Genomic DNA, 106162 nt, shown 5'->3' with positions numbered 1-106162 from the left:
CTAGGCGGGCTGGCAGTTAGCCTCTCCGAGGAAGACTCAAAATATTTGCTCCATGTGATACTCAAAATGTTTCTTTTGAATGACAAATGACAGAGGGTTCAGGCCTGTAATTGTCAGCAGAGCTAAAGTGAAAACTGGACGGATATTAAATTGAAATGCCTGAATCCAAGAGAAGTCCCGGAAATTCTGAGCATTTCCTGTGCTCATAGCCTAATTCTGCATGTGACAGATTACTTTCACCAATAAATGCAAGAATTCCCATTTTCATGTGTAGTCCTCCCATGCTGACTTGAAATTTGGCCATGTGGCTGGCTTTGCCCAATGAAACAACAGCTCACAGGATGCAAGCAGAGATTTGAATGGTGCTTGCTCACTGGGGCTTGCCTTCTCTTCCTGCACTTGGAACCCTAAGATCGCTGTGTGAATGAGACCGAGCTAGCCTGCTGGAGGATGAGAGGCCATGTCGAAGAGAACCAAAGCTTGCTACTCAATCATCCCTCACTCTGGTTGCCAATCTGCCAACCACAAGATCTAGGAGTGAAGCCATGCAGGGTCATCTAGCCATCAGCTGACCCACCATCTAATCAAAAATGCATCAAAGTTTCCATCAGAGACCAGCCAAGCTAGACCAGAAGAAATGTCTAGCCGTTCTACAGTAATTTTCATCTGAAATGAGCACAGGCCTGAAACTCCTTCCCCCGCAGCCTCTCTGCGAGGACCAGCGCTGGCAGCAGGCGGTGGTGGGAGGCCACAGGGGCTCTCTAGGGCTGAGCTCAGTGAGAGCGATGGTTCTGGGCACTCAGCTGGTCACCATAACCAATTACAGGTCCTCGAGGAGAACTCATTCTCCAGGAGGAGGCTTTCCTCTCCTCCTACTTCAGGAAGCCTGAATTCCAGAGGGGACTTTTACTGGGTTGGGCGACAGGGACTTACCCGGGATAGTTAAATTTATTTCAGCTACTGCAATAAAGAGACGAAAAATGAGTCAGCCTCTGTGCCCTGCCCCACCCACAGGGCCAAGGAGAAGCAAGGGCACACCCTGAGCCTCCTGCCATCACTCTCCCACCCAAAATGGACCCCAAAGCAGAGAGGGGGCCCCAGGGCATGTGGATGGGAAGATTGACCTGTTGGTGATGCCACATCTCGGGTAGCATTGGGCCAGGGGGCTGGAAGTGCAACAGAGAGAAGGCAGAGTTAGAAGTCACAGACAGAATGACTAGACAAAACCTTTGGGCAGCCTCATGACAACAGTCCCACCTGTGGATCCCGCCACTTGCTACCCGTGTGTGCTACACCAGCCTCCCGCTCAGAGACCTCCCTTGGGACCAAGGCCCTGCTGCAGATCAGCCTGCTCCCGCCACCTCTCTAAGCCCAGCATGTCCCCTTTTCTGTGGGAGGTTCTTTGCTGCCGCTGCCCTCTGCACCATGGACTCGCTGGGACACCGAGGGCAAGCCCAGACTCAGCAGCTTGCACAGAAAACTCAGGGGCTGCAGAGGGTGGACCTGGAGCCGATCAGGGATCCCGGTACCTGGAGCCCCACGATGACTCAGCCCCTTCCCATCCCCTGGGTACCATCCCTGCCCTAGGGATGTGGGTGGGACCCTGCTGGATCTGAGTGTGCTGCAAGGAGCGAGGGTTGGAGGGAATCCAGCCTGCTCTGACAGCCCATCGACAGAAGGTCAGAGGTGATCAAGGTCCCTCCTCCCACAAAAGTCTCCTTAGCCTGGACTGCAATGGGGAAAAGGCCCCAGAACTCCCAGCCGGTTCCCTGAGCTGCTTGGGATGCTATCAACGTGTGGGAGGAAAGCTCAGATTGCCTGAAGGGAAGACGAAAGTCTTGGGAATCCTGTGACGAGTTAGGAAGCACATGCAGGGCATCTGGGTGACAGAGGGGGAAAAGCCACGTGACCTGTAGGTTCTGCCAAGAGCAGTGGTTCACCCAGAGTGAGGAGAAAAGGGACGGGTGGCCAGGGAGAAAAGGGACTTCCCAACGAAGCCGCTGGGTACTTACTCAGGGCTGTGGTCTGGGGCTGAGCAGCTGTGAGAAAGAGAAGGGAAGTCAGACCCAAAGCGCACGGGGGCCCCCCCTGGACTCCAAGCTTGAAGAGGCTCAGTGGAGACACACTGAGCTGCAGCTTCTCACGTGCCCCCTGCGTGGACACCGCCAGCCACCGCCGTGCAGCTCTCAGGCCTCCAGGAGCTCCACCCTCGGTCCCACCGCCAGGGCCTGCCTGGCTGTGCCTGAGGGATCCTTCCCAGATCGCAGAAGAGGAAAGCCCCTCGCCGTGCCCGGGACAGGCCGCCCCAGCCACACCATTGACTCCCCGTGTGAACAGCAAGGGGGAGTCCCAGCAGCCGTGGAGGAAGGTCCCTTGTCCGCAGCCCAGGGACAATTCGGAGACTGATCGAGGCGTCCCCAAGTCTCTTCTGGGCGTCAAGCTCCAGCCCCAGCATCCTCGCTGGCTCTCGAGCATTCCGTGCAGCAGCCACCTGCTGTGCCCTATGCCCCACCCCACTTCTCCACTGCTCTCCGTGCCCTTCCTAAGTCACAGTCGAGCCTGGAATCCTGTCCTCTGAGTCGGCTTCTGGCAAGACCCAAAGGAATGCACCCATCATGGGGTGAAGGTGCTCCATTTCCCAACCGCCCCCAACAGCCAAAGCTGTGTGCCCCCAGAAGGAAGCCCCAGAGAAAAGCGGGTGTGGACCGAGGGGTCAACCCTGCTGAAAAGTCAGAGGCTCGCTTGGTCTGCCCACACAGCGGTGGAGCTCTCTTGAACTCACTGGTGGTGCGGTCATTGCTCCCAAGCAGTTGTGGTGACTCGCCGTTGGCCAAAGAGGGGAGGGGAGCTGAGCCCACACTTTCCCTGGAGGTCACGCTTTAGGGGCCAGCTGCCCCCAGGAAACCTCGGGCAGCACAGGATCTCTGGGAGAGGCCGGGGAGGGGAGGGACCCTGGAGTGGGAAGCGTTTCTCTTCTCAGCAAAGATCCCGCCAGAACGGGGTCCTGGGATTGGAGGCCCACCTGAGCAGATGACACCAGCATCCTCATGGTGACCACAGTTGTGGCTGTTCCAGCCATTGTGGGTGCAGCTCCAGAGGTAGGACTCCTGGCCTGAGTAGCTCACGTTGTCCAGCACAATCGGCCCCGAGCCCTGACCAAAGCGAGCACTTCCTGGGGCCGACGTGGCCCAGCCACAGCCCAGCTGGCTGCACACCACGTTGGCATCGTTGGTGTCCCAGTCGTCGTCGCACACGGTGCCCCACGAGCCTCGGTACAGGACCTCCACCTGGTCCTGACACCAGGCACCTGGGCTCACCAGCCTCAGGGTCAAACCCGATTCAGTCCATAGGGGGAGCACAAGAACATCTCCTCCATGTCTGGCTTGAGGTCCCAGGCCTAAGGCACGTTCCAGACTCAGGGGACATCCTCACTGCTTCCTTCCCTGGGCAAGCAGGCACCTTGGAAGGTGCCCAGAGGTGAATCTTCTTCACAGGGAAAGGAGCAGAGACACACTGTTCTGCCCGGGTCTCAGGACGCCCAAATAGGGGGAAGCACCCCTTGAGGGCCGATGGAGGTGAGCAGGAAAGGAACCCCCAAGCCACACTGGGCACCCCCTGGGGTGGAGCTCCCTGGGGACCAGTGGCAGGCCAAGGCTGTCACCCTGTCTGGAGCTTTTTGGCCCCTGTGTGGTCCTGCCTGGGTTCTGCTGGGTTCCAGTAGATGAGGGGACCCGGGCCAGCTGAGTGTGGTCCAGGCGTTCTCCATCCCTCTGCATGGAATGGCCGCCCGTCACCTGACAGCCAGGAGCCAGGTCCTGGCAGGACTAGCGAGGACTCCTGGGCTCCCACTGAGGTCCCAGAGGGGGCTCTTTGCCAAGCATCTGGACTGGGAGCCAGCTGAACTAATGCACTTCACAAAGTGGACTGGAAGGAGTTCTTTGCACACATGTTGCCAGGTTTGGTACCATGTGGCTTCACCTCCCAACCACCACTGATTGGCCCATGGACTGGCCCATACGGCACCAACGTCCTATGAGGTGGTCCAAGCAGAGAAATCTACCTTCAAGTTGTTCTCCATATTGGATGTTGACTGGCCAATCCATCCAGCTTGTTTCTCTCTTGCAGAGTTTGAATGCAAAGTCCGAAAGAGGAACACAGACGGACAGTAGAGCGGCCCACGAGCCAAAGAACAAACTGAGAAATAACAAAATCAGAAGCCTTCAGACAGAAGAATCTGTTGATGACCTTCTTTAATCCCAACCTCAGATGTCTTACCTTTCCTTGATGGAGCAGTAGGCTGTCACCACGGGAGAATTCCAGTATGTTTCACAATCCAAGGGAGCAAATGCCCAGGCAGGTTTAGGAACAATTCAATAGGGTGTGGCTGCCTCTCAAAATTTAACGTTTGTAACAATTCACTTCGGGCTACGGTGAAAGAATCTGCCCTCCATCCTTCTCTACCCTGCTCTGTGCACTGCGAGGTTGTCCTGTACGCACTGCATTATCAGCCCCATCTTGTGCCCTGTCTTCCAACTGAGTTTCAAAATGGTAGCCGTGAAAGTCTGAGAAGAAGGCTGGAGGAGAGAGAGAGATGGGGAAGCTCCCCCTTTCCCGAAGGGACTGCACATTTGGGCAGTGATTGATTCTTTTGTCAGGTGAAGCCCCTTTCCAGGTTCCTGTAACTATTCCATCCCTTTTACCCTTCAACCGAAGGATTGATAAGAGTTCCTTCCTATTGCTGCTTCCAGGGGGTCCCACCATCTTTTGTTGGTTTCTCTTCGCCCTGCTGTGATATTGTGATTTATAGCGAGAAATATATATTTGGTCTTCATCCTATTTCTGGCACAAAAGCTCCTAAAACCCTTGGAATTTCCAGAGCAATAAGAGCAATGGGAGCATCTTTTGTTATATTTGGTCTCTTGTCCTCAGTTCCTGAGCCATAAAGGTGAAATGGGTGTCTTGTTATTCATGACAAGCCCCTTTCCAGCACAACTGGGTTTATGTTAATGAGATGACCTTGGGAGAGTACTTAAGGGAGTCTGGTTGCCAGTGGAGCCAGGCTAGTGATCAGAGGGCTAGAATTTTCAGTCCCTCTCTAATCTCCAGGGAGGGGAGACGGGCTGGAGATTAAGTTCAGTCACCAATGGCCAATGATTTGATCAATTCAATCAATCAATGCCTATGTAATGAAGCCTCTAGAAAAATGCAAAAAGATGGGTTCAGAGAACTTCTGGGTTGGTGACCTTGTGGAAATTAGGGGAGAGAATGGCATACCTGGAGAGAGCATGGAAGCTCCATACCCTTTTCCATACCTTTTCCTACGCATCTCTTCTATCTGGCTGTTCCTGAGTTATATCCTTTCATAATAAACCAGAAGTCTAGTAAGTAAAACGTTTCTCTGAGCTCCACGAGCCACCCTAGTGAATTAATAGAACCCGAGGAGGGGGTCATGGGAACCTCCAATCTACAGCCATTCAGACAGAAGCACAGGTGACAACCTAGGCTTTTGACCGGGTTCTGAAGTAGGAGGGGAGGCGGGCTGGTGGGACAGAGCCCTTAAACTATGCTATCTCCAGGTAGACAGTGTCACAACTGAGTTGAATTGTAGGATACCCAGATGGTGTCAGAAAATTTCTTGAATGTGCAGGGAAACCCTCCACACACATTGGAATTGGGTTCAGAATCCCTTTTACCTGCTTACATGTACATAACCAGTATTTTTCACTAAACCCTCTTCATTTAATACATATGACCAGACCAGGTGCTTCTCTCCAAGTCGCCAACTGACACACACCCTGGCACTATACTGGCTCTCCCTGTTCTAACCCAAGGCCAGACTTTTCTCACTGTCATGGAAGAGGAAGCCACGTTTCAAGAAAAGAAGGAAACATCTCTCTTTACCAACATAAAAGCTTGACACACAAAACACAAATGCTACTTCCTCTTTTGCCAATCATTTAAACACAGTTGTTTCTTAGAAAACTTCCCACGCCTTGAAGCTTCTTCAAGGTATTTCGTAAGAGGACTAGCTGGAAATACGGTGAAGTTGTTCCACCCAGCAAGAACAGGACACAAGAAGTCAAGCAGAGCCCAGTAGTTCAGCCCTATCAGAATGGCAGCCTAGACTTGATGCTGAAATGGGTCTAGTTAGCTGCTCGTACAAATGGAAATCAACTGAATCTTGCCCTTAGAATATACTGTCACTTTTGTTTCAAATAAACCTCTCATGCCAAGTGTACTTGGTGTCTGGGAGGGTTTAAAAAGTGGCCCCACAGGGTGATGGTTGCACAACATTTTGACTGTCCTAAAAGCCACTGAATCGTACACTTTAAAAAGGCTAAGGGGCTGGCCCGGTTGCACAGTGGTTAAGTTTGCACATTCTGCTTCGGCAGCCTGGGATTTGCTGGTTCAGATGCTGGGTGCTGACCTATGCACCGCTTGTCCAGCCATGCTGTGGTAGGCGTCCCACATATAAAATAGAGGAAGATGGGCATGGATGTTAGCTCAGGGCCAGTCTTCCTCAGCAAAAAGAGGAAGATTGGTGGCAGATGTTAGCTCAGGGCTAATCTTTCTCAAAAGAAAAATATATGAAAATAAAAATAAGAAAAATAAATAAAATGGCTAAAATGGTGAATTTTGTGTTATGTGACTTTCATCTTATTAAAAAATAATCAATAAATTTCTGGTCCTATACAGGTTTAAACAGGGAACCTGGTTGATCTGTTTGGGTTTTGGCAAAGTCATATCTGTTACTCATGGATTTTGCTGAACGTTAATCTACATAAAATACAGACAGCATTGGATTTTCGTTTTATCTCTGTGGTGATCACGTAGTTATTAAAACATGCAAAACGCTGGTGGGAAGAGCAGGATGTGTTGTAATTTATGCAAAAAATATGGATATTAATTCCAAAAGTGTCTTAACTGAAGCTTTCTAAATTTCCTTTTTATTTTATGTGGAAATAAAATCACAGGGTAGGCTGAAGATGTTTAGGAACTACATGTAACGCTATTGAGAAAATATCAGAATGGACAAGGAGTAAGAAATCATAATTGATAAGACTTGGCGTACCAGATCATGGAACTGCGGTCTTCATTCAAGGGAGAGACAGCCAATGGTGACCCACAGGGAAGCTAAGAGAACAGATCCTCTGACCTCACTCTCTTCTCTTTTCCTGATATCCTGTTGGTGTTTCCCATTGGCCAAAACCAATGGGAAACCAGAGATCAAGAAAGTCCATTATTACACTCTAAAGATGTCGCATTCCGGGCATACAACTGGATGGATTTGGGGGGGTCAACAGAAGACATCCAGACCACTTAGATATTCATTGACTTGTTTATTGGGCTTCCCCCCACCATTAGAATGTAAGTTCCATGAAAGGAAAGACAATGTACATCTTGTTTAGTATCATAGCCCCAGTTTCCATGGAGCAGATACTTCATAAATATTCATGGGATGAATAAATGACATTGCAAAAATTCCTGAACATCTCCAAGCCTCCTGGGTTTTCTCATCTATCTGTCACAGGGTGTTTGGGCTGGACCAGAGGTAGAAGTTGGATGCTCTTGGCTAACAATTGGGATACACTCTTATAATGCCTCCAAAACACTTACCTTCATGAGTCGATATGCATGGAGGTTTTAAGAAGATTCCACTGGAAGGAAAAATGAGAGAGGACAGAAGGGTAGCAAATGTCCATGTGTCCAGCAAACTTAAGTGGCTACTTGGAGGCCCCTTAAGTGAAACAATAGACTTAGAGGTGGTGCCATGGTGCTTATGAGTCAGAAGTGACTCTATGCCCAAAGGCACCTGCTTTGGCGCCCAGGAGACAATGGCAGCCCCAAGTGGGGAGAGAATCTGCATCTTACAGCACAGCTCAGGGTGAATCTCAGTGTTCTGTGGACGGGACTTGACCCGGCCATGGGTGAAAATCATTCTGCTGGGCTGGGCAGATACTTGGGGAAGGCACATGAGGGACTTTGACATGGAGGTCAGAGTAGAAAGATGCTACTTCAGCAACACCCACAAACTCCTGATGAGAGATTTATCCGAGAAATAGAGAAGAGGAAGGGAGACAATCTGAGATTCCATGGTCAAAAAGCTAGATAGGTAAATAGGGCCAGCCCATGTCTGTAGCACAGGAAGATGCCACTTGAGAGTTTCAAATTACATATAAAGTGGATAATTTTATCAAAGTTGGGAATTGTTCATGAAGTAAGGTCACAGAAGTGGGACATAAAAAAGATCGAATATTGATTATAAAGTGATTTAATATTCCAGGGGAGAGTGGAAAATGCCAAGTAGGATTGGGTGACGTACAGTGTATAATTTCAAAAGAGAAGGCATGCACCCTCCCAAGATAAGCATTAGAAATGTCTCCTTCTGACATTTTTCATATTTTTTTAAAGGTGAACATACTTTATTAAAGGCATATTTGGAAATATAAAAATCCTTGCATTCTAAGCTCAGTAAAGCCAAACGGTAACAGTAGACGATCTTTAAGATCTTTTAGTAAGAGATAGGTTTTACTGGAATGCCTAAGAAGTCTGCCGCATCACTTGAAACAAAATTTTTTAATGCAGTTCAAAAATCTCATTACAATGAGCTTCAACCAAGTATCTAAGGGATTAATACAACTTTGTTTTTCATATGTGGTGGTCACAAGGATGGGGTAAAGGAGTCACCATCATTGGTGGCTTTCCCTAATCCCCGTTTTGAGCCAGCTCTCGCCTTCTCCAGAAAGTTGGCCTCAGCTGAGCAGGAACTGCTACACATTTTTCTACCATCCTGGGGGCAGCACACAGACAATAATTGACTTACAAGGGATAAAAAAACCCGCCTGGTCCTCTTGCCTCAAAGTGGGACCGATGCTGAGGCACCATCCAAGCTCCAGGGCTCACGCTGGGATCAGGATTAAAGTAGGTTTCAACTGAGAGCATGGCCTTGCTCAGCTCCTTCTTGCGTTCCATCCTGCTTCCCTCACTTTCTCTCTTCTCAGAGCCCTCCCTCAATAAATCATGGGTGCCAAAATCCCCATGTCAGTCTCTGCTTTTAGGGAAACTGACCTAAGTTGCCTATTGCCATTTTAGAAATAGTAGTGTTCATAATGGAATTAACAGAGATATTGTTATTAGAAACTTAAACAAAAGGGTGTTCAGGTGACTCTGCAAGAACATGACATTATCTGTAAAACCAAGAGCTGTCCTTCAGGCAGCAGGATATCAGAACAGTGTTCTGTTCCTGTGCAGTAGATTGATGCACTCTTTCCTTGATGCATTCATTCAACAAACATTGTTGATCCAATCTGTGAACTTAAGCTTCTGTTGGGTCATGAGCAGGCAGAGATAAGTGACAAGGAACTCATAGGATAGTGGGGGACAAAAACACGTGAACATCTGATTATAATCCAAAATGTGGCATATTACAAATAAAAGATTGATAACCTTAGGCACAATGGAACGGAAACGTTAAGGCGGGGAGGCAACCAGATAACTTAGAACTGATGATGGAAACTGTTATATGAGTAGACCTTAAGTAAGCTTCAAATTACTCTATTTCTAATGGCTTACTTTTTGAGAGTTGGGGAAAGTTTGATAGATTTTGTGCAGTTGTAAATGTCTTTCTTCAAACAGATGTTAAGGAAGACATATAAATTCCCTCCCACTGGTAGCCTACCACTAATTTTAAAAGAACTTAACTGCAGACTGTTTAAAATTTAGCTCAAAGTTATTCATTACAGTATTGCCCATAGTACCAAAAAGCTGGAAATGATGCAAACTCATGCTAAATGCATTTTGACACATGTACATCACGGATTACCGTGCAATCACTGGGGAGAAAATTGAAGTTCGAAGAGGTTTGATGAGTTGAAAAGATGTTCACAGTGTGATAATTAAATAAAGATTTTAAAATAACATGGGCGTACTTGTTCTAGGTCAACCTGAGGCCAATTTTCTACGTAGGCATGAGACATCTGGCGCTGTCATGTTACGGTTTTCCCTTTCCGTGTAGACAGGGGTGGTTCATAGAGTATTAATAACCAAGTGTTTTAAGCAAGGGGTGCCAAGGGTCTTGTCCCATTTCCTGAAAAACCAGCTATAAATCTTCCCCCAAAAGATCATGACCAAGTCCAGCAGTGGGATGAGGGAAGGGAAGCACTCATGTTAGGCACAAAATTTAAGGGTGCGTCAAACAAACTAAGTAATTGGGGCTGGCCCAGTGGCGTGGTGGTTAAGTTTGTGTGCTCCGCTTCAGTGGCCTGGGGTTTGTGGGTTCAAATCCCAGGGGCAGACCTATGCACCACTTATCAAGCCATGCTGCGGCAGGAGTCCCACATATAAAGTGGAGGAAGATGGGCACGGATGTTAGCTCAGGGCCAGTCTTCCTCAGCAAAAAGAGGAGGATTGTCAGCAGATGTTAGCTCAGGGCTAATCTTCCTCAAAAAAAAAAAAAAAAGCCAAGTAATCAAGATAAATACTACATAACTTTTTAAAATACCAAAATCAACGCAAGAAACATCCATGGTAAGCAAAATATCAAATTCAAGATCTGACGGTGCTATGCCGGGTCATAACAGAGCCTGAGGCATAAATGAAAAATGTGTGCCCCTACGTATGATGCCGGCCCTGATATCAGTTCCCCTACATTAAACCCAGCATATGTGGGGTTAAAAACAAAACATTCTTTCCCTGCTTACTCCCCGCTCCCTGGCTCCAGAATCCACCATCTGCCATGGACACAAACAGCCAAGGTCACCCACCTGGATTCCTTATCATCTCCTCCTCCTCGCTGCAGTGTCCCAAGGCTGAATGCAGGCTGGTGGAAAAGCTCCGACCAGCAAGGCCACTGACACCCCCACCTCTCTACAAGCAGCCACAATCCTCACAAACCTTTAAAACCCCTAGCCTCCCCGCTTTTGGGGGGCAGGATGAAATGAGACAAATTTGAAGGCTCACTTACATCTCCCGGCTGACGTCACCTGGAATAAAAACCCTTCCCTTGCCATAAGCCTCATGTTCCAGTTTTTATTTGGCCCCTCTTGTGTGGAGGGTAAAGAACCTATGGTTGTAGTAGTCTTGGTGAGCCAGCCAGGGGGCTCTTGCCCATGGCTCCATGGCCGTGGGCTGACTAAAATTTCCCTGGAATCAGTCTAGCAGCTGCCTAGGTGATTTGTCCCAGTGACTGTCCCCACTACTTTCTGTCTGGCCCGGCACCGCTGACCCTAGGCACATTTTCTTATGGCAAGGAAACAGATCCTAGATTGTTTGTTTGTTTGTCCTTCATTTTGGGGAGTCAATGGACTCTGAAGTAGGAGAAGTTGCCTCAGGGACACCTGTGAACTTCCTTTCCCTCCTCTGGGATCACTTCCATTCATGGAGGGGCCATCTGGGGTCCTTTCTGTCCACAAAGGGGCCATCTGGGCACACATTCCTATAGTTGTAGGGACTTTCTACCCTCAGTCTGAGAACCGGTTCACTGGTGTCTGGCTTTTCTGTGTCTGGGTCTGTGTGGCTGTCTGTCTCTGTGTATTGGAATGGGAAACACGCTGTCTATACCCAAGTAGAGACCATTGGGGTTAATTCTGAGTAGATGGTCTAATTATAGTCATAAGCCAATGTCTAAAAACCGATGATTTTCTTTTGTAACACGGCATGGCCATAATATTCTTTAAATTCTGGAGAGAACATGGCCAAACAATGAATCCTTGGGTTGAAGAGTTTTTAGAGAGCTCTCGTCCAAACAGCTGTTTTACTGGTACCTATGAAAAAGCCAAATTAAAAGGAAAATACAATGACTAGTCTTAAAAACTTAATCAAACTTGGGGTCTCAGCTTCTTCTTGTGGTTTTACAGATGCTAATGAAAACATTAAGTTAATCAAGGGAAAGCAAAAAGAGAAAAGTCACAGGACTCAGCCCAACAGGATGGAAATCCTGAACAAATTATTAAAAACGAAAATGGGATAAACAGAACAGACACAAATAAAGTTAAAACAAAGGTTTTAATAAAACACTGCTTAAGGTTAAAAGGGCTAAAGGGGTCCCCCTTTTTGGCCCCCCATCATTAAAGGACATCAGACAAATCTGTTCTATTCAACCCAGTTTAAAAAAATTTCAAAGGTCAGGAGGAAGAAATCATGGTGAGAAACCTGACCACAACTGTTTGGAGCAACAGTTAGGCTGCTCAGGTTAATAAGACTATAAAAATTAAAGTGTTTAAGCTGATATTATGTGAAGAGGTTATGTCAACTTTGCCTGAATGTTTTCCTTGGGGATAAATGTTACGTCTAGCTGGAAATGCTTTCCCTACACGATATTGTAATACCAAAACTTACTAATGGAATTCTAATCTAAGTTATAATTAAAAGTATAAGAGTTGGTAAAATTAAGATAAAGTTTTGTAAAATTGGTATATCTAAATGGGGCAATTTCAGTTTACCCAAACTGATGTTATGTAATTGGAAAAAGGCATCTACAACAATGGGAAGCCTGTTTTAATCTTTTGGGGCTTCTAAATAAAATCAGAAATACCTTAATACCTCTTTAAGAGAAAAATAATTGAACAATTAAACTTGCCAGTGGCCAAAGCCAAAAGCTGCTGCTTCTCTCACTGAGATTCGCCACTTCCACTCCCCCGAAATTCCTGATCTAAAATTAAACAAGTGAAAATAAGTAAACCTTTGAGACCATTTGGAATTGTAATGGCCATTCTGGGGAACCTCTGTTTCAGATGAGTCCACCTTAGGGGTCACCCTTAAAAGACAGGATTCAGAATCTCTCATGATGGAATACAGTCTTTGATTAACATGCAGAAACTTCTAAAAGACAAAGTGATTTAACATGATATAAAATTATCTTTGGTAAATAAAAGCCTGTTTAAGTTTGCTAGTTTGGTTTAAAATAGACACATCCTCAGAGTTATCAGCATCGGGTATGATGCAGACATGCAGCCTGGGTTTACTGGTCAAATGAGCTCGTGTCATCTCTGTCACGAAATTTGTCAGCAAAAGTAATAACTTAAAATAATAGCTGATTTTGTTTAATGTCTCATCAGGTTTTTACAGACAATCTAAATATAAATTGTTGAGAACAGGTAAACTAAATAGATGTAAAAGGATAAAGGTTTTTGGAGAAACTTTTTAACAATAATTATGTGTTATGGTATATCTACTTAAAACAACTTAATGGCCCAGGGGAAACTCCAGGGTCCTGTTTTGGCAGTAGGCAAAGCCTATACTTGCCATTAGCGGAGAGGCCCCTCCCAGCATCCACAACTCTGGGTGGCTCCCGAAGAGAATCCCGAACGGGGCAGCAGCCTGCCAGCTGCTGCCGCCGGTCTCACGGACTGCGGCTGTCGCCCGGTTGGGGCACGGGGCTGCCAGAGATCTCCTGGGAGAGGACTGGGGCTGGGTGGAGTTCCAGCAGCCAGCTCTGCAGCCCAGGGGGAAACTCTGGGGTCCTGTTCTGGCAGCAGGGAAAACCTCTACTCACCATTAGTGGAGAGGTTCCGCCCAGAATTCAGAATTCTGGGAGGGTCCCAAAGAGAATCCCAGGCAGGGCACCAGCTGGCCAGCCACCACTGAACTCATGGTCTCCGGCTGTCCCCCAGACAGGGCAAGGGGCTCCCCAAGATCCTGGGGGAGAGGACTGGGGCTGGGTGGAGTTCCAGTGGCCCGGCTCCGTGGCCCAGGGGGAAACTCTACAGTCTCACAGCAGCCTCAGCAATAGCCTCTGCACAGCACTAGTAGAGAGCCCCTCCCGGCAACCACAAGGCTGGAAGACCCTGGGACAAAGGTAGCATAGCTAGGTGAGCCAACCACAGACTGCAGAAGATGCCCATAGCTCTGCTGTGACCCATAGTGGACAAGTGAGAGTTTGTGGGTGCTGACAGTGACAGAGCTGCAAATATAGGTGATCCTTCCCCTGGCCGCTGGGAAAGCCCATAACACCGCTGCAGACCCTAAGGAGGGAGCACATCTAGGTGGTCTGCAACAGGAGGCACCAGCAGCATGAAGCCCCCTTGTGACTGCCCCCACAGCTGAAGAGGGACCCCACAGGACCATGTGACTACGAGGAGGGGTCCAGGTCCAGTCAGCAACAGCTGATAGGGTTCCTGGTTGGTGCAGTATAAACAGCTGTTCCCCCACCACACCAGTAGAAACAAGTGGAAGCAGTAACTAAACTCTATCTCTATGCGGAGGCACAAATCTACACCATCAAGCAATATGAAAAAATATATTAAATCTCCAGAACAGAAGGAAAATGACAAATACCCAGAAAACATCCCCAAAGACAATGAAATATATAACCTAAATGACGATGACTTCAAAAAAGCCATCATTAAAAAACTCAATGAGTTAAAAGAGAATTCAGATAGACAACTCAACGAGTTCAGGAGCTATGTCACAAAAGTGTTTGATACTATAAAGAAGAACCAAACAGAAATACTGGAAATGAAGAACACAATAGAGGAGATTAAGAAAAATCTAGACGCGCTAAACAGTAGGGCCGATAATATGGAGGACAGAATTAGCAATTTGGAAGATAGGAATATAGAAATGCTGCAGGCAGAGGAGGAGAGAGAACTAAGACTAAAAAGAAAAGAAACTCTCCGAGAATTATCTGACTCAATTAGGAGATGCAACATAAGGATTATAGGTTTACCAGAGGGAGAAGAGAAGGAGAAGGGGACAGAAAGCCTGTTCAAAGAAATAATGGCTGAGAATTTCCCAAATCTGGTGAGAGAGATGGATCTTCAGGTGACAGAAGCCAATAGATCTCCAAACTTTATCAGTGCAAGAAGACCAACCCCAAGGCATATAGTAGTGAAGCTAGCAAAAGTCAACGACAAGAAGAAAATACTAAGGGCAGCCAGGTAGAAGAAAATAACCTGCAAAGGAACCCCCATAAGGCTATCAGCAGATTTCTCAGCAGAAACTTTACAGGCTAGAAGAGAGTGGAATGATATATTCAAAACTCTGAAGGACAAAAACCTGCAGCCAAGAATACTCTACCCAGTGAAAATATCCTTTAAATATGATAGAGAAATAAAAACTTTCCCAGATAAACAAAAACTAAGGGAGTTAATAGCCACAAAACCTCCTCTTCAAGAAATGCTCAGGAAAACCCTCATACCTGAAAAATCAAAAAAAGGAAAGGGGCTACAAAACCAAGAGCAAAGGAGATAAGTAGAAGGACAATAACAGAAAGTAGCAGCTCTCCATCAGAACAGGTTAGCAAAAGTTAAATAAAACATTAATGATAAAAGGAAGGGAAACACCAAGAATAAATATAACCCTGTCATTTTAACCACAAACTCACAACACAAGAAAGAAGGGGGAAAAATCTGACAATAACAACCTAGAAGGGGAAGAGAAAAGGGATAGAAGGTTTTAATTTAAGGAAATAAGAGGCTATCAGAAAATGGACTATCTCATCTATGAGGTGTTCTATACTAACCATATGATAACCACTAAACAAATAACAAGAATAAAGACATAAATTAAAAATAAGAAGACACCCAATACAGAAATTTACATACCTGAATTAGTAATCCAAAAACCATGGGATGAGAAACAAAGGAAATGCAAGAGAACCAGAAAACAAGAGATAAAATGGCAGCGGTAGGCCCCCACATTTCAATAATCACTCTAAATGTAAATGGATTGAACTCTCCAATCAAAAGACACAGAGTGGCAGGATGGATCAAAGAACAAGACCCAACAATATGCTGCCTCCAGGAAACACACCTCAGCCCCAAAGACAAACACAGACTCAGAGTGAAGGGATGGAAGACAATACTCCAAGCTAACAATGAACAGAAGAAAGCAGGTGTCGCTATACTAATATCAGACAAAGTAGACTTCAAAGCAAGACAGATAAAGAAAGACAAAGAGGGACAGTATATAATGATAAAAGGGACTCTCCACCAAGAAGACATAACACTTATAAATATATACAGACCCAACACAGGAGCACCAAAATTTGTAAAGCAACTCTTAACAGAACTAAAAGGAGACATCAACAACAATACAATAATAGTAGGGGACCTCAACACTCCATTAACACCAATGGATAGATCATTCAGACAGAAAATCAACAAGGAAATTACAGAATTAAATGAAAAATTAGACCAGATGGACTTGATAGATATACATAGAACACTTCATCCAAAAACAGCAGGTTACACATTCTTCTCAAGTGCGCATGGAACATTCTCAAGGATAGACCATATCTTGGGAAACAAAGCAAGCATCAATAAGTTCAAGAGAGTTGAAATAATATCAAGCATCTTTTCTGATCATAATGCTGTGAAACTAGAAATCAAGTACAAGAATAAAGCTGGGAAAGGTGCAAAAATGTGGAGACTAAACACACTACTGAACAAACAATGGATCATTGAAGAAATTAAAGAAGAAATCAAATATTATCTGGAGACAAATGGAAATGTAAACATGCCATACCAACTCATTTGGGACACAGCAAAGGCAGTCCTAAGAGGGAAATTCATTGCAATACAGGCTCACCTCAATAAACAAGAAAAATCTCACATAAGCAACCTCAAATGACACCTAACAGAATTAGAAAAAGAAGAACAAACAAAGCCCACAGTCAGTAGAAGGAGACAAATAATAAAAATTAGAGCAGAAATAAACGATATTGAAACAAAAAAGACATTAGAAAGGATCAATGAAACAAAGAGTTGGTTCTTTGAAAAAATTAACAAAATCGACAAACACTTAGCCAGACTCACTAACAAAAGAAGAGAGAAATCTCAAATAAATAAAATTAGGAATGAGAGAGGAGAAATCACAACGGATACCAAAGAAATACAAGGGATCATAAGAGAATACTATGAAAAACTATATGCCAACAAATTGAACAACTTAGAAGAAATGGACAAATTTCTAGACTCTTACAACCTCCCCAAACTGAATCAGGAAGAAATAGAGAATCTGAATAGACCAATCACAAGTAAAGAAATAGAAACAGTAATCAAAAACTTCCCCAAAAATAAGAGTCCAGGACCAGACGGCTTCTCTGGAGAATTCTACCAAACATTCAAAGAAGATTTAATACCTATCCTTCTCAAACTATTCCAGAAAATTGAGGAAGATGGAGCACTCCCTAACACATTCTATGAAACCAACATCACTCTGATCCCCAAACCTGACAAGGACAACACAAAGAAGGAAAACTACAGGCTGATATCACTGATGAACATAGATGCAAAAATCCTCAACAAAATTCTGGCAAACCGAATACAGCAATACATCAAAAAGATTATACACCATGATCAAGTGGGATTTATACCAGGGACACAGGGATGGTTCAACATCTGCAAGTCAATCAACATGATACACTACATTAACAAATTGAGAAACAAAAACCACATGATCATCTCAATAGATGCAGAGAAAGCATTCGACAAGATCCAACATCCATATATGATAAAAACCCTCAATAAAATGGGTATAGAAGGAAAGTACCTCAACATAATAAAGGCCATATATGACAGACCCACAGCCAACATCATACTCAATGGACAAAAACTGAAAGCCATCCCTCTGAGAACAGGAACAAGACAAGGGTGCCCACTTTCACCACTCCTATTCAACATAGTCCTGGAGGTGTTGGCCAGAGCTATTTGGCAGGAAAAAGAAATAAAAGGAATCCAAATAGGCAATGAAGAAGTAAAACTCTCGCTGTTTGCAGACGACATGATCTTATATATAGAAAACCCCAAAGAATCCATAGGAAAACTATTAGAAACAATCAACAACTACAGCAAAGTAGCAGGGTATAAAATCAACATACATAAATAAGTAGCATTTCTATACACTAACAATAAACTAACAGAAAAAGAACTGAAGAACTCAATCCCATTCACAATCGCAACGAAAAGAATAAAATACCTTGGGATAAATTTAACCAAGGAAGTGAAAGATTTATACAATGAAAACTACAAGACCTTCTTGAAAGAAATTGATGACGACATAAAGAGATGGAAAGGCATTCCATGCACATGGATTGGAAGAATAAACATAGTTAAAATGTCCATACTACCTAAAGCAATCTACAGATTCAACGCTATCCCAATCATAATCCCAATGACATTCTTTAGAGAAATTGAACAAAGAATCCTAAAATTCATATGGGGCAACAAAAGACCGCAAATTGCTAAAGCAATCCTGAGTAAGAAAAACAAAGCCGGAGGCATCACAATCCCTGATTTCAAAACATACTACAAAGCTACAGTGATCAAAACAGCATGGTACTGGTACAAAAACAGGTGCACAGATCAATGGAACAGAATTGAAATCCCAGAAATAAAACCACACATCTATGGCCAGCTAATCTTCGACAAAGGAGCTGAGGGCCTACAATGGAGGAAAGAAAGTCTCTTCAACAAATGGTGCTCGGAAGACTGGACAGCCACATGTAAAAGATTGAAAATTGACCATTCGTTTTCACCATTCACAAAAATAAACTAAAAATGGACCAAAGACCTAAAGATTAGGCCTAAAACAATAAGTCTTCTAGAAGAGAATATCGGCAGTACACTCTTTGACATCAGTTTCAAAAGAATCTTTTCGGACACCATAACTCCTCAGATGAGGGAAACAATAGAAAGAATAAACAAATGGGACTTCATCAGACTAAAGAGCTTCTTCAAGGCAAGGGAAAACAGGATTGAAACAAAAAAACAGCCCACTAATTGGGAAAAAATATTTACAAGCTACTTATGTGACAAAGGGTTAATCTCTATAATATATAAAGAACTCACACAGCTAAACAACAAAGAAACAAAGAACCCGATCAAAAAATGGACAGAGGACATGAACAGACATTTCTCCAAAGAAGATATAAGGATGGCCAATAGACACATGAAAAGATGCTCATCATCACTAATCATTAGGGAAATGCAAATCAAAACTACACTAAGATATCACCTTACACCCGTTAGATTGGCAAAAAATATCCAAAACCAAGAGTGACAAATGTTGGAGAGGTTGTGGAGAAAAAGGAACCCTCATACACTGTTGGTGGGAATGCAAACTGGTGCAGCCACTATGGAAAACAGTGTGGAGATTCCTCAAAAAGTTGAAAATAGAAATACCTTATGACCCAGCCATCCCACTACTGGGTATCTATCCTAAGAACCTGAAATCAGCAATTCCAAGAGTCCTATGCACCCCTATGTTCATCGCAGCATTATTTACAATAGCCAAGATGTGGAACCAACCTAAGTGCCCAGCAACTGATGATTGGATGAAGAAGATATGGTGTATATACACAATGGAATACTACTCAGCCATAAAAAAGGACAAAATCGTCCCATTCGCATCAACATGGATGGACCTTGAGGGTATTATGTTAAGTGAAATAAGCCAGACAGAGAAAGATGAACTCTATATGACTCCACTCATAGGTGGAAGTTAACATATAGACAAGGAGAATTGATCGGTGGTTCCCAGGGAAAAGGGGGGGGGAGTTGGAGGAGGGCACAAAGGGTGAAGTGGTGTACCCATAACATGACTAACAGTAGTGTACAACTGAAATCTCACAAGGTTGTAATCTATCATAATCTTAATTTAAAAAAAACAACTTAAGATGATGGTTAACTGCTCTAATGTCACATGAAGTTTTCAAGAGTAATTAATACATAATTCTTAAAACTGGGTAAGAGTTTTTAAGTATGATAGTTATATTTTATGGTATATGTACTTTAAAAAACAGCTTCCAAAATCTTTTTGGAAACAAACTTTAGAGTTTTTACTAAGTTAAGCTAAATGACAAAACCTGTTGAATACCTGGGTCATTTTTGGATAGGATGGGACACTGAAACATTACTGCTAAACATGTCTAAGTTTATCTACTGTTGGCTTCTTATTACAGAGAAACTAAAAAGTGTTTGGGTCTATTCATATACACACCTTGTGTTTTATTCCTATAAAGGAAGATGTTTCTAAAAATTATAGAAGGTCTTTGTAAATTTGTCAAGCTACAGAACGCTAATGTAAAGAAAAGTTTATAGTTGCTTACTTGGTTTTTACTTAGAAATTCAGGTTTCTAAGGGTTAAAAATTCTGATTAATATATGTAATTAAATCTACTAAAAGTAATAAAAAAATCTTTGTATTCAAGGAAAGTAAAATGTATATTTTCAGTAAGAAGGTATAAAAAATAAAAATATTTTTACTTGGGTTAAAATAAAGATAAATTTGTCCTAAAGTACTAGAAGGGAAAAAAGAAAACCTAAGACAAATTCTAAATATAAAAAAGTAAGTGACACAAAGTTTATAAAGGTAAAACCCTGAAGAGTTTTATGTATGGTCAAGTTGGCTAAGATTTTAAAAAATTTAGTTAAATAAAAAGTTTTAATGTCAAAAGTAAACTGGTGCAAAATTAAAACTTGGTCTTCTCTTTCTTAAAAAGATAATTTTCCTAAACTTTTTATCTGCTCTTGATTTAAAAAAATTATGAAAGGTCTTTTTGAATATTTTAACTCTGTTTCTGCTTGAGTGTTTCTGTTGTCACTTTAAGTAGTTAGCTGAACATGGTTTCTCAATGAATATTGTTTCCTATCTGAACACATGTTTTAAATCTTTTAATATTTTTAACAAGCTCCCCCCTCACAAAAATATTCAAGTCCTGAATACAAGCTTTCTTTTGACCTGAAAGAGGAGAAAAAACTTCTCTGGGGATTTTTCAGGGGGCCCCTGAGACTTCTCAGAGGAATTTTCTCTCTTCCGCTAAGAAAAAATACTAAACTAAGGGGGCTTATTTGGTATATTAAATTACATGGGAAACACTGTCACCTGAGTAACGATAAACTTTCTTAGATGGTATTATCTGGATAAGTGTTAGTGATATAAATACTTAAAAAATCGTATGACGTTACTAAAGTTCTGCTCTGTTCTGATTGTCAGTCACAATTCTGGTTGTTGTCTTGAATATTATGTCACAAAAATAGCCATGTTTCTTTGTCAATTGCCATTTTTAAATTTTTTATTATTTGCAGACAGGTATTTTACTCTGATATCTTTGTAAATATGTTTCGTCTTCAGAGAAATTCATGAAAAGGACTCTAACGCTAGCTCTAAAATGTAGGCTTCAGATTATAAAACTGAGCTGTATAAAAATTACAGAATTGTAACAGAAAAACTGATGGCCTCCTGAAACTGCCATCAGAAGGTCAAGAGTTAGGTACATAAAATTAAGTGAACTGATAGAGATGATTATAATCTTCACGAATTCTTGTTTAAAATATTCCTAATTTTTTTAATGTTTTGTGTTTTATTTTGTCATATTTAAGGAAATCTTTTCCTCTTTTCACTTGTGCTAACTATAACTTATAAAATTTGATAAAATTATCCATTTGTAAACAAAATGGAAACATTTATCTTTCTCTCCCTACTTTATCCCTCCAAATTGGAAATTCTTAGTGAGTAAGTATTCTTATTTTCATGGCAATATAGTTGTTTGTATAAGTTCAATAAGAATCTGTTCTTATAACAAAACACAATTGGAAACTAACTATATCACCAAGGATTTTACTGGAATGTCATATTTGAGAAAAACATACGGGCTCAGATATGACCAGACAGCTTTTGAGGAATGACGGTTAACTTTCTGGAATAAAGTCATTTGGAAATATGGGCCTGGTACCTTGCTTACAGGGTCCTGGTGACCTGGTAATGTTGAGTAAAGAATGTCACTCCCTCTGGCAGTTACAAAGAACCTCAATATTTAGGGGACCTCAGAAGAGAGGAATTCACCCAAATCTGTAGGTATTGCAGGCAGAATCTGATGACAAGTTCTTGGTTTGGCTTTCATGGCCTTGAGAGGCCTTTAAAGTTCAACCTGAGATTCCTTATAAAAAGTTTCAGCAAAGCAGATTTAAAAGAGCCTATATGGCCAATTGCTATTCTTGCCATACTTGTGTAAATAATTGAGCCAAATTTATTAAAACTAAACTTATTTTGCAACCCAGTTAGTCTTAATTTGGTGGTGCTTGGTAAAGTTGAGGGTGATTTCAGAGAGAAAAATTATGTTTCCATGGAGGCATAATACACCTTCATGAATACTAGATTCTGGTTCTATTAATTGTCTTTGAGGTTTTTGTTTTATGTCTGTAAACTGGACTGGCTCCTGAAATATCTGAAATAACAAATCTCCAAACGAATGTTTTCCATTTTTTCCCATCATTTTCATTTGAAATCACAGAGAACTAAGCCTGCCCTTTTCCCTGAAGCCTTAAAAACTGAAGCTGGAGAACTTGATGTAAACTGAAGAGAGATTCATGTCTGCTCCTGTGTAAGCCACTCAGAAAAGGCACCTGAGTTCCCGATGACACCATCAGAGACATTTCAAGGTACAAAAAAATGCTTTGACCATGACTTCTAGGATTCTTGGTTGGCTGCCCCCAGGGTTCAGGAACTGATGTATCATTTACTCCAACCATTAACCTCGTTTTTTCTTTTTATTTCTCTAGAAATGCTTCCTATTAAATATCTAGTTACTAATTTACATGATATAGGCCTAACTTGGGGAGACCAACTGCATCACCGCCTTATTAAAAGACTGGTTCAATGAGATAAAACAACGTACGCCCCAATTCAGCAGGAAGTAGCTAGATGGGTCATCGCCCCAAATCCCTCAAGATTGAGGAATGAACATAAAATAGGGAGGAATTGATGCCAGCCCTGATATCAGCTCCCCTACATTAAACCCAGCCTAAGTGGGTTTAAAACAAAAGCATGCTTTCCCTGCTTACTCCCTGGCTCCCTTGCTCCGAAATCCACTATCTTCCATGAAGACAAAGAGCCAACGTCACCCACCTGGATTATTTATCATCTCCTCCTCCTTTTGGCAAACAGTGTCCCAAGGCCACATGCAGGCCGGTGGGAAAACTCTGACCAGCAAGGCCACTGACACCCGCCCCCACCTCTCTATAAGCAGCCACATTCCTCACAAACCTTTAAAACCCCTCGTCTCCCCTCTTTCTGGGAGATGAGACGAAACGAGGCAAATTTGAGGGCTCACTCTTTTCTCCTGGCTGATGTCATCTGAAATAAAGATGCTTTCCTTGCTGTAACCCTGGTATTCCAGTTTTTATTTGGCCCCTTTGTGTGGTGGGTAAAGAACCTATGCTTGTAGGCAGTAATACATACACTTTTATAATGTATTTTTTAACAGTTAATTCTTTTTTAGAAGTTGATTTGGAAAATATTATTGATGAGTTTGCTTCCATTATAACCAAGGAAGTCAAATTTTAATAAATTCTAGTTTGAGGAAAGATAAAATGTGTAAATCTAAAATAATGTTTTCAGTTCTAATATCCTTACTTTTCAATTTTTCAATATTTTTTCAATGACTTTTAGCATTTGGGTGTAAGTACATGATAGGTGGTCAATAAATATTTCTTGAGTGAAAGGATGTTCCATTTTTGGATACCATAAATTATTTGGATTATAAAAGGACAGAGTTATTTCACTTTATATTTATGGGATTTGAGAACCATGCAGGTTTTTTAAAAAAATATTTTTAATTTTCTTTTTTCTCCGGAAAGTCCCCCAATACATAGTTGTGTATTTTTTTTTAGGTGTGGATCCTTCCACTTGTGGCATGTGGGATGCCACCTCAGCATGACCTGATGAACGGTGTCATGTCCACACCCAGGATTCGAACTGGTGAAGCCCTGGGCTGCCAAAGCAGAGTGTGCAAACTTAACCACTCAGCCATGGGGCTGGCCCTGAGAACCATGACATTTTTATTCTGAGTCTCTTTTCTCCCTCTAGTGGAGGCATATGAGGCCACAGGGGTAAAGGAATGTAACAAGTGTAGATTGATGTTTATACTAAGAAAAATCCTTATTGTGGAGGTCACCGCTTTCACTCAGCTTAGAAACACAGGGTTCCTGAAGACGACAGTATTTTAAACCAACATGTTTCACTGTTGTCGAGACAGACAAAGCCGTGTGCAAGTCTTCTGTCAGAAAGAACTTTATTCAAGCGTTTTAGATTTACAGATCCTGACAGCTAAGAGGAAATGAAGATGCGAATCACCCTCTTTATATGTTCCAAATTGTTGCAGTCAAATGCAAAACATTGACAATCCATTGGTTGCTGAATCAGTTAGCAACTTCCACCAAGAATACTTCGTTAACAAACCACTCCTGAAACTCTGTGCCCTAAAATAATGGTACTTGATTGTGGCTCCTGAGTCTGGGTTGCCCGGGCAGGTCTGCTGATCTTGACTGGGCTCACGGATGTGACTGTAGTCAGCTACAAGTTGGTCAGATGGCTGATTAAGGACAACCTCAGCTGGTATAATGGGATGACTTAACTGTCTTCCATACATTTTTCACATCCCTCTAGCAGGTCAGCCTGGGCACGTGCTCATGGCGGAGGCAGGGGTGCAAGAACAAGTGAGACTTATCATGTAACGGGCAAGAAGGAATGCACACTCTGTTTGAGTCACGCTTGCTGACATTCCATTAGCCAAAGCAAGTCTCAAGGCCAAGCCAGAGTGAGAGCAGGAATGGTTACGAAGCTCCAGGGAAGGGGTATGGAGACATGGAAACCATTCTTGAGGCCATTGATGCAATCAACCTACCACAATTGGCTATGGTAAAGGCCACGCCATCTCTTGCTTCAATATCCCCTAGAATTGTCACCTCTGTATTGAACACTGGACAAGCCAAGCATTGAAGACCAACCTATCATAAATGAACATGTGTCAGCCCCCCTCCCGAGTCGTGGCTGGCACAAATAACAAAGATTGAGCCTGCATCAACCAAGTTTAATGCTGTGATCAAATTGTTCAGCACAGGGTGATTACTGAGCTAATTGAATCCTAAATGGTAAGTTGACTCAAAGTAAATATGTAGCATCTCCTTTGTATCCCCAAACTAAGAATTCCTAGGGTCCAAGAAAGAGAAGGAGAAGGACTAGGGGTCTGGAAGAGGAGCTCTGTGGTCAGGAACTTGAAGCCCAGCCCAGCCATCTGTGTGATGCTGACAAAGTTACTTAACCTCTCTGAGCCTCAAATTCTTCATCTTCAAAATGGAAAGTAATCATTCATTCATCCATTCAACTTATTTATGGAGAATCAACTGAATGCCATTCCCTGTAATTATGGAGCTCACAGTCCAGTTGGAGACACTCAAGAAGAGAAGAAATGATCACACAAGGCTAGAAATCATGAAGCCTTAGAGGACACACAGAGGTGACACCTAATCCTACTTCAAGAGATTCAAAGAATGCTTCCTGGTGAAATTGATGACTATGCTGAGACTCAAAGAGAGGGTAGAAATTAGTCCGATTTTGAGGAAAGTTGTCCTAGGAAGAGAGAATGGCAGATGCAAAGTCCCAAAGTCGAGGATATGTTTTCCTGCCTAGATTTAAAGACAAGCTCTTCTGTCAGCATGGAAAACAAAAGAATACTCTAGAATATGCCAGAACATTCACTCCTGTGTACAACACAAATTCCCTGGGGATCTTGTTAAAATGCAGGTTCCGGTTCCGAAGATCTGCGGTGGTACCTTAGATGCTGCTTTTCTAACAAAATGATGCTCATGCTTCTGGTCCATGGACCACACCTTGAGTAGGTGTGTTTGAGACTGGCTGTGGAAGGGAGGAGATCTACATTTAAAATTCTCCTCCTTCTCTCCGTGGCCCTCAAGATTTTATGGGAGACGGAGAGCAAGGTGGGACGGCGATAACTTTGGGAGCAGTGCGAGTCCTAGTCAAGTCACAAAAAAGTTCCTGGAAGGAAGGGGGATGTTGCTTCCTTGAAATGTCCCAAGAAATTAGAAGGTTTTCCCAAGGGTTTTGTCATCACGTACTTCAACTCTCCATGAAACGCTGGAATTCTGCTCCATCAATCACTCCTGATTATCAACATAACTCTTTTCAGTCTTTGTGCCAAAGTAGCCTTTACGGCTATGCCCCTTATTTATCCCCTGGGGCTCTCATTAGCATTTTACTGACCATTCCTTTAAAAGCAGGAAGAGGTTGTGTCAAAACGTCAGCCAGTCGGTCAGATGACAAGTCATTCCCTGAGGGCTGCTGTGTGTGTCAGGCACGAGACAGGTGCTGGAGAGGCACACTTAGAGACACGCACCAGAGAACTTAGAGGAAAACAAAATGGTAGCTGGATGTTCTTGGTCATGCCATTGCACTGGGGTCTATTATTTCCACAAAACTCTGGAAATTCAAAGGGTTGCAGAACACGGAAGATAAAATGGTAATCTGGAACGGAAACTCTCATTTCTCACCAGCACATGAAACCATGGGAGGATCGCCCCGCCCATCCATGCTCCAAACGGCCCAGAGTGTTCTGGGGCTGGGGAGACCCCGCATTTCCAAATTAAGCCAAGAAGAGAAGATTTCAGAGTTGGCTCCTGCCAGGCACCTGCTGTGCTCAAATGTTGCTCCATAGCATACTTGAAAGCAAGAAGGGGCTTTAACCCTGTGAGAGAGAAATCACAATCAGAATCAGTGGCAGGATGAGTACAAATGTGACCCCAGGGGTCAGATCTATAGGGTCATGCATCTTATACATACAGAGAGAGATCAATACAGCAACAAAGACTAGAGGGATAAACGTTAAAATGTTAACGGTGATCATCCCTAGCATGTGAGGCACTGCTGGCAAACTCAAAAGCCATTCTCAACCTCTTCATCACTGATAGCTCCCCCTCGAGAAGCTAGAAAGCCAAATGCTTGGTTTGTTAAATTCTTTTGTAACTATGAGTGGTCATGCGATGCCGTTCTGACCAATTAGGTGAAAGGGAAATCTGCTGAGGGGTTTCTGGGAAAGCTTCTGTTTTCTGTTAAAGGGAGAGGCACGAAAGGAGAGGTTGCTGCTTCTGCCCCATCCCTCTTCTTCCTGCCTTGAATGTGGTTGCGATGTCTGGAGCTATGGCAGCCATCTTGCAACCATGAAAATAATTTGATGAAAAGCCAGCATGCTGCTAATGGAATGGAAAACTAGGAAAAGCCTAGATTCTTTACAATATCACTGAGCAATAGAACCAATATCAGCAACACTTAACTCTGGGCTTCTATTCTTTCAAGAAAAATAATTCCCTGTTTAATTAAGCCAATGGGTCTTAGTTACTTGAGCTTGGAGTACATCAGTGAAGAAATAAGGCAGTCTAGTGTAGGTAGAAGCCCATAAATAATAAAGGAAATAAATTAGTTATTTATAGTATGTTAGAAAGTGGAAGGCACTGAAAAGAAAATCAGGATTAGGGGGCAGGAGAAGCATGAATGTCGGGGTAGGAGAAAAGGAAGCAGTACAAAATAGAGTTGTCAGAGCAAATGCTATTGATAGGAAATGATTGGAACAAAGATTTGAAGGAGGTGAGGGAGGCGAGGGAGTCAGCCATGTGGGTATCAGGACTAGAACATTCAAGGCAGAGTGAGCATCTAGTTCAAGGAAGTGAGTCTGGAGTGTCTGAAGAATCCTGAGCTGGTCAGTGTGGGTGGAGCAGAGGGAAGTGAGATTAACAGAGGATGAGATCAAGGAGGAAAAGAGGGTCAGATCATACAGCACCTGTGGGCCATCAGGAGGACTTTGGCTTTTACTCTGAGTAAGGTGGGAGCCATGGAGGGTTGTAGGCAGAGAAGGGATGTGACCTGACTCAGGAGTTCACACATGCCCTTTGGCTGCTTCAGGGAGAACAGACCAAAGGCAGGGCAGGGAAAAGGCAGGAGGGGAAGCAGAAAGACCCCTTATGAGGCTATTTCCACAATCCTGGCTACAGACAATAGGATTTGGACCACGATAGAAGCAGTGAAGGCAAAGAAAAGCGATCAGATTCTGGATACACTCTGAGGAAGAGTCAACAGTATTTGCCAATAGATCGGAGATGGAGGGTAAGAAGAAAAGCAGAGTCAAGGATAACGCCACAGCTTTATGCTGAGCAATAGGAGGATAGGGGATCCTCCATGAAAATGAGAGGTGAGGGGCTCGGAAGCTCAGTTTGGAACATGTTACATTTGCAACATCTATTAGACATCTCGGTGGGGTGTTTGGCAGGTGGTTGGTTATATGAGTCTAGAACTCAGGAAAGGGGGCTGGACTGCACATTATTTAAAATTTGGGAGTCACTGTTAATAGATGGTGTTTATGGCTGTGAGACTGGAGGAAATCTATTGTGTAGAGAAAAATGAGTGCTTCAGCAGAAGACGATGCACTGTCAGGGGACACCTCTCTGGGTTATTTGATTCTGACCTATGTGGGAGCTATTTTCCAATTCTGTAAATTTTAAATAACTGACAGTGATGCAAAATAATTCCACGGAGAAAATTGTTTTGCCTCCATTTGCACATTCATTTCAATATTATATGTGAGTATGTATTATATGTATGTATTATAATTCATATATGTGTAATACATATATAATACACATAGGTATATATGAACTTTTGTCTATACTATATAATATTAATAATTATATCTACAATAATTATGTAACATATAATTATATGTTATATTATATATTTTTTATGTATATAATTATCAGTGAGGGAACTGGGCAGATGTTATAACTGATTCAAAAGAGAACAGCAAGGAGTAGACATATATATCTATCACATAACATGTATAATGTATTATGTGTCCATTATATACAATGTGTCCATTATACATGTATTATGTAATATATATTATGTACTATGCATACATTGTATATAGTATATGTGTATTATGTATTATCTATCATATATACATTGTGTAATATATATTATGCATTATGTATACATTGTGTATATTATATCTTATGTATTATTATATATTATATACATTGTATATATTATGTACATATATGTCTGTTCTTTGCATTCTCTTTTGATCCAGTTGTAACATCTATCTGGTTCCCTCACTGATTAATGGGTAGAATAAAATCCTTAACGTACCCTCATTTTCTATCTGTATGAGTCATGATTTGATCTTTTTTAGGTCACATAACTGCTAAGGGGCAGAGCTTAGATTTACACCTAGGCAGCCTGGCTCCTGAACCCCCTACTCTTAAACCCTACACTCTATCAAATGGGCTAATACGCATGGACACACAGAGCTCACAGTAGGTACTCAACACACAGCAGTGTTTAGTATTGCTAAGAAACAAGTATTCTGTTCAAGCAGAACCTACATAAACCACGCAGTCTCTCTCCGTCTTGGAATTGGAGGACATGGATGACAGAAAGATCCCTGAAGTCTGGGACACCTGGGAACTGGATTTGGCCTTCCTGGTAAAACATCTCCTGTATGCTTCTCGAACCTGGAGATGGAGACACATCACAAGGAGAGGAATCCCTCTCAGATGCTGGCACAGGCATGTCCCCTGGAAGGGGGTGCGTAGGGGCAACGAGGGCAGCAGCTACATACCTGGTGGTTGAGCAGACAGTGAATGATGAAGATGAAGGCCCCCTGCAGGCTGTTGATGATAGTGAACAGGTAGGCCATGATACCAGCCATGGGTCCGATCTGGAAAATGCCCAAGACCCAGGAGCATCCCAAGATGAAGAGCTGGGCAAAGGCCTTGAATGTCAATAACCTGTGGGTGAAGATTTGCAGAGGATAAGGTTCTAGGAGGTGGCTGCTGTCCTCGTGGGCACACTCCTATGGATGGTCTGAGGCTGCCACCATGTGACCCACCGCCCGGATGGAAACAAACCTGGGGTGGAGCCTCCTAGCCTAGCTGCAGGGAAATCAAATCCTATAGGCATTTAAAAGGCTATTGGCCTACAGATACACATGGGCACGTGTGTGGACACATGTATTTAACACAATATTGTTTGTAGTAATAAAAGGCTAATTTGAGACGTTAAATGAACGGTGAAGACGTTAAATACTAGGAAGCCTTTTTTATTTCACTGAGGTAAAACTCGCACAACATAAACTTCACCATTTTAACCATCTAAAGTGTGATTCAGTGGTATTTAGCACATTCCCAATGTTGTACAAACATCACCACTATTCAGTTCCCAGATATTTTTATCACCCCAAAAAGAAACCCTGTACCTATTAAGCAGTCATTCCCGATTCCCCTCTCCCCCAATTAGAAACAACCCACATGTCCATCTACAGATGAATGGATAAACAAAACATGGTCCATCCATACAGTGGAATATTACTCAGCCATGAAAAGGAGTGAAGCATTGACACACGCTACAACATGGGCAAACCTTGAAAACATGATGCTCACTGAGAGAAGACAGTCACAAAAGGCCACATAGCGTATGATTCCATTTATATGAAATGTCCAGAATAGACAAATCCATAGAGACAGAAATCAGATTATAAAACTATTTTTTAACTGAGAGTGACAATATACTATAGTGGGTTAGGCTCTGTGTCAGACTGCCTGTGTTTAAATTCTGACTGATCCCTTCACTAACTTTGTGGCCTCAGTAAATTAATTAACCTCACTGTGCCTCAGTTTCCTCACTTTGATGTAAGGATAAAAATACAATGCCTACACCATAAGCTTGTTCTACAGATTATTTAATGAGATGGAAAGATCCTAAAGGTGCTTAGAACAGGGTCTGGCACAAAATAAACATTTTTGTTAGTTGTTTTTAACCTTAAGTATCGATATGAAATAAGCTACCTATTATGTGGAAAAAAACCAAAGAGGAGAATGGTATGTACAGTATCCCATCATTTATGTAATAGAAGGTGTACGTGTGAGTATAAATATTCTGGAAGGAAGATCAGTTCCAGTGATAATGGTCGCTCGAAGTGGGAGAGATCTGGAAATCTGGGCATTCAGGGAGAAGAGAAGGAATTACTTCTCGTATGTTCTGTTTCTACTGCTTCATTTTTCTCACCATGGCATGTATTAACTTTATTTTAATTGCTTGCATTAACTTTCTAAAAATAATTTTTAGGAAAAAATATTTCATTAATCCATTAATCCTCCATCCATTAATCGATGGAGGATCGGACACCGACAGGAAAACAAACGAGGGACCATGATCAGCTCACCAACAATAAAACCTAGACAATGTCTGGTTTGGGTCGGTTCTTAAAATGAATGTTAGTTAAGTGATGAAGTTAAGAAACATAGATACTCTATGAGAATATGAAAAAGTCCACCTCTGTAGACAAAATAATGTCTATCAAGCTAAAATAATGAGATAGTGTATTTCATTTATCATCAAAACAATAAAATGTGATAAACTCTAATGCTGGTAAAGCTGGAGGTAAACAATCACTCGTAAATGGAAACAAATTTTCTGGAAAACAATTTGCAATATATACTGAAAGTGTTACAATCCAACTGACCCTTTGACTCAGGCAATTTCATGCCTAGTATTACGATTAAATAACCACAGATGTGGAAGAAGGTTTCCTTACATGGATATTCAAGATAATATTGTTTCTAATAGCAAAAAAAAAAAAAAAAAAATCAGAAGCAACTTAAATGTTCATGAATGAGGGATTATTTCAATAAATTGTGCTGTGTCCTCACACTGAAATGTTACACACAAAAAAGGACCATCGACAAATTTCTAATTAAACAGGAGAAATTTTATGACATGTTATTAGGAGAAAAAATGGTTATAAAAATAAAATAGTATGATTCTATTTCTACTATGAATGCACAGGAGAAGACTTAGAAAATGTACTAATAGTTTCTATATATGAAACACTCACTTCTCCTAACGACTGTGCTAAATGCTTCAAAAGCCACGTAAAGTGGGCAATATTAATACCCCAATTCTACAGATGAGGAAATTGAGTTTCAGAGAGGTTATGTCACTTGCCTAAGGTCACACAGCTTGTGAGTGGTAGAGCTCGGGGTTTAGCCCCCCAGATCCAGACACTGTGCTATTCTGTCTTGGGCACAGGACCAGGTATACAAAAGGTCTCAATGAACATTTATGGAAGGAAGGAAGGGAGACTGGAAGGGGAGGTGAAAGGAAGGAGGGACCGCACCTGTTGTCTTTGAGCGTCGAGACGTCAGCATTGACAGTGGAAAGCTTCTGCTTCAGGATCCACAACGTCAAAGTCAGGAGGATGGAATTGATCTGCAAAGTCAGGCAGAAGGTATCGAGAGATTGGACATACAAGAAGACGATGGCCAGACCATCTATAAAAATAGAACTCAGGGGGTTGGCCCTATGGTTGGGTGGTTAAAGTTCTGCATGGTGGCCTGGGGTTTGTGGGTTCAGATCCCAGGTGTGGACCTGCTCCACTCATCAGCCATGCTGTGGTGGCATCCCACGTACAAAGTAGAGGAAGATTGGCACAAATGTTAGCTCAGGGCTAATCTTCCTCACCAAAAAAAAAAGAACTCCAACACATAGTGTGCAGTAACCACTCCAGGAAGTCAAACAAGAAGTCCTGCAGCAACTGACCCTAAACGACCAAGACTTGATTAATAACTGACAGCCTCCTGAATGTCTTCCCCTGCTTCCAACTTAGCCCCAAAAGGAGAAAGCCAATATGCCCCCCAAGCAATCATATAGGACGCCTGCTTCAAGTTAGCCCACCCATTGCCTCCCCATGCTAACAGCCTCCACTCAGGGCACGTCTGAAGCCTTCTGTCTCCCTCTGTAAAGCTTTTCCACTCCTCTGTCTGCTGTTGAGTCTCTCGCAAATGCAAGTGAGAGTGGCTGACTTTCTCATTGGAGCAATCTCTGAATAAGTCGCCTTTGTTTGTTCTCATTTAAAATGATCTTTGTTTCTTTCCACTGGAGGCACCCGGGAAGTTAGCATCAACACCAGGGCCCTGTTATGGGTTGAACTGTGTCCCTCCTAAAAAAGATATACTGAAGCCCTAACCCTCAGGACATCAGACTTTCTTTTGCCTCCGTCTCACCATTGCCCTCTCCTCTTTCCCCCGCCGATCATTTTTAATTTCTTTCTCCCTTTTTTTCTCATTTAATATCTGCACTCAGAAGAGATGGACAGACCCGTTCATATAGAAACACAAAAGACAGATAAGACTGGGGTGCCTCCCAGGAGCATTTTCAAGTTGGCATAAAAAAAAAAAAAATCCCAAATCAAAGAAATTACATTCTAACTTGGAAATCTCAAGAATCGAGGATCAGAAAGGAGGGTGTTTGAGAATAGGTGACCGCAGCTACACAACTTCCACGGGCATTTCCCAATCCTTCAACGCTCCTTGCTCCTGCTCCAGCACACTCGGCCCCAAGCAATTTGCTTACCACGATGATTCCGCAGACTGGCCCCAGGAAACTCCAGATGAACTTTGTCTCTGTCTTCAGCCAGCAGCTACGGAGAGAAACGGGAGTCAGTGCTCATCTGGGGGTCTCGACCCTACAGTTACTCACGCCCTGACAGGTGCACTAATGGAGGAGGTTACTAGGAGATGAGACCCAGACGGAAATTCTCATGATGGGGCTCGTGGAATTTCAGTTTTCTCTGGACCACAGTAAATCCTCTTTCAGACCTTCTTGCGGGACAAATGTTCCTGAAATATTCACTTCGTGCCCTGGATAGAGTTCATTCTCAATTCATAACCTTTGTAAGACCTTCTTCTTCCTCTTTCCAGAACTTTCCACTGGCACACCTCGTCATTCGTCATTCAGATCTCAGCTCAAATGTCACCTACTCTGGAAAGCCACTCCTGACCAACCCAGCCAAGTACCCTCTCCCTACTCCTGGCTCCTCTCTAGCAGAGCCTGCTGCCTTTTTCAGAGCATCTCTTCGTATCATAAATTATCTTGTTTAGTTGTTTGTTCACTTGAAAATTGTCCTTCTTCCCTTACCAGACTATGAGCTGCATAAGAATTTGGACTTTGAATGTTTTGTTCATCTCTGAATACCTAGAACTCTGCAGAGCCTGGCAGGGATGAGGCATTCCATAATTATTTGTTAGAAGAAAGGAAAGAAGGAAGGGAGGGAGGGGGACGGGAAAGAAGGATGGAAGGAAGGAAGGAGGAAGGAGGGGGGGAGGAAGCAAGGAAGAAGGAAGGAAGTAAGAAGGAAGGAGGGAAGGAAGGAAGGAAGGAGGAAGAAGGAAGGGAGAAGGCATTGCCTCTTTCCATCATGTCTCTGGTAGATATTTGCTGTTTTCACCACCCGACAATCATTCCACCACATTCAGTAAAAGCACCCCAATATTCCTTTAGCAGAAGTGTGCTTCCCCCCATAAGAGAAGGAAAATCATCAAGTTTAGCCAACCAGATGTTGGCCCGGAAGGTGAGTCTCCAGTAATAGAGTGAATAAAAGGCAGGAAAATGTTTGCATTGTGAGAAGATGCTGTTCACATCCTTTCAGGAAGGACCACATCCATCCTGGCCACTTCCCGCATCAGCATCTGCATCTCTGCCTGAGGGCAGCAGACTGGAAGTGCTGGAGACTTAGTTCTCCCAGAAGCAACCAGTGGCTGATGGGAGGGAGTTGGTGGGTAAATAAGCCAGCTCCCTCACCCCTTGGCTGGGTTAACTGGGGTGCGTGCCCTGCACAGTCTCCCAGAGGTACTGGGTCTTAGCCCGGTAACCCAGAGCAGTGCCTGCTCACCAATGCACCCCATATTTGCTCCTTCTCCTCTCTGTCGCTATCTTCCTGACCAGACAGTCAGATCTGAACTCCGCTTGGACACTTACTAGCCATGTGACCCTGGGCAAGTTCTGCAACCGTACTGAGCTTCAATTCCCTCTGTAGCCACCATTTATGAAGCTGCTACTTTATGTACTATTGGCTTCAGGGCCGCCATGTCCAGGAGCACAGGTTGTACACTGCACAAATCCAGGGGACACTATTTACACCATAGAATAGCTGAAAGGTGCTGCTGTACACAGTGGAGGCATAGGAATTTTGTCAAGAAGTATCAGAGATAATATATGTTTGTAAAGCTTACAGGAATTAGATTACGATGGGTGCTTACTTAACATAAATTCCTTCACAGTCTCTTCCCTGTGCACATACTGCTTGTTCTGCCCTTTATCTAATTTTTCTCCTCAAAATTGACTCACCTTTTTGTTTTTTTACTTATATAATGGAATCCTGTCTGTGAAATCATGATTTTGATATGCTGGCAATTTTTCTTTCTAATGCCCTACAAAATAAATACGAAAATATTTTTAAACTGAGTCCTCACCAACATCCTACCTGAAATCGCCTGGCATGGAACCACGTGATGACCATAACTCACTGTAAAACAGACAGTGGCACTAGCAATGGTGACCAGAATCATGCGTAGAATGCTTTACTCTGTGCCAGACACTGTTCTGAAAACTGTACAATCAAATTCACTATCACGTCACCGCCCTTCACCTTTACTATCGTGCAAACAGTGGCTCCTGGATTTGTTCAGTGCTCAACCTGTGTGACTGTACGTGGCAGCCCCCAGACCATGGCAACCTGAGACCAAATACAATAAATGGTAGCCACAACTACCGCTACTGTCACCGCTCTTCTTGTTGTTCATGGAATTATCATCCTGAACCCCAACAGCAGGGTCCTTAGGGAGAGAGAGGGATGTCACTCACCGATCAGGCGTCCCGTAGCCCTGAGGTTGCACGCTGGCCAAGACAGCCACCACCACCCCTGGGAGCCCGTAGCCAACGACACAGAGGTACAGCATCTTGATGTTGCGAGAGCTGAAGTAATTCACCACCTTCAGGTTCCTGACCGTGAGGAACAGCACCACGGCCTCCACCAGCATCCAGGAGAAGCAGGCGAGGAAAAGGTAATGCAGGAAGCCCGCGATGATGGCGCAGACCGTCTGCAGGGGAGAAGCATGGGCACTCAGGGTCCCCCCGCCGCAGGGAGCCCGCTCAGGGGACGACGGCAGGGGAGGGGCTATTCCGACTGGCGTTCCCCAAACACGACCCGTTCATTCATTCATTCATTCATTCCACAAACATTTACAGGGACGTTCTTCACCGCGGGCGGCTCCCTCCCTTTGGTGGGGTCACCTATCGTCCTGGTTTGCCTGAAACTGAGGTTTTCCAGGACATGTGATGTCAAAGCTAAAACTGGGAGAGCCTGGGGCGGGGGTGACCGATCCATGATCACTCTACTTTAGGAGATGTTTGAAGATTTGGGGTGGGGGGTAGGGGGGTCCCGCCAACTACGACCACTGGGCCGGTCGGCTGTTCTGTAAATAACGTTTCACTGGCACAGCCACACCTTTTACTATTCTCTACGGCTGCTTTTGTGCTAAAACAGCAGAGCTGAGGAGTCACGACAGAGACCATAGGGTCCACAAAAGCCAAAAATATTTAGATCTGCCTTTTTTACAGAAAGAGTTTGCCCACCCCCGGGTCAAAGGACGGGAGTCCGACACCACTAGCACTCAGTTCTCAAGGGATCGGGGAAGCTCGGCATTCCGCAGCGAGAAGGATTGCTCTGCACGAAGCACCCTCACTTCACCCAAAATGTCAGTCGTGCTCCTTTTAGAAGAACTCGGAGAGCCTACAAGTTCGTGGCACAGTTATAGGGGCAAATTGGCTAAAGTCCTCGCTCTCACAGGCCACACAGTCTAGTGGGGGAGGCAGCCACACGGCAAGTAAAACAGGAACTAATCAATATGGTTTCAACTAAGTCCCAGGAAAGAAAGAAAAATGGAGTCGTTTGGCAACTGTAGCCTTATTGACATTTGTAACGCTGTTGCCACATTTTTTCCTGTCGTGGGGGCCGTCCTATGCCTTGTAGCATGTTGAGCAGCATCCCTGGCCTCCCCCTACTAGATGCCAGCAGCAGCCCCTTGCCAGTGGTGACAACCAAGAATGTCTCCAGATATTACCAGGTGTCCCCTAGGGGGCAGAATCATCCCAGGGAAGAGCTAATGGTTTAAAGAGTGATAGGAGGGATAACCACAATATATAACATGGTCAGGGAAGTTATTTTCAGCTGAGACCTATCACAAGAAGGAGTCAACTGACTGAGGGGCCGGGGGATGAGTATTATTGAAAGAAGGCACAGCATGTGCAAAGGTCCTGAGGTGGGCACTAGCATAGAGAGAGCTGAGTAGGGATGAGCAGAGGCAGATGTGGAGATGATGGGGCTGGATGTGGGGGCATAGCCTGAGGGATGTGAGACCTCGTTGTCAGTCTTGTCTACACCCGTGAGGAAGAGAAGCTTGGCCAAGAAGAGGCACACGCAGAGGTGCAGGTGGAGGGAGGTGGTTTGGCTGCGAATGCCACGGCAGAGCAGGAAGGTGGCAATGGCCAAGACGAGACACACCAGCGAGATGATCATGCCCACGTGGCTAATGATGAACAAGGAGAACTCCATCTGTCAGGAAAGAGATACACCACTCAGAGAGGGACTGACACACCCTGGGCAGGACAAAGAATTATCCAGACTCTTGGCTTGAGCAGAAAGGGCCTGGGGACCTTTTCTCCCTCTGATGCTCAGAGTGAGGTAGATATTGTCCATCATCATCCTTTGGAATCCATGGGCACCCATTCCCATCCCTACCCTACATCTCACCCCCCGATGTCGACAAACTACATTTCCCAGAATCCCCTGGGGCTAAGGTCCTGGAGGTCATCAGGGTTCTCCAATGAGGAGCATGCGTGAAAGTTTTGGAAGGCAGGATGGGGACAGATGCCAGCTTTCTGCAGACAGGAGTGAACCATGGCTGGACTCCACATTCCAACTGTCTCGTCTTTAATTTCACGGGCGTGGGGTGACCTGACAGAAGCAGTTTCTGACCTCTGGATTACAGAGGGGTGCAGAGGGGTGACCTTAAAGCCAAAATCCAAGGGGCAGCCCCATGACTGCAACTCCTGCATCCCTTCCAGAGATTTCGTGAGCACCCAGTTCCCTGCATTCAATCTCTTTCTGCTTGAAACACCCAGAGTGGCTCCTGATTTTCCTGTACGGAGCCAGCACTGCTACAGAGGCATTTAGACACGCCTCAGCTCCTGGGAGTAGAAACGACAAGCTCAGTCCTCCCCCTATGCCATGATTCATAATTAATTTTTAAATTAATTTTAAATTTATCTGTACACTTTCTGTGTGTTAAAGATATGCCGGGCACCATCTCATGAGCTCTTCTCTAAGATAGTGTGACTTATCGTTTAAGAGAACCGACTTCTGTTCTGCTGGTTTCTAGCTGTGTGAGCTTGGGCAAGACACTTAACTTCTCTGTGCCTCAGTTTGCTCATCTGTTAAAAAGAGGATACTGAAAATAACAGCTAGCTTATAGGGTTGTTTTAGGAGGATTCAGCAAAAATACTTAAAGAACTCACAACTGTGCCGGAAACATTATGCACCCTGTTAAGTGTTAGCTGTCATCGTTATTTTTTTCTTGTTCTCATTTTTGAGATGAGAGAATTGGACTCAGCTCAGAGAGGGTGAGCGACTTGCTCAAGGAAACACAGCTAGGAAGTGATAGAGATGGGACTTGAAACTAAGCAAGTCTTGCTCTGGATCCAGTTATGTCCTAAGCTACATACTCCTCCAAATAGCAGTTAGGGCCTCCCTCGTAGGGAATTAACCTCAGATCTTGCATGAGAGGTAAGGAAGCTCACCACAGCACTAATGAGGATGTCTTCCCTCTCTACAAAGTCTACCTGGTTGCCAAGGCTCACTGTGTACTTCGTTTCTCCCCCGATCCATCACCGGCTCTCACTGAAACATGGCTGAATTCCCACAGCACAACCTTTTGCTCCATTTGTATGGTTTGGTGGAAAGAGACCTCTGGAGCTGGCCTGTTGTGGGTTCAAGTCCCATCTCCACCAGTTACCAGCGTCACGACCAGGCAGGCTGCTGAGCCTCAGCATCCGATCCTGGGAAATGGGTCTAAAAACACTTCAAATAAAGGGTCCGGCACAAGATCTGTGCTCAGTGAATAGAGTCTGTGATAGTTATTGAGCTGTACCTGTTTAGGGTCATTTCCCACTTGATACATGAGGGTCATGGCTTCCCAACTTGACCATGAACTCTCCAAGGGCAGAGGTCTAGCGCACACCCCTTCTGTCTTCCTTGACTCCCTCCCCAAACACTCAATGCCATGAGAGGCACACGACAAGTGTGTAGTCAACGTTTCCCCCATTGGATTTCAAGAGACAGAGCACAGAGCACCAGTACTGACCGTGAGCTCCCCAGAAGCCATGATGATGGCCAGGTTCGCCATTCGTTTACAGCGGCAGACGGTATGTGTCTCGGAAACTTCAATGATCTCACAGCCAGACGGGACCCACCTACCGCCCTCCTCATCAGTGGTCCAGGAAACACACATGGGGCTCTCAGTCTTCTTCTTTGGCTGAAAAATCAAAGGTCTTGGTCACCTGAGAATCCCTCTTGAACGGACTCAATGTGACCAACCCCAAGAGTCATTTGGGGCAAGAGATGCAGGTATCTTCTGTACGGAATGGAGAGAAATGCTGATATTTCATCATGCAGTGAAGAAAAGAAAAGTCTTGCATGCCAGATCTGTCTCTATCGCTGACTTGGCTGTAGCTAATGCAGCTAATGTCTCTGTAAATGTATGTACATCAATGTTACTTAGTTTAACCTAAATCTTGCCCATTGATGAGTGGAAGAATGCCACAGAGAAATAGGAGAGTTTATTCTTCTAGAGGTGGATTCTGAAGACTGGCTTAAGTTGCTAGAAACTGTGGAAGCTTGCTACCTTAACAGGTCCCCATTAAAAATGAGAGTTATGGGGCCAGGCCGGTGGTGCAGTGGTTAAGTTCGCACGTTCCACTTCGGCGGCCCAGGGTTCACTGGTTCAGATCCTGGGTGTGGACCTACGCACCGCTTGTCAAACCACACTGTGGTAGGCTCCCCACACATAAAGTAGAAGAAGATGGGCACGGATGTTAGCTCAGAGCCAGTCTTCCTCAGCAAAAAACAGGAGGATTGGCAGCAGATGTTAGCTCAGGGCTAATCTTCCTCAAAAAAAAAAAAAAAAAAAAGATGAAATCTTGCCTTTTGCAACAACACAGATGGACCTCCAGGGTATTATGCTAAGTGAAATAAGTCAGATGGAGAAGGTCAAATACCATATGATTTCACCCATAAGTAGAAGATAAGAATAACCACCACCACCGACAAACATATAGATACAGAGATTAGACTGGTGGTTACCAGAGGGGAAGTGGGGAGGGAGGAGGAAAAACGGAGTGACAGGGCACATGAGTGCCATGATGGAAGGTAATTAGTCTTTGGATGGTGAACATGATGTATTCTATACAGAAATTGAAATAGAATGATGCACACTTGAAATTTTTATAATGTTTTAAACCAGTGTTGCCTCAATTAAAAAAAAAAAAGAGAGTTAAGCCCCCTAGGAGATGGGGAGTCCCCAATAGATAGATGGGGGCACAGTAGAAACCTCTTCACAAACCTCAAGGTGCTCCAGAGTGTAGTTGACTGCCTCAGAGAAGCCGTCTTTCTTCTTCCCTGTCAGCATGCCCCCGATGACACGAGAATTAATCTTCAGCTTCCTCTTGGAGTTGGCCACGGGCGTCTGAGAGTCTCGGAAGAAGCTCTCGTTCAAAAGAGACTCCATACCCGCAAAGGAGACAAAAGCCACCCCACTGATCTCTGCAATTTCCCCCAAATGCAAAAAAAAAAAAAAAAAAAAAAAGAGGGAATCATTTGCTCAGTAGTTACTAGTATACACACTTTAATATCCCATGCATTCCTGAATCTTCACTAGCCCGCTCTGAGGATTGAAATACCTGTGGGCTTCCGATTGGTGACCCTCTCCAGAACCATAGGAAAAAAATCGTGTGGTGCTATCACTTGGAGAAATCTTAGCTACATTTACAAATAAATTTGAATTTGGGTTTTTAAAGGACGATTCAACTCAACAGTGGAAAAGAAATTCCCCTCCAACATTGACGGTCATTTTTGTTCAGTGTCTTTGGCGGGCTTCCCCTTTCAATGTTGGTGGTCTCCAGGGATGTGCCCCAGGTCTGCTCGCTGTGCCTCCCACACAGCATGTAGATCAGGAAAGGCGGACAGTGACCTACAGGCTTATCTTACCATGGCATGGTTTTTTTTTTTTTAATAAAAGCTCTATTTCAACACAGCCACACCCATTCATTTACACGCCGCTGATGAATGCTTTTGCACGATGATGGACGGCAGGGTCGAATGGTTGCGACAGAAATTGTGTTGCCCTCAAAGCCTAAAATATTTACAAAGCGGCCCTCTACAGGAAAAGTTTCCCAACCCCTGAGACAGATCAGCACTGTCTGCTAGAAATATACTATGAGCCACATACGCAATTTTAAATTTTCTAATAGCCACATTTTAGAGTAGAAAACAGGTAACATTCGTTTTAATAATATATTAATTCAATACACGCAAAATAGTATCGTTTCAACACGTGATCAATAGAAAAAATTATGAGTGAGCTATTTTACTTCCTCCATTTTTTTTTTGGACCAAGTCTTTGAAATCTGGTAGGTATTTTAAATTCACAACCTGGCCACATTTCAAGTGCTGAATGACAAAAGTGGCCAGTGGCTGCTGTATTAGATAGGTAAGCTTTCAATACTCCGGTACTGCGAGATTATTTATTCAATGTCTGCCTTTCCTAGCAGGTGGGAAACTTTCCTGAGGCCATTTCTGCCTCTCCCATCATTGATTTCCCCACCACCTGGCACAGGTCTTGGCACTTAAGAGGCGATCGATAAGTGTTTGTTGACTGAGTGTACCATAACTACCCACCCTGATTCTCCGGAGTGGGTCTGTACCTGTGGATCCAGATTCTTTAATTGTGGAGCATGAAATCGTCATCTTATCCCCTTTGGCTTTCAAGCTAAAGGCCATGTTCCCTTCAGAGCATTCGTTCTTGATAACTCTGCTATTAACATCTAAAAAGAGAAAGGGAGAGTTTGCATGCAGTCACCCAGAAAGTGGGTCCTGTCCAAGAAAGGTAAGCATGTATAATTGCCAGCAAAGGGAAGAACGGAAAGGCTGGATCATCATGGGAAACATCTTGAGCCCCTTGGTGAAAGGTTGAGGATGGTAGCACCAAACACATGAGAAACCCAGGTGGAGCCATAAGAGTGAGCTCTCACATCCTAGGGGATGCATCAGGAAGAGATGGGGTTGAAGTCAACAGTGATAGAAGGCGACACAGTCACAACTCTCTGGATACTCCAAATTTAGACATGTTTTCCAAAGCTAAAGGAATTAGGAAGGGACCAGGGCAAGCCCAGTATGGTGGACGAAGATTTGGATTCTGCAGTCAGACGGAGGTAACTAGGAAACCCAGCTCTGCCGCTCACCAGCTGTGCCAACCTGAGCAATGACTCAACCTCTCTGAGCCTCAGATTCCTCACCTGCAACGTGGCAATAATTACAGGACTCTTCATGAAAACAAAATAGATAATTCTACCAGAGGCACCCTTTAAAAATACAAGCCAGATAATGCCATGCCTGTTCTCGAACTCTCTGATCCTGCTCTGCCTTCTTACCTCAAATAAAGTCTTGAGTCCCTACATTTGTGTACAAAATCTGCCTCTCCCTTTCTTTCCTCACCCCTTCTCCTGCAGCTTTCACCATCCTCTGCCCCACTCCAGCCACCTTGGACTCCTCATTCTTCCTTGAACTCACCAAGTATTCCCACCCTTACTCTTTCTCCAAATATTTCCACGGCTCCCTTACCTGAGGTCCCAACCCCAATGAGACTTCCCCTAACCGCACTGTATAAGATAGCAACGCTCCTCCTAATCTTGATCATCTCGAGCCTCCTTAGCCTGCTGTGTGTTTCTCAGCACAGCTAGCCTGATCTGGTATGCCAGATATCTATCTCTAAAATATAAGATTCACGAGGACAATTTTGTTCACTACTGGTGGAACTTTAACAAATACGCTATTTCCACCTCTCAACTTCCTGGGCATCTATTAGGATGGAACTTCCTAGCAGGGAGCAAGTACCAGGAGTGGGATGCTCCTCCACTTGGCATATGGTACTCAATATTTCCATGCAGGCACCCATCAAGCACGTTCAGGATGGGAGAGCCAGAGCCGTATCAGTCAGGAGAGGATCGGTCAGGCAGCAGTAACAAACAGCCCCAAATCTTAGCGGATTAGAAATAATTATCAATTTCTCATTAATGCTTTGTGTCCATCATGAATGGACTTGGGGCCCTGCTCTGTGTTATCCTTGCCCTGGGACCCACGCAGATGGAGAAACTGTGATCTGAAACACTGCCCGTCCCTAGGGAAGAGGGAGAGAAGTCTCTGGAAGGTACTCCATTCACAATTCACTGGCCTAAACTCATCACAAAATCCTGCCTGACCCCAAGCCTGGCAGTACAATCACACCACGGGCCCAGAAGAAAGAGCTGGAAATATCTGAACACAGCAAATGACTGTCATGTCTTAACACCCAGCACACAGTAGACAGCCAAAAAATACTTGTTGAATGAATTAATGACACCCTACAAACAGTGCCTGGCAACACACTCTTAACACAGTGTGGAGGCCAGCCTGGTGGCATAGTGGTTAAGTTCCCATGCTCCACTTTGGCAGCCCGGGCATGGCTGGCTCAGTTCCTGGGCACAGACCTACACTCTGCTCATCAAGCCACTCTGTGGCAGTGTCCCACATACAAAATAGAGGAAGATTGGCAACAGACATTAGATCAGGGCCAGTCTTCCTCACCAAAAAAAAAAAAAAAAGAAAGAAAGAAAAGGTTTAACACAATGCCAGGCAATCAATAAATGGGAGATGTCATTCCTATGATAGGCTTGCTTTGTGTGAGTTCAGAGGTTTGAAACAGTCGGGAAGATGGTGTATGGAGAATCACACTGCCCAAGTCACCCATCAAAATCAGCACCCAGGCGTGACCTTGCCATGAAGGATATAGCCTACCTAAGTGTTCCGTCCGAATAGTCTGACTGACATTGCCCGAGGGATTCAGGAAAGCTGCCAGCGTGGTTCTTTTCACGCTCTCCAGTAAGACTACGGCCAGGGTGGATGTTGCTTCTCTGGTGAGGTTGGACGAGGTGGACGTTTGCTCAAGCACGGAAGAAATGTTCTCAGCCATATCCTGCAAGGAAAGGTGCGCTTGCTGTCTCTCTCTCTCTCATCCGTGAAACAGCAACTGTTCTCTCTCTCCCACCAAGAGAACGGGTTGCTGATGAGAGAGGGATGAGGCGAGGCTGCTTCATGGGTAGGGCATTTCCTTTTGGGGTGATGAAAATGTTCTGGAACTAGACAGTGATGATGGTTGCATGACACTCTAAATGTGCTAAATGTCATGAACGGTTACCCCCAAAAAGGAATGGGACTCTTGATAAACACAACATTGATGGATCTTGAAGACATTATGCTGAGTGAACCAAGCACTCAAAAGGCCACATTTTGTGGGATTCCATTTAGATCACATTCTTGAAGGGACAAAGCTGTAAGGACAGAGAACAAATCAGGGATTTTCAGGGGCTGGTGCTGGAGGCAGCGTCTTACTATAAACAGAAAGCCCAAGCGAGTTTTTTGGGAGATAGAACGTTCTGTATTCTGATTGTGGTGGTGGTTGTATAAATCTATTCACGCGATAAAACTCATGGGATGGTAAAGAAAAGGGCAATTTTACCGTGTGTTAATTTTTAAAACCCTACAACCGTAATAAATTAAATACTAATGCGCAATCTGTTAATTATAAAGAGGACTTTCTGCTCGCAAAGTGTGCCCCAAGATGCTTGAACCTCAAAACATAATTATGAAGACCCCTCCATTACCTTCAGAGAAACAACGGCAGATGTGTTTTCACAGGCATCGTCCAGCATGCTGAGGACGGCATTCAACTGTGTGCAAAAGGCAACCTGTGCCCCAGAGGAAAGAGCATTCGTGAGTATTGATCACTCTACCCCCCAAGCACGTAAGGTACAAACTGGGCCATCGAGCCCCCCCACATGGAGCGATTCTGAATTCCTGAGGTGTCACGAGTCTCTCGAATTCTGAGGGAAATAAAAATTCACCACTTGATCAAAATTGGAACCACAGAAACTTTCTCTTCCATAAACAACAAAAGGAAACAGACAGCAAAACTGTCTAGTGGGGTAAAGAGATGGGGAAATGCGTGAAAAAAATAGTGGTCTACATGGAATAGTATTCAGCCATAAAAAGGAATGGAGCATTGATACAAGTTACAACATGGATGAACCTTGAAAACGTGATGCCCAGTGAAAGGAGCTAGACACAGAAGGCCACATAGTGTATGATTCCATTTATATGAAATGTCCAGAAGAGACAAATCTACGGAGACAGAAAGTAGATTGTCATTTACTGGGGGTGGGGAGTAGGAGGGGAACGGACAGTAGCCACTAACGGGTAGAGGGTTTCCTTTGGGGGTGATGAAAAGCTTTTGGAGATAGACAGAGGTGGTGGTTACACATCACTGTGAGTACTAAATGCCACTGAACTGTACACTTTAAAATGCTGAATTTTTCATGTATACTTCACTGCAATTTTTTAAAAACCTGATAATGCTCTGTAGTGCATGCAAATTCCAAAGCTTATTTACAAGCTTATTTTTAAAATAGTGACACCAATTCCTGAAGATGCTCATGGAGCATTTACACTGGAATGACTTCATTAGAGAACCAGACGTCCAAATTCCTCCTGGTGTGGCAGCTATGAATCACCTGCCCCAGATCACACAGATGCAGCAGCAACACCTTCACTGGTAATGAGACCCCCAACATCCTTTCTTCTTTTGGTAAAAGAATCCCCAGGTTTTAGATGGAAAGATGGCCTCCCTTACCAACTTTCCTTGTAGCTCGTGTGACCATGTGCCTAATTTCTGGCCAATGAGGTGAAAGCAGAAGTGATACTGGGTCATATTTTCACAGAGAAGGACGGTGCGTTTCACTTCCCCTTCCCCCTGCCCACCAGCTGGGATGCAGAACGTGATGGCTGGGGCTGGAGCAGCCATCCTGGACCACAATGAGGGAGTCTTGTGTTGATGACGGCAGAGCGTTCTGGAGCCGTCACATCAGCCCTCAGCAGCTTAAACTCAAACTGTTACAAAGAGAGAAATAAACTGCTATCTGGTTTGGGCCACTGTTACTTTTGCCTTTGTTAAAACTGCAAAACAGCATCTTACCTAAGTGGCTTCTAGGACCACGTCAAGAGCTAGGAACCTTCAAAAATACTTACATCTTCAGGCTCCACTGCTGTTTTCGTTTGGCATAGATGGACCTGCTTATTTCTGGCTAACACATCTTCTTTACACTTGAAGGGAGCCCCTAGGAAGAAAACAAAAGCAACCAAATCAAACTTCAACCACAGCAAGATACGATTAGAAGGCAAGTCTGATTTTATCACCCCTTGCTTAAAATCCATTCCTTGCCATATTATACAGCAGCAGCAATGAACAAACTGAAGCTACACACTACGACATCAGGGACTCTGAGACAGGTAATACAGAGTGAAAAGAGCAAGTCAGAAAAAAACCGTATGATCTCACTTACGTGTGGAATCTTAAAAGGGAAAAAAAAGCAAGCTCATAGATACAGAGAACAGATTGGCAGTTTCCAGAGGCTGGGGTGGGGGATGGGTAAATGGGTGAAGGGAGTCAAAAGTTATAAATTAAATAAGTCCGGGGGATGCAATGTAAAGCATGGTGCTTACAGTTGATAACACTGGATTGCATATTTGAAAGTTGCTAAGAGAGTAGATCTTAAAAGTTCTCATCACAAGAAAAAAAAATTTTGTAACTATGTGGGGTGACAGATGTTAACTGGACTTATTGTGATTATTTTGCAATATATCCAAATATCAAATCATTATGTTATACACCTGAAACTAATATAATGTTATATATCAATTATATCTCAATTTAAAAAAACATTATACATAGTATACCATTTTTATAAAGCTCCAATGTAGACGAAACTAAGCAAGGTGTTGTTTAGGAACGCATGCATAGGGCGAACTTTTTTTAACTAGGGGAATTATAAATACAAAGTTGCAAGTGGTTCCCTCTGGGGAGAAGACAAGGATACCAGCAGAGAAGGAACATGCAGAAAATGCAGTGGCATTGGTGATGGTCTAGTTCTTATGCTGGCGAGTGCCTCGGACATATTCATTTTATTACACTTCATTGCCTCTGTATAAATTACTTACATTTTTAATGTATCAGATAATCCACAATTTTTAAAATGTAAACCTTTCACAGTTCCCCACTGCTCTTGGCAAAAAGACTCCAAAACCCTTCACAGGACACGCAAGTTCCTGCAGAATCTGACTTCTGCCCACATGCTCAGATGCAGCTAATGACATTTCCCCTAGCACTCATTCTGCGTTAGCCTCAGGGCCTTTGCACATACTGTAACCTAGCACACTGTGATCTCCACTCTTCATCTGGATAATTTGTACTCTTCTTTCAAGCTTCAGCTTAAATTCACTTGCCTGGAGCATATTAAATATCCTATGAGTCACTCCAAAGGGCACTATGATTTTTCAATTATTAAATAGTTATGTATGTGTTCTCTATTTCCTTCCATAGACTATAAGCTATATGAGGGCAAGTATCATTGACATTACATCCAGGATTGAATCCTCAGTAGCTAGTGCAGGGGCCTGTTTGATTAGTTAATTAATTAATTAACTGATTAATTAATGCTTCAAAAATAATTTATCAAATGAGTATATTAATGAATGGATCAAAAAGAGAGAATGAATGAGGTGAAAGTAAGAGGAGGAGCCAGAGGTTGGGTACAGTGAGGATTTTACAACCAAAGCAAGACACAGAGTCCATTGCCAAGACACACAAGGAGAGTATTACTTTCGCAGCTGAAGTTGCCATATATCCAGGAGCCTTCCGGATTGGGATGAAAGCCCACAATGCAGCTACAGCTGTAGGAGCCCAGGGCATTGGTGCAGATGGAATTGGGACCGCACGGTGATGGATCTTGGAGGCACTCATCAATATCTGCAAAGAACTTGAGAAGATCAAGCAACCCAGAGGGACAAGGAGATACTTCTTTCCAGGGATGTCCAGCAAACCCTCTGCTCACCTCTACATTCTGTTTCTTGGTCTGTGGAGTTCAGCTGTCCATTGCCGGGTGCAAAGCCAGGGTGGCAGGTACAAAAGTAGCTCCCGGGGGTGTTGGTGCATCTTGCATTGGAAAGGCATGGCTTATTAAGGCACTCATCAATGTCTGTGGAATAGAGAATGAACATGAGGCAGAGTTGGCTAACGCTGCAACAAAAGGCATGCTTCCCCTTCCAAAGCATGGCGTTGCCACTAAAAAATGGCAGCCTACATGGACTACATTTCCCAGAACCCTCTGCATCTGGATGAGGCCATGTGACTAGCTCTCGCTTATGAAACGTGAAAGGCTATGACGTGTCACTTCTGGGCCAAGGGGGTGTGCCTTCTTTCTCTTTCCCCATCACTGGCTGGAACCAGGGATTCCAAGGTCCTAAGGGATAGAAGAATCAGAGATGCAAGAAGACTGGATCTCTCTTATCACCTTGTGGAAGAAAGCTGCCCATTGACCAAGTATATCCGTATTGGATGGTTAGGAGAGTCAGAAAGTTCTATCATGCTAAGCTAGTGGTTTTCAACTGAGGGCAATTTGTCCCCCCAGGGGACATTGGGCAATGTCTGGAGACATTTCTGGTGGTCCCTGGGGTCTGGGGGGTAGAGACCAAACATGCTACCAGACATCCACTAATGAACAGAACAGCTCCACACAGAACAAAGAACTATCCAGCCCAAAATGTCAATAGTGCAAAGATTGAGAAACCTTGGTCTAACACACACAGTGGAGTCAGGTCACTATGGCAACATGGGGTTACCTCTCCCTCTGACGGTTTCTGAACCACAGAGGATATGTGGAATAGAATGTTCTGGAAGAAAAATAATTAGGAATGAAGGAAAGGCAAAATCATATTTCTACATCAACTCACAAAGCATGAGGAATAAATAGGCAACACTCACACCAGCAGCTTATGCAGATATATTGTATATTGCACTGGGCGTTATCATGGAAATTTGTGATGAGACATCTCTGCGATGGGAAAGCAGGCTAATTTGGAGGTCTCAAAGGACCCTAGAATGAGCCATGGTTGGAAGGTGTGGGGAAGTGATTTTTCCCTTGGTATCACAGAAAACATCTCTAACCAAGGAGTGGGTTTCTCTTCATAGGGAGCCCCCCACTTCCAGAAATATCTAGGCATCAACTACATGAGCTCTTGTCAGAGACAGTACAGGTGGAATTTATATTTTGCATATAGCACTGGACTCAGTGCATGGCTTTCAAAACTTGGGGACCTAGGAGAACTTCCTTCATGTGAAATGACGCCTGAATAAGTAAAACGAATAAAGGAGGTGATAATTTGACTGAAAAGGCGTGTGGAAGTCCGTGGTTCTGGCCCTAGCTGGGAATTCTGAATAGATTTTCCTAGGAGCTTTTAGAACTGTATTAATCTCTCTAAGGTGACTTTCCACTTTATCCCTCTATCGTTCTGCTTCTAACAATGTCAGCAGCTAGTGAAGATCAATGGATAAGAAGAAGTATAACATTTGCAACGGAAGGAAGCATGTATTTCCCGCAGGAATTGAAGACTATAAAATGTGTTCTGCCATATGGTAGAGACTCCAAAGATGGCCTCCATCAATTCTCCCACTTCTTGTACGCACATGTTGCCCTCCCAGTGAGATGGAGAATTTATTTCCCCTTCTTTTGGATCTAGGCTGGCCCTGTGATTGTGATCAAAAGAATGCAGTAGAAGTAACACTCACGGACTTCTAAAGCCCCAGACTTTACAAGGACTGGCAGTTTCTGCTTTCTTCCTCTTGGAACATTCCGTCTTGAAAACCAGCTGCCATGCTCTGAGGAAGCCCAAGCAACCTTGTGGAAAGGCCCATGAGGACAACTGAGGGGCCCAACTGAGCTCCCAGCCAGAGACCATTGCCAACTACCAGTCATGTAAGTGAACCTATTTTGGACCTGCCAGCCATCCCAGTTCCCCCGAAAAACCATGTGGTCAACACGCAGCATCAGGAGCAAGAACAAAGGGTGGTTGTTACAAGTTGCTACATTTCAGGGTAGTTTGACATCCATTGAGAAGACCTCGGCACGGCTGGGAGGATTATCCGTACGTTTGAAAGCCTCTGGTTTCTCAGGGGTCCAAACATCAGGCAAGAAGAACCAAGGCAGGCGGGAACAACCGTATTCTCCTAGGATCTTGGTACAGATGGAACTGGGACCACAAAGAGTCGAGTTCCTGAAACATTCACCCACATCTAAGCACCAACTCGTCCTCCATCTACCCTTACCATGAGCATCCCAAACAACTAACCTAAAAACCATGCTGACCATAGCATGGAAAACTGGTCTAAGTCAGAAGGATAAAGGATGCTGAGGCTGCAGCAGCGGTCCAGCTCCATCGCTGACTGAAGCCAATGGGTTTCCCTGGCTTGAGTCTCACCTTCTTAAAGACATTTTCATCCTTACAGAAAGGAAGTGTTTCGAGGCAACTTTATGACTCGTGCAAATCTTCTGATGAGGCTCCTCACGGCTCAGGATCAGATCCAAACTCCTCATTAGAACATGCGAGACCCTGAGAGTCTCTTCCCACCTAAGCTCATGTTTTTCTTCTAAACCCTTCACACTCCATGATCCAGATTCGTTGATTCCCTGTAGGTTCTTGAAGGCTCATTCTCTCACCTGTGTCTACTCAGCCTCAAACTCACTTACTCTTCTCTTTCCCCGAATCTCAATTCCTCTCCAAGGAATCACCGTATTATTAATAATAATGACCATCAGAGCAGCATCAGAGTGGAGGGGCGGAGGGCATGGACATCCTGGGTTCAAAGCCTGGCTCTGTCGCTTATAAGTTGTGTGTTACTGGGAGTTATGGGTTGAATTATGTCCCCCCAAAATTCATATGGTGAAGCCCCAATTCCCAGTGGGATGGTATTTGCACAAGGGGCCTCGGGGAGGTAATTAGGTTGAGGTGAGGTCATGAAGGTGGGCCTTCAGGATGGGATCAGTGCCCTTGTAAGAAGACGAAGAGACGCAAGACATTCCTCTGCTACTTGAGGACACAGTCAGAAGGTAGCCATCTACAAGCCAGGAAGACAGCCGTCACCAGAACCCAACCATGCCGGCACACTGACTTCAGACTTCCAGCCTCCACAACTGTGAGAAAATAAGGCTCTGTTGTTTAAGGCCCCCAGCCTACGGTATTTGGTTATGGCAGCCTGAGAAGACTAACAGACTGGACAAAGGAATTCATCTCTGTGCATCTCACTTTCCTCATTTGGAGTCTGAATAGCATGGTGGTTGGGAGCACCGGGTGTGAAGTGACACCTAGGCACAGTGAGAACATGATTCTCCCACCTGCTACTATTTGTCCTTGAAGAGTGATTCCAACAATGGAGGCTCAGTTTCCTCACCTGTGAAGTGAGTGTAGAATACGGATGACGCCATCAGGTTGTAGGGAGGACCCAACAAGCACACTGATGGGAGAGCTTAGCAGCTTGGCTGGGATCCTGCCTCCAGACTTCTGTATCTGCTCTTCTTTCCTCCTGGAACATCCTTCCCAAGACACCCGCCATCTCAGTCCTTCACTTCCGTCAGATCTTCTCTCAAATATCAGCTTCTCGGCATGGCCTTTTCTTACTACACTGTTAAAATTAGAACGCCACCCCCAGCACTCTCTGTCTGCCTTTCCTGCCTTGTTTGTCTTCATCTCCTTTAACTTTCCCTAACACACAATGTGTTCACGCATTTATTTCTTGACATCTACCTCCCCCCACAGTAGAAGATACACTTCAGGAGGACAAACATTTGAGCCTGTGTTATTCACTGCTGTATCCACCATCCCCAGAATAGAACCAGCCATGTTGCACATGCTCCAGAAGTACTGATCAAAGAGTGGATGAATGATTATTCCATTCAGTGTTGCAGATGAGGTCTTTGAACTCAGCCACGACCCTCCCTGACTCCTGCCCCACCAGTGCTGTCTTTGCAAACAGACTTGGACCTAATTCCCCAACACACCCCTCCACCTACCTTCACACGTCTCTCCCTGGCCCTGGAACCTCACGTTTCCACTTCTGGAAACCAATCCTTGGTTGCAGACACAAGAGTAGCTTCCAGGACTGTTGTGGCAGGTCGCATGCTCTGGGCAAGATTTGGGATCTGCACATTCATCCACATCTGGAAAGTGCAAGAGAAAACCCAGGTCACAGAAGAGCGGGAGACGGCAAGGGAAGATTCGCTTTACGTGGTCTTACCTTGTGGCACACAGCACTGAGGCTCCCCAGTACACACGAGCTCCCCTTCTTCCTAACCACCCTTGCAGTTAGGCAGGGCCATGAGAATAAATTCTGGCCGATAGTATGTAAGCAAATGGGTGACAAATAATTTCAAAACATAGTCCTCATAGATTTCAGAAACGGCCTTAGTCTTTTTTTTTTCTTTTTGCACAGAGAAAAAAGTTTATTCCTTTGTTTCTTTGTTCATTTCTTTGAATCATCTATCTATTCATTCATACAAATATCTATCCATCTATCCAGCTATCTATCCATCCATCCATTCATCTATACATCTACTCATTCATCGAAAAAATATCTGCCAAGAGTGTGGTACTTCTCTGGCCTCATATGTGCACCCCTATCCGCGCATCAGCATGCAGCTTGTGCAGTGCAATGTGACTTTGCCACTCCGTTACTTAAATGTGGAGTTTGTTTTCTACCCCTTCATCCAGCTGGCCCTATGACTTGCATTGGTCAATAGAATGCAGCAGGAGTGATGTGGTGCCAGTTCCAATCTCAGACCTCCTGAGGATTATTTGCTTCTGCTCATGCTTTGGGACTCTTGATTCTGTCACCTCAACAAGTCCTAGACTAGAGTAGTGAAGACTGGAAAAACAGGAAGAGAGATGGATCAGCTCAGATGAGCTGTAGTCATCTGAGATAGCCCAGGCCAACCACAGCTGGCCACAGATACAGGAAAAAGAATGGTTGAGACCAAAAGAATGCACCAGTAGAGCCCCAGCTAAACTGGCAACACATGGGCTCAAGAGCTAAATAAATAGTAGTTGTTTTAAGTCATTGACTTTCAGGGTAGTTTGTTACTCAGCAATAGCTAACTGCTACAAATGGACGAGATTCAAGACATAATTAGCAGGTAGAATCCCCAAGACATGATGACCTACAATACAGAAGGAGAGGGAGGATGAGAGTCACTCTCAGGCCTTAATTCAAAAACCTTTTTGGAAAAAGTTCCGAGATCTGGGTCTCAGCTCTCCCGAGCACAGGGTGTCTCTACGTCAGCCCTACTGACATTTGGGACCAGATCATTTTTGGTTGTGGGAGGCAGTACTGTGCATTGTAGGGTGTTTAGCAGCATCTCTGGCCTCTGCTGCCTTGATGATAGCAGCACACACAACCCCACCACCACCACCACCGTGACAATCAAAAATGTCTCTGGACATTGCTAGTGTCCTCTAAGGAGAAAATTGTTCTAGGGACAGAGTCGCCCCATTACTCTCAAGTACCGCCTGACCCACTGCTAAACTCACAGTATTCCTTCAACAGAAGCTCAAATCCTGGTTGTTCCACTTAATAGCAGTGCATCCTTGGGCAAGTCACTTCAGCTCTCTGAGCCTCAATGTTCGCATTCCTAAACTGAGGATAGTGATCCCTACCTCATAGCATCATCAATTGAGGTGGTTCTTAATTAAGTAGGTAATGAGGAGGGCAGGTCCTCTTTACCTTCACAGATGGAGTTTCTAGAGGAGAATCCAGCTAGGCAGCTGCAACTGTAGCTTCCCAAGGAGTTGGTGCACTCAGAATGCTCTGGGCAGATCCCGCTGGAGAGGCATTCATTGATGTCTGAGGAGCAGTGGAGGAGAGCGAGCAGACAAAAGAATGAGAGTCTAAGGTGAGAAACACAGGTACCCAACTCAATGGTAGCTGTCCACGAAAGACCACACCTGAGATCCCGAGAGCATTACCTGTACAGGAGAAACGACCTGGCTTTGCCGGGTTCCAGTCATTTCCAGTAGGAGAAGAGAAACCAGGCAAACAGCTGCACTTGTATCTCCCAGGCAGGTTTTTGCAGACTGAGTTAGCACCACATGGTGAGGGCTTTTTAGAACACTCATCTACATCTGGATAGAGAAAGAGTTGGAGTTGCAAAGTTGTCACAACTTGTGCAGCAGAATGCATTTTCCAAAGATGGTTGAAACAGTGTTTTGCATCCCATGTGCCCTGCATTCAGTGTGAATTTGGTACTTCATCTCTGAGGCATTGGGGTCTAGATTCCCATCTGAATCTGAGCATGTTTGTGACTATAGCGGAAGTGACACCAGGTCGTAAAAATACCGTGCTAGGTCATGGAAATATCACACTGGGTGATAAAAATATAATGAACTTCTTTGTTCTCTTGAGATGTTCATTCTTGGAAATGACCCGTCATACACTGAGGTAGCCCAACAAGTCATGAAGAAGCAGCTCATATAGACCAGAACTAAAACCTGCAGCCCACAGCCCTGGGGGAACAGCCAGCCAACAGCCAGCACCAGCTTGCCAGCCTTGTTGGTGAGCCTTCCTCAAACTGATTCCTCCAGCCTCCAGTTGAACCAAGTCAACTGACACTGTGTGGGACAGAGGCAAGCCATCCTCCTCCAACCAACCCGGAACAGCAGGTTCATTCATGAGCAAAATAAGTAATTGCTGCTGTTTTCAGTCATTAAGTATGGAGATGGTCTGTTACCCCCCCTTAGAGAACTAGAACACCTGGCAAAGCCACCTCTAGGAATTTACCCATTAAGGCACCCATAGAATTGTGCAGTCGTGGGACCATCGTGTACCTCTGCCCAAGTCTCCTTCAACCCTGCTCTGCCGTTTCACTGTAAGCAAACACTTGCTGTGTATTTGTAGTGGAAGCACAACTTGAAGGCAAGTCTCCTATATTTCCCACCCAGTCACCCGCACCTCTCCTAGACAGAAAACTGGAGCAGTCACTGCACGTCAAGATAAGATCACCGGGATGTCATCCCAGCTTTGTATGAAGTTGTAAAACATTAGAAACAACCTAGTGCCTGTCAATAGAATCGTCCTTCCATCTGGAGTTGACATAAAGTATAAGGTGCACGTTCCTTCATCCATCACAAATCTGTTTGATATTCACAGTGTATCAGACACCACACTGGAGGTCAAACACATAGAGGGGACAAAATCATTGCTGTAGTACCCATCGTTCCTCAAATATAGAATTCTCAGCACAGCCATTTCTTACCACCGTGTTAAAATTAGGCCTCCACTCACACCACTCTCTGTTGACCTTTGCTGCCTTATTTTTCTTCATCTCATTTAACTTTCCCTAACACACAATATGTTCATGCATTTATATTTTGTTATTGATCTCCTCCCACACTACAGGATAAGTTCCAGGAGAACAAACATTTGTGCCTGTGTTATTCACTGCTGTATCCACCATCCCCAGAATAGAACCAGCTGTGTCGCACATGCTCAAAGTATTGGTCAAAGAGTGCATGAATGAATGAACGATTATTGCCCTCAGTTTTGCTCATGAGGTCTTTGAACACAGCCAAGACCCACCCCAACTCGTGCTCCACCAGTGCTGTCTTTGCAAACAGACTGGGATCTGATTCCCCAACACACCCCTCCACCTACCTTCACACGTCTCTCCCTGGCCCTGGAACCTCACGTTTCCACTGCTGGAAACAAATCCTTTGTTGCAGACACAAGAGTAGCTGCCAAGACTGTTGTGGCAGGTCGCATGCTCTGGGCAAGATCTGGGATCTGCACATTCATCCACATCTGGTGAGTGGAAGAGAAAACCAGGATCAAGATAGCGCAGGAAATTCGGAAAGGAAATGTCAAGTGAATATTCACTCTACATGCTCTTAAGTTGTGACACACAGCACTGAGGCTCCACAATACTCGTGTTCTCTCCTTCTTTCTAACCTGCCTGCAGTTAGGCGGGTCCATGAGAATAAGCCCTGGCAAATAATATGTAAGCAAAAGGGTGACAAGAAATTTCAGAACTATCATAACAATGGTACTCTGCAGAAATGGTCGTAGTCCCCATTTTTGGCATAGACAACAAAGTACACTGTTTATTCATCGGTTCCTTTGTTCATCTGTTTTAATCATCAATCCATCCTTCCATCGATCCATTGATCCATCCACCCATCCATTCATCCATCCATCAATCTATGCATCTATTCAGCTATCCATCTACCCATCCATACATACATCTATCCATCTATTCATCCATCCAAAAAATATCTGCCAAGGATGTGGTACTTCTCTGGCCACATATATACCCCTGTATCAACACCTCAGGATGCAGCTTGTGCAGTGCGATGTGACTTTGCCACTCCTCTGTTTAAATGTGGAGTTGGTTTTCCACCCCTTCATCCAGCTGGCCCTATGACTTGCACTGGTCAATAGAATGTGGCAGGAGTGATGTGGTACCAGTTCCAATCTCAGACCTCCAGAGGATTATTTGCTTCTGCTCATGCTTTGGGACTCTTGATTCTGTCACCTGAACATGTCCTAGACTAGACTAATGCAGAATGAAAAACAGGAAGAGAGATGGATCAGCCCAGATGAGCTCCAGTCATCTGAGATAGCGCAGGCCAACCACAGCTGACCACAGACACAGGAAAAAGAAGGTTGAGACCCAAAGAACTCACCAGCAGAGCCCTAGCTAAACTGCCAATGTATGGGATCAAGAGCTAAATAAATGGCAGCTTTTTTCAGTCATTGACTTTCAGGGTAATTTGTTACTCAGCAATAACTAACTGCTACAAATGGACCAGAAAATTCAGACATGACTTCAAATATCTCTGAGTCCAAGCCAAGGAGCTGTGATGAGGGCTTGATCAATGCAAACCCCGCTGGGTGGAGTCTCGGTCCCCATAAGTGAACAGAGAGAACAATAGAACCTCAGTGGACTCAGGAGGATGGAGCCCTGGTGTGTCAGTGAGAACATTCTGGTGCAGTGAGGAGGACGGATTGAGGGGACAAGACTGGAGACAGGGAGAGACCGGTGAGGATGCTGCTGCAGTAAATATGAAGCTTGAGTGAAGGACGAAGAAGTGTGTCGAGATTCAAGACATGTTTAGAGGGTAGATTCCCCAAGACATGATGACCGACAATACAGAAGGGGAGAGGGATGAGAGTAACTCTCAGGTCTTAATTCAAATACCTTTCAGGGAAAAGTTCCGAGGTCTGGGTCTCGGCTCTGCCTACCGCAGAGTTTCTCTACCTCAGCACTATTGACATGTGGGACCAGATCATTTTTGGTTGTGGGAAGAAGTTCTGTGCATTGTAGGGTGTTTAGCAGCATCTCTGTCCTCTACTGCCTTGATGACAGTAGCACACACAACCCCACCACCACCACCAGTGTGACAATCAAAAATGTCTCTAGACATTGCTAGTGTCCTTTGAGGAGAAAATCCTTCTAGGGACAGAGTCCCCCATTACTCTCAAGTACTGCCTGACCCACAGCTTAAGTCAAGGTGGGCCCTCAGCAGAAGTTCAAATGCTGGTTGTTCCACTTAATAGCTGTGCATCCTTGGGTAAGTCACTTCAGCTCTCTGAGCCTCAATGTTCTCATTCCTAAACTGAGGATCATGATCCCTACCTCACAGCATCATCAATTGAGGTGATTCTTAATTAAGTAGGTAAATGAGGAGGGCAGGTCCTCTTTACCTTCACAGATGGAGTTGCTAGAGGAGAATCCAGCTCGGCAGCTGCAACTGTAGCTTCCCAAGGAGTTGGTGCACTCAGAATGCTCTGGGCAGACCCCGCTGGAGAGGCATTCATTGATGTCTGAGGAGCAGTGGAGGAGAGCGAGCGGACAAAAGAATGGATGTCTAAGGTGAGAAACACAGGTATCCAACTCAATGGCAGCCGTCCACGAAAGACCACACCTGAGATGCCGAGAGCGTTACCTGTACAGGAGAAACGACCTGGCTTTGCCGGGTTCCAGTCGTTTCCAGTGGGAGAAGAGAAACCAGGCAAACAGCTGCACTTGTATTTCCCAGGCAGGTTTTTGCAGACTGAGTTAGCACCACATGGTGAGGGCTTCTTAGAACACTCATCTATATCTGGATAGAGAAAGACTTAGAGTTGCAAAGTTGTCACAACTTGTGCAGCAGAATGCATTTTCCAAAGACAGTTGAAACAGGGTTTTCCATCACATATGCCCTGCATTCAGTACTCCATCCGTGAGGCATTGGGGTCTAGATTCCCATCTGAACCTGAGCATGTTTGTGACTATAGTGAAAGTGACACCAGGTCGTAAAAATACCATGCTAGGTCATAAAAATATCACACTAGGTCATAAAAAAATAATGCACTTCTTTGTTCTCTTGAGATGTTCATTCTTGGAACTGACCCGCCATGTTTTGAGGAAGCCCAACAAGTCATGAAGAAGCAGCTCACATAGACCAGAACGAAAACCTGCAGGCCACAGCCCTGGGGAAACAGCCAACCAACAGCCAGCACCAGCTTGCCAGCCTTGTCAGTGGGCCTTCTCCAAGCTGATTCCTCCAGCCTCCAGTTGAACCAAGTCAACTGACACTGTGTGGGACAGAGGCAAGCCATCCTCCTCAAACCAAGGCCAAATAGCAGATTCATTCATGAGCAAAATGAATGATTGTTGCTGTTTTCAGCCACTAAGTTTGGAGATGGTCTGTTACCCACCCATAGAGAACTAGAACACCTGGCAAAGCCACGTCTAGGATTTTACCCATTGAGGAACTCATGGAACTGTGCAGTCGTGGGACCATCGTGTACCTCTGCCCAAGTCTCCTTCAACCCTGCTCTGCCGTTTCACTGTAAGCAACTCCTAGATTTCCCACCCAGTCACCCGCACCTCTCCTAGTCAGAAAACTGGAGCGGCCACTGTACGTCAAGAGAAGATCACCGGGATGTCATCCCAGCTTTGTACGAAGCTGTACAACATTAGAAACAACCTAGTGCCTGTCAGTAGAGTCGTCCTTCCAACTGGAGTTGACATAAAGAATAAGGTGCATGTTCCTTCATCCTTCAAATGTCTGTTTAATATTCACAGTGTATCAGACACCACACTGGAGGTCAAACACAGAGGGGACAAAATCGTTGCTGTAGTACCCATCTTTTCTCAAATATACAGTTCTCAGCACAGCCATTTCTTACCACTCTGTTAAAATTAGACGTCCACTCACGGCACTCTCTGTTGACCTTTGCTGCCTTATATTTCTTCATCTCCTTTAACTTTCCCTAACACACAATATGTTCCTGCATTTATATTTTGTTATTCATCTCCTCCCACAGTAGAGGTTAAGATCCAGGAGAACAAACATGTGTGCCTGAGTTATTCCCTGCTGTATCCACCATCCCCGGAATAGAACCAGCCGTGTTGCACATGCTCTAAGTCTTGGTCAAACACTGCATGCATGAATGAATGAATGAATGATTCTTGCCTTAGGTTTTGTTGATGAGGTCTTCAAACACAGCCAAGACCCACCCTGACTCGTCCTCCACAAGTGCTGTCTTTGTCAACAGACTGGGACCTAATTCCCCAACACACCCCTCCACCTACCTGCACACGTCTCTCCCTGGCCTTGAAATCTCACGTTTCCACTGCTGGAAACAAATCCTTGGTTGCAGACACAAGAGTAGCTTCCAGGACTGTTGTGGCAGGTCGCGTGCTCTGGGCAAGATTTGGGATCTGCACATTCATCCACATCTGGAGAGTGCAAGAGAAAACCGGGATCAAGGCAGAGCAGGAATTTCGGAAAGGAGATGGTAAGTGAATATTCACTCTGCATGCTCTTAAGCTGTGGCACGCAGCGCCGAGGCTCCCCAATATTCACGTTCTACCCTTCTTCCTAACCTCCCTGCAGTCACGCGGCTCCATGAGAATAAGTTCTGGCCAATAGTATGTAAGCAAAAGTGTGACAAGTAACATCAAAACTACTATAACAATGGTACTTTGCAGAAATGGTCAAGATCCCCGTTTCCGGCATAGAGAACAAAGTACACTGTTTATTCCTCGTTTCCTTTGTTCATTTGTTTTAAGCATCCATCTGTCCATCCATCCATCCATCCATCCACCCATCCATCAATCTATGCATCTCTTCAGCTATCCATCTATCCACTCATCCATCCATCCATCAAGCTATGCATCTATTCAGCTATCTATACATCAATACATCCATCCATCAATCTATGCATCTATTCAGCTACCCCTCTATCTATGCATACATCCATACATCTATCCACCTATTCATTCATCCAGAAAATAACTTCCGAGAGTGTGATACTTCTCTGGCCACTTATATGCAACCCTATCCACACCTCAAGATGCAGCTTGTGCAGTGCGATGTGACTTTGCCACTCCTCTGTTTAAATGTGGAGTTGGTTTTCCACCCCTTCATCCAGCTGGCCCTATGACTTGCACTGGTCAGTAGAATGCAGCGGAAGTGATGTGGTACCAGTTCCAAACTCAGACCTCCAGAGGATTATTTGCTTCTGCTCATGCTTTGGGAATCCTGATTCTCTCACCTGAACAAGTCCTAGACTAGACTAATGAACAATGAAAAAGAGGAAGAGAGATGGATCAGCCCAGATGAGCTCCAGTCATCTGAGATAGTGCAGGCCAACCACAGCTGACCACAGACACAGGAAAAAGAATGGTTGAGACCCAAAGAACTCACCACTAGAGCCCTAGGTAAAATGTCAATGCATGGGCTCAAGAGCTAAATAAATAGTAGTTGTTTTAAGCCATTGACTGTCAGGGTAGTTTGTTACTCAGCAATAGATAACTGCTACAAATGGACCAGAACAATGAGACATGACTTCAAATATCTCTGAATCCAAGCCCAGGAGCTGTGATGAGGGCTTGATCACTCCAAACCCCTCTGGATGGAGTCACGATCCCTGTAAGGAAACGTAGAGAACAATACATCCTCAGTGGACTCAGGAGGATGGAGCCCCAGGGTCTCAGTGAGAACATTCTGGAGGCAGTGTAGAGGAGGGATTTGAGGGGAGAAGACTGGAGACAGGGAGAGACAAGTGAGGATGCTGCTGCAGTAAATATGAAGCCTGAGTGAAGGATGAAGAAGTCTGATGAGATTCAAGACACGATTAGCAGGTAGAATCCCCAAGACATGACGACCGACAATACAGAAGGGGAGAGGGATGAGAGTCACTCTCAGGCCTTAATTCAAATACCTTTTGGGAAAAAGTTCCGAGGTCTGGGTCTCAGCTCTCCTGAGCACAGGGTGTCTCTACCTCAGCCCTACTGACATTTGGGACCACATCATTTTTGGTTGTGGGAGGCAGTACTGTGCATTGTAGGGTGTTTGGCAGCATCTCTGGCCTCTACTCCCTTGATGACAGTAGCACATACAACCCCACCACCACCACCAGTGTGACAATCAAAAATGTCTCTAGACGTTTCTAGTGTCCCCTGAGGAGAAAATCCTTCCAGGGACAGAGTCCCCCATTACTCTCAAGTACTGCCTGACCCACTGCTTAACTCACGATGGGCCCTCAACAGGCGTTCACATCCTGGTTGTTCCACCTAATAGCTGTGCATCCTTGGGCAAGTCACTTCACCTCTCTGAGCCTCAATGTTCTCATTCCTAAACTGGGGATAGTGACCCCCACTTCATAGCATCATCAATTGAGGTGATTCTTAATTAAGCAGGTAATTAGAGGATGGTGGGTCCTCTTTACCTTCACAGATGGAGTTTCTAGAGGAGAATCCAGCTCGGCAGCTGCAACTGTAGCTTCCCAAGGAGTTGGTGCACTCAGAATGCTCTGGGCAGACCCCGCTGGAGAGGCATTCATTGATGTCTGAGGAGCAGTGGAGGAGAGCGAGCGGACAAAAGAATGGATGTCTAAGGTGAGAAACACAGGTATCCAACTCAATGGCAGCCGTCCACGAAAGACCACACCTGAGATGCCGAGAGCGTTACCTGTACAGGAGAAACGACCTGGCTTTGCCGGGTTCCAGTCGTTTCCAGTGGGAGAAGAGAAACCAGGCAAACAGCTGCACTTGTATTTCCCAGGCAGGTTTTTGCAGACTGAGTTAGCACCACATGGTGAGGGCTTCTTAGAACACTCATCTATATCTGGATAGAGAAAGACTTAGAGTTGCAAAGTTGTCACAACTTGTGCAGCAGAATGCATTTTCCAAAGACAGTTGAAACAGGGTTTTCCATCACATATGCCCTGCATTCAGTACTCCATCCGTGAGGCATTGGGGTCTAGATTCCCATCTGAACCTGAGCATGTTTGTGACTATAGTGAAAGTGACACCAGGTCGTAAAAATACCATGCTAGGTCATAAAAATATCACACTAGGTCATAAAAAAATAATGCACTTCTTTGTTCTCTTGAGATGTTCATTCTTGGAACTGACCCGCCATGTTTTGAGGAAGCCCAACAAGTCATGAAGAAGCAGCTCACATAGACCAGAACGAAAACCTGCAGGCCACAGCCCTGGGGAAACAGCCAACCAACAGCCAGCACCAGCTTGCCAGCCTTGTCAGTGGGCCTTCTCCAAGCTGATTCCTCCAGCCTCCAGTTGAACCAAGTCAACTGACACTGTGTGGGACAGAGGCAAGCCATCCTCCTCAAACCAAGGCCAAATAGCAGATTCATTCATGAGCAAAATGAATGATTGTTGCTGTTTTCAGCCACTAAGTTTGGAGATGGTCTGTTACCCACCCATAGAGAACTAGAACACCTGGCAAAGCCACGTCTAGGATTTTACCCATTGAGGAACTCATGGAACTGTGCAGTCGTGGGACCATCGTGTACCTCTGCCCAAGTCTCCTTCAACCCTGCTCTGCCGTTTCACTGTAAGCAACTCCTAGATTTCCCACCCAGTCACCCGCACCTCTCCTAGTCAGAAAACTGGAGCGGCCACTGTACGTCAAGAGAAGATCACCGGGATGTCATCCCAGCTTTGTACGAAGCTGTACAACATTAGAAACAACCTAGTGCCTGTCAGTAGAGTCGTCCTTCCAACTGGAGTTGACATAAAGAATAAGGTGCATGTTCCTTCATCCTTCAAATGTCTGTTTAATATTCACAGTGTATCAGACACCACACTGGAGGTCAAACACAGAGGGGACAAAATCGTTGCTGTAGTACCCATCTTTTCTCAAATATACAGTTCTCAGCACAGCCATTTCTTACCACTCTGTTAAAATTAGACGTCCACTCACGGCACTCTCTGTTGACCTTTGCTGCCTTATATTTCTTCATCTCCTTTAACTTTCCCTAACACACAATATGTTCCTGCATTTATATTTTGTTATTCATCTCCTCCCACAGTAGAGGTTAAGATCCAGGAGAACAAACATGTGTGCCTGAGTTATTCCCTGCTGTATCCACCATCCCCGGAATAGAACCAGCCGTGTTGCACATGCTCTAAGTCTTGGTCAAACACTGCATGCATGAATGAATGAATGAATGATTCTTGCCTTAGGTTTTGTTGATGAGGTCTTCAAACACAGCCAAGACCCACCCTGACTCGTCCTCCACAAGTGCTGTCTTTGTCAACAGACTGGGACCTAATTCCCCAACACACCCCTCCACCTACCTGCACACGTCTCTCCCTGGCCTTGAAATCTCACGTTTCCACTGCTGGAAACAAATCCTTGGTTGCAGACACAAGAGTAGCTTCCAGGACTGTTGTGGCAGGTCGCGTGCTCTGGGCAAGATTTGGGATCTGCACATTCATCCACATCTGGAGAGTGCAAGAGAAAACCGGGATCAAGGCAGAGCAGGAATTTCGGAAAGGAGATGGTAAGTGAATATTCACTCTGCATGCTCTTAAGCTGTGGCACGCAGCGCCGAGGCTCCCCAATATTCACGTTCTACCCTTCTTCCTAACCTCCCTGCAGTTAATCGGGTCCATGAAAACAAATTCTGGCCAATAGTACGTATGCAAAATGGTGACAAGTAATTTCAAAACTACTATAACAATGGTACTTTGCAGAAATGGTCAAGATCCCCATTTCCGGCATAGAGAACAAAGTACACTGTTTATTCCTTGGTTCCTTTGTTCATTTCTTTTAATCATTCATCTGTCCATCCATCCATTCATCAATCTATGCATCTATTCAGCTATCCATTTATCCATCCATCCATACATCTATCCATCCAAAAAACATCTGCCAAGAGTGTGGTACTTCACTGGCCACATATATACCCCTGTATGCACACCTCAGGATGCAGCTTGTGCACTGCAATGTGGCTTTGCCACTCCTTTATTTAAATGTGGAGTTTGTTTTCCACCCCTTCATCCATCTGGCCCTATGACTTGCATTGGTCAATAGAATGCAGCAGGACTGATGTGGTGTCAGTTCCAAACTTAGACCTCTAGAGGATTATTTGCTTCTGCTTCTGCTTCTGCTTCTGCTTTGGGCCTCATGATTCTGCCACCTGAACAAGTCCTAGACTAGCCGAATGGAGGAGGGAAGAAATGAATCATCCCAATGAGCCTCAGTCATCTGAGACAGCCCAGCCCAACCACAGCCAACCACAGACAAACAAAGAAGATGGTTGAGACCCAAAGAACTGACCAGCAGAGCTCAACCTAAACTGCCCGTGCATGGAATTGAGAGCTAAAAAAATTGGCAGCTGTTGTTAGCCATGGACTTGCAGGATCACTGTTACTCAGAACTAGCTAACTGCTACAATTACACTAGCAAAATGAAGATGACTTCAAATATCTGTGATTCCAAGCCAAGGGGATGTGATGAGGGCTAGATCACTCCATGCCATGCTGTTTGAAATCACCCTCCCTATAAGTGAATGTAGAGAACAATAGAACCTCTGTAGACTCAGGAAGATGGAGTCTTGGTGTCTTAGTGAGAACATTCTGGCTGCAGCGTGGAGGATGGATTAGAGGAGACAAGACTGCAGACAGGGAGAGACCAGTGAGGATGCTGCCATAGTAAGGATGAAGGCTGAACCAAGGATGGAGAAGAGTGGAAACATTCAAGACGTCTGTAGCAGGGAGATTCTCCAAGAGATAATGACGGATTTAATATGGAAGGGGAGGGAGGATGAAGGTAACTCTCAGGCCTTAATTCAAATACCTTTTAGGAAACAGTTCTGAGGTTTTGGTCTGAGCTCTCCCTATCACAGAGTTTCTCTACATCAGTACTACTGACATTTGGGACTGGAGCATTTTTGGTTGTGAGAAGATGTTCTGTTCATTGGATGGAAGCAATGTTTTCCATCCCATATGCCCGTCATTAAGTGTGAATTTTGTACTCCATCCAACAAGCAGTGGGGTCTATATTCCCACCCCTTAAATATGAGCATGCTTGTGACTATGGGGGATGTGACACCAAGTCGTAAAAACTGCATGTTAGGTCATAAAAGTATTAGACAACGTCATAAAAATCTCACACTCGGTCATAAAAATACAATGCACTTCTTTGTTCTCTTGAGATGCTCATTCTTGGAACTCATTCTTGGAACTTCTCTCATACTTTGAGGAAGCCCAACCAGCCATGAAAAAGCAGCTCACATGGACAAGAGTTAAGACCTCCAGCCCACAGCCCTGGGGGAGCAGCCAGCCAACAGCCAGCACCAGCTTGCCAGCCTTGTCAGTGGGCCTTCTCCAAACTGATTCCTCCAGCCTCCAGTTGAACCAAGTCAACTGACACGGTGTGGAACAGAGGCAAGCCATCCTCTCCAAACCAAGCCCAAATAGCAGGTTCGTTTGTGAGCAAAATAAATGACTGCTGTTGTTTTCATGCACTGAGTTTGCAGGGGGTCTGTTATGCAACAACAGATGACTTGAACACCTTGCAAAGCCACCTCTAGGAACCGACACATTGAAGCACCCATGGAATTGTGCAGTCATGGGAGCAAGGGGTGGCCTGCACAAATGTCTTTCAACCCTGCTCTGCCAGATCACCCCAAAGAAACACTTGCTGTGTACCTCTCGTGCAAGCACAACTTCAATGCAAGTCTCCTATATGTCCCTCCCAGTCAACTGCACCTCTCCTAGAGAGAAAACTGGAGCGGCCACTGAACTTCAAGATACCATCACAGGGATGCTCACCCCAGCTTTGTGTGAAGTTGTAAAACATTAGAAACAAACTAAGTGCCTGTCAGTTGACAGGTGATTCAATCTGGAGTCGATGTAAAGAATAAAATTCATGTTCCTTCATTCAACAAATATCCATTTAATACTTGCAATGTATCAGGCACCATACTGAGGGTGAAACACAGAGTGGACAAAATCGTTGCTGTAGAACCCAGCATTTTCTAGATGGGAAATATTGATTTCACCTCAACTTTAAACACCAGGGTCCACCGGCACTACTGAGAAGGCTGAATAACCCATGAACTGTAGCCCAAAGATGAAGAAGGATGTTTGGGGCACTCTGGAAACTCCGGTGGTAGAAATGAATGATCTTATTTAGAGCTCAGCGAACTACATCCCATAGGTCAAATCTGGCCCCTCATCTGTTTGTGTAAATAAAGTTTTATTGGCACACAGCCACATCCAGTCATTTATGTATCATCTATGACTGCTTTAGCAACACAACTGGAGCATTGAGTCATCATTGACAGAGATCATACAGGCAACTGTTGTGGGTTGAGTTATGGCCACCAGAAAGATATGTTGAAGTTCTAACCTCTAGTCTCAGAGAATGTGAACTTATTAGAAATAGGGTCTTTGTACATGTGCTTAAGATGTAAGTTAAGACATCGTACTGGAGTAGGATGTCCCTTAACCAGATATGATTGGTATCCTTATAAGGAGAGTAAAACAGGCACAGAGACAGGCTTAGGGAGAACACCACATGATGATGGAGTCAAAGATGGAAATGACACATCTACAGGTCAAGGAACCCAGAGATTGCTGGAAACACCAGAAGCTGGGAGAAAGCCTCAGAACAGATTGTCCCCTAGAGTCTTCAGAGAAAGCACGACCCTGCTGACAGCTTGATTTCAGACTTCTGGCCTCCAGAACTGTGAGAAAATAAGTCTCTGTTGCTTAAGGCCCCCAGTCTACAATATTTTGTTATGCAGCCTGAACTGCCTAATACAATGGACAGAGAATCCATCTCTGTGTGCCTCAGTTTTCTCATGTGATCTCTGTAAAGCACTCTGAACAGAGCCCGGAGCGTAGCAATTACTATGAAAGCAAATGTTAACCAAAAGACAAAATTCACTGCTGACATGTGGAGCTTTCTTTGTGGCAGGCATTGAGGTAGATACTTCACACGCATCAGCTCAACGAATGCTCAGAGCAGCCCAACGAGGTGCAAACTGATATTTCCATTTTTCAGAGGAGGAAACTGAGACTTCAAAATTGTGCAACATCGCATAGCTTGTGAAAGGCACAATTATGATTGGAATCCAGGTTCTGAGCAGCTCTGGAAGTTTCAGACGACAGCTTCCCAGGTCGTCGGAACCTCAGAGACTGGAAATGTGGTGATTAAACTGATATGTGTCCTATGCAAGCCCATTGTGAGCTGCCAGAGGCTGCAGCCTCTTTTGGAGGCAAATTAGCATGGTGGTGGGAGCACGGGCTGTGAAGCCACACCCAGGCACAGTCAGATCCTGACTCTCCTACCTCCTACCTATTGGACCTTGGGACAGTGATTCAACCACAATGGAAGCTCAGTTTCCTCATCTGTGAAATGGGTGTAAAATCAAACTGATACCATCAGGTTGTTGGGAGGACCGAATGAGCACACTGATGGGAGAGCTTAGTGGCTTGGCTGGGATCCTGCCTCCAGACTTTTCTATCTTCTCTTGCCTCCTCCTGGAACATTCTTCCCCAGACACCCAATCTCTCACTCCCTCTCTTCCACCGGATCTTTTCTCACATATCAAATTCTCAGCACGGCCTTTTCTTACCACTCTCTTAAAATTAGACCACAGCACTCTCTAACTGCCTTTCCTGCCTTATTGGTCTTCACCGCCTTTAACTTTCCCTAACAGAGAAAGGTTTCATACATTTTTATTTTGTTAACTATCTCCCCACACACTAGAATATAAATTCCAGGAGAACAAACGTTTTTGCCTGTGTTATTCACTGCTGTATCCACCATCCCCAGAATAGAACCAGCCATGTTGCACATGCTCAAAGTATGGGTTGAAGAGTGAATGAGTGATTATTGTCTTCAGTTTTGCTGATGAGGTCTTTGAACACAGCCAAGACCCACCCCGACTCGTGCTCCACCAGTGTTGCCTTTGTAAACAGTCTGGGACCTAATTCCCCAACACACCCCTCCACCTACCTTCACACGTCTCTCCCTGATCCTGGAACCTCACGTTTCCACTGCTGGAAACAAATCCTTGGTTGCAGACACAAGAGTAGCTGCCAAGACTATTGTGGCAGGTCGCGTGCTCTGGGCAAGATTTTGGATCTGCACATTCATCTACATCTGGAGAGTGGAAGAGAAAACCGGGATCAAGGCAGAGCAGGAAATTTGGAAAGGAGATGGTAAGTGAATATTCACTCTACATGCTCTTAAGTTGTGGCACACAGCACTGAGGCTCCCCAGTACACACATGCTCCCCTTCTTCCTAACCTCCCTTGCAGTTAGGGAGGACCATGAGAATAAATTCTGGCTGATAGTGTGTAAGCAAAAGGGTGACAAATGATTTCAAAACATAACGATCATAGTTTGCAGAAATGGCCGCAATATCCCCCTTTTTTTGGCATAGAGAACAAAGTAAACTGTTTATTCCTTTCTTTCTTTGTCCATTTGTTTTAATCATCCATCCATCTATGTATCTAGGCATCTATGCATCTATCCATCCATCCATCCATCTATTCATATATCCAAAAATATCTGCCAAGAGTGTGATACTTCACTGGCCACATATATATACCTATATCCACACCTCAGGATGGGGCTTGTGCAGTACAATATGACTTGGCCACTCCTCTCTTTAAATGTGGAGTTTGTTTTCCGCCCCTTCATCCAGCTGGCCCTATCACTTGCACTGGCCAATAGAATGCAGAAGAAGTGATGTGGTACCAGTTCCAAACTTAAACCTCCAGAGGATTATTTTCTTCCACCCATGCCTTAGGCCTCTTCATTCTGCCACCTGAACAAGCCCTAGACTAGCTGAATGAAGGATGGAAGAAATGGATCATCCCAGATGAGCCCCAGTCATGTGAGACAGCCCAGCCCCACCCAACCACAGCTGACCACAGACACAGGAAGAGGAACAGTTGAGACTCAAAGAACAAACCAGAAGAGCCCCACCTGAACCACCCATGCATGGAATCAAGAGCTAAAAAGAAATGGTTGTTGTTTTTAGCCATTGACTTTTAGGGTAATTTGCTCCTCAGCAATAGCTAACTGCTAGGAATTCACTAGTAAAAGAAGACATGACTTCAGATATCTCTGAGTCCAAGCCAAGGAGCTGTGATGAGGGCTTGATCACTCCATGCCATGCTGGGTGGAGTCATCGTCCCTATAAGAAAACGTAGAGAGCAATAGAACCTCAGTGGACTCAGGAGGATGGAGCCCTGGCGTCTCAGTGAGAACTTTCTAGAGGCAGTGTGGAGGATGGATTTGAGGGGACAAGACCGGAGAAATGAGGAGCAGTAAAGATGAAGAAAACATGAAGCCAGAGCCAAGGATGGAGAAGAGTCGAGACATTCAAGACAGATTTAGCAGGTAGATTCCCCAAGACATAATGACTGACTAACATGGAAGGGGAAGGACGATGAGAGTAACTCTCAGGTCTTAACTCAAATATCTTTTGGGAAAAAGTTCTGAGGTCCAGGTCTCAGTTCTCCCTAGCACAGAGTTTCTCTACCTCAACCCTACTGACATTTGGGACCAGATCATTTTTTTGTTGTGGGAAGCAGTACTGTGCATTGTAGGGTGTTTAGCAGCATCTCTGGCCTCTACTCCTTTGATGACAGTAGCACACACAACCCCACCACCACCACCAGTGTGACAATTGAAAATGTGTCTAGACATTACTAATGTCCCCTGAGGAGAAAACTGTTCTGTGGACAGAGCGACCACCATCCTGTTACTCTGAAATACTGCCTGATGCTCTGCCTAACTTACAGTATTCCCTCAACAGAAGCTCAAATCCTGGTTGTTCCACTTAATAGCTGTGCATCCTCGGGCAAGTCACTTCACCTCTCTGAGCCTCAATGTTCTCATTCTTAAACTGAGGATCATGATCCCTACCTCACAGCACCATGAATTGAGGTGATTCTTAATTGAGTAGGCAGGTCCTACTCAATAAGAAGGGCAGGTCCTCTTTACCTTCACAGATGGAGTTTCTAGAAGAGAATCCAGCTAGGCAGGTGCAACTGTAGCTTCCCAAGGAGTTGGTGCACTCAGAATGCTCTGGGCAGACCCCGCTGGAGAGGCATTCATTGATGTCTGAGGAGCAGTGGAGGAGAGCGAGCAGACAAAAGAATGAGTGTCTAAGGTGAGAAACACAGGTACCCAACTCAATGGTAGCCATCCACGAAAGACCACACCTGAGATCCCGAGAGGATTACCTGTACAGGAGAAACGACCTGGCTTTGCCGGGTTCCAGTTATTTCCAGTAGGAGAAGAGAAACCAGGCAAACAGCTGCACTTGTATCTCCCAGGCAGGTTTTTGCAGACTGAGTGAGCACCACATGGTGTGGGCCTCTTAGAACACTCATCTATATCTGGATAGAGAAAGAATTGGAGTTACAAAGTTGCCTCATCTTCTGCAGTAGATTTTATTCTCCAAAGATGGTTGAAACAATGTTTTCCATCTCATATGCCCTTCATTCAGTGTGAATTTGATACTCTTTCCATCAAGGAGTGGGGGTTTATGTTACCACCCCATGAATCTCAGGATGCTTGTGACTATAGTGGAAGTCAATCCAGGTCATAAAAATATAATCTACTTCCTTGTCGTCTTGAGATACTCATTCTTGGAACTGAGCTACCATACTTTGAGGAAGCCTAACAAGCCATCAAAAAGCAGCTCACATGGACAAGAACTAAGACCTCCATCTCACAGCCCTGGGGGAGCAGCCGGCCAATAGCCAGCACCAGCTTGCCAGCCTTGTGATGGGGCGCTCTTCAAAGTGAATCCTCCAGCCTCCAGTTGAGCCAATTCAACCGACACTGTGTGGAATAGAGACAAGCCATCCTCTCCAAACTCAGCCCAAATGGGCTCATTCACGAGCAAAATAAATGACTGCTGTTGTTTTCATGCTCTAAGTTTGCAGTTGGCCTGTTACCCAGCAATGGATAACTAGAACACCTTGCAAAGCCACCTCTAGGAATTTACTCATTAAGGCACCCATGGAATTTTGCAGTCATGGTACCGTGGGTTGGCCTTCCCCAAATTTGCTTCAGCTATGCTCTGCCAAGTTACCCTAAATAAACATTTGCTATGTACTTGTCATGCAAGCACAATTTCAAGACATATCTCCTAGGGCACCCTCCAAGTCAACTGCACCTCTCTCAGAGAGAAATCTTGAGCTGCCACTGTGCTTCAAGATAAGGTCACAGGGATCCTCATTCAGCTTTGTTTGAAGTCGTAAAACATTAGAAATAATCTAAGTGCCTGTCAACAGAAGGACGGATTAGAGTTGACTAACGAACAAGGTTCACGTTCTTTCATTCAAGAAATATCTATTTAATACTCACAATGTGTCAGGAACCATACTGGGGGTCAAAGATACAGAGTGGACGAAAATTGTTGCTGTAGTAGCCATCATTTTCTACACGGGGAATATTGATTTCACCCCAGATTTAAACACCAGGGTCTACCAGCACTAGTGAGCTGATGGAATAACCCATGAACTGTAGCCCAAACATAAAGAAGGATGTTTTGATCTCCCTAAAAACTACAATGATAGAAATGAATTATCTGCCTCAGAACTCAGCAAACTACATCTCATGAGTCAAATCTTGTCCAGCAGCTGTTTGTGTAAATAAAGTTTTATTGGAACACAGCCACGGCCACATCCATTTGTTTATGTATCATCTACGACTGCTTTGGCACCACGACTGGAGCACTGAGTAGCCATGACAGAGACCATACGGCTTGCAACTTCCAAAATATGTCCTATCTGGCCCATTATAGAAAGTTTACCAACCACTGGGCTTATTCATAGGCATAATCAGATCTTTACTGTCAAGAGGAGAATTAGGGTCTAGATATAAGGAATAGGGACAAAGAACTTAGCTCCTTCTGGGAATCATATCATTTATGTTAATATAGCACTTGATATTGTACATGCACCTAGGATACTGCATACATTGTTGCATTTAATCTTACCAACTGTCCTTTGAGGTAGACGCTCTTATACACTCATTTTACAGATGGAAACATTGAGGCTTAGAGAGATTAAATATGTTTCCCCAATACCTCTTAACTAGAGTGTGGCAACTGGATGAGATGGTTGACAGACATGGTTGGAGTCAGAAACAGCTGGGTTTGAATTCCAGGTCAACTGCATGACCTTCAACAAGTCATTTCAGCTCTCCAATCCTCACTTTACTCATCTGGACAATGGAGATCATCACAACGCTCATAGTCGATTTAAAGTGAAAATGCACATAAAGCCCTTCACACGGGGCCTGGCACTCAATAACTGTTAGCAGTTATTAGTTATAGCAGTAACTGTGGAGGGGTGACTGAAGGCACATCCTAATGTGGCTTTCTAATCACTGGAAATTTTAGTGACCGGGAATAAGTCTCATGACAGAAAGGAAGGAAGGAAGGAAGGAAGGGAGGAAATAATATAATATTTGGGGGAAAGAAAAAGGAAAAGTACCTACACCTGCCACGCCAGCTAGCTTCCACCTGATTTTCCTACCACCTTTGAGGGGGCGTGAACTCACCTTTGCATTCCACTCCTGAGCCCTGGAACTGTGCCAGTCCGTTGCTAGACAGGAATCCTTTTTTGCAGCTGCAGTAATAACTTTTTGAAGTGTCAGTGCAGGTTGCATAAGCTGGGCAGATGGTGGTATCCACACACTCATTCGTTTCTAGGCAGCATAGAAGGAAGAGTTTGTATTAGCACACCAGAGTGGGGCTGCAGAGGAAGCCAGCGTTTGAGAGGGAAGGAAACCGTTGTGGGTTGAATTGTGTCCTTCAAAAAGATATGTTGAAGTCCTAAACTCTGGTCCCTGAGAAGTTGAGCTTATTTGGAAATAGGGTCTTTGAAGATGCAATTAAGATGTAAGTTTAGTTGAGATCATACTGGAGTAGGGTGGTCCCTTAATCGGATATGATTGGTGTCCTTATAAGGAGAGGAGAAGAGGCACAGAGACAGGCTTAAGGAGAATACCATGGGATGATGGAGTCAGAGATGGAATGATACACCTACAGGTCAAGGAATGCCGAGGATTGCTGGCGACACCAGAAGCTGGCAGAGAGCCTCAGAACAGATTCTTTTCTAGAGGCTTCAGAGAAAGAATGGCCTTGCTGACACCTTGGTTTCAGACTTCTGGCCTCCAGAACTGTGAGAGAATAAATTTCTGTTGTTTTAAGACACCATGTTTGTGATAACTTGTTACAGCTGCCCTAAGAACCAGCTCGGTCAAGGACCCTGTAGACCCCAGACCTTTGCCACTCAAAGTGTGGTCCATGGCCCAGCAGCATCAGCAATGTCTGGGAGTTTGATGGAAATACAAAGTCCCAGGCCTTGCCCGAGACCTCCTGAATCAGAATCTGCATTTTAGAAAGATCCTCAGATGATTTGTGTGCACATGAAAGTGCGAGAAATACTGATCTGGACCCTTGCTTCTCCAACTGTGGTCCATGGACCAGTAGCATCTGCTGCGCCTGGTATCCTTGAGCGATCTTGGAAAATCAGATGCTGATTCAGCTGGTCTGGGAAGGGCCTGAGATTCTGCATTTCTAACAAGCGCCTGAATGATGCTGGTCAGTGGACCACACCATAAGCATTGGGGCTCCAGACAGAAGAGTATGAGAGTCAAAGTTACAGCCTTTGGAGCAAGGACTACCCGGGTTAAAGCTCCCATAGGAAACCTCGAAGCAGAGAACAGTGGCTATGCCCCCACCCCCATCTCCCCCTCTTCCTTTGAATAACATGACCATCCAGTTAAGCTGCAATTCCAGCTTCTCTTGCAGCTAGGTGCAGTCACGTGGCTAAGTTTCGGCCAAAGGAAATGAGCAGAAGTGATATGTGCACCTTTTGGCCACGCCCTTAAAAAGAAGGAGCATGTCCTTCATTCCTCCTTTCCCCTTTCCCCTGGGGAAAGAAGAATGTGGACAGAGTGAGGTGATCTATCCTTAACCATGGGGGTGATGCTTTGGAAAACCTCCACACCGAGGGATGGAGAAACAACAAGATGGAAGGCACCTGGGAGCCGAGATGATTTCATAGACAGGGTAGCCCTGTCACCCTGTTCCATCCACAAATTGGAGATTTATGAGGGAGAGAAGAAGAGACTTCTAAGAAATGAACATCAGAGATCTCCTCAAGATGGCAGTGTAGGCAGACTCTGAACCCATATCCTCCCATGAACACAACCAGGTTACAACTCTTCTTGGAAAAATTAACCCTGAGAAAGAAGCAAAAACTGGATAAAAAGAACCCCCACAATAAGGGACAGTCCTGACCAAGGCGGAAGAGGCAGAAATTCCTTTCAGGAGAGAAAAAAAACACCTTCAGGAGCCACGGAGCTTCACTCTTGGCAAGCTGGGAGCAAACCTAAGGTACACAGCCCTCTCTGGAGAAATGGGGACCTGACTGGGGGCCTGATACTGCTATAAGCATCCTTCAGACTCAGCACAACTGAGACGAGTCTCATAATATCTGGCTTTGCTGGCTGTTAACTACAATGGGGAATACCCCCAGAAAAGCTATGGGATATAAATGGAAAAACTCAGCTCTTAAAGGGCCCATGCCCAAATTCACCCACCTCAGACAGCAACCTAAAATCACCAGAAAGGTGCACAGTCCTTTGGCGAAAAGAGACTCACCTTGTAGGCTCTGGGTGGATCTCAGTGAGAGGTGAGACCTCTCTGGGGACTGAGACAGTGGCAGCAGCCATTGTAGTGACCTGGTACAGGTGTGCTGACACAGACGCTGGCAGACACCACTGGAGTTCCTCCCCTGGCCTGACAGCCCAGGGTCTGCCACACCCACTAGAGCACTGATTTAATCCAGCTCAGCCAGGGCAGGCAGCCTGCCCTAGGGACTGGCCCCACCCGACAGCAAGCCCTCAGGCTACTTGTTGGCCTACATAGACTGGGTGCCTGGATCCTCTGCAGGCAGATGAGTGAGTCCACCTCTGGGGGGCAGGGCCTGCGTGAGGAGCAGATAGAATGTGGGGGGTATTGGCAGAGAGTGTGGGGGCCTCTGCAGTGGGGTGAAGGGGTATGCTCCAGGGGGCCGGGATGTGTGCATGGGCCAGGACTGTGTTGAGATTGGGTGAGGACCCTTGGGGGGTGAGGCTTATCTGTGGCAGAAAACTTGTGCTTCTCAAACAGCCACATAGGGGATTGGCCCCACCTTCCAAAGCCTGAAACAATCGGGTGCTCCTGTGCCTAGGGCCAGCCCCACTCAGCTGCAATCCTGAGAGAGCTGACAAGAGCCTTGCAGGCCTAAGGACTATAGAAATTGTAATCATCAGCACCTAGCAACCAGCCAAGCTGGGGGCCTACTCACCGAACAGAATAACTGCAACAGGAGTGTGCTATTAGACCTTGCAGCCAACTGTGCTGGGGCTCCCCAAACCAGACTTACAAACAGCCTGCCAGGGAGAGAAAGCCTAGCCTGCCTGTGCACCTGCAGCAAGAGCAACCCTGCCACAGCAGAAGGACACGTGTAGCCCACACAGAGGTCACTCCTGGAACACTTGGAACTGGCGACAAGAGGGGAGCACACTGTTGGGCCTCAAAAGGGGTCTCTTACATAAGGCCACTTCTCCAAGATCAGGAGATATAGCTGACCCACCTAATACATACATATAAGCACAGAGAAAGAGGCAAAATGAGAGGCAAAGGGATACGTTTCAAGCAAGGGAACAGTACAAAACTCCAGGAAAAGAACTAAATGAAACATAAATAAGCAATCTGCCTGACAAAGAGTTCAAACAAAAACTCATAAGGATGCTCACTGATCTTGGGAGAAGACTGGATGAACACAGTGAGAATGTCAACAAAGAATTGGAAAATATAAAAAAGAACCAACCAGAAATGAAGAATACAATACTGGAAATGAAAAATTCACTAGAGGGACTCAATAGCAGAGTAGATGATACAGAAGAATGGATCAGTGAGCTGGATGAACAACTATAGGAAATCACCCGAGATGAACAGATAAAAGAAAACATATTAAAAAGAACCCAAACAGTCTAAGGGAACTCTGGGACAATATCAAGTGCACTAATATTCATATTATAGATGTCCCAGAACAAGAAGACAGAGACAAAGGGGAAGAGAATCTCTTTGAAGAAATAATAGCTGAAAACTTTCCTAACCTAAGGAAGGAAACAGACACTGAGGTACAGGAAGCGCAGAGAGAACCAAACAAGTTAAACCCAAAGAGGCCCACTGTAAGACACATTACAACTAAAATGACCACAATTAAAGACAAAGCGAGGATCGTAAAAGCCACAAGAGAAAGACAAAAAGTGACATACAAAGGAAACCCCATAAGGCTATCAGCTGACTTCTCAGCCGAAACCCTACAGGCCAGAAGGGAGCAGCACAATATACTTAAAGTGTTGAAAGGAAAAAAAAAAAACCTACAGCCAAGAATACTATAGCCAGCAAGGTTATCACTCAGAATGGAAAGAGAGGTAAAGGTTTTCCCAGACAAGCAAAAATTAAAGGAGTTTATCACCAAGAAATCAGTTCTACAAGAAAGGCTGAAGGGACTTATTTAAGTGGGAAAGAGAAGACTACAAATAGGAATAAGAAAAGTATCCCAAAAAGAGGCAATAAAATCACTGGAAAGGCAAAACTACAGTACAGTAGCAGATCAACCACCTACGAAGATAATACGAAGGTTAAAAGACAAAAGTACTCAAATTAACTATTTGAATGATAAGAGGGTAATGGATACACACACACAAAATACAGGGTTATATATGACATCAAAAACATAAAATGTGGGGCCAGCCTGGTGGCACAGTTGTTAAGTTCGTACATTCCACTTCAGCAGCCCAGGGTTCTCCAGTTTGTATCCCGGGTGTGGACACGGCACTGCTTGTCAAGCCATGCTGTGGTAGGCGTCCCACATATAAAAAGTAGAGGAAGATGGGCACGGATGTTAGCTCAGGGTCAGTCTTCCTCAGCAAAAAGAGGAGGATTGGTGGAAGATGTTAGGTCAGGGCTAATCTTCCTATAAAGGAGGAAAAACATAAAATGTGGGAGGAGAGGAGTAAAAGAATTGAGCTTCTAGAAAGAGGTCAAACTAAAGAGACCATCAACTCAATATAGATTGCTATGTGCACGGGTTATTATATGTGAACCTCATGGTAATCCCAAAGCAGAAACCTATAATAAATACACAAATAAGTAAGAGAAAGGAAGTCAAATATAATACTAAAGAAAGTCATTAAACCACAAGGGAAGAGAGCAATAGAAGAAGAAAGGAACAGAGAAGTACTACTAAAACTCCCAGAAAAAGTAACAAAATGGTAATAAGTACATATTTATCAATAGCTACTTTAAATGTCAAAGGATTAAATGCTCCAATGAAAAGGCATAGAGTGGCCGGTTGGATAAAAAAACAAGACCCATGTATATGCTGCATAAAACAGACGCACCTCAGACCTAAAGACACTCACAAACTGAAAGTGAAATGATGGAAAAAGATACTCCAAGCAAATGGCATAGAAAAGAAAGCTGGGGGTAACAGTACTTATATAATACTTGTATCAGACAAAATACACTCTAAAACAAAAACTGTAACAAGAGACAAAGATGGGCATTACATAATGATAAAGGGAGCAATCCAACAAGAGGATATAACACTTGTAAATATCTATGTACCCAACTAAATATATTAAGGCAATTTTTAACAGACATAAAGGGAGAAATAGACAGTAACACAATAATAGTAGAGGACTTTAACACTCCACTTACACCAATGGATAGATCATCCAAACAGAAGATCAATAAGGAAACATTGGCCTTAAATGACACATTAGACCAGATGGACTTAGTAGATATATATAGAACATTCCATCCAAAAACTGCAGCATAGACATTCTGTTCAAATGCTCATGGAACATTCTCCAGGACTGATCACATATTAGGCCACAAAATAAGTCTCAATAAATTTAAGAATATTGAAGTAATACCAAGCATCTTTTCTGACCACAAATGTATAAAACTGGAAATCAACTACAGAAAGAAAATCAGGAAAGCCACAAAAATGTGGAGATTAAACAAAATGCTACAGAACAAAGATCGGGTCAATGAATAAATCAAAGGGGAAATAAAAAATTACCTGGAGACAAATGAAAATGAAAATGAAAATATGACAGGCCAAAATCTATGGGATACAGCAGAAGCTGTTCTAAGAGGCAAGTTTACAGCAATTCAGGCCTACCTCAGCAAACAAGAAAAATCCCAAACAAACAATCTAACAGTGCACCTAAAGGAAAAAGAAGGAAAAACAAAGCCACAATCAGTAGAAGGAAGGAAATAATAAAAAAGCAAAGCAGAAATCAATGAAATAGAGACTAAAAACAGTAGAAAAAAACCTATGAAACCAAGAGCTGGTTCTTTGAAAAGATAAATAAAATTGACAAACCTTTAGCTGTACTCACCAAGAAAAAAAGAGAGAAGGTTCAAATAAATAAAATCATAAGTGAAAGAGGAGAAATTACAATAGACACCTCAGAAATACAAAAGATTATAAGAGAATACCCTGAAAAGCTATACGTCAACAAATTGGATAATCTAGAAGAAATGGATAAATTCTTAGAATCATACAACCTTCGAAAACTGAACCAAAAAGAAGTAGAGAATTTGGAATAGACCAATCACCAGGAAGGAGATCAAAATAGCAATCAAAAACCTCCCAAAAATAAAAGTCCAGGACCAGATGGCTTCCCTGGTGAATTCTACCAAACATTCAAAGAAGACCTAATACCTATCCTTCTCAAACTCTTCCAAAATTTTGAAGAGGAGGGGAGACTTCCTAACTCATTCCATGAAGCCAACATTATCCTGATACCAAAACCAGACAAGGACAACACAAAAAAAGAAAATTACAGGCCAATATCACTGATGAACATTGATACAAAAATCCTCAACAAAAGACTAGCAAATCGAATACAATAATACATTGAAAAGATCATACACCATGACCACGAGGGATTCATTCCAGTGATGCAGGTATGGTTCAACATCTGCAAATCAGTCAATGTGATTCACCACATTAACAAAATGAAGAATAAAAATCACATGATTATCTCAATAGACGCAGAGAAAGCATTTGACAAGATACAGCATCCACTTATGATAAAACGGGTATAGAAGGAAAATACCTCCACATAATAAAGCCCATATATGACAAACCCCCAGCTAATATCATTCTCAATGGAGAAAAACTGAAAGCTATCCCTCTAAGAACAGGAACCCGACAAGGATGCCCATTTTCACCACTCTTATTTAACATAGTATTGGAATCCTTAGCCAGAGCAATCAGGCAAGAATGAGGAATAAAAGGGATCCACATTGGAAAAGAAGAAGTGAAACTGTCGCTATTTGCAGACGACATGCTTTTATATATAGAAAACCCTAAAGAATCCACTAAAAAAACTTTTAGAAATCATAAGTGAATACAGTCAAGTTGCAGGATACAAAATCAACATACAAAAATCAGTTGCATTTCTATACACTAACATAGTAGCAGAAAGAGAAATTAGGAATACAATCCCAGGGACCAGCCCCATGGCTGAGTGGTTAAATTTGCATGCTACACTTCTGCAGCCCAGGGTTTCACCAGTTCAGATCCTGGGCACGAACATAGCACCACTCATCAGGCCATGCTGAGGTGGCATCCCACATAGCACAACCAGAAGGACCTACAACTAGAATATACAACTATGTACTGGGGGGCTTTGGGGAGAAGAAGAAGGAGGGGAAAAGAAGAAGATTGGCAACAGTTGTTAGCTCATGTACTGATCTTTTTTAAAAAATACAATCCCATTTACAATTGCAACAACAACAACAAAAATACCTAGGAATAAACTTAACCAAAGAGGTGATAAACCTGTACGCTGAAAACTATAAACATTGTTGAAAGAAATCAAAGAAGACAAAGAAATAGAAAGATATTCTGTGCTCTTGGATTGGAAGGATTAACACAGTTAAAATGTCCATACTTCCTAAAACAATCTACAGATTCAATGAAATCCCTATCAAAGCTCCGACAACATTTTTCACAGAAATAGAACAAAGAATCCTAAAATTTACATGGAACAAGAAAAAACCCTGAATAGCCAAAGGATTCCTGAGAAAAAAGGAAGCTGGAGGTATCACACTCCCTGATTTTAAAATATATTACAAAGCTATCGTATTCAAAACAGCATGGTACTGGCACAAAAAAAAGACACACAGATCAATGGAACAGAATTGAGAGCCCAGAAATAAGCCCACACATCTGTGAACAGCTAATTTTCGACAAGGGAGCCAAGAACTTACTATGGAGAAAGGAAAGTCTCTTCAATAAATGGTGTTGGGAAAACTGGACAACCACATGCAAAAGAATGAAAGTAGACCATTATCTTACACCATGCACAAAAATTAACTCAAAATGGATTAAAGACTTGATTGTAAGATCTGAAACCATTAAACTTATAGAAGAAAACACGGGCAGTATGCTCTTCAACATAGATCTTAGCAGCATTTTTTCAAATACCACGTCTGACTGTGCAAGGGAAAAAATAGAAAAAATAAACAAATGGGACTTACATCAAACTAAAAGACTTCTTCACATCAAAGGAGTCCATAAACAAAATGAAAAGACAACCTACCAATTTGGAGAAGATATTTGCAAACCATATATGAGATAAGGGGCTAATATCCAAAATATGCAAAGAACTCATATATCTCAACAACAAAAGAACTAATAACCCAGTTAAAAAATGGGCAAAAGATCGGAACAGACATTTCTCCAAAGAAGAAATACGGATGGCCAACAGGCATATGAAAAGATGCTCAACATCATTAGCTATCAGGGAAATGCAAATCAAAACTACAATGAGGTATCACCTCACTCTGGTCAGAATGGCTATAATTAACAAGACAGGAAACAATGAGTGTTGGAGAGGGTGTGGAGAGAAGGGAACCCTTGTTCACTGCTGGTGGGAGTGCAAACTGGTGCAGCCACTATGGAAAGCAGTTTGGAGTATCCTCAGAGAATTAAGAATAGATCTACCATATGATCCAGCTATCCCACTGCTGGGTATTTATCCAAAGAACTTGAAAACACAAAGGCATAAAGATACTTGCACCCCTATGTTCATTGTGGCATTATTCACAATAGCCAAGGCTTGGAAGCAACCTAGGTGCCCATCAAGGGACGCATGGATAAAGAAGATGTGGTATTTATACACAATGGAGTACTACTCAGCCATAAGAAATGATGAAATCCGGTCATTGGTGACAACATGGATGGAGCTTGAGGGTATTATGCTGAGTGAAATAAATCACAGGGAGAAAGTCAAATACTGCATGACCTCACTCACAAGTAGAAGATAAAAACAACGACAAACCAACACATAGCCACAGAGCTTGGACTGGTGGTCACCAGAGGGGAAGTGGGGAGGGAGGAAAGTGAAAGGGGTGATTAGGTGCATGTGTGTGGTGATGGATTGTAACTAGTCTTTGGGTGGTGAAAACGATGTAATCTACACAGAATTCGAAATATATTATGATGCACACCTGAAATTTATATAATGTTATAAACCAATGTTACCACAATAAAAAAATTACATAAAAAAACAGTATATCTTACAGAGATAAAAATGGGAAAAAAAGAAGTAAACATCAAAGTTGTCATTCAATTTCTATGGAAATGATCAAAACTGCATCCTCGCCAGTCCAGCCCCAGGACAAGTGGGGTTCACTCCTCTGTACTCAGTTTATTTGTTTAGCCCTCAACTCACCTCCAACGAGTCCCCAGTCCACCATGATTCTCCCTCCCAAATATTTGACATCTACCCACGTCTCTCCATCTCCACAGGTATGCTTGGTACAGATCTTCCTCTGGATTCCACATCCTTGCGTCCCCCATAGTTCCGGGCAATCATCTCCGAATGCAAATTTGATCACCCACCCCCCACCCCTGCCTAGAATGCTCCCTACTGCTCTCAGAATTAAAATCCAAATTACTTAACGAGACCCACAAAGCCCCCAGTGGCCAGACCCAACCCCATCTCCCTTCACGCTCCATTTCTAGCCTTCCCACCACAGGGTCTTGCACGTGCTGTTCCCTCTGCCTCTGCTTTGCCTGGCCAGCTCCTATTCATTCTCCAGTTCTTGCTTCAATGTCACTTCCTCCAAGAAGCCTTCCCTGACTCCCCCATAGCTCCTTGTGCTCCTTCTTTAAGGCACTTATCATAATTATAATTGCTCAATTATTTGAGTGAGTAGCTCTTCAGTGATCATCTCCACTGCCACACCGCGACCTCCAGGAGGACAAAGCCACAGGTGGGCCAGGTTTCCAGGTGTCGGGGAAGAGACTCACTTGACACAATCCTTCCTCTGGTTGGCATAATAATGGTCCCCCAAAGAGGACCACATCCTGATCCCCAGAACCTGTGAATGTGCTGTGCTACCTGGCAAGAGGATTAAGGCTGCAGATGGAATTAAGAGTGTTAACCAACAGACCCTGAGATGGAGAGATTACCCTGGGTTATCCAGGTGGGACCAATGTCATCACAGAGATGACATCTTCGTAAGTGAAGGATGAAACCAGGAGGGGCAGAGTCAGAATGATGCAATGTGAAAAAAACTTGACCAGCCATTGCCGGCTTTGGAGATGGAGGAAGGGGGACACGAGCCAAGGGATACAGTGGCCTCTAGAAGCTGGAAAAGGCAAAAAACCAGTTCTCCCCTAAAACCTAGAGAAAGGAATGCGGCCCTGCCGACACCTTCCTTTGAGCCCAGTGAGGCCCATTTCAAACTTCTGCCCTTCGGAACTGGAAGAATATGCTTTTGCGGCTTCAAGCCACCAAGTTTTTGGTGATTTGTTACAGCAGCAATAGGAAACAAATACAACTTATCCATTATACGGATGTGGACAACTGAGGCTCAGAGAAGTTAAGTAACTTGCCGGAGGGCACACAGCCCGTGAGTGGCAGCGCCAAGCCTGTCAAAACCCAAAGTGCGTGATTTGCACTTCTTCTACGTGAGAAGAGGTAGGTCTGGCTGGAAATGGAATACATTTTCAGGCAATTTCTAAAATAATTCCGTGTAAAAACTTTCATAATTGGTTGTTTCAAGTCTGTCTCCCTGAGGGTCTGTGAGCTCCCAGAAGAGATTTGTGACCATCTTATTTACTACTGCATCCCGAGTGCATAGAATAGTGCCTGATGCTTAGTTGGTGCTCAATAGTAGAGACCTCACTGAGAAGACAGCATTTAAGCAAAGACCTGAAGGAGGTGAGTGACTGAGCTTTGAAGCTATTTAAGGTGGGGGAAAGAGCAAGTGCAAATGCCCATTGGCAGGACCTCGCCCGGTGATTTCACAGATTTACAAGGAGGCCGGTGTGGTTGGAGCAGAGTGGATGAAGGGGGAGTGCAAGGAGGTGACACGGCCAGATCATGCAGGATCTGCTAGGCCATTGGAAGACTTCAGCATTTTATCAGAGAGAGACGGGAACATGGAAGGGTTTTGAGCAGAGGAAGGACAGCACAACTTAGGTTTGAAAATGATCCTTCTGCCCGTTGGTCGGAAGATGCTCTGTAAAGGGACAGAGTTGGGATGACCAGGGAGGAGGCGACCACACTTGTCCAGGTGACCAATGATGGTGGATATAACCCAGGTGGGAGCTGTGGAAATCATGGGATTCTGGTTATTTTGCAGGTTAAGTTAATAGGATTTGCCAATGGATTGGCGTGGGGTGTGAAATAAAGAGAAGAGTCAATGAGAACGCCAGCATCGACTGGTAGGATGGGATATCACGGGAAAGCTCTTTATAAAGTGCCATAAAAATATAAGGGATGGATTATCATTATTAGGATGTTGAGAGCCAGGCTTTTTGCTCCCTGCAGCATGTCTTGTTTATTTCCCTTCCCTGTATGATGGCTCAGATAATATCTTTCTTCTCATTTCCAGCTTCCTCTTTCAGCTACAGATGCAACATTTTTTTTTTTTTTTTTGCAGACTTCCGGCATGTTATCACTTGTGGTCTCCCAGCTCTGAGCTTCCCAATACTCTCTTCTAGCTCAATTTTTCATAACTCAGATCCACTGGAAACCAGAATAACAACCCAGTCCTGTGTGACTGGCCACCTGCTGACCTCTCCAGCTCATCTCCTGTCCTGTTGCATCAACCGTATTTACTTGCTCAGTCCTCCAAATTCCTTCCAGTCTCATGATCTCTGCACCTCACCCTGCAGATCTCGAGACGAGCCAGCCTCCATAATTGCATGAGTCAATTCCAAAAATGAATCTTTACATATAAATATACACACACACAGAGAGATATATGCATATCCATCCTAATCCTATTGGTTGTTTCCCTGGGTAACTCTGACAAATACAAATACCTGCTATGTGCCAGGCACTATTCTAGGCACTATGGATTCAGTAATGGAACAAGACACACAAAGGTCCCCACCTTCACAAACATGGTAATCTGGAGAGGCGGGGGTGAGGGATACAATGTCCAAAATAGAGTAGTCACTGAGAAGATGACACATGAGCTAAAACATAAAGAAGGTGAGGCACAGAGCCACATGTATATGCAGGACAAGAGCTTTCTAGGCAGAATGAACTGCATGTGCAAAGGCCCTGGGGCAGGACTGTGCCTGGCATGTGGGAGGAACAGCAAGGAGGCCCACATGTTTGGAGTAGAAGGAGCAAGGGGGAGAGAGGGAGGAGGGAGAGCAGAGAGGGGATGGGCCAGGTTATGCAGGGCCTGGGGGGCCACAGGGAGAACTCGGGCCTTTACCCTCATGGAGGGGGGAGCCCTGGAAGGCTGTGGGCAGAGGAGGGCGGGACCTGACTCAGGTGCTCACAGGTGCCCTCTGGCCACTCTTGGAAGAGCAAGGAGTGGGGAGACCAGGGCATTGACCATTTCAACAATCCAACTGAGACACACACACGATCCTCAAAATAATTTAATGGTCATTTAATTGACCTAATCAGAAAAATGAGACTCAGAGAAGCAAAGGGACTTTTAAAAATACAACTAGAGCTTCCATTTTGTAAGTGACTTCCATGCACCCCAGGCCCCTTCCATATATTTTCTGCAGTCCCCACAATAATGCTCAGGGGTAGGGTGACCGAGTTGTCCTGGCTTCCCCGAGACTTTCCTGTTGTTAGCCCTCAATGTCCAATGTCCCGGGAACCAGCCCCCCCAACCCCGACCCTGGTCTGGGGCAAGTCAGGATGGTCAGTCACCCTATTTAAGGGAAAGGTTACTACTTCATTTTACAAATGTGGAAATGGATGCCCAAGAGAGTTCACGTAAGCTGTCCCAGGTCACACCACAAGTTAGGAAGCAAGAGAAGAGCAAAGGAGAATGGACACACGCTGGGAGGGAGTCAGGGGACCTGGTCATTGTCCTGGCTGTGCCCCTCACTGGCTACCAGCTTTGACTCAGCTTCAGCCCAGCCAATAAGAACCACACAATATGTGTTCCTCCAAGGAGGAGGAGGAGGAACCGGTGGAGGAAAGGAGGAAGAGAAGGAGGGGCAGAAAAGGAGAGGGAGGATGAGGAGGAGGGGGAGGAGTGGGAGGAGGAGAAGGTGGAGGGAGCAGCAGGGGGAAGAGGAGGGGAGAGGAGAAAAGGAGGGGGACAGGGAGGGTTAACATAATTGAGCACTTACCATGTTTCAAGTACCATTCTAAGCACCGCCTGTATTCATTTAATCTTCATCAAAACCCCACGGGATCAACTCCTCTCACCCTCATTTTCAAGGCAACTTAAGTCTTGGGGAATTTGCTGAAAAACCTGGGGTCTCCATGGCAATGAGCGCCAAAACCAAGCTTCAAACCCAGGACGTGTGGCTCCAGAGCCCACCTCTTAACAACTCCACGTGGAGCTGAATCCTCACCATCCCCATCGGGTAGGGGTCGTCCCCATACCCATCAGTCAGATGATGAAACTGAAAGAGGGAGGCCCTTGCCCATGGCCTGATGGCCTTCAGTCCAGGGGAGTCTCTTACCAAAAGCCGTCCCCTTCAAGTTCAGCTTCTCACCTGGAAGCAGAGGAAAGAGAAGTCGTTAGTTCCCTTGGCGATCTGGCCACGAGCCTTCCTCTCGCCCAGCCAGGCTCCACATCTCCCTGCGTGCCGAGAGCACATGGCAGATTATGAAAGCATGGCTTTATGAAGAGGAGAATCCAGTCTCTTCTTGGAGGTTCAGCCACATCAGCTCATGAGTTCTTCACACCTTGCCAGGTGAGAAAGGTGGGGTGGTAGCCACTCTCGGCACCACCCCCCATCCACTTTACCGGGTTAGCACACTCATCCGCCAGCTGCTTCGCTGATCTAGAAGTGATGAGTGACAGATGCAGGAATACAACAGCACAGCCATCCCGTTGCCTCAGAGCAGGCGACCGTCTCTGGTGCAATTCACGCTGCGGGATGGGGCTGTGGCTGAACCTCCCCTGAAATGCCTTCTGAGTGCCTAGCTTCTCCCGCTGCCCTATCCTGCTTTCCTCACTCCTACAAGTGTCGGCCAGTGAGTCCTGAGAGCCCTCCCTTCCTAAATTACTCACACAAGAATCCTTGTCTCAGGCTCAGCTTGTACAGAAACTAACCAAAAGCAGATGGTAATCCTTATTTTCATTTCTTTTGTTTTTATCTTTTTTTTTTTTTGAGGAAGATTAGCCCTGAGCTAACATCTGCTGCCATTTCTCCTCTTTTTGCTGAGGAAGACTGGCCCTGAGCTAAGATCCGTGCCCATCTTCCTCTATTTTATATATGGGATGCCTATCACAGCACAGTGTGCCACATGGTGCCATGTCCGCACCCGGGATGTGAACCAGCGAACCCCGGGCCGTGGAAGCAGAACATGCGCACTTAACCACTAAACCACAGGGCCAGCTCCTTTATCTCTTTTTAAGAAGGTAATAATTGCTTCTTGTAAAAAAAAAAAAATCAGACAATGCAGAAGTATATAAAATTAAAAGTGAAGATCTCCCCATCCCCCATCTTTATATCCAGAGGTAACTAATGTCAAAAGCTTAGCGTGAACCCTTCAAGGCTGGGTTGTATTTGCAAACTCAACCATGCCAACATATTATCAAACAGAAATAAATTTATAAATTCACACAATTTTCTTAACGCAGATGGTATCATGCAATCTACAATCTTTTGTGCTCTCTAATATAGTAGCTACTATTTACACTTAAATCTATTAAAATTAAATAAAATGAAATGTGCCATTCCTCAGTCATATCAGCCATTTTTCAGCTGCTCAATAACCACATGTGACTAGTGGCCGCTGTAGAGCTAGAACATTTCCGTCAACGTGGAAAGTTCTGTCGGGCAGCTCGGTTCCATTTCTACTTGCTGTCTTGCTCAACAGTATGTCTTGCAAACAAAGAGAAGCAAAATTTCTCAAGGGTTGAAGCTGGGCAATGGGCACATGAGAGTTTTTTATACTATTTTCCCTACCTCTGAGTGTTGAAATATTTCTGTAATAAAAAGTTAAGAAATGAATATGTTTTGGTCAACTTTCCATGTCAGTCTATACAGACCTAATGCATGCTTTTTAACAGCTGCATAGTATTCCATTATATCCATGGGCTATAACTGTGCCACAGGTAATGAGGCAGCCAAAGATCAAACAAAAATTCCACATTCCCCTTTCCAGGGTGTGGAATTGTCACTAGGAGGCAACTGCCTAATGACAGACCACATTTCCCAGCTCACCTTGCATCCAGGTATGGTCATGTGACAGTGAGCAGAAGTGACATGTGTCAGCTCCAGGCCTGGGTTTTTACAAAGGGTGTGTGCCTTCTCCACTGTTTCTTTCCCCCTCTGCCACTGTCTGCAGAAGACTCTGAGACCCTCGCATGGCTGAGCAACAAGACAGGAGGAGTCTGGGTCCCCAAATAAACACATGGAGGAAGGCCACCCATTACCCAGAAAAATCTGCATTGGACGCTTCAACAAACAAGAATTAAATTTCTTTTTTATTAAGCCACTGACAGTTTTGATTTTATTCATTACAGTAGCTAGAGTTACTCTGACAAACACAACAATTTATCCAACCAGTCCCCAAGTGTAAAAAACATTTAGTTTATTCCAGGTTGTCACCTGGGTAGCATGAATGTGCACATACTTGAGCGTATAGTGAGAAATCTCTGACATTACATGACTATCTCTTTGGAGTAAATTTCTAGAGGAGGATTGTTGTGTCAAAGTATGTGCATTTTTATCATATTTTATTAAGTGTAACAGATACAGAGAACCACAACTATTGTAAGCGTACACTTCAATGAACTTGCACAAAGTTAACCCACCTGTGTTTATGCAGTTTTAATCCTGATAGTACCAAATTTTCTCAGATGTTAATCCTTTTGAGTTCCCATTTATAAATACCTTGTACATCCGTCTACCGTAACACTTCTCTTACTTTCTATGTGGAGCACGTGGTCTTCCTTTTATTTATCTACCTAACCTGCCTGTATTGTGCCAGGTCTGAGCTGGGTCCCAGAGGTGTGGAAATTAATACAGTCTCTTCCTCAGCAACCGAGAGTTTCCTGGGCTCTATAATAATGATGGATTTTTCTTTTTAATCAAGGATGATCTTTCTGGAAATATATTGATGTAATTTTAGGATGGTAACTGTAGTTGACAATACTGTATTCTATACTTGAAAGTTTGCTAAGAGCACATCTTAAATGTTCTCACCACAGAAAAAAATGGTAATTATGTGAGGTCATGAAGGTAATGCTACACTGCAATCATTTTGCAACATTTAAGTGCATCAGATCGACACATTGTACACCTCACACTTGCACAACGTTGTATCTCAATAAAAATGTTTCCAATCGCTAGGCTTTGAGGACTGGAAGTTAGAGTTCTAATTAAGCTGTAGGGTAGAGAGGACTCAGGATACGATGGAAGGGAAATACCTATTATACAGGAAGAGTGAAAACTGTGGGAAGCTAAAAGAAGGACAAGATGAAGAAGTCTAGCCAGGACTCCTGCTTCTCTGCCACTTCACCTCAAGGCTAAATGTAAGTGGAGATGGGTCACCTCAGAGACACCCAGATAGGGATGGGTGAATTTAGGGGCATCAAGGCTAAGGGTCGACTCCTCTCAACAAAAGCTCGCCTTCTGCTATTGCCACATCCAACATGGCATGGGAGCCGAGGATCAGAATCAGCAGAGGGAGATAACTAGGGGGCCTGAGAAAACTCTTCTGGGTTCCTGTGGCCTGGACATGGAAACCAGGAGCTCCTGTGTGGACGCCTGAGAGATGCGGAGCTTCCAAGAGGATTGCTGGACAAGCAAGAACCAAGGACTGGCTCAACCAGTAGACAAAACACCCCATCTGGAGTCCACACTTCACAGCTACAAGATCCCGTAAGCTGCCCCTACACCAACACCCAGATGCCATCTTGGGAGGAACTGCTCATTCTTCATACAGTATAAACTAGATTTCCCAAATATGACTAAACCAAGAACTGAGACACTGAGAACGCTAAGAACTGTCAATGTTTTCTTCGTCTATCCAGCAGGAGCTTATGTGGAAGATGAGAATTCTTAGCGAAACATTAAAAAATGGATTTGTTTTCCACATTGAGTTGTAGTTTGAGTAAATTTCATCCCTATTCCTACCATACTACCATTTAGGAAGTTCTTGTCACACAAACCAGGTGGCTCACAAAGTTACCTCTTTTGATTCAAGCTGCATGACATCCCTGTGGGATAGGAACCCTCATTATCTGTATTTCACAGCTGAGGAAACCGAAGATGAGAGGGGTTATGAGACTTGCCTGAGGTCACACAGCAAGTGCAAGGCACAAAGGAAAGAACCTGGAGTGGGAACTAGGCGACCTGGTTGTTATCCCTAGTTCTGCCACTAACTAGCTCCTAGCAAGTGTTCAGCTGTGAGCCTCTGAACAAAAGAATCTCCTCTCCAGAAAACATCCTCCCACCACTTTGGGCATACGGATTCTCTTTGACCAACTTACGCCATGACTTTGATCCCAGCGGGCTTGATGTGGGCGTTTCACAGCTATATATACGACAACACCCTGTGTAGAAAGAAAACAAAAATATTGTGAACCACCAAGAGGCTGTTTGAGATCAACCTTAAAAATTATTGCTGGCGTGGCCTCAGGTTTGGTGATCCTGCATGAGAGACCCTGTTGAGTGACAAACATACATTATTTCGCATATTTCACAGCAACCATTCCTGCTTTTCTGCACTTTAGGTTTGCTTTTCATTTTGTTCGTATTGCCTTCAATTTCTTTTCAATTGCAAAAATAGCTCCAGCTGGTTTTCAAAAACATACAATAAAACGTCCATTCTCAAAAGGAATGATATGTCCTCCAAAAGGGTAAAACGTGGTTCTTGGGGAGAAATGAAAAAAAAAATCTTACTCTTTTATGTATAAGATACATATAGATGCACATGTAATATATAATTAGATATACACTATATCTGTAGTATTAAAATTTCATGAGAGGGTGGGGCAATTAGTTTTTTGTGTGTGTGAGGAAGATTGGCCCTGAGCTAACATCTGTTGCCAATCTTCCTCTTTTTGCTTGAGGAAGATTTTTGCTGAGCAAACATCTGTGCCAATCTTCCTCTATTTCATGTGTGAAGCCACCACAGTGTGCCTTGATGAGCACTGCTAGGTCTGCTCCCCGGATCTGAAACTGCAAACTCTGGGCCACCAAAGTGGAGCATGCAAACTTAACCACTAGGCCACCAGGCCGGTCCCACGATTAGTGTTTTAAAATATCTAAAAGGCAGTACAGTCCCCCAGCATTTAGCTCTTCTCCAACATCCACATCATCATCATCATCATCATCACTATCATCACCATCGCCATCACCACCACCATCATCATCATCTCGTCATCCCCGTCATCACCACTACCACCATCATCATCATCACCACCGTCCTCATAATCACCATCATGATTATCACCACCACCATCATCATTCTCATCTTCATCATTACCACCACCACTACCACCATCATCACCACCATCACCATTATCATCACCACCATCGTGATCACCATCATCACCACCACCACCACCACCATCATCTTCATCATCACCATCATGATTATCACCACCACCATCATCATTCTCATCTTCATCATTACCACCACCACCACCTCTACCACCATCATCACCACCATCACCATTATCATCACCACCATCGTGATCACCATCATCACCACCACCACCACCACCATCATCTTCATCATCACCATCATGATTATCACCACCACCATCATCATTCTCATCTTCATCATTACCACCACCACCACCTCTACCACCATCATCACCACCATCACCATTATCATCACCACCATCGTGATCACCATCATCACCACCACCACCACCACCTCCATCATCTTCATCATCACCATCATTACCACCACCACCACCATCAACTTCATCATCACCATCATGATTATCACCACCACCATCATCATTCTCATCTTCATCATTACCATCACCATCATCCAAGTCATCATCATCGCTCTTTGCTGATTAACTTCAGGGCAGAATAAGGGGTGCTAATGGCTAATGCCAGTGCTGACATCCCAAAGCAACAACTTCACGTAACAGCATTGGAGTCCATGAGTTACCTGCTCCTTCTAATGAAGCCTGCCAGTCAACAAGTCCCACGGACCCAAACTCCCAACTTTCCCATTCGTTATTGCTGACTGAAATTCTCTTGCTCATGAATCATATTAGAGGCGACAGAGCATTACATTTAAGCACATCAACTCTGGCATCAAAATACCTGGGTTTAAAAATCTGGCTTCACCAATTCCTGACCTTATGTCCTCGAGAAAGTCACTTAATCTCATCTTACCTGTTTCCTACTCCAGAAAATAGGGGAAACTGATCCACTCGACAACAACAGAAGAAAAACACACTTGTTGCTTAGAAAAGGTCCCTCATTCTTAGATTTGAACCGATGACCCAAACTCACAAGACATGTGAGGGAAACCACAACACAGGAGATAAATGAGACAAACTGATGCCTGAAGAAGGAGCAATCAGAGGACAGACAGACAGTCTCCATCCCAATGTTCTTGTCTCAGCACAAATGTCACCCCCTCAGAAATGTCTTCCCTGACTTCCCCCTTCAACGTAACCCCAAGCCACACTCTATAACATCTTCTTTCACAGCACTTATGAAAGAAGCACCTGAAATGCTTTTGTTTATTCATTATTTGGGGCAGCATAGAGTAGTAAGAAAGCATACAGATTCTGGAGCCAGACTGCCCGGTTCTAAATTCGGGCTCCACTCCTTACCAGCTAAGTGGTCTTGGGCAAGTTATTTAATCTCTTTTGCCTCAGTTTTTCTCCTTTGTAAAATGGGGCTACTAATAACCCAGTATCAGAGAGATTCTGTGAAGGTTGAATACATTCTATATTTGAGGAAGTTAGGACGATGCTAAGTGGGTGGTTGCTATTATTATTAGTGACTTCTTTTCTGCCCGACCCCTCCCACTAGGATGTCAGCCCCATGAGAGCAGGAACCTTGTCTATTTATTCACGTCTTTATCCTTGGAGCCTAGAACAGCACCTTATACATAGTATATTCTCAGGAAATACATGTCAAGGGAATGGCTATAAAGGAATTCTTCCCACACAGGTGGCATTCCCTGAGCTAGAGGGATTTTTGCCAAAGGAGCCCCAATGAAAGTGTTTGCAGTGTCCAGCCCACAGCTATGATCTCTCAGCTGGACAGTCCATGACCCTTCCTTCTCCCAACAGCCTATTTCCAGCCCAGGCTTCCCCCAGACCCCCATTCAGCCTCACACTCACCCCAGAAGAGGAGCAAGCTGAAGCTCCACATCGTGCTGCGTTTCTGTCATTCAAAGAGGGGAACCTTTTCTCTGTTCTCCGGGTTTTCAATTTCAGGGTGTGTGTGGAGAGGGCAGGGGTGGAGCCAGCATTGCTTAATGCTGCCAGTACATCATGACTTTGTAGCTGAGCTTCCACCACTAAATGAGGACAGTTTGGCAAACCCCTAATGTTCTCGTCTCATCGGCATGAAGAAAAGTTGATCTGACTGCTGTGTCACTATGTTCTCTCTCTCCTTCCCTCTTTTTTTTCCCCCACCAACATCTACCTCTCATCTCTCATCACCTTCTTTCATTGCACCCAGTAACAAATGAACTTCCACCACCTGACCCCAATGAAGCAAGCCCCAACCTCAAGGATCTTTTCCCAGCTTGCTCCATAAAAACCACCATCATAGCCATCACATACCAGGCACTATGCAGGTACATTGCCAACAAAATTTAACTTCCTCATTATGTCAACAACGTAAAGTGGGGATTCCCACCCCCACCTATTTTATTAAAAGAGTAAAACACACCCTCATACACTGTTGGTGGGAATGCAAACTGGTGCAGCCACTATGGAAAACAGAATGGAGATTTCTCAGGAAATTAAAAATAGAAATACCTTATGACCCAGCCATCCCACTACTGAGTATCTATCCAAAGAACTTGAAATCAGCAATTCCAAAAGTCCCATGCACCCCTATGTTCATCGCAGCATTATTTACAATAGCCAAGATGTGGAAGCAACCTAAGTGCCCATCAACTGATGATTGGATAAAGAAGATATGGTATATATACACAATGGAATACTACTCAGCCATAAAAAAGGATAAAATCATCCCATTCACAACAACATGGATGGACCTTGAGGGTATTATGTTAAGTGAAATAAACCAGATAGAGAAAGACGAATTCTGTATGACTCCACTCATAGGTGGAAGTTAACATATAGACAAAGCGAACTGATCGGTGGTTACAAGGGGAAAGGGAGGGGGTGGGGGAAGGGCACAAAGGGTGAAGTGGTGTACCTACAACATGACTAACAATAATATACAACGGAAATCTCACAAGGTTGTAAACTATCATAATCTTCATAAAAAGTTTAAAAAAATAAAAAGTAAAACACAAAAAGGAAACTGAGGTTTGGAGAAGAGATGAGACTTGTCCTGAGATGTCCAAGATGACTTGGACCTGAGATTTGAATTCAGGACCCTCTGACCCCACAGTCTCAAGTTTTAACTGTTTCATCTGCCTTCAGCTCTCCACTATATCCGCTCATATCATCGTTATCTGCACAATTCACAGCGACACTCTCACCTCATTCCAAGGCCCCCAACCCAACACACACATGCACAATCTCATAAATATGGAGGTCTAGTAATGTCTCAGTTGGGGTCCCCCAGAAGCAAATGCTGAGACCAGGATTCTAGTAAGAGTAGTTCACCAAGAGGGTGACTCTAAAAAACTCCAGCTAGAGACGGGGGAAGTGAGACAGGAAAGGAAAAGAGCCCACAGTGGATGTGTTATCAAGCAAGTTCCATAGAAACTAGAGCTTAACTTCTCTGGGCACCTCTGGAAGAAAGCACAGAGCACCCTGTTCTGAGTTATCCCAACTGAGGGGCAATGGAGCTGGGGTACTTCTCCACCAGCTACTGTCAGTCACAGATTGAGGCTCCAGAGGGTAACCCTCTTCATAACAAAATGCAGTGGCTGGCAGATGTCAGTCTAGTGTGTTCTGAGGGATTGAGGGTCGCGGGTGTGGGCAGGCACCAGGAGCATCTGCTACAAGCTAAAAAGTGAGGTGGAACGGCCAGGCCGAAGTTCTTGGGAAGAAAACCCAACTTGTCTTTGCTTCCTTGCTTTTGCTCCGTGCAAGGCAAAATCCCCACCTTGGAGTTACAATCACGGAAGAAGATTTGCCAAGGGAACTTGCCCCAGTGGGGCTGCAGTTAAGAGCCAGCAAATTCCATACAGCAAATGCCACCAAAAAGGAGGATAAACAGAGCTGTGTTATGTTTAAGAGAAGCACTGGAGGATAAAAGCAGACTCCAGAACCAGCTCACCTGGGGTTTCTAATCCTATCTCCACCTCTTGCTGGTCATATGTGATCCTGGGCACGTTCTTACTCTCTCTACACCCTGACACTCTCATCTATAAGATGGGCCCACTAATGGTAGGATCTCCTTCGTGGAGCTGACATGAGCATCCAAGGAGTGGTCAAATGTGATGTGCCTAGAACAGAGCCTGGCACATAGGAAAAGCTTCAAGTGTCGGTTATTGTGGTGATAGGAGCTGGGGTCAAATCCTGGCTCTGTGAGGGACACCCAAAGTAATCTTGGGAGGTGACTTGCCTCGCTGGGCCTCAGTGTCTTCAACTGCAGAATGGGAAAGACAATAGGTCCTGTCCCAAAGGATCATTGTGGGAGGGATGCAGTAATGAGGGGTAACATTGCTACCTGGGGGGGGGGGGGGTGGGGGGGTGCTAGGACTTGCTCTCTCTTCTATAATCCTCGTTGAATGCATCCAGGGATGTGGAGCCCAGAGGCAGCCAGAACAATGAGTTCTGGCTTTGACAGATGTCCACGAATTCTTTGATACTCCACCTTTCAAGAGGGGGAGCCTATTTCCTCTCTCCTCGAGTGTGAGCTGGACTTAGTGACTTGCTTCTAATGAACATAAAAAGCAGGATGTGACGTTGTGTGACATCTGAGGTCGTAAGAGTCATTGTGGCTTCCCCTGTGCCCCTCCTTTCCAGCATCATTCGCTGAGGAGAAGCCGGTCATCATGTGGTTATGACACTCGAGCGTCACAACGGTGAAGCCCATGTGAGGAGAAACTGAGATCTCCAGCTGTCTGCTTGACCCAGACCTCATGAGAGACCCCAACCCAGAACCACCCAGCTAAGCCACCACCTCCAGATTCCTGACCCTCAGAAACTATAAGAAAATAAAAATGTGTTATTTAAAGCTGTTAACTTTGAGAGTAATTTGTTACACAGCAAGGGATAACTAATACACCAAAAAGTGATTTTTCCCCCATCAGTAAAATGACAACAATAAGGTTTGAGATTTCACGTGATAAAATCACAAAATCCTGCCTGACACAGATTAAATGCTCAATGGTATTGGTTATTATTGTCAATACTATCCTGCTGTGCTAAATGGTCGCAGCTGCTCATAGATGTGGTACCCGCCGCAACTGAATTGAAGAAGTCACTGAAGATCGTTTGATGCGAGATCTTCCAAAGCAAGTGAAAGGGTCTAGACGTTACCCCCAGGGCACTTGAAGGAGGTTCAGGAAGGGAGTAATGGTCAGACTGGTCTTTTACGACACTTGTGCTGTGAAGAGCAGGTGTGGCACGGGACGTGGGCATGGGCGGGTGGACGTGGAGAAGGCTGAGCCTGATCCAAGAAAGAGAAAAGAGTGGCAGTGGTCTGGTCTAGGGCAGGGGCTGTGGAGACGGAGGGGAATTTCAGAATCTAGGAAGTCGGAACAGAATCGAGGTAACATCAGGATGTGGGTGGGGAGTCTGAGACAAAAGGAGGAGTTGACAGTTGGAGGTTGGACTAAAGAATTGGAAGTTTTCCGATCAAGCCCAGATTCCTCCGAGAGATGAGAATGGGATGAGCTGGTGGGTGGGTCTTCTGCTGCTCCCGTAACAAATCACCACAAACTCAGAGTCTTGAAACAACACGAATTTATTATATTATGGGTCTGGAAGTCAGAGTCCCAGATGAGTCCTATGGGGTTGAAATCAAGATGGCAGCAGAGCTGTGTTCCCTCTGGGAGCTCCAGAGAAGAATCCATTCCTTGTGTTTTGCAGCTTCTGGAGGCCACTTGCAGGCAACCTTAGCTCAAGATGCCTTCCTCCATCTTCAAACCAGCAGTGTAGGCTCTTCAAATCTCTCTCTCTCTCTCTCACACACACACACTTTCTCTCTCCCTCTCTCTCTCTCATTCTTTCCATAGATACACACATAGATAGATACATAGATACACAGATAGATACATAGATGGATACATAGATACATAGATATATACCTAGATGGATACATAGATAGATACATAGATACATAGATGGATACATAGATAGATACATAGATGGATACATAGATACATAGATAGATACATAGATGGATACATAGATAGATACATAGGTAGATACATAGATGGATACATAGATAGATACATAGATACATAGATAGATACATAGATAGATACACAGATCACAGTCTGTCTCTCTCATTCTTTCCATAGATAGATAGATAGATACATTGATCACAATCTCTCTCTCTCCCCCCACCCCCAACCTCCTTCTCTCATTCTCCCTCCTCTGACCCTCCTGCCTCCCCCTTATAAGGACCCTTGTGTTTACACTGGACCCACCTGGATAATCCAGAGAAATCTCCCCATCTCAAGATCCTTTACTTAATCACATCTGCCAAGTCCCTTTTGATGTGTAAGGTCATTTATTGACAGTTCCAGGGGTTGGGATGTGGGCAATTTAGGGTGGGGGAGCCACATTATTCCACCTGCCACAGATGGGGTCTCAGGCTCGGTGAGTGACTGAGCACACAAGATGCCAGCCACGTTTCAAACCCAAAAGTGCTGACCAAGTCTGTAAAAGCTGGATTTCAGAGGTCTTCGGGGATGAGGGCAGGCAAAAGGGGAGAAAAAGGGGAAGCATGGAGTGGAGGAAATGCACTCTTCTAGTCAAGTGGTTGCGGAAGCCTGACGCCTTGTGATTTTCCCAGCAAAGGGGAAATCAAAGGACACTGAAGAGTGAAGAGGTCAGCCTGGAGGAACCCCAGAGACATCATGCATCCTCACATTGAATGTGAGGTGGTCCAGGGCAGCCTTACTCAACTTGACCATGCTCCTTCTATATTCTAAAGCCACCCGCAGCTCCCTATAACCTTCAGGATAAAGTCCAGTCTCATTAACATGGACATCAAGACCCTTCCTGGTCTTACACTGGTCTCCCCTCTGGCATCCCCACTACCCCAAAACCCCAGTCATCCTAAATTAATTGAAGGTCCCCGTAGTGGACACTGTTGATGCCTCCCTATCCATCTACGCTGTAGCAGCTGGTACCCATGCTCCAGTTTCTATGAGTGATGTCTGCTCACAACTCAAGCTTCTTTCTCCTTCCCCAGAGAATTTCTTTCCAGTCCAATAGCTGAACATGCCCTCAGACTCAGCCCACAACCAATACCCGGTGGTCACGAAGGTGCAAAAGCCCAGCCCTTGCCCCAAACTGAGATCAACTCGGTGGTGTTATTCAGGCTCCAGGGCTCCCCATGGGATTAGGCTGTGGCTAGACTCCAGCTGAGACCACATCCTTGCTCAGCTCTTTCCTCTGTCCTACCCCACTTCCATCTCTCCTCCTCTGCTAAATGCCTTCCATCAGTAAACCCCGTGCACAAGAATCTTCATGGCAGGGTCCACATTCCCAGACCCCAGCCAAGGGCCAATTATGTCAACATTTTTCTGCACAGATGATATCCAAAGCATGGGATACCTGGTCTAGGCAAGGCACAGACCAATCAGAATGGACACTGACTATGAGCCTCAGACAAGATCCTAGGTCCCACCCCTGGTGCCAGCCATTAACTCATTAGTAGCTGGATTGTGGGATGACTTAGGGTAAAGGCTAGACACAATTGGATTGAAGTCATGACTTACCAACTAGAATGGAAATATATCCATGTATTTTTTAAGTTTAAAATGTACTATGCATTGATTTGTTACGTTTATATATTGCAATATGATTACCACCATAACAGTAGTTAACGTCTCCATCAAGTCACAGGATTATTAATTCTTTTTTTGTCGTGAGAACATTTAAATTCCAGTCTCTTTGCAACTTTCAAGCATACAATATGGTATTGTTGGCTAGAATCGCCGTGCTGTGCATCAGATCCCCAGAACTTATTCATCTCATAACTGCGAGTTTGTACCCTTTGACAAACATCTCCCCATTGCCCCAACCTGCCAGCACCTTGCAACCCACCATTCAATTCTCTGTTTTCACAAGTTCAGCTTTCCAGAGATTCCACATATAAGTGAGGTCATACAGTACTTGTCTTCCTCTGTCTGATTTATCTCACTTAGCATAATGCCCTCGAGGTCCATCCATATTGTCACAAATAGCAGAATGTCCTTCCTTCTCACGGCTGAATAATATTCCATCATATACATGTCATGTCTTCCTTATCCATGCATCTGTTGACAGACACTTAGGTTGTTCCCATAGCTTGGCTATTGTGAATAATGATGCAATAAAGACAGAAGTGCAGATATCTTTTCAATATCTTGGATTCATTTCCTTTGGATATATACCCAGAAGTGGGCTTACTGGATCATACAGTGCTTATCCGAGAGAAATAAAAACACATATCCACAGAATGACTCACAAACAAACGTTCACAGCAGCTTTATTCACAGTTGCTGAACACTGGGAAGAATCCAAATGTCCACTGACAGGTGGTGGGTGTGTCTACACAATGAAGGCATGAACCACTGATTCACTCAGTGGCAGGGATGAAACTCAAAGACATTATGCTGAGGAAAGGAAACGAAACATAAGAGAGTAAATACTGGAAGATTTCTGTATCAGTCAGGGTTTTCCAAAGAAACGAAACCAATGAGAGAGAGATTTTAAGGAATTGGCTCATGCGATTGTAGGGGTTGATAAGTCCAAAATCCATAGGACAAGCCAGGAGGCTGGAGACTCAGGTAAGAGTTCATGCTGCAGTCTTGAGTCCAAAGTCTGGAAGCTCAAGCAGAATTTCTATGTTTCTGTGTTAGTGTTTGGAAGCAGAATTCCTTCATCTCTGGGAAACCTCAGTCTTTGCTCTTAAGATCTTCAACTGATTAGACGAGGCCCACCCATATTAGGGAGGGTCTTCTGCTTTTCTCAAAGTCTACTGACTTAAGCGTTAATCACATCTGAAAAATACCTTATCAGCAATATCTAGCCTGGTGTTTAACCAAACTACTCATCACGATTAGTCAAGTTGACAAATAAAATTAGCTATCACATAGTCCAAAAACAGGAAATTCTAGAGGATGCAGATCGTATATATGGGGCAAGAGAAGAACAAATCGGTGGTTGCCCAGGGTGAAGTGGAGGAAGGGATGGATTAGAAAAAGACTTGAGGAAAGTTAGGGGGATGACGGAAAATTTCTGTATCTTGATTGTGACAGAGATTGTCAAAACTCATCAAATTTTACACGGTGAAAGGAAGCAGTGGGTTGTACATAAATCATTCCTTGATAAAGTTGATAAGATTGGCTCCAAAATAAAGAGTTGCCACTATTCTGCCAAGTTATTTTATTATGCATTCTATATAAAGGGACCAGATTATTTTATGCTATATAAATGCACCAAAAGACACGAGTTTTGAGTTTCTCCAGTGAAATGCAAGCTCTTCGATTTGTTTTCATACAGGGCTGATCTCATTTCTCAGCGATAAATACATTTGACCTTGGAAAACCGAGAAACAGCTTGTAGCTATACTTCCTTAAAAATTAAAATGAAGCAACAAAAATGGGCAGAGTTTCTATTTCCTAACTGTACCCTGATTGATAAGAAATATTTCTTGGAAGTCCCTCCCTCATCTGTAGTTACAGCTCAGCCACACTCCTTTTTTTTTAAAACATACATTTTAGTTTTATTTTATTTTATTTTTTGAGGAAGATTAGCCCTGAGCTAACATCTCTGCCAACCCTCCTCTTTTTGCTGAGGAAGACTGGCCCTGAGCTCACATCCGTGCCCATCTTCCTCTACTTTATATGTGGGATGCCTACCACAGCATGGCTTGCCAAGCGGTGCCATGTCCGCACCCGGGATCCGAACCGGTGAACCCCGGGCTGCCGAAATGGAAAGTGCAAACTTAACCACTGCACCACCGGGCCGGCCCCTCAGCCATACTCTTTTGAATCTGCACTGGACGCTGTTGGGTGAAAGTGTCATTTGCTTTTCCAACCCCTTCCTGGTGTTTGGAAGCCCTGCTGTACACACACTCTCCCTCTGCGAATTGCTGCAGAAACTCAGTTCCCCCCTTGCTTTTGATTATCATTCCATCTCGCAAGAGGCAGAAGAAACAGCTAGAGGAAGTGTTACCCTAGACTTCAGAAAATACCAGAAGTAGAAGCGGAAGAAGATGTAAAAGTGAAGAAACTTGGAAAGGAAAGTAATAAATCATCATATTCACTCCCCAAGTAAAGGGCCCCCAGAGCCCAGGCAGACAGGAGCCAGAATTAGAAGGAAGTGGATTTCTAAGGATCTAAAGAAGAAGAAAAATGAGCCTCTAAGCCTAAGCCTCTGAGAGAAAAGAAGGTTCTGGAAAGAGAGGGACGTCTGAAGGATGCAGCCCAAACAAGGGACAATAGATTCTGTGAGCTTAGAGGACCTGCTCTTCTGGCAGAGAGCATGAGTTTCACTGTAACCGTTTTCTAGGGCTGCTGTACAAATATTACAGTCTAGGTGATTTAAATAACAGACACTTATTTTCTCACGGTTCTGGAAGCTGGAAGTCCGAGATCAAGATATCAGCAAAGTCAATTTCTCCAGAGGCCTCTCCCCTTGGCGTGTAGGTGGCTGTCATCTTCCTGTGTCCTCACATGGTCTTCCCTCCACGCGTGTCTGTGTCCATCTCCTCTTCTTATAAGGACACCAGTCCTACTGAATTAGCACCCACCCTAACGACCTCATTTTACCTTAATTCTTCTTTAAAGATCTTAACTGCAAATAGTCACATTCTAAGGTCCTGGCGGTTAGGGCTCCAACGTATGAATTTGGGAGGACTCAATTCAACCCATAACATTCACATTCCAGCTCCAACCATTTAACATGTGACCTTAACACATATCTGTGTTTGACCCCCAGTTTCCCCATCTACTAAAAAATATACATCTGCTTCACATGGTTGTCATAAGAACCAAATGAAATAATACATGAAAAGCATTTAGCAGAGGAGTAAGCACACAGTAAATATACATCAGCTACCATCACTATTGCTCTATACAACATACAAATACATACCTATGTTATTTTTACAGGATATTACAATGGGGCTCTCTCTTGATTTGGCTGCAGCTCCAAAATGTGGGAGAACATATGAGAGGAAACCACAGAGCTTTATTATATCATCCCAGCTGAGCTTGCAAAGGAGATGACTAATAACCAGCTTTGTGCCTCCTTTGCCAACGAGTCAGCGGCTCTTTCTGTAAAGGGTCAGGTAGCAAATATTTTCAACCTTGCAAGCCCTGGGGGTCTCTGTGGCAACTCTGTTGTTACAATGTGAAAGCAGCCACAGGTATTAAGAACAGGTGTGGCTGTGTGTCAATAAAACTTTATCTGTGGACACAAAAATTGGAATTTCATATACTTTCCACAGGTCCTGGAATATCATTCTTCTTTTGACCTTCTTCCGCCATTTAAAAACATACAAATCATCCACAGAAGCACTATTCTAAGTAGCCAAAAGGTAGAAAGAACCCAGATGTCCATCAATGGATGAATGGATAAATAAAATGTGGCATAGCCATACAACGGAATACTATTCAGCCATGAAAAGGAGTGAAGCACTCACACACGCTACAATGTGGATGGACCTCGAAAACATGATGCTCAGCAAGAGAGACACAAAAGACCGCAGAGTGTATGATTCCATTTACACGAAATATCCAGAAGAGGTAAATCTATAGAGACAGAAATCTATAGAGACAGAAAGGTAAATCTATAAGTCTCAAGGGACTGGGAGAAGGAAGAAGTGGGGAGTGACTGTTGGTGGGGATGAGGTCTCCTTATGGAGTGAAATGATTTCGAACCAGATGGAGGTGGGGGTTGCACACCATTGTGAATGCACTAAATGCCACTGAATTGTCCACTTTAAATGGCTGGTCTTATGTTCTGTGAACCCCACCTCGACAACAACAACGACAAAATGTAAAGTCTATTCTTTTAGCTCATGGGCTGTACAAAGACAGGAAAGTACGGCAGATTTGACCCACAGCCATGTGTCTATACTGTTGAGAAGGCAGAGGAGCATACTATAGGGGGAGAGGGCTTTACCCAGAGCCATTTGCTGGGGCCTAAAGACTCTTCCCACCTCTTTAATCCCTTCCAGTGGCCTCAGCATGAACTGTTGTCAGCACCCTCTATCTTCTGGAAGAGAAATACTTTGATCCAAAGGAATGACTCTCTAATGGTGGAATTTCAATGAAGTCAGGCATGGGGTGGGTTACCTTTCTCTTTTTCAAATCAGTTTATTGAGGTATGATTGACGTATAAAAAGTGGTACTTGCTGAATGTGTACATCACAATGAGTTTGGGGATGTTTTTCCACCTGTGAAACCATCACCACCAACAAGGCCACAAGCGTGTCCATCACCTTCCAAAGTTTCCTCTTGTGGGTGATTTTGATGTAGCCCAACTCCCAATCTCAAGGCATGTAAGAGTTGAGGTTCAAATTGGGAAATTTCTTCTGAAAATTATCAACTGGGAAATCCCCTGGTGGGGGAGGGCGCTGGGGACTGAGGAGCCACCTCCCTCTGACAATGTTGAATCTTATCTGAGTCCCGTGATTCTGGAAAAAAAGGGAAGCTTAAGAAACTACCTTCCTTATTCTTTGTGTTCCGGAAAACAGCAAGAAACCAATGTTCTCTTACATCTTAGATAAGATTTATGGATGCCCCACCTTGTTGACCTAGGACAAGCCCAGACAAAGACTCCCCTGCCCCCAAACTCCCATTCTTTGCCTCATAAATGATTAACTGAACTGCTTGTCCCCACTGATCAATGGGAACAAAATGCTTGTTAGCCAAATGTTGGTTAAGCTTCTCTCTTTCCCTCTCGCCCCTGAACTGTGCCCCAACCCCTCACCCTGAGCCAACAGAAAAGCCATCTTTAATCTACTGCAGATCTAGCCTCAGAAATGTGCAGCTAGAGATAGAAAATTTGATGAGTATACAGAGAGAGAAATCATAGCCATGGTGTGAATAAGATCTCTCAATGGGCCAGAGACTCACTAGTTGTTTAGCAAACTGTTCCCCCTTTGGTCCTAGGTACACAGATACAGGACATTTCCCAGCCTCCTTTGCAGCCAGGCATGGCCAGGGGACCGAGATCCAGCCAATGGGAATGCAAGGGGAAGACGGACGCCATTTCCAAGCATGGCCCAACGAAATATCCTGCCCATATTCCAAACCTCCACTTTCTCTTGGCTCATCTGCCAGCCAGATAGAGGATCCAGCAGAGGACGGATGGGGATGTCTACAGATGGCAGAGCCATGAGATGGGAGAAGGCTGGGTCCCTGAATGACCGCTGGATGGGATCCACCCAGGATAGTCACCCAACTGAGAACAACCACATTGGAGTACTGAACGAGAAATAAATGTCTACTGTGTTAAGCCATTAGGAGTTCAGGGCTTTTGTTACAGCAACTGGCACCATCTACCCTAACTAAACCCCCAAAGTGTCTGTAGACACTTTGCTATGTTGTAGCTCAACATAGCTAAGCAACAGAGCTTTTGGAGAAAACAGCAGCAGAGGGAGGGGTCACAAAACAGACTGGAAAACACTGGCCCGGAGGTGAAGAGAAAAACCAACCAGGAGAATGATGACAGCCAGGGACCAGGACATAGGAGTGACGAGAAGCCAGGAGGCAGCTTTGGGAAGACCACAGCCTGCAAGGAGCTGGGCCAACAAGCACTGATGGAGAAAATGGAAGCCTTTCCTAAGTTCTGGATCTAAGAAGAAGGAAGAGATGGCCACATTATTTGGAGCCACTGTCGTCAAGCTTACAGACAACTGAGAAAGTAGAAGTTTTCGAATCCTGTTTACCACTTTTCATCTTTACCACAGAGAAAGGGCAGGAAGACATCGAGATCCTAGACAAACTGAAGCTCCCGAGAACCGGCCAGAGGGTCAGCAACATCTTGCAAAAATCAGTGCTGTTTGCTTTTCTAATAACATCATGGGGAGACAGAGAAGGGGCAGGAAGGCATTAGTATAAAGATTCTGATGAGGATTATTTTAGGCCGGTTAATTTTAAAACTGCAGATGAGAAGCAGGCTCTGAGGAGCAGAGTTTGCTTGCCCTTTGAGAGACATTTGCATTTGTGAAGGAAGGGAGATGACCTTGTCTCTAGAAACTCTTAATGGGGAAGGCAAGAACTTAAGTTGGTTACTGTCTGGCAACCTCATGTAACTGATTTGGGGTGGTGGCTTCTGACCTTTACTTAATCCGATTTGATTCTTATCTAAAAGTCATGGGATCACCCAATAACCAGACCCCACCTGCACTGATACCATTTTAATTTTTTTTCATATTCTTTCCTTTGTCTTGTAAAGAGATAACTCACATACCTATGCCTTACATTTAGCCTTACTCTCCACCCATGTTTGCAGCAGTAGCGGGGGCAGCAGCAACTCCGGCCCGTGGGTCCTGTCTCCACACAGCAGCTCTGCCTGCCCATGGGTCCTGTCCCCATGCTATTCTACACTATTCTCTAAATAAAAGAGCACTACTGCCAGATCTTGAGAGTCCAAGAAATCTTTCTTTCGACTCCTCGGCTCACCGACCCCACATCAGATTCAGCCCCAGTTTTCAAAGGTCATCCCTGAGAACTATAGATCAGACACCTGATCCTAATTCCAAGGCATCCACTTCCATTCTTAAATTGAATTCTCTCTCAAAACTCTCCATCTGTGAAAAGTGCTCAACATCGATAAGCATTAGGGAAATGCAAATCAAAGCCACAAGGAGAGGCCACCTGACACCCATTGGGATGACTTTTATTTTAAAAAAGAAAGAAAAGAACAAGTGTTGGTGAGGATGTGGAGAAGTTGGAGCCCTTGCACATTGCTGGGGGGCATGCAAAATGGTGCAGCCACTGCAGAAAACAGGATGGCGGTTCCTCAAGAAAGAAAACATAGAATTACCATACAATGGAGCAATTTCACTTCTGGGTATTTACCCAAAACAGGGACTCAGACAGAAATCTGAACACCAGTATTCAAAGCAGCATTGTTCACAATAGCCAAAAGGTGGAA

The 106162-nt window shown here is 44.5% G+C and overlaps 1 protein-coding gene across 3 annotated transcripts; it reads right to left on the bottom strand.

The window, feature by feature from the left end:
* Positions 1-23992: 23992 nt before the first annotated feature.
* On the bottom strand, positions 23993-93217 carry ADGRE1 (adhesion G protein-coupled receptor E1). Of its 3 annotated transcripts, XM_070491837.1 has the most exons (32): positions 93077-93217; positions 90245-90307; positions 86259-86291; positions 72769-72915; positions 70437-70592; positions 70195-70314; positions 68194-68340; positions 63519-63665; positions 61885-62040; positions 61643-61762; positions 59502-59648; positions 57868-58023; positions 57626-57745; positions 55577-55723; positions 53893-54048; positions 53651-53770; positions 51945-52091; positions 47934-48077; positions 47702-47848; positions 46072-46160; positions 44652-44735; positions 43786-43963; positions 41658-41777; positions 40298-40497; positions 39041-39211; positions 37039-37233; positions 35484-35719; positions 33195-33261; positions 31960-32051; positions 29404-29572; positions 29168-29296; positions 23993-26478 (listed from the first exon to the last, which is right to left on the bottom strand). In XM_070491837.1, exons 1-32 carry the CDS (start codon positions 93105-93107, stop codon positions 26473-26475), a joined length of 4140 nt encoding a protein of 1379 aa, XP_070347938.1. In that variant the 5' UTR covers positions 93108-93217; the 3' UTR covers positions 23993-26472. The 3 variants fall into 3 exon arrangements, with proteins under 3 accessions (XP_070347938.1, XP_070347939.1, XP_070347940.1); XM_070491838.1 differs by lacking the exon at positions 68194-68340; XM_070491839.1 differs by lacking the exons at positions 53651-53770; positions 53893-54048.
* Positions 93218-106162: the final 12945 nt, after the last annotated feature.

Source organism: Equus asinus, chromosome 20, assembly GCF_041296235.1.
Source record: "Equus asinus isolate D_3611 breed Donkey chromosome 20, EquAss-T2T_v2, whole genome shotgun sequence".
Lineage (NCBI taxonomy): Eukaryota > Metazoa > Chordata > Mammalia > Perissodactyla > Equidae > Equus > Equus asinus.
This window is presented reverse-complemented; position numbering and strand designations above follow the sequence as displayed.

What these genes read in the sequence shown, in the direction of transcription:
- ADGRE1 (XM_070491837.1), bottom strand. Translation starts at nt 93,107, where the DNA reads ATGTGGAGCTTCAGCTTGCTCCTCTTCTGGG. An exon ending in CAGCAGTGGAGCCTGAAGAT is followed by an intron (nt 44,736 to 46,071) that starts GTAAGTATTTTT and finishes TCTGGGGCACAG; the next exon opens with GTTGCCTTTTGCACACAGTT. An exon ending in TGGCTTCTGGGGAGCTCACG is followed by an intron (nt 37,234 to 39,040) that starts GTCAGTACTGGT and finishes CTTTCCTGACAG; the next exon opens with ATGGAGTTCTCCTTGTTCAT.